The sequence below is a fragment of the Nelusetta ayraudi genome, unplaced genomic scaffold, assembly GCF_046127955.1.
Source record: "Nelusetta ayraudi isolate G7.1 ecotype Tasmania unplaced genomic scaffold, CSIRO-AGI_Nayr_v1 ptg000076l, whole genome shotgun sequence".
NCBI lineage: Eukaryota > Metazoa > Chordata > Actinopteri > Tetraodontiformes > Monacanthidae > Nelusetta > Nelusetta ayraudi.
The window spans coordinates 1,016,731-1,156,370 of record NW_027466126.1 but is presented as its reverse complement, the minus strand read 5'-3'; the positions used below and the strand labels follow the sequence as shown (position 1 = coordinate 1,156,370).

General features: G+C 46.0%; 7 protein-coding genes and 1 long non-coding RNA gene across 34 annotated transcripts in view; 3 read left to right on the top strand and 5 right to left on the bottom strand.

Annotated features, from left to right (window-relative positions):
• Positions 1-31,278: 31,278 nt before the first annotated feature.
• Positions 31,279-38,736, bottom strand: nop14 (NOP14 nucleolar protein homolog (yeast)). The gene is made up of 19 exons (XM_076043647.1): positions 38,576-38,736; positions 38,013-38,195; positions 37,338-37,472; positions 37,025-37,163; positions 36,576-36,724; positions 36,140-36,277; positions 35,930-36,052; positions 35,714-35,845; positions 35,260-35,611; positions 35,034-35,164; positions 34,839-34,924; positions 34,617-34,752; positions 34,372-34,473; positions 33,820-33,973; positions 33,580-33,739; positions 31,989-32,136; positions 31,790-31,908; positions 31,540-31,695; positions 31,279-31,435 (listed from the first exon to the last, which is right to left on the bottom strand). The coding sequence occupies exons 2-19, from the start codon at positions 38,193-38,195 to the stop codon at positions 31,339-31,341; spliced, it is 2,640 nt and encodes an 879-aa protein (XP_075899762.1). The 5' UTR covers positions 38,576-38,736; the 3' UTR covers positions 31,279-31,338.
• A 304-nt stretch (positions 38,737-39,040) lies between these two features.
• On the bottom strand, positions 39,041-41,766 carry LOC142899813 (uncharacterized). The gene is made up of 8 exons (XM_076043648.1): positions 41,626-41,766; positions 40,586-40,969; positions 40,443-40,501; positions 40,266-40,352; positions 39,955-40,111; positions 39,703-39,810; positions 39,553-39,592; positions 39,041-39,217 (listed from the first exon to the last, which is right to left on the bottom strand). Exons 2-8 carry the CDS (start codon positions 40,931-40,933, stop codon positions 39,210-39,212), a joined length of 807 nt encoding a protein of 268 aa, XP_075899763.1. The 5' UTR covers positions 40,934-40,969; positions 41,626-41,766; the 3' UTR covers positions 39,041-39,209.
• Positions 41,767-42,579: 813 nt separating this feature from the next.
• add1 (adducin 1 (alpha)) lies at positions 42,580-66,191 on the bottom strand. Of its 20 annotated transcripts, XR_012928821.1 has the most exons (19): positions 66,036-66,191; positions 59,527-59,737; positions 58,525-58,687; positions 58,141-58,292; positions 57,756-57,836; positions 57,477-57,626; positions 57,243-57,386; positions 57,053-57,151; positions 56,346-56,519; positions 55,875-56,228; positions 52,585-52,680; positions 52,395-52,487; positions 49,869-50,025; positions 48,704-49,072; positions 47,772-47,981; positions 46,912-46,945; positions 46,243-46,258; positions 45,464-45,517; positions 44,864-44,878 (listed from the first exon to the last, which is right to left on the bottom strand). XR_012928821.1 is itself a non-coding variant. In XM_076043778.1 (18 exons), the coding sequence occupies exons 3-18, from the start codon at positions 59,722-59,724 to the stop codon at positions 44,577-44,579; spliced, it is 2,796 nt and encodes a 931-aa protein (XP_075899893.1). In that variant the 5' UTR covers positions 59,725-59,737; positions 60,186-60,280; positions 66,036-66,191; the 3' UTR covers positions 42,580-44,576. The 20 variants fall into 20 exon arrangements, 15 of the variants coding, with proteins under 15 accessions (XP_075899893.1, XP_075899896.1, XP_075899892.1 ...); XM_076043778.1 differs by lacking the exons at positions 46,243-46,258; positions 46,912-46,945 and adding an exon at positions 60,186-60,280 and having other exon boundaries at positions 42,580-44,878; XM_076043781.1 differs by lacking the exons at positions 46,243-46,258; positions 46,912-46,945 and having other exon boundaries at positions 42,580-44,878; positions 47,772-47,900; positions 47,961-47,981; positions 66,036-66,190.
• A 3,531-nt stretch (positions 66,192-69,722) lies between these two features.
• sema4d (sema domain, immunoglobulin domain (Ig), transmembrane domain (TM) and short cytoplasmic domain, (semaphorin) 4D) lies at positions 69,723-102,465 on the top strand. 4 transcript variants are annotated; one of them, XM_076043765.1, is made up of 17 exons: positions 69,723-69,913; positions 79,049-79,162; positions 83,809-83,868; positions 94,664-94,797; positions 96,195-96,340; positions 96,438-96,500; positions 96,582-96,680; positions 96,769-96,862; positions 97,107-97,223; positions 97,330-97,481; positions 98,352-98,527; positions 98,626-98,782; positions 98,873-99,095; positions 99,464-99,576; positions 99,983-100,155; positions 100,342-100,388; positions 100,841-102,465. In XM_076043765.1, the coding sequence occupies exons 4-17, from the start codon at positions 94,701-94,703 to the stop codon at positions 101,896-101,898; spliced, it is 2,715 nt and encodes a 904-aa protein (XP_075899880.1). In that variant the 5' UTR covers positions 69,723-69,913; positions 79,049-79,162; positions 83,809-83,868; positions 94,664-94,700; the 3' UTR covers positions 101,899-102,465. The 4 variants fall into 4 exon arrangements, with proteins under 4 accessions (XP_075899880.1, XP_075899878.1, XP_075899877.1 ...); XM_076043763.1 differs by lacking the exon at positions 83,809-83,868 and having other exon boundaries at positions 100,862-102,465; XM_076043762.1 differs by lacking the exon at positions 83,809-83,868.
• A 6,245-nt stretch (positions 102,466-108,710) lies between these two features.
• On the top strand, positions 108,711-122,467 carry shc3 (SHC (Src homology 2 domain containing) transforming protein 3). 4 transcript variants are annotated; one of them, XM_076043769.1, is made up of 15 exons: positions 108,711-108,992; positions 109,271-109,444; positions 110,039-110,085; positions 111,161-112,132; positions 115,086-115,156; positions 116,352-116,415; positions 117,447-117,566; positions 118,140-118,193; positions 118,292-118,343; positions 118,453-118,582; positions 118,850-119,003; positions 119,088-119,181; positions 119,278-119,460; positions 120,188-120,513; positions 120,628-122,467. In XM_076043769.1, the coding sequence occupies exons 4-15, from the start codon at positions 111,548-111,550 to the stop codon at positions 120,754-120,756; spliced, it is 1,962 nt and encodes a 653-aa protein (XP_075899884.1). In that variant the 5' UTR covers positions 108,711-108,992; positions 109,271-109,444; positions 110,039-110,085; positions 111,161-111,547; the 3' UTR covers positions 120,757-122,467. The 4 variants fall into 4 exon arrangements, with proteins under 4 accessions (XP_075899884.1, XP_075899885.1, XP_075899887.1 ...); XM_076043770.1 differs by having other exon boundaries at positions 109,555-110,085; XM_076043772.1 differs by lacking the exons at positions 108,711-108,992; positions 109,271-109,444; positions 110,039-110,085 and having other exon boundaries at positions 111,002-112,132; positions 118,850-118,994.
• Positions 122,468-122,610: 143 nt separating this feature from the next.
• On the bottom strand, positions 122,611-126,612 carry s1pr3b (sphingosine-1-phosphate receptor 3b). Its single transcript, XM_076043773.1, has 2 exons — positions 126,419-126,612; positions 122,611-125,927 (listed from the first exon to the last, which is right to left on the bottom strand). The coding sequence occupies exon 2, from the start codon at positions 125,859-125,861 to the stop codon at positions 124,716-124,718; it is 1,146 nt and encodes a 381-aa protein (XP_075899888.1). The 5' UTR covers positions 125,862-125,927; positions 126,419-126,612; the 3' UTR covers positions 122,611-124,715.
• LOC142899882 (uncharacterized) overlaps positions 126,581-139,640 on the top strand; it is a 52,090-nt gene continuing 39,030 nt past the window's right edge. The window contains exon 1 of the long non-coding RNA XR_012928819.1: positions 126,581-126,719. This is a non-coding gene — a long non-coding RNA (uncharacterized LOC142899882). The remainder of the gene's footprint in view (positions 126,720-139,640) is intronic.
• zbtb7c (zinc finger and BTB domain containing 7C) overlaps positions 137,052-139,640 on the bottom strand; it is a 16,455-nt gene continuing 13,866 nt past the window's right edge. For both annotated transcript variants that reach the window (XM_076043767.1, XM_076043766.1), the window contains exons 3-4: positions 139,210-139,640; positions 137,052-138,849 (exon numbers count right to left, since the gene is read on the bottom strand). The exon at positions 139,210-139,640 is cut by the window's right edge and continues 243 nt beyond it. In XM_076043767.1, coding sequence (XP_075899882.1) covers positions 138,237-138,849; positions 139,210-139,640 — 1,044 coding nt within the window. In that variant the 3' untranslated portion in view covers positions 137,052-138,236. The remainder of the gene's footprint in view (positions 138,850-139,209) is intronic.

Here is a 139,640-nt window from a genome sequence, read left to right as displayed (position 1 = left end):
ACACACGTACACGCACACACACACACACACACACACACACACAAAACCTCCTTCCTTCACAGCCCACAGGACCCTCCAAACCCGGAGAGTTGAACCGTGACGCAACAAGTGCCACATTTTTGAAAAATAGTTTGTTTGGAAAACGAAGATGCGGCTGTTTTTTTTTTTTTAAATCCCTGATTTATTTCTGCCAATTTTTTGTTTTAATGTGTATCACCTTGTCATCCAACTCGTCCACGCAGCCTTCACACCACCACTAACATCCCCCACATCAAACCCCCCTCTCTCTCACACACACACACACACACACACACACACACACACAGGTCGGACAGACAGTTGGAAATCCAAGCTATTGATGGCCACCATGGGAATTGCAGCAGTTTGGGCAGAAAAAGGCTGAGCCATTTCTTCCCACACCTGCTTCTTTGTGTCACTTCAAACCGGAACATCCTCTCTGGTCACCTTATCCAGGTGCCCCTGTAAGAGGTACAGACTCCAAAAATGACACTTGTCTGCTCAAAACTGACAATGAACACATATCTTTGCAAAAATGTTGTTTTTTGTTTTGTTTTGTTTTGTTTTGTTTTGTTTTTTTTTAAAAAGGCAGTCATTAAAAAGTCCTGAGCAGTGACGTGTGTTACGATAGAGTGATCTTCCAATCAAAAACGTGCCCCCCCACCCCTCAACCCCTGACTCATGCACAGGTAACTGGAGCAGCCAGTGGGCCCAGTGACACCAGACACCACCACAGAGAACCGACCCTTTTCCACTGGGAACACGGGACGAGCTCCTGGAGTCTCACAGTTAGAAGGAGAAAAAAAAACGTTCAGCGGCACCAATGGCCCCGAGCTTGGGTTACCGGCTTACTGCCTCCCCTTTGTGTATTCCTCTTTTTACCAGCAGTAAAAGAGGTGAAAACCAGAGCTGTCAGGTCCCCCCGGAGGTGAGATTAGCGGCTTGCAGGCGACAAAGTCTTAGGGACTGCCTGTGCATTAGGCACAGGAAGTCCTGCAAAAAAAAAAAAAAAAAAGAGTTTAAAATGTCTGATGGACGTGACAATATCTCTGAGGTGTGGGAAACTTAGGGGTGTCTGTTGGACCCACTTTTGTTCCCGCTAGGGGTGTTGTTGCATCGTGCAAACAACAAACAATCTGAAGTGTTCTTCCTTCAAGCAGGAGAGTGAGAATAGACAGTGAGCACAAGTCGTTTTCTGTTTTTTTCTGGGGTTTTTTATTTTTTATTTTTATTTTTTTGGTGGGAGGGTGTTTTGAACTGCGTCTGATTGGAGCTTTGGGGGGAAAAATTGCCTGGAATGTTTGGTCTTTTCATCAAATTTGTTCCCAGTAAAGAAGAAAAAAGGCATGTCTAATCAATAATTTCCCCCACAAAGAGTCATCACACCGTGTATCATTAGGCCCAAAAGGAAAATATGCCTCAATATGTGCGGGCCTGGCACGCCATGCTGAGTGAATAACGCTACAACAACAATAACAGCGACGGCGCTACATGCGAAGCCTTGATTTATTACATTGGAAAGAGTCCGGTGCAGTTTCCCCGGGCCTCTGATTGGCATTAAAAAAAAAAAAATTGGAGAAAGTGTAAAAGGCATGTCGGCCCATTCGACGTTCGTTTACAACTTTTACCAAGACGAGAGACGCGGCGGGGAAACGTGGATGAGCGGCGCTGGAATGAGGGTCAGGTAGCACCTGTTTAACATCAGCGGCTAACAGAGGGGCCGTGAAGCGAACCATCTGGATGCAGCTCTGCCCATCAGATTACAGCTTGGCATGCAACTCAAGTGTGTGAGTGTAAGTGTGTGAGTGTGTGCGTGTGTGTGTGATTGTGTGAGACAGAGAGAGGGAGAGAGAGAGAGAGAGAGAGTGAAGGAAGCTGATATATGAGAGTATAAGAAGGGAACAGGACCACAAAAAAAACAGAGAAGCACAGATCATTTCTGACTATTGTGCATGTGGAAATGTTTGGGGAATCAGTATCAATCACGTCTCGCTATCTGGCCTCAAAGCACTTGAACTGTTGGTTTTATTTACTTTACTTAAAGAAAGCACGCAGTCATTGCTGTTGTTATCCGCTGGTCCGCCTCGGCCTGCAGGAGGCTAATGTGAAGTGAGTCTTACCTGCACCTCTGAAATTTTGCCACCATCCGTCCCTTTTCCTTTAAGTGCCACCATCTTGCACTCCTTCCACTTTGCGATGTTATACGTTGGACGCGCGCCAAACCTGAAACTCAAAACCAAACTTGAATAAGTGATTTTTGCAAAGACATTTATTTCTTTTCATTCAATTTCTTCTCATTCTGTTGTGCCACTGGCACAGCGCCCCCAGCTGGCCTGGTATTGGCCCACTAGCTAGTCCGCTAGTCTCTAAAAATGTTTGTAGTAGCAGAGAAGCCAAAGACAACCTCGAAGCAGTGAAGTGAAGAGGAGTAATCTCACGGTGGGGTACCAGGCAGTAAGTTGGTACCCCACTGGTGGGGGCGTTAGGGAGGCTTAGTTGGAAAACCGGGTCGTTAAACTGTTGCATTTGGTTTTGGATTAAATCTTCACTTTTCAGTCCTGTGCATCCAGTTTTCTCCCTTTTTAGCGTTGCAACACCCGCAACATCCTGACAATGTGTTTGCTGCGACCTTGTGGCTCACCTTAGGAAAACACAGCGGGCAGGTGGGGGGAAGCCGCGGGCGGAGACCCGGGGGACCTGAGACAGAGAGAAAGAGAGACGGAGAGGTAAACAGGGACGTCCTGAGTTCAGGTGCCAGAGGGTTAACCAGGCATCGACGCCATCCCATACACAGGCTCAGGTTTCCTGTTGGGTCACCTGATCTACTGTATGCTATTTTGGTTAATCCCTTCTGAGACGAGACCCCGGGGCGTCCCATAGGTAGCACCTGTTGTTTACCTCCTCACATGCGTCCACTCCACTCCTGGCCATCCGGAGGATGACTTCTTCTTCTTCTTCTTCTTCTTCTTCTTCTTCTTCTTCTTCTTCTCCACCGCCGACAGCTGTGGAGTGAAGGGCGAAGTCACGTCCTCGGGGCGGCGGGGCAGTACGGGTGGGGGGTCATTCTGCCAGTAAGTTTTGAGGTATTGTGAGTTTGGGTGGGGGTGGGGGTGGGTGAAGAAGAGCTGAGAGTAGAGGAGAGGAAGGAGGAGACGGAGGGGGGCGTAACCCAATGCCGACATCCATACATCCAGCGCCATTATGAGGAGCATCGTCAGCCCCACATCTGCCCCATCTTACCCGTCGTGATCTGCTTTCAGTTTCCCCTTCACCTTCCCCCGACCCACCCAAACTAAACTTCCCACCGTCCTTCTGTTTCGCTCAGGTGCCTCAGAGTGTTTTGAACACGGCAAAAACTCCAGAACGTGGGATCGGGACTATGGGGGAGTCCTAGTGGGTACACGTGGGCCCAATGTGCTGACTAATTGCCAGGTCACCGTCTTTATCATGATGACCAACAGGGGGCGCACGGCACATCCGCACGCTCCTTCTCGTCCGCCGACGACCAGACTCTCGACCCCCCTGAAACTGAACATCTTCACAGCGAACTACACAAGGCAGCTCCACCTCTCAGCAACAAATTCCCAACGATATGAACTAAAGAAATAGCCACGGGACTGACGACGTTCACTGGGCGTGTTCCAGTCCGCTTGCCTCCTGATTAGCTATTGTTTTGCTAGCACGGGACACTTCAAGACTGAGCAACTTTCCTGAAAACCAGGTCCCTGAGTGATCGGATGTCGAAACGGTACTCTTGCATCCTGTGTTAACGGCCCTCGAGCATCTTTTCCCAAACATAATGGCGCCAAAAACCATAAAATGGAATCAAACTCCTTTTTTCTCTGTCGAAGAGGAACGTGGATCAGCGAACCAAAAGCTGAGCTCTCACACTTCAATCTCGTCGGGGGACTCGAACCGGCCAGTAAATTTTCTATGGGATTAGCGTTAAGCTCCGGCCCATTACCCTGCCACATACTTTTATGACGAAACACACTCGATGCTTCAGTTGTGGCTTCTCCTTCTGCGATAGACCAGCGGTACATTTTGTGTGTAGAAGGCTTCGCCCCCCCCACCGACTGCACACCTGTGACTTAGGTACAAATCGTGATATTTTTTTTTTCCCCCGCCTCATTCTGGGGCAGAGCAGTGACTTTGAAAGAGCAGCCTGGCGTTTTTTCCCTCCAAAAGTGGCTCAGCGTCTCGGCTGCAGAGTCACTTTTCACCCTCGTCTGCTCAAATGCGGCGCACGCGGGCGGGCAGACATGCAGACAGTTCCCGATCCTTGCGGTTCCGCTGAATCAGTGTGGGAGGCTGAGTGAGTCGCAGACTGGCATTCCCCCAGAGACACATGGAATGACAAAAACTTGGGAAAACAAAGGCACCAAAAACCCCAAGCGTCTCATACAATAAAATTCTAATTAGCCACTCGCGATGATGATAGTAAAAATATAGTCTAGACTTGGAGTTTATTAGGTAAAAAGTGGGGGATTTTATGAGAGGGTAATGTGCACTTTAGAAGAAAAAAAGAAAAATAACCCCAAAACAAACCTCCGCCGTGTCGTCTGCAGGCGCACTGACACTCTATAGCGCAGCTCTTTTTTATGAATAATAAAATGGCGTCGCAGCTCTCGGTTTGCTGACGCAAGGGGAAAGCGGTGAGGTTTGTTTTTGTGAAGTTAAGTCTGGGTCCGAGTCACGCCGCAAACGGCCTGGCACTTCATTAGCTTTATTAGTGTAGCTTTATTGTCACTGAAGTGGCGGGTGATTCAAGCTATCAACTCAATCCAGGAGCCACCGTTCAACTTTATGGCGAGGTAAAGTGTCGATTTTTGATTTTGATTTTGGCCGGCAGCTAAATCAAGAGAACACGCGGTGAAAACCTTTCTACTTTAGATTAGCATCGAGGCTGAAGGAGCTACGGATTGAATTTAGACCCACTGACTGTGTGTTCGGCACAAACCTTCACTTCCTCATGTCAACAGCTGACGTAAAACTAAGTCAAGGTGCTTTTCCTTCTTTTGCAAATTGGGGGGGGGGCTATATTTGTGTTTGTGACAACAAAAGCGGGGAAGCTTTTGTCGAGGAACTGAATGTCCCCGGGTTTTATTGCGGACAGACAGCGCGGCGATGCCAGCTGCCGCGGCCGCAGCGTCGCACCACAACACAAGCCGCTCTCGAGCTCCGTCTGTCATTTTCTGCGATGTCACCGATGTGGCATCGTGTCCCCCTCATGCCTCTTCCTCCCCCATCACGGACCATCATTTCAAACCCCGGCAGCGTGTCGGTGTGCGCTAGCGGAGGGAGCCGCCGATGCCGAGCGTGCGCCCAGGCAGTTCTATTTTTCGCCTTTTTTTTCCCCCGCCGACGTTGGCAAAGCGTTCCGGTCCCTAACCCCTCCCCCGCCCCCGCCCCCTTCCTCCGCTCCCCTTGATCTTTTTCTGGAATCCAATGTAATGATTGTGGCCGACTTTGAAAATCTGGAAATGCACTTGCTACGTCTAATTGCGGAGCTCCTTTTGCACGGCTCTAAGTGGCACGTTCGGGCCTTTTGTTTGCCGCACTTTGGTTCGTTTGACGTGATGCGTAGCTCCGACAATACGCAATATAGAAGATCATGGTCACAGGGGTGCAGAGGGGAAATTAAGAACACAAACCGGTACTCAAGTATTACATCAATATAGTGTTTGTGGAGCTTGAAATAGATAAAACATGAAATGTGCTCGGCCTTTTTTGGGGCCTTTCAATTGGCTAGCCTCACCTCCGCCGCCCACCACAGCACCTTTAAGACTCCTGCCGGCGTGTGCCCACTCTGGGAAATTTGAGTTGTTACTGTTTCCGAGAGGAACAGCGGCCAGGCGGCATGCATGCATACCTGAAACTAAGTCAAGCTTGGTATAAACCCACAGCGTTGATTTACTGAAGGTCTGCCTGTGTAAAAGAATACGTGTAAACCCGATGTCACGCGCAAACAAGACACGCCAAGCGGGTGTGAAGCGCCGGAACCAATTAACATGAAACAAAATATGCAACGTCAGGGTGCGGTTGCTGATTTTACACCTTAAGTAAGTTTGATGTGTTTTGATTTGCCTGCGTGTTGCATGTAGACGCGCCTGTCTCCTTCTCGTTTTGTTGCAGTGCAATACGTCCATGAGCTGGTGTTTGTTTTTTTTGTTTGAAAAAAAAAAAAAAAAAAAAGTTCAAACTTCATGTTCTGGAAACCTGAACAATCTGAGGGATCTGCCAACACAGTTGGTGAATCTGTCTCTCCGGCTGAAGACAGCGCGAGCACGTTGGCCCATAATAGCAACTGGAATTAGAGCGCAGCGCTGCTTTCATGTGGCAGTCGTTGGAGTTGGGGGCACCAGTGCCGCAATGTTGCCTAAAAAAAAAAAAAAAGATTTTTTTTATATACCACACGGAACATAAAGAGAGGCTCTTTTCTTTTTTTCTTTTTTTTTTTTTTAAGCATTTTGTGGCCGTTGGTATTATTTAAACATGAAGTTGCCCTAAACTATAAATATACGGCAATAACGTGGCAGCAGTATTACAGTGCGTCTCTTTGGGTGGAAAGACCAGTCACTTCTTCCAACAGTTTGATGACGACTGAAAGTTCTCAACCTCATTATTAATGCATTATTAATATATTCCATGTCTTCATATGCCACCATTTAGCAAGTCGGCGCTCGCAGCCTCTCCGTCAGTGGATTTTTATATATATATGTATATATATATACATATATATATCTTTGCTCCCTGCTTGAGGTGTTTTTTTTGTTTTTTTTAGACCTGTCCGAAAAATGAACCCGCTGTAATAAATTGTGAGGTTGGCGAACATTTATTTTTTTTTGTATCTATCAACAAAACTTGAGCAGGTTACCAAGCACTTGATAAAAAAAAAAAAAAGAGGATTCAAGATTCCAAGAGAAACCAAGATTTTCCCCATAAATGGGTCATGTTCAGGAAGCGTCACAAAAAAGGGCCCTGAACGAATTCTTCCTTTGCGTTGCAGCAGGAAGTTGTCCTGCGTGTTCGCCACAACTTCAGACCTGCCAGAAAAGTTGTCAACGGGACATCTGATGGTTCATCCGACTCTTGACAGCACCTCTGAAAGGCATCAATCAACACCACACGGCGGTGCAGCGCTCGACATTGTCACCTCACAGCAAGGAGGTTGCAGGTCTAATTCCCGGCAAGAGGACATTTTACCACTTTACCCCTAAAACGTGTTCAGACCCACTTTTGCGGTGCGTTAGCGTGCTCGCTCTGCCAAGCTGCGGCCACGGCCGCGTCCTCGTCTGCATTTTTACAAGACCTCTGCCTGCAGGTGCTTCCTTTCAGCGAGCAGACAGGTGATGTCACTTCTGTTCTCACCGACTCGCTAAAACACGTGCATCCCTTCGCGTCAACGCGGAGAGGCCACCTCAGGTGACTGAGCCACGGAGCACCAGTACGCTGCTAGGTGCAGCGCTGCTGCCGCTGATGGGTAATTTGGCAACGCGGCGACGTTATGTAACGGCGTTGTCCTCGCTCGCCCTTTCTCCTTCACACACACACACACACGGTGGCAAGGTGAACGTCGCAGACTCCAGCAAAGGAGCGTGTGAAATCGTTTGTGGCGTTTTCGCCATGACGCACGAGCAGGGAAAGAAAAAAAAGAAAAACGATCGTGAAACAGTGTCCCGAAATAAGAGTTTGCGATCAGGCCCGAGAACAAAGAGTCCAGTGTGGCGGCGTTCGCAAAGGCAACGAGGAGACGCTGACTGTTGATGTTCCTGTTTGTTTAAACTTTTTAAACTCGCAGCGAGAAAAACGCTCATTTCTGGTCTGCGGGATGTTTTCGCGGTCGTGGTCAGCGTGAGGAACAGATGGGTTGAGTCAAAAAAAAGAAGGAAAAGAAAACCTGTTCAAAAAAACACACGCAAGCACACGCACGCGGCCCGTTGTGACGGCACTTCTCGTCATCCCTCCAATTTTACTTTTTTTCAAATTAAAGTCCGGACAATGGGCGCTCGTTTTTAGCCTCGGCCCGACGTTCGGTAATCACGGACCAGAAGACTCGCTTCGTACTTGTTTAGCAATCAGTGAGCGGCAGAGAGTTCCCCTGTTCCCAGCGTGGAGCCCACACATGGGACTCAGTTCCCACTGGGGCCTTAAAATAGCCCACGAGGGCTTTTCAATTATACAGGCCACGCTTTCAGGAAGGGGCCTAATCATAAAACCAGAATGTTTACCTCCTCTGTAAATCTTACAACGCGGGTGGAGGAGGAGGCGGGTGGAGGTGGTAGAGGGCTGGGGCAAAAAAAAAGTTTGTGCGTGGAGGAAAAGACACGGCACCCAAAACGAGCAAGTGTAGGAAATACAATCGGAGCTGCAACCATCAGCCAGCTGTGACCAGAGGGCAGCCGAGCTCGTCGGGGCTCCTGAGATGATAGAAGGATGGCAGAGGAAGAGGGAACCTGAGTGAGTGAGTGAGAGAGTGAGTGAGTGGGGTCACCGGAGAGGTCGACGGCAGGTCAAGGTGCAGGAAGCTGCACTTCAGCTGAGCCCAAGGGGGGAGAGGACACGTGGCTTCCCGCAGTGCAGGGGAGGACGCGAGTTAAAAGTTGAAGGTTTTTAGGTTGAAAGGAAAATAAGAGTTGCATTGTGGGAAATGTAGGAGTCCATGGTTGTTTTTACCATCGCAATAGTTGTGCACGGTCAATAAAAGTGTGTCTTCATCATTGCAACACCACTGAGGTACACTCAAGATTTGTAATTTTAAGTGCACATTTTGAACGAAGACTTTACCTCTAATGCCTGCTGATGATTTCCAAACATAGGTTGGTAAGTGTCTCACTGACTTGAATTTAATAAAAGCTGGTGGCCCCAGTAGTTAAACCCTGGCCGGTATCGCAGCAATTTTAACCTGATCTGACTGACAAAACCTGATCTGGCAGAAACTGTGAAAAAACACAACTGTAAACTAGAGGCTGTTACATAAATCATTAAACTGGTTTGTTTCATATTGTGGATAATTTGGGTTTATACGTAACTTGTGTCGGAATGTATGAAAACACATGGATGTGGACAACATCAGTGTTGGGTCTAAATGTTTAAAGAAGATGTCTCATTATTGTGGTTCAACCCATGACTCCAAGCATGAGACTAAAACTGGCTCAAAACACTTCAGGGTAAAAAGCTTTTTACGACGGACGTGAGACATTCCCAGGGTTGAAATCTCACCGATCCGGCTCCACTCGTGCTTAAATGCATCTGTCTTTGCTTGGTTTCCCCCTTCTAAGTTCTTTTAGGCTGAAATTATTCAGCTATGATCAGCGAACGCTGCGCCGCAGGTCAGCTGAGGGCAACCACCCACGCTCTCCGCGGTGAGCTAAGCTAAGCTAATGGTGGGCGCCGCAGGTGTGTCGCCATCATTAACATTTAGAAACATGAAAGACCTGTGCTGGGTGCTACATCACGGGATTCCTCTGCTGTCATCATGGAAAATGGCACGCATACACACGCACACACACACACACGCACGGGCACTGCGTGTAACGCTGTCGCAGCGTGTTGTGTTATTGTGTATTTTGTAGGAACAGGGTTGCAGGGTGTGGAGGCGGTTTCTAGAAGAAAGGATTTGCGCCGGTGTTCCCAGTGTCATTGTGTGACGCTGCTCAGGGGAACCAGTCCGACCTGTCCGGACAGAGTTCCCTCTCAACAAATCGCCGTCTATAGGCCAGTGTTTCTCACACCACCACCCCTTCTTTTAACACCGCACACGCCAAGTTTGGTTTCATCTTTTTTTTTTTTGTTTGTATGTTTGTTTGTTGCTGCAACCGTGGCCTCTGTATCCATAGGTGTGTTTCCGTTACCCCTAGAATTGTGCAAATATCGCAATAAAAAATTGGTAATGGAAACACCTGAACTTGGAAAAAGCTCTCAAATATGGCGAAAAGGTTTGGACGCTCTCGTGAGGTGGTTTTTCAGACGTATTGATGCGGAGGTACGTCGCAGAAGTGTCATGGAAACATTCTTTTGCATTTACGCGTCATTGGATGTGACGTACGTGGTCATGTGACCAGTTCACTTAAAGTGAAAGTGGCGTGTGACGCTTGCGTGGAGGAGGAACCTGAATATTTTTTTGTAAGTAATCAAAGAGAAAAAAACATAACAACCATCCTTGACAGCAAACAAACGTAAACAAACGGACGCAAACATAAGGCTTATGCGCTTCACACCTGCAAATTGCAATTGCCATTTGTCGAAGTTTTAGAAACAGCGCTTTCATTTGGCGAAAAACTGCAATGGAAATGCAGCTTCTGATACACAACTTGCTGCCTTAACTTCAAGTGAACAAACTGCTCATCGTTGTCCATCCTCACTTCCGGGATGCGACAGTTTCCACTTGAGCGCAAATGTGTCCAACGAGCCTTCTTGGGTCTCAGCAGCACTGCCGCAGTACCTGCGCTCACAAATAATTGATGCACTTTATAAGGGTGCGACTTGCTTTTTTTTTTTGTTGATCTTTAATTCAGTAGGTCAACCTCAGCATAAACACACCCGTCTGATCTTTTTCTGCTGGCTGGATACTCAGGGGGATCCTGTTTTTTAACGAGCTTTTCCCCCGACGGGGAGTAGAGAGGGGTGCAGATCATCCCTTATGCATAATTAAAAGCATATATTAACATTATCCAAATTGACTGGGAGCCTCTGCAAGTCTCCCCTTCAGTGTTTTGTTTATCAAAGGAAAGGTCGCTCGATGTATCTGGCTGTCGGACAGGCGTCTCTTCCCACGGGCCCCATAGGATGACATGGTGTCGCATTGATTGGCCGTTTGCCGTCGCCGAGCATTGCCGTCAGGAATCAATCAGAGCTGAAAACTCTTTGGAACCACCGTGGGGAAAGGACGCGTGCAAAAAGTGAGGTCGGAAAAAAGCAGCCGTGACTTCAGGGGAACCCTTCATGAGTGCCGCATGCAAATTGGAAGATCACCTTGGTTGGAAAGCGGTAAAAATTTATGTGTGGAGCTCGGTGACGCACGTTTCGCACTCTGCAAAATGTCTCACCCCTGCAGATGTGCTAATCTGCGGCTCAGCTGCTCAGCTGCTGCTGCTGCTGCTGCTGCAGTGGTGGTCTCCAGCCCTTCAGGCTTTTAGGCTGAGCGGTGAAAGAAAAAAAAATCAATTTAAAAGGTTGTTTATGAAGTTTCTTCTGCCTCAAATATGCTAATCTGACGTCATCTCACAGCAGAGCACGTCCCTCTGGACAAATGTTTCACTTAGTTGTACAGTTGAAATTTTAGCAACAACTTTATGATTGATTTCAAATCCTCCCTGTTTTTTTTTACAGTACACAATACATAAGATTTATAATTTTTTTTTTTTTTTTTGCAGCGTGAACTTCAGATAAATGTGCGAGCATCAGCCAGACACTTTGTCTGACCTCGTGGGGGCTTCACTGCAGATCCACCAGTACGCCCATTGGAAGGAAAACAGAAAGACCAGCTGATAAAACATTTGAGTCATTTCATGATAGAGCACTTTTCTAAATTATTCATCCCTGGATGGGGAAATATTTGTTTTTTGTGTGACGCTCGTCCGACGCTCCATTTGGCACGTAGGAGGAGGCGGTGATGTTACAGGCCGAAATACAAGCGTCAACATTTTTTTTTACATCATTATTATTTTAATGGAGACAATGGAGAACAAGGAAGAAGACTCTCTGCCAGCAAGGACACTTTGAGCAAGAAGAGCTTAAGTGCGAGCAAAAGAGAGCTTTGCAAAAAAAAAAGGAAAAACAACAACATTGTTTTGGGGTTTTTCTTCTGTACGTGCTGGAACGTGCATGCCAAAAGTCCAGAGAGTCGTACTGCCAATTGGAATCACAATGGTGCATTTTTAGACTCTTTCTTTTTTTGAACGTGCAGCCTTGCCTGGAAACTCCTGCTCAGCGTTGGAAGATAAATTTAAAAGAATGGGAATATTTGTCTGAGTGGCTCTGAACACGGCTAACGGAGGCCTCACACCATTGATGTATAAGAACTGGATACCCGACTGACAATATGGCGACAAGCTGATTTTATCCCAGTGGCCATTTGAGGTGCTGCAGCAAAAAATTCCCATGGGCCCACAAAGCATTTTTTTTCCATAGACCGCAATACAAAAATAAAGGCCTTTAAAATGGCTGAGAGGACAACTGTGACCTGAAACACGATTCACAGCAAATCTTTCTATTGTATATTTTTCAGTTATGGTCTTCTAGTCATTTAGAAAAATGTAAACAAAGAGGTTTTATTCACTGGGAGATCCAGGCACGATGTTTTCAATCATCTCCAAAGCAATCAATAACAAAGATCAGGAACCAGCCACGCCGGGACAGTTTGACTCGGCCGGAAGCGAAGAAGCCCGATTGGCGGTGCCGCTCACGTGCTTTTGTACAATCAGCAACCTTCCTCCTACAGAAATATTTTTTCCATGGGCTCTTTCCCCGGACGGACGTGTTAAACATATCCCACGGGTTCGTGAAACATTCCATCTGGTGTGTCGGATTAACGAGGCCTGTTAAAGGGATGGAAATCCCGCACTTGCACTCGGCCTGTTTACAAGAAGTCGAACCGTCAAACAGTCGTCCGCTCCGGAGGAGTCGCGCACACATGCAGAGCTTTAGCGGGCGCCGGCGTGCGCCTGAAGCGGCCGCCGCTCGGGGAAATAAACACAACAAAGAGGCATGGAGGCGCTTTTTGAATGACGCACGATAAATCTGAGGCAATATCCGCGCAACCACAGGCCTCCCATAGGGACGACGAACAGAAAAGGAAAGGAAAGAAACACAGCGTCTAATGGCAAACATATTGACGCGTCATTAATTCTGACGCAGTTATCAAATCAAACGGCGGCGGGAGGTCGGAGGGGTCGGCGGGATCAGTTTGCCGAGATAACGGGGGGGGGGGGGGGGGGGGAGGGCGGGAGTCAAAAAACCGACGTGCACATTTTCCAAAACAAACTGGAGGCAAACTGTGTCGCAATGCACATTCCGAGCGTGGCCTATAAAAAAAAAAGGAAAATGGCGACACGCCCTCGCTCACACAAACAAAAACAAACGCGACTTTTTTTTTTCCTTCTCCTTTCATTCATTCATTCATTCATTCATTCGGGGATCGGTGTCGCTGCTGCTGCTGCTGCTGCTGCTGCTGCTGCTGTACGTCCAGCAGCGCTGACTCACAGCGGGAGGGGGGACGCCCTTCTCCTTGCCCGCTTTTGTCCGGCCCTGCTGCTTCTTCTCCTTCTTCTTCTTTTTTTTTCCTTAACCGCCATTCATGCCCTGAGTGGAGTGAGTGCGCACTGCCGCTCCACCCAAACAGAGTCTCCATGGTGAGACACACACACACACACACACACACACACACGCACGCACACACGCACGCACACACGCACGCCCCTTCAAGGTGTGCTCGGGCGCAGCCTTTGAACTGTGACGAGTCAGCAGATAAGGGGTTTCCCCCCCACCACCACCTTCCTCCGGCGCGGCCTCCGTCGCCACGGCAACCGCCCCGCCCCCCACCACCACCACCACCACCACCTCCGCGTCGACAAACAGTGGCCGAGCCCTGCCAGCGAGGATCTCCTTGGGAACTCCGAGGCGGCGTTTCCTGCCGTGTTGTTACGCCTGTTGCTATAGTAGTGGCTGCTGGCCAGCCAGCCAGCAAAACAGGTACAACCTATCCCCTTTCATTGGACAGAAATAGAAATCGTAAGAAGGCGGGGTCGGGCGGCGGTGGAGGGAGCAGGGGGGGGTCATCTCGGAGACGTCACAACACCCGGCGATGATGTTGTTGTGCTGGATGAGACGAGCAGAACAGAAAGCGCATTCTTCAAGCGCAGGTCCGATCTGAATCATTTTCTCTGATGAAAAGAAAAAATGAAAGAAAAAAAAAAACACTCACAAAATGTGCACGTGCACGTGTGTGCATGTATTGTACGAGTGTGTGCGTGTGCGCGAGCGCGGCTCGTCACGGCCACTGGGGAGTCGCGAGGCTTGCAGCCGTTTTCAGTGCAAACACAAACCAGGACCATCTGCGCGGCTGGACGGCCTCCAAGAGCAACACCAGCACACGCACACAAAACACATCCACGCACACTCCACATGATATCATGGGCCTGGGTGTCAGCGGCTGTAGCACCTCATCTTTCCACGTGAAAACGCACTCGCAGGGACCAAAGGGCCCGATGCAGATGTTGCACATGTCGAGATAACCAAGAGGAAACTTTTGATTTTTCTCTCTTTTACATTTATTTTTCTTTTCATGCCGTTTGATTAAGGCGGAAAATCAGATCTGATCTTTTTGTTGTTGTTGTTGTTGTTGTAGTTGTAATGTTGTTGTTTTTTCTTTCTTTCTCTTTTGCGGTCGTCAATGTGACTCCTGTTAAGATACGTCTCGCCCCCGGGCCCTGGTTTCGCTGTTGCTGCGTTGCGTAGAGAAAACAAGTAAAGCACGTTGTTGTGAAAGAGTGACGGATACTGTAGCGCAGCGGGCCAGAGTGAAAATACCTCTCTCCCTGCCAGACATTTGTATTGGAAACCACAAATCCATGGCACAGGACCATGCAGGCTTTCCTCGAGCACTGCGCGGATCAAATTCCACAGGAAAAAAAAAAAAAAGTGCGTGCGTGCGTGTGTGTGGGTGAGTGAGTGTGTTATGTGTCGTGCGTACGCGGTTGTCGGCCCTTCGTGCTTATGGATTTTTTTTTTTTTTTTCATTCTTTGCAAAAGTCTCATTTGTTTTCATTTATCTGTAACCGAGTGTCTTGTGGATTTCACAGCGAGAAATCACGAGGCAAGACAAACGACCCGCAACAGGTTGCCATGGCGGTTAATAAACATCTGATGCGAGCTGGTGGATTTCTATTTTTTTTTTTTTTTTTGCACTCGGCAGCCAAACAAAACTCCAGGTGAATCCAATCGTCTAAAAAAACATTGGGAGTGGAGGAGGGGAGGAGAAGCTGGATGGTTCCACGCTCGCTCGTGCACCTCCAGTCGACGGAGTCTCCACGTGTTTCAGATTTCCGGCAAAAAAAAAAAGAAAAATTGAAAAGAAAGAAAGCCAGGATGTTTCCAAGGCTGGACTTGAACTTGACATCGCCGTCGTTTATCCTGCTTTTAACAGAGAGATGTTTGAGGACGGACATTCTTCTCTAATTAAGCGCCGTGATCCCGGCTGTGTACACTGCGAGCGCTCAGCCGTCCCTCCGTCCGTCCTTCTGTCTGCCTCCCCCTTTGAAGAGCTCACTGTGAGGCCCGCCACTAAAAAAAAAAACCAACACATTTAATAGTCTCTGTGTGTGCGAGTCGATTAGTGTCACCGCTCAAAGACCGTCCGGCCCCCGACACATACGGCTTGTTAGTGGCTGAGCACAAAATCGGTCCCCGTTTGAAGGCCGAGAGGAGTTTCTACTCCTCCGCTTTTATCTCGCAGGCTCTCTCTCACGGCATTGGTCCCCCAAAATTTCTGACCTCTTCGAATCCTGTTTTGTCTCAATAACAGGCATCCTGACAGCGAAGACAGCGAGTCGTTAACTTCTGTCGCTGCCTCCATATTTCGAGAAGTGCATGTTAGAGCGGACAACATGGCAGACAGAGCCCCAGGTGATGTCACAAAGGGTGTCGGTATCGCGACAACTACTGGAAAGCGTTGGGTTTTGCCTCCTTCACAACAAGTTGATGGTCCGACAAAGCATTGTCTAGTGGGAGACTATAAACAGAGGGCTAAATATGTGGGAGTATGCTAAAGCTAGTACATGTGTATGTATATATATATATATATATATATATATACATACAGTATATGTATATACATATACAGCATATACACATATATGTGTACAGTATATATATATACACATATGTATACATATATATATGTACATACATATATGTCTACACACATACATACATAAATATGTATGTATGTGTGTACATATTCATACATATATTTTTACAAAAAATACTGTGATTGCTACGATCATATGCAGTATGTCAACCTACGGGCTAAGCTGGTTGAACTGAAAATAGCTGCCACTGCTCCTTTGCACGTCCACAATCAACACATCCAGCGTCCGGGATATTAATTCACGCTCCAGACCAAAACGCAGCAGCCTCAGAGCAAACGCGCTCCCTGGTGGAGTCATTCAATTACGAGCGGGCGGATCTCAATTGGCACCCGGCCGAGTCATTTCCACCACCGAAAGGTCCAGCCAATGAGCCAACACCTCTTCTCATGACCACACGTGCCATTTACTTCCAGGGGGCAGCGCTCGCTGCAGCAGGGTCGCTGCACCAACGTCAAGGACGAGAGACTGCAGATCTAGTCGGCTCGGTGGGGGAAGGCAGTGTTCGCAAAGTGACACTTACATGCCTTCTGAGTGACAGAACACGTGATTAGATTAACCTCCAGCACCAGCCGGACGCCGTATCGCTTCCATCTGACACCTCGGCGGCGGCCCTCTGCTGTTTTCGCAGGTGGGCCTTCACGTGAGTCACCCGCAACGCTCTTGCAGGTTCTTCTCATTTTTTTTGTTTGTTTTTTCTGTTATGTTTTTTTGGTTCCGAGGTATTGCACTCAAATCTCTGCCAGCCCCGTGGTGTCGCTCACTCTGACAGGACGCTCTTGTCCGCAGGAGCTCGGGGTGGGGGGGGAGGAATCCCCTGCACGCGCAGAGCGGCTGTCTCCACTAAGTGCAGTGGCGTGCGAGAGCTATCATTTAGAGACAGAGGGTAATACCACCTGTGGGGAACACGCGTATTTTAAGATAATCATTATACAGCGTTGTAATTTCTTAAATGTAGAGTCATTAAACCAAATGGGCTCCTGTGTTTGTTTGGGGTTTTATTTCTTCTTCTTCTTCTTCTACTACTACTTCTTTCTTTCCTTCTCTCCTGCCCCAGGCCACGGCGGGTGAATGAGATGCTGATTTAGTCTGTATTAAGCTCCGTCTGTGCGATGCTGCTGACACAGCATGACTTTACATGTGCACTATGAGCTCCACGGTGACTTTGTACATTTCCATCTTCTCCCCCGCTCCCCGCTAACATGAGGGCCGAGGCCTGAACTCTCTGGGTGTCGGAGCCTTCCATCGTGCAACTTCCCTCTTCCCTGATCGTCGGGAGTTTCCACATCCCACCGGCGCAGAGAAATTCTTTATCTTCTCTGTTCGTCTTGTCGATTTTACGTCTATCAATTACGCTGGACGCGCTGAGGTACGTGCGACACCATCTGAAGCTCACTTGCTGCCAGAGCCAGTAATGAGACCACCTGCTCCGGCCGCTAATAATCTTGAGGGGATTGTCGACTGCGGTCTCCCTCGTGTCGGATCCATATCACAGCTGCACAACTCAATAATCCCTCCCAAGATCTCCAGGAGAAGGGGGGAAAAAATCACTGTTATTACATCATCAGCCCCTTATTTCACACTTTTAATGTGCTGTTCTATAATTGCCCTCAAAAAGAAAAAAATAATTCACAACAACACGGAGAAGCAAACTTTCCAGTGCAATTATTGTTGTTTGCATTGGGTAATGAGCCAATTAAAATGAATCAAGTCCAACCATATGAGCGAGTGTGCACCAAGGAGACCCAGAGCCAAGAGATCTCTGGCCGGTTCGTTCAGCATCTTGTGCTGCCATCTAGTGTCATCAAGTGGTTGTTTGGTTTTTTGGGTTTTTTTCTTTTTCTTGGGTCGGGTCGTTGTCAAGAAGAAAGTTTAAAGCATCATGAATTAAATGTCAGATTTCAATCTCACCGCAAGCATAAAACTGGGGCCGGAGCCGTAAAATAGGCCGAGGAATCTGACAGTTCTGGGAGCCAGAGGACCACGTGAGGCCGTGAGAGCCTCCAGGTGGGAGACATCAGGGCTTTTCCTGGGAATGGTAACAATAAAAAGCGGGAAAGTGATACCATCTGGATCCCAGCGAGAGAGCAAGAGTGAGAGGTTTCCTGCTGCCGAGAACCAGAAGGCCTGAAAACCGCTGCTGAGGCAAAGGGGGAGCGACTTTTGCCAGGTACCGGCGTAATTAGGCCAGCGAAAGCCAATCAGGACACTCCCTGTGAACAGTCACATCATGGGGAGAATTTACAAACCGAACGAGTGAATCACATCTGAGTCACTTCAGGCGCTAAACAAGCAAAAAAAAAAAAAGAAAAAAGACTGTACTGTTGTTTTCTAGCAATAATAACAATGGCAATATGTGTCTCAGGACCAAGTCTGTCATTCACTTCTTGCAAATGCTCCGAGGCACCAGATTTTTTTTAAAAATACAGCTCAGAAAGCAGCTAAATCCCAGCGTTTTTGCAGAGGACTGTCAACAAAGGGTTTAAACGTGCTGTTTTCTTACGATTTATGGAGGGGCTTTTTTAGGGTAGTTAATAAACTGGAGTCCGCGACGAAAAAGAATACATTAAAATCACACGAAAAACCTGCATATGAAATATTAATATTGATAATTAAACAAATGTAATATTGCACCTTTAATTTCACAAGTTGTGTCGAGGCAGACGGGCTCGGCCTCCAAAAGAAAAAAAAACACTACACCGACAATTAGAACAGCAATAGAAACAACAATTCAATTCTCATGTTCACACACGAACAGTAACTAACTGGCACTTGTGATTTATTAGCGACAGCTCAATTGTTCACACTGATAAGTTTTCATGGCAACATGAAGTGCACTTTTGTTTTCAAAAGATTGAAAGTGCATGATTCACCTGGGCTGAGGTCTGAAATGGCCTCACTCGTCGGCCACTCGCGATGACGTGCGTCAGGGATTACTTTCACACCTACGACTCGCACGCACAAAAAGAAATCAAGTGCAGGAATAATCCGGATCATCTCCGTCTAAATTTGCCGTTGCTGCCTGCGCCCACTTCTCAAGCTCAAACATCCGGGGCCTCCAACGCCCATGAAGTGACTAATTAACCAGTCATCTCCCCTCCGAGGCCTGCCAAGTGTCGAATGACTCAAAGCATGGACAGTGTCCAAGCTAAAGCAACCGCAGCGAAACACTGGGAGATGTTGCATGGCTTGGATTGGATGGCCGGACCACCAGGAGATAAATATGAGATGTAAAAAAATAGGGGGGGGGGGGGAGAAAAGCTTGTAACATTTTATCTCCCCAATAAATTAACAAGGAGACGAAATAACAAGGAGAGAATGAGAGCAAATTTAATTTGGACTGAACAGAGCGGCGAACAACAGATGAAGTAAGGTGACAGTTTATGTAATTAGAGATAATGGAGAGGCCTGAAGGAGGCTCAATTACACAGGCAAATGCATTTTGTGTGTGTGTGTGTGTGTGTGTGTGTGTGTGTGTGTGTGTGTGTTCCTTAGTACTTCTCAATATTTGCGAGAATTAAATATTGTGACATTAAAGGCACTTAATCTCCAGATGCGCCAGAAAAAAAAATAAAAAACACTTCAAGCAACACTGTGTCCAGTCTTCTACCTAAAAAAATATGATTGTTTCAACGTCCTATTTCAGATGCATTGACTTGGAGAACGTCTCTGGCATCAGCTGCCAACAAACCAGGCCAGGCTGGTAAAAGACACCAAATACACCAAAGACATTGTAGCAGGAGCCTAGCAAGGGAGTGGACAGGCACGTTCTGGTGAGAAGGTGCCGGGCAGGCAACCACAGTTCCACACCAAGCCAGGAGGTGGCACTGTGGGAACGGCAAGGGAACTGTTCTTCATTAATGGAATAAATGATTTTTAAAGGGAAATCTGTTTTAAGGCAGACAAACACGCACAGTGTTGCTTTAAATGTGAAATAAATGCCATCCCATCCGCAGAGATATTCCTCTTGATTTGTGAGACTTCACGACATGTACATAAATACCTGAAACAGGTCGAGAGACAGACAAGGCCTCTGTGTTCCGTCGCCGGCCCGGTTAAACCTTTGGGTCGACATGGGATCTCCGTCAGAGGGTCGCAGCTCGCCGTTTCCGTGAGATCGATGTCTTTTGATATCTCCGCTCCCTCTCCACCCCTGGGGGCCGTCGGGTTCAGACGGTTATGGCGACCGTCGCGCAGCAGGTGGCACTGCAGGAGATGGAAAGATCAATCCCGGAGGGACAAACGTGCAACAATACAGTTTTGTTTTTTTTAAAGGTCTCATTAAATGCATATCACATGGCTGCAGAGATGATGTAACATGATATCGTCAGTGACAAGATGTAAGCCGAGGGTCTGCCTCTTCTCTCTTCAGATCTCAAGTCAGACCAACTTTAATAAGGCCAGATGGCAAATATGTAAGACAGAGCTCAACTCTGAACAGTGCTGCCGTTTCATCAGAACCCATCCGGCTTGTGCACGCACAGACACACGCATGCGAAGGGATAGAAAGTGAATTGGAGAAACAGCGTTGGGTTTTGCCTGTTGAAACAAAGTTCATTTTCCCACAGATGACGGCTGCAGCTGCCCCGCGATGCGACTGGCGGGACAAACCCACATTAACGCGACGCCTTGCTGCTCCCGCCAGCCTCGACCTCTTCGTATCGATTTCAGGCCGCGCCATCGCACGCCGCTATACCATCAACGGTGATTTATGGCGCGGCAGAAAATGAGCTGCGGCCCTAATGATCTGTTGTTGAGTCGAGCCGACGTCCAGATTGATGCGCGGCGCTCGTCCTGACAGCTCCTCTCTGATCTGAAAAAAGGGCGAGCAACAGTCGACGACGCCTCGAAACCAAATTTCAAAGACATAATGTTAGGGCGCCATCGTCAGTAGATTGATGGGCAAAACGGAGCACGTGGGGCGTGTCAGGCTGCAGAACATCTGTGTGAAGCCCAGTTAGCCGTCTGTTTACAGCCAGCTGCAAAAACACTTCTTTATAAGACCGTCCACGAGTTCGGAAGGCGACCGCCACCTTAATCATCATCGATTAAATCTATTAAACAGACAGACAAAACTTTAAAAACAAGTCCCTATTTATTACTACACAATGTTTATGTCTTACTTTCCTTTGCTGGACTGTTTTGTATTTCTTTTCTTTCGCTACGATTGTCTACCTCGTCCTCGGAAATCACATTCCACAAAGGAGCTTGTCCCCCCCCCCTGCAAATAAAAGGCTTTTAGACATCCGACAGATGATGCGCGCAATTCAATAACAGCTAATTTGCAGGAGGTCAGCCGGGTGTTGACCATAAACTGCTTAGTTAAGGGTGAATTAATGACTGAGGCGATTATCTCAACGTGATAAATAGATGGGTCGAGCTGTTTGCACAAGGCTGGGGAACACAGAGGGCCCATTTTGCAGACGCGCATCATTAAATTATATCTGGTTTGGTTTGTTGTTGTTTTTTCACTGCGGCACCTTTGAAGAAGCACAATTTGAAAGAGAAAAACCCAAATAGCAACTGACTGACTACTTCTTAACGCTCTTTTCAGTCATCATTTACTTCTGTTTTTGTCTATTTCGTTGACTCACGGCTGACTGTTTTTGCAAATTATTTCCACCTTTTCCTCTGACCTCCTAAGTCGATGCTTAAACAATATACAGTGAATGCACAAATAGCTGCCCTGAAAATGCTTTGCATGCTTTGAATGGCCGCTCTGCATTCTTGCATTCCAACGCAAATGCAGGAATGCAAATGCAGGAGCAAAAAAAGAAAGAAAGAAATACGGAATTTGACCGCGTAAAAGCAGAGTCGTGTTCCTACTACCCCTCTGTTGTACTCTTCTGGATACTGCAAGCATAAACCATGCAAATGTTAAAGCTAAGCCTGGTCATATTTGCAAAATTTCCCACTTCCCTCCTGTATTTGTGAAATTTAAATGCGCTACACTTTTCATGCAAATCGCCATGGTGGTTTGTTTAATGCACAGAAACACCTGCACGTCACCGGACAGCCAGAGTGTAAATGATTCAACTGTGTTACTTTTTGCCTGTCTACACAACACTAGCTCGTTACTGCTGTTGAGAATTCCACCTCCTTCTCAAGGGACACCTGACCAAGAAAGGCAGACACTAATTCAAGTCAAGTCACCTCAAAACAGCTGAACATCATCCCAATATAGACTGAAGAGTGTTTTTGTGGGTTTTTGTTGTTTCTCTAATAGCACTGCCGTGTTTAGAAAACCTGCACTTCAGTGTAAATTACTTACAATAAATATCTACTTTCGTTCTTGATTGAATATAAGAAAAATAACGAAAGAAAATGATTGCAATCATTTTAAGTAACTGACTGAAAAAGGGGAAGAATCTCATTATTTGGAGGGAAAGAACCACAAGCAGCTGTGTTTAACGTGACTAATTAACACGTAGGGGGGATTGACAATACATATTTCATTTTTATTTCAACTTTTTTTAATTAAATCTTTCTGTTGCTGTAATGCAAATTTCCTCAATGTGAGTTGAATAAAGGCGTTCCATTTCATTCTGTTCTTTTCTATTCTATTCAACCTCGGCAGTGCCAGGGTGCATCAGTACACCGCCGTTAATTGGCATCACGCTCTGCTGGTCGGTCGGATGGAGATGCTGCTGCTGCTGCTGCTGCTGCTGCTGCTGCTGCTGCTGCTGCTGCTCCACGTTGTGGGCGATCCACGTACGGAAAAGCGCTACGTAATCCTTGTGCGTGCGTGCATGTGTGAGAGCGTGCGTGCGGACAGACAGACGCACGGACGGCGGAGCGTCTCTCATCTCTCGCATCACGACCCCCCCCCTCCCTCCGTCCGCCCCCACTCCCCACCCTCCCCCTCCTCCTCCTACTCCTCCTACTCCTCCTCCATCTTTCTGAAGGAGGCGATCTGTCGAACCTGTGGAGCGTCTGTTTGTGCAGCACGTCCGTCTGCCTGTGTGCGTGTATGCGTGTAGTTGCAGTTGTAGCAACAGATAGAACCGGTTCTCAGCTCTCGGGGCGGGGGAGGAGGAAACCACCGAAGACATCCCCGGAAGACTCATCATCCCCATTGTCGTCTTGGAGGAAGTTGGGGACGAACAGGTGCGTGAGCAGGACGCGCTTCTTACTTTTACTTCTTCTTTTAGATTACAATAATTAATAGTAGTAGTCGTAGTTGTCGTGTCATAATTCCGAGGGGCGTTTTGGCTGCTTCATTGTTCCATTTTAAATCGGTACTGACACGCCTGGCTCATTTTCTAACGCAAATCCTGGCCTCTGAATCGAACTAATTCCTACAGGTGGTTCGATGGACCGACAGCAGGACGGCTGTTTGAGCCCGCACACGTTTCATTCCATGCTTTGACTTGTTAGAGATGACGGGGGGGGGGGGTTAGGGCGGTGGCATCGGTTTTTGTGCGTCTCCTTGCGCGTTTTTACGCCGTGCGCCTTCTATCCCCTCTTCCTCCCTTCCCACCAGGAGCGCATGTCTCTCTCTCTCTCTCTCTCTCTCTCTCTCTCTCTCTCTCTCTCTCTCTCTCTCCTGCCCCTCTCTTTAATTTATCCTCTTTAAACATCTTCCCCACAGCGGGTGCGTGATTTCTCGGCTGATCGGAAGCCAACGGCAGCAGCTATGGACTCGATCTTGAAGGGCATCTCCAAAGCCAAGGATGGGGTCGCGACAGCGGCGGAGATGACAGTGAAGGGAGTGTCTGGAGCGGCCGTGAAGACGAAGGACGGGGTCGTGCTCGCCGGTGGGTGTTGACAAATGGTTTTCATTCATGGGATACATGTTGGCAGTAAATGGGTGTGTGTGTGTGTGGGGGGGGGGGGGGGGGGGGGGGGTTCACCCTCGTCTGAATCAATTCATCTGTACAAGAAGGCGTTTTGTTTTAATCCATGTGTAACTGAGCCTCACCTGTGTTTGCTTTCAGGCAACAAAACAAGGGATACAGTCACTACAGGTAACGCCTCAATCTACATCCTTCGCCTTAAGTAGTTTGTTTTTTTTTCTTTTTTTTTTTTTAAGGAAGGGTGAGCATTAATTGCCGTGGATTTACTGCTGCTTTGTAACTGAGATGCAGTGAAACTCCCGCAGGCGAGTCAGAGGTCATGTTTCATCATCCTGGGGGGACCGAGGCCTTTCCATTTGTCACTGCTAACAAGCAGAGAATCCCGGTGGGGGGGGGGGAGTCAGGTCGTTCACACGCACCGGGAAGTTGGTGCGTTACGTAAACTGGGATCATTGGGAGATGTGCGCGCAAAAAAAAGGCAGCGCAAAATTTCTGATGGCAAACAGTAAGGCGTGTCGGTCAACGAAAAAAATCCATCATTTTTCTCCCTTTGCTTGCTCCGCTTTTCAGAGAGTGTGTGTGCTAAAATAATCTGTTGTGGAAATCGCCCATTTGTGATGTCACACAGGGCTCTGATACCTACCCAGGGTATTGACCACACCCCCAGCTGTGTGTTGGCGCCGCCCTCAACTACCGCCTCGTTTTTGTCCCCTCCCGAACATTCGAAGGGCAGCTAGGCATCGTTTTAGCAGGAAGCCTTTATCTATTTTTTGTTGGAGGCTGTAAACAGAGGGTTAAATAGGTTGTCATCGTACACGACTGATTCACCGCAATCTAGAGTGCAAAATGAAGACCAGAAAATGTGTCCAATGAAGGACCTTCAGAGCCGACCAATAAAGCAAGACAAAGAATCTTTCCCTGCCCTTCCTGACTGAGGCCATGCAGTCTGCATTATTTAGAAGCAATCTTATAATCTGCCCTCAGGAGGTCGGCATCAGCAGATTAGTTTTGATTAATGATCCAGTGCAGGCTCCACACGGTATGAGAGTTCCCTCGGCTGTAAAATGGATTTCATTAACATTTATGTAAATACACAAACAAAACAATCATTAGTTTTGAGTCATTTCACTTAAGGTTAACCTCAAGTCCTTGCTGGACTCCTCCACACTTGGTATGGAACAGGCCTGCAGATTTATGTGAAAGCTTCCTTTGCCAACACGTCTCCTCAACAAAGATGAAGAGCAGGTTTAGACGAGAGGAACTCGCTGAAGCGGTACGTGGAATCTAAAGTGAAAGTGCCTCCAGGCCAATCTAGACTGTAGTCAGACCGGTGGGCGGGTTTTTAAAAAGGTCAATCTGTGTGAGAACCACTCGAAACTTTTAATTACTACTGTCACATTAGACTTTAAGGCGGAAATTACCAAACAACAACTTAGCTTAAATAACATCAAGACTGAGTTTGTATTGTTTTCAGACCCCCCCCCCCCCCCCCCCCGCCACCGCCCCCTCCCACACACACACACACACACACACACACACAAAAACACATTCAAATATCAGAAACCAGCAGTGATCATTTAACCAGTTTGACAACTGTTTTTTTTGGGGTTTTTTTGCATGTGTTGTGCTCAACAAGGAAGTAAGCATAAATTAAAAACAGTCTACTGTGCTCTCGTTTTACTTCTGAGGACAAACAGGATAAAATTCCCTCTTCCCTTGTTCACATAGAATAGAGCAGAGACACACCTGTCAGGTGTGTGTGTGTGTGTGTCTGTGTGTCTGTGTGTGTGATCCCGCCTAACCAGCTGCCTCCACCTCCCCACTCCTTTTCATACCTTCAGTTGCAGGCAAAACCATGACTGGCATGAGTAGTGTGGGCGGAGTCGTGGTCACAGGCATGAGCAGTGTGGCACAGAAAACCATGGATAGTGCCACCAACATCGCTGCTGCAACCGGATTGGTCAGAAATAATCCTGCCAACGAAGTAAGATGTGTTCCGTGAAAACAGTGTAAAGAAAAATGGGCAAACATGAATTCAACAGTATTAACTACAAAATAAATTTTAAAAAAAAATGCTGATTTAAGTCTAGACTGAACAACTGAAACGCAACTGAACAAGGCCGTAATCTAATTGAATCCAGTCTTCTGGGCCGCACACCTGTTGAAGCAGTACACTGTCCTCCATTTCACGAGCGGCTGCCGGCTATTTCTCCTCCTCCTCCTCCTCCTCCTCCTCTTCGTCCTCCTCCTGTGTGCGTCAAAATGGGCTCCTGACCTTGAGCCGCTTCTCATCGCTCCTCGTGTCTGCGCCGCCACGTCTTTGTTCTCCGAGTCCCAGAGCCGTTACATGTTGTTGGCTTCATCAGTCAGTCCGGCCATTTAGCCGCGCCGAGATGGAGGGGAAGGCTGCGCGCTGTGGAGAGAGACAAATCGGCAGCGGGTCAATGTAGGCATGAAAAATGACTTTGAAAAAAAAAAGAAAAAACAATCTGACCTATTTCCCCGTGAATTTCTTTCACCATCTGCCCGTTTCTGTCACGCTTCCTCATCCCTTTTAGAATTTGAACCATTTTGGTTTTAGAATTTGAACCATTATCTCTGTTCCTTTCCAAACATTCCAGTCAGAACTAAACATGAAAAAGCAGACAGTTTTTTTTTTTCTCTCAAATTAACACGCGTTAAAAGTGCGATACGTCAAGATTAAGGCAATTTAGCCTCAATCCTCGCTTGGCAGCTTCAATTCCTTGTGTTTTAACAATGAAATTTCACTCATCCATCTTGCCGGCATCCCGTAGAGAAGTTTTTCACTCCATGAACAACAGGCTTACTTTTAGTTGTGGCCAAACCAGGAAGCAGCTTCTGTTAGCTGTCCTTAAAGCAGCCAGTGAAAAAGCTTAAAGGGAACAGGAGGTATTCACGTTCAAAAAAGGACAAAAATGCCACTGATGCCTTTTCTCGGAGGACAGCATTGCTTTAATTTGCCACCAGCTGGCTTGCTCAAGAGTTCAGTCCCCGACCAACACAAACAGGAAGCCACAAGCCCTAGTTCCTGGATAAACTTGTTGTGGCAAATCTGATTGGTCCACTTGATTGTGAGAGACAAGAGGGTTTGTCCAGTCACTGGCAACTTTCTTTCCTTTCAGTGTCCATGGAACAAAGTGATATGCTACATAAATCCAAAGGTTGTTAGAAGCGTTCCGTCGGGTGTGAAAACCTGATCTAGATTGTTGATCCATAATTTAAAAAGAAAAAAGAAAAAAAGAAAAAAAAGAAAAAGAATGTCCTTAAAAAAAATACATTTAAAAAACTCCACACACAAATACACTAGTTTGCTAAAACAGCTAATCAATATGAGTGGTTTAGCACATTTATTTGCAACATAACTAAAATATACCATCGGTCTGATAAAGACGAGCAACAGTGCGTTTATTATTTCCAGTGTTATCCAGCAACTATTTCAGTTGTTGACCACTCGTGCTTGTTTGAGGGCAACCGTGTTGTATTTATTCCCCCCATTTGTCTTTTCACATCAGTGCACTGCTCAGAAAGTAATGAACACAGCTATTTTTCCATTTTAAAAGTAAACAGAAACAGTTTGAGTTCCTCACAGTTTTGAATTAATAAGGTTATAAAGTTGCGTATAATTGTCTTTACTAATTTCCTCTGTCATAATATCACAGTGCATAACAGGAAATTAAACAAATAAAAAAACAATAATTAAAAAAAAAAAAAAAAATTCCATGGGCAACACAAACTGTCTCAGCGGTAGTTTTAATTGCTACGATTCTTAATTTCCCAGCACTGAGACATGAGGGAATTGTTTTGACACGAACATACCGTTATTTATTCCGTCCTTTTTCACCATAAAGTCGCCTCGGCTGACGTCAGCATTTCCAGTTATTCACCAGTTGGTCATTTTCACCCGAATCCTGTCACTAACTGTGGCCACAGCTAATGTCGGTTTCGCCTGGAGCGATCAAACTCCAAAAAGCTGCACCTGAAATGTTGATGAACCTCAACTATGAAAAGCTGTGACGAGCCAAAAAAAAAAAAAAAAGCACAAAGCACAGAGCGGGCCGACAGATGGACCGACAGAAGCAGAGCTAAGCAGAAGCAGAAGCAGAGGGCTAAAAGTGATTGGGAGACAGACCACTGGCGGGAATAAATACGGTCCAATGGACAGTAAATAAATAAATAAATAAATAAATCCCAGTTTTCCCAGTGTGGCACCGGCAGGCTGTGCTCATGTGAACCAGCGCTCCCAGGAGACACCGTCAGCATTACTATTGATATTTATTTATTTATTTATTTCTAATTGACGCCAAGGTTGACTTTAAAGTTCGCCCCCATGTGTCTGGCACACACACACCCAGCGAACCAAGAGAGGAGCTGCGCGATGCTGATTAATCTCCCCGACGACTCATTTCGCCGACTCATCAGCTGGCGTTGAGTCGGTGACTCATTCCGGGAGCCACAGAAGCCGGAAAGGCTGAGGGGGGAGAAAAAGGCACAAACGCGTCTAGGTGCTCGTCAACAAGTCGTGTCTGCTTTTCTGACGTTCTCGGGGAAGTGCAAGGAGTCGAGGACTCAAGGAAGCCCAAGGTTGAGTTGTTTGTGAGCGTTGGTTTACTGAAGTTGGAAAACTGGGGTTTGCAGAAGGTGCTTTGGTGTTTGATGAAAGAAAAGTGAACAAACCTTAAATCCATTTTGGACAGCGGAAGTATGGACTTCAAATAAATGTCAAGTGTGACTTGGCACACCAGACTGAACGTTTCCCAAAACTCAGTTGGAGCTTCCCGTTGGTGCAAGGGGTGACCTCTGACCCTTGGCAAACTAAGAGAAGTTCATAATTAAAGTTCAGTACAAAAATTTTTTTCTTTCATTGCAAAACTGGCATTTTGTTCAGAATTGAACTAGCATGCAGGCTAGTCTGATTAGCAACAATTACTGAAAGGATGCCGATTGGCTCCTCAATACTCCAACAAACCGGAAACAATTTGTCAGGGCGGATGTGGGAGATTTTCAGACTCTGCTGCATGGCAAGGTTAGGCCGAAAAGAGTTGTGTCATTGTCTCCCCGGGTGTTTGTGCAGGTGTCTTGTAGCGCGTAAAGCCGATTCCACCTCTGTCTGGCTCTGCCGCCACGAGCAGATGGAGGCTTGACGGGTGGCGTTGGGTGCAGCAGCGGGGGGCGAAGGAGGAGAGGGTGTATCAGCTCGGGTTTGATGTTGGCCGCCAGCGAGCGTACACACAGGGGCTCACTGTGACTGTCCTGCCATTAACGGAAGGTCACTTCAGTGGCACAGCATGAGAAGTCATCTATCGGCGGCTTTCAGGACCAATCAGGCCTGCAAAAAAATGTATTCCAACGTGCAATTGGCCTAAAAAAAAAAAAAAAATTATAATTATGATTGCAACGACAAACCTAAACACAGATGACCTTTTACAGGAAGGGCTAGAAAAGTGAACAGGTTTAAAAGTGGGGTAATTGTTGTCATGGTGACAGAAATCAATACCAGCAGTCACCAAATAACGGTTGAAAATTCATCCAGGTGGCTTTTTTTTGTCAGCCCATTCATTTGGTGACCTATCAAAACTATTAGTGAGGAGACATTCAGTCTGATTTGCAAGACGATTTAATAATAATGTATTTCTACACTCCTACTACTGCTACTTAAATGCAAACAGTGTGTCCCTATTTAAAATAACATATGAAATTTGATTGAAATCCAATTTAAGTCACATTTCCTTCTTTTTTTTGGGGGGGGGGTTGCAAAATAATATCAATGCACCAATAACAGAGCAAACATTGAGCTGCTCTAAAGCCAAACGGCTGAAGCGTCTCAGACTGAATCACACGTGAGGAGTCAAGATGTCGGACGGCAAACGTTGTCGTGCTGGTGAAGAAGCCGCTGACTGTGCAGCAGTAATGAAAGGTCTGCCATATTTCACATTTAATCCCCGCCTCCAACCCTCACCCCTGCTTTTGTTTCTTGTTTTTTCAGGCCGAAGAAACTCCGGCTGGACCAAACATGGCAGAATCACCTGTGGACACGGACACTGCTGATGTGACAGAGGTGAGAGCCTGACCACAAATTGACACATGAAATAAGGACTTGCAGAGCAGGACAGTAGAACAGTGGAATATTGATCTTTTCAGGGACTTTACACATTAAGGAAGAAATGCTTCCTTATGATCTCTTCTAGAAGGGAAACTTTTCATCATATGATTGGCTTTGTTCCTTGAATGTTTTATGTGTTATGTATATTTGGTAACACTTTATAATAATGATCGTTTATGAGGCATTTATTAGCTGTTAGTAGATATTAGTGGATGGTTAACGAATCATGAACAAATCCCTTATAAAATATCTTATGACCATTTCCATGTGTATAAGAGATTTGTCCATGATTCGTTAACCATCCACTAATATCTACTAATAGCTTATAAATGTCTCATAAACAATCATTACTACAAAGTGTTACCGTACATTTATATCTATAAATACAGCTTATTGAGGTGATAGGTATTCTTCTGTCATAATCGTTTGAAATGGTGTCACACCTGTGACCTTAATGCTTGAGGTAAATTGACCGCCCGTCTCTCCTCGTCCAGGACGACACCGACGACTGAACCCACCGGGAGCTTTGCAAAAGTGGAGGATGGAGAGGGAAAAAAAGAAGAAGAAAAGAAAAAGAAATACATTCCGTGTTGCTCTGCCAAGTCCCGTCGTGCCTCATTTCTGGTCCTTCTATGGAGTCCGTGCCCAGCGTCTGTGTGCGTGTGTTTAAATGTTGCACAGAAAGAGATGTGTTGTGTGATTGTGTGTGTGTTGTGTGATTGTGTGCGTGTGTGTGTGTGGGTTTCTGTGACCAGCTGTCATTTATAGTGAGTCCCTTCCAGTGAGAATGCCATCTGGTCACTGTCTGTGTGTGTCATGGGTGCGTGCGTGCGTGTTCGTGTTTTTCCTGTTTGTGCAGTGATGTCAATAACTCACACAAAGAAATGTACAACAGTTAACCACTTCAAACACCTAAGTGTCTCTATACAAATGAACAATTTACAGTGATCAGCTGGAAGAGTGACGATCTATTTTTGTGCCCTGTCGCTGTTCTTTGCGGTGGACTTTGAAGTGCTGAGCTCTGTGTGCGGTCATCCTGTATTTTTTACGTCATCCCCCCCGCTGTAATGAATATATCTCGTGTTAAATAGACTTGAAAACCCAAGAGCATGCAAGAGGACCTACTAAGCTTTACGCCGTGATCGGGGGGAAAAAAAGAAAAAGATGGGGAAAAAAATATTTGGAGTGTAAGTGTTTAATAAAATATGCAAAACGTGTGTTGTCGCTGACGTGTATTCATCCACGCGCTGGCTTGCGTTGCAACGGGCAACAAGTTGCACTGGCTGTAAAACCTGCTGAGCTATTTAAGGTTGTAATAAACAAGCGTTTCAATGTGTGTTGTGGCTGAGATTGTGTTTGAGGTAACAGAAGCAACAAAACTGGTCAAATCACTGTGTGCGTTTCTGACAGTATTTTACTTAAAATGTGTGTAGTCACAAGAATTTATTTTTTCTAACAAGGAAATCGACAAAGTTCATAGTTTTTCCACCTTTAACTCCACTAAGTTGGGAAAATGTGAGGACAAAGATGGTGCGTTTCACTTCCTCTTCCTCTTCTTCAGAGCCTTCCACTCGCCCTCCTGAGAGGCCAAACTGCCCATCAGCTCCTTCACCTTCCTCTTCCTCTCCGCATCCCTGAGAGAAGGAAAGAACAATAGAAATCCATTAGAATCCTCTACCAAAATCCAGCAGAAATAAATAAATAAATAAATAAATAAACAAACAACGTCTCCGCTCACCTGCCCATGACCTCCTTGAGCTTCTCGCCGGCCAGGAAGCGCGAGTCCTTCCTGATCTCCCTCAAGGCGCCCTTGTGCTCCCGCTTGAACTTGTGCTTCAGACGCTCCCTTTCCTTCTCCAGCTTGGTGTTGCCGCGCTTCTTCCCATAGTCCAACCTGCAGGAACGGAGCCAATGACTTCACTGAGCGGAAGGAACCTCCCAGTCACCCCCCTCCTCCTAGATAGATCCCCTCCGCCGTTTCTACTTACACTTCGACCAGCTTGGGCGTGAGGAGCTTGAGAGGAATCGGCTTCTTCTTGTCGAACACCAGACGAGGGTGCGCGGAGGGAGCGCCGCTGACGGTCTCCAGGATCTCCCTGTGGAGCTCCTGCACCGAGAGGAATTTGAACATCAATACACACATAAACGCGACAACAGAAACCTTCAAAATCCCATGGCCACGCCCACCTGTAGAAGCTCTGGCAGTGGTTGGGCTGGAAGGTGGTTGGACAGCAGCGTGGTGATTGGCTGGAAGACGTGCTTGAAGGAGACCAGGTCCTTGTAGAGCAGGCAGCACTGCTTCAGCAGGTCCAGGCAGGTGGACAGACACGACAGCCTGCCGACAGCAAAGAAAAAACACACCGAGCTGAGCTCAACGACTGACTCAGGTTCTTGATTGCAAACATTTTAATTAGTGAAGCAGATCTGTCTCGTTGGTCAGCAGACGAATCATCTCATGAAAGGCCAACATTCAACCGTTGCTCAACAAATGTAGCCGTGGACAGACTTTTGGAAAGTTCATTATGATTCCTAGAGTGATTTGAACTTTCCCATTTCTTCCTGGTGTGGTTTAAATCACTTATATCTTCTTGTGCTTTAGATTCCGTGTGTACCAGCTGACCACAGCAACACTTTCCCAAAGGTCCAAATCTCCTCACCATTTTGCAGAGCTTTATTTATTTTTTTTAGACTCCATCGCTTTGTTTCTATATTCTCGGCCTTAGCCGTCAGATTCCTTCATGTCGTGCTGCGCGTATCAAATTTAGCCGAGCAAAAGAACGCAAACTCTCACGAGCTGTGCACAATCGCGGTTGTGCCGAAGCCCGTTTCACAAGCGTCGCCGCGTGCCCACGCACCAGCTGCTGTGTGAAAGCGCCGCCGCCGCCGAGTCGGCGGGACGCGGCAGGGCACGTGCATCATTCAGTGGCAAGTTGCACGATCTGCACAGGTAACAACGTTTTGTTTGATTTCACGCAAGCCCAGCCTTCTCCCGAAATCTTGTCTCAATATTTACTTATTTTTTTCATACACATCTTGGTTTTGTGTGTTCCATCCTCACTGAGCAGGAGAAGCTGTGCAAAGACAAAAGGATCTCTCACGCGTTGACACCCTCCCTCCCTGCTGGCCCTATAATTGTCACCAGGCGAGCGTTGGCTGCTGCTGCTGCTGCTGCTGCTGCTGCTGCTGCTGCTGCTGCTGCTCTCGCACTCTTGTCGCTATGGGCCTGATTCTAACGGGTTTGTTTGGTTCTAGATGCCAGTACTCTGGGGGCGGCTGATCACAACTGAAGAGTAAACACGGAATGTCTAAGGGAACCTGGAGGACTTTAGTTGAAATGTTTAAACCACGGCCCCATAGTCCAAGTAAATCCATGGTTTAAACTCACCGGTGAGCAGCGAACCAGACGATTCTTCTTCTTCTTCCTATTATTATTATTAATATCATCATTTTTCAGCCCTTTCCATTCATGTTACCCACAATGCCGTATGACACTGGCAAGAACAAATGTTGCAAGCATATAGCACTGGATGTTGTATGTACCACTCATCATTTTGTTTTGTATAAAAAATTTAAAGCTTAGCTAAAAGATGCACCTTTATGTCATTGTAGAAGGATCATAACTGGCCCATTAAAACTATTACAAAGCGTTTCTGCAGGACAGGCAGTAAACAGGGGGCAAAGTGTTTTGTGGAGATTTTTTGTTTTGCTTTTTTTTTTTTCTCTAGGATGAATAACAAAGATCTAAAATGGATTTATGATGTCACGTCTCCCGTCTCACCTGTGATGATCTCTGTCCAGGTCCGTTTGGAGGTCCAGGTGCTGCACGGCACACAGTGGAATGCATTCCTTGCTCCAGCTCTTGCAGGACTCCGAGTCTGACAGCACCAGCAGGTCGCTGGTCCTCCCCGACGGCCTGAAGGGCGGCACCACCTGGTAGCCTGCGGCATGACGTCACATTTGTGTCAACATTTAAACGGTCGGAGCGAGAATCGGCCGACGAGGGAGCGCCAGCTCGTACCGAGGGAGCTCTTGTCCTCCACGGCCAGATGTAAAGTGCCCAGCAGGAAGTTGATGAGCTCGGGCAGGAAGCGCTTGGAGAGGGAGACGTACTCCACCGCCAGGCAGCACAGCACCAGACCCGACGTCACGTTCTCCCACGACCTCACCGGACACTGGCGAATGGAAAAATGTATCAAGCGCGATTATTCCAATAACATCAATCGATCATCAACAATGAATCGATAGCTCAGACGGCAGCTGCGTTTCCATGACAGTTTTTTTGCATAATATAAGCGATGATTTCTGAAATTATGTCTCCTCCTCTGTCCAAATAACGCGCCATGTTCACTTGAAGTCAACTGGTCACGTGACCCCGTACGTCACGTCCACTGACGTGTAAACATGATCCATGAAAGTCTGGAAAAGCTACCTCATGAGTGTCAAAACCTTTTAGCCATATTTGCCAGGTTTTTTCGAAGTTTAGACGTTCCAATGACCAAATTTAGGTTTTACACAATTCTAGGGGTCATGGAAACGCAGCTTTGACGTTTAATTTGATGTTGACTTGCACCTTGGTGAGAGCCTGGCTGATGTAGAGCATCGCTGGAGTGGTGACAGGGTGTCTGAAGTCAGAGGTGGGGAACAGCAGGGCCGTGACTTTCAGGTAGATCAGCTGAAAATACACAAACACACAGTCGGTGTGACAGTCAGTCAAGGACAGACTACAGAACTACCGCTATGTTGCTGGTATTTCTGCTTGAGGGGCCATTTAAGTGATGAGGTGAGACGCATAACAGCCTGCAGACCAACACGCACCGTGTCAAGTGTAGGGAAGGCAGCGTGTCCTTTGGCCTCGACGGCCTCCTCCATGCTGTCAGTAGAGTCTTTGAGGACGCTCTGCACTGCCTTGCAGGCAGCGACTGGAAACATCTGACACAGGTTGTACAGCTCCCTGGGTTGGAGGAAACGCACGAGACGACTCTTAAGTACCAAAGTTGAGGTCGAATTCACTTTTCTAAAGTTTCCTTTGCAACTCACGGTATGAGTTTATCGATGGTGGTGAGCTCAGGCGGACTCCTGGTGGCCAGTTCGCCAACATACTCCAACAGGAGGCCAAACAGTTTCTGAAAAAGTAACAGAGATCGTAGTTTGATGAAAAAAAAAAAAAAAAAACTCAAAAGCAGCTGGTGAAGAAAATATATGCATAAAGATAAAGTACACAGGTGTATCTACCTGCAGTTTGAGCTTATTTCCTACAGCCAGACTCGGATGGTTGCTTTTCAGGGTCCTGACCAAGATGAGACGCTGGTTGTCCGGGGTGTGACCATGGAGCAAGTCCCTCAGGTCACCGTAGCACTCTGGAGCTACAGCAGCAACGGGGAACACGGACTGGATTTAGATCACATTTGATAAAAAATAAGCATGTAACGTGAGTGTGTTTGTTTCTAAGTGTGTTTACCGGCGAAGGTGTACGGCAGCTCGGCTTTGGCTGCTTCTTGCTGAGCCATGATCTCCTCTTTGCTCAGACTCTTGGCACTCATCTCCTTGTCCTCCTCCTCGTTTCGTGCCTCATCATCGCTCTCGTGCACAGACTCCAGATCTGAGTGCGCATCTTCTCCCTCCTCCTCTTCCTCCTCCTCCTCCTCCTCCTCCTCATCCTCCTCCTCACTGCCAACCTCTTCATCTTCATCTTCTCCTTCCTCCTCCTCCCCCTCTTCTTCTTCTTCTTCTCCTCCTTCATCCTCTTCTTCTTCGTCATCTCCATTTTCCTTTTCATCCCCAGACTCTTCTTCAATGTTCCATTTTCCGTCCTTGACACAAAAGGCAAATTTGAACCAACAAGCCACCGTTTTCCATGAACATGCAAACACAGTAAGAAATGTAACAAAACTGAACCCGCTCTTCTGGGTTACCTGGTAGGCTAAGGTCTTTCTGTCCTCCTTATCCAGGATGAATCCATCGTTGAGGTCATCAGCCGACAGGTGGCTCTGCTGCCTCGGAGCGCTGTCCTCCTCCACACCCATCATCCTCCTCAGACGGTCAGCCTGGCGATGACACGGCACCTCACAAATGTAAGCAAGATGAACATTTTACGAGGATGCCACCACTCCTCCGCACTGTCAACGTGCCTCCAGTTTCTGCAGCTTCTCCTTCTCCTCGCGAGCGAGCTCTTCCGGGCTCTTCATCTTCTCCGAGGGCTGAGCCTTCATCTCAAAGCCGAGCTCTCTGACCATCATGTCGTATTCTTCCGGCTGCAAGCAGAGCAGAAAAATATGAGAGGCGGAACTTCCTCACACTACTTTACAGGTTTATTAGGTGACTTATCAGCAGACTCCTACTTTGGGCTTATCCTCCGGTTTGTCGGCTGACTCTGCTCTTGGCGTCTTCTTCACCATCAGAGACTGGATGCTCTTCCACTCCTGATCCAGCTTCTCTGTTAACTCCTGTGCCTCCTCTTTCTGCACCTGTCGCTCCCGCTGAAAGGTGGGAAAGAGAAAAACTTTATAAGAAAATTCACAGGACAGGACAGAGTTGTTATAAAACTGCTCTTGTGAGCAGAAGTGTGAACAGAATCACTGAATTTTGAAAATGATAACCAACTTTTTTTATTTATATTTTTTGATTTTGACTCTTAGACAAAAGGGTCAGATGACCCAGATCTTTTCCTCTTTCTGATCCCACATTCGGGAAGTTGGGTGTTAATCGTGTTTGTATTAAACAGGCTTTGTTGCATTGTAATAAATAAAAACCAAAGTCAATGTGTCACCGTCTCACCTTCTCCTGCTTGGACTTGAGGATGAGCTCCTCGATGAGCTCCTGCCTGGACTTGGGTCTATGGGTCCCTTCTTCCTCCTGCTGGTCGCCTGATGTTTTCTTTTTGAGGAGGCCCCCTCCTCCTCCAAAGTGGGAGGCAGTCAGCTCAGCTGGATGTGGAAGAGAAGTTTCCATCAGAAACACTGAGACTTATCAGAGCAAACTTTGGATTGGGGAGGATGGTGACCAACACTGCTACATCTATACTTCATTTCCTTTTTTTTGTTACTGGCAGACACGCACACAATCTTTGAAAAATAAAACAGAGATGAGAACATCAGTTGAAATAATACACCTACAAAACACTGAGCAGGTAATGATAAATCTATTAGTGGTCATATCTCACATCTAAAGGTCAGTGACTTTTCCAAACACCGCTGCGACCTGGATGAATGGTCAGTTTATCTTACCTGATAGAAGACCTTTCTCCTCTGATTCATCATCGCTGTTGGCAATGTCAAATTTCTCCATCTCGGCCAGTGATTGGCCGTAATGAGTCAGCTCTTCGTCCTCATTCAGATTGTAAACATCCTTCTTGTCGTGGCCACGCTGGGAGAAAAAAAACAACATCTGGCTCAATTTCTATCACTTTTTAAAGCACATTTAGATACTTTTGTAGCCATGCACAAATGAAAAAGAATAAAAAGGCAAACCCTGCAAGACTGAACTAAAGAGACAGGGACACTACATGGTGTCTTCCACGGATACTGGATGGTTACTCACCTGTCGCTCCATGGCGAACCTCTGCAGGATTTTATCTTCTGGCGCCATCTTGGTGTCATACTCTCCAAAACGCCGGTCAATCAATTTGTTGGCTTTGTTCTTATGCTTGTATTCCTTCAGGAGGGTTTCCTTTCTCTAAAGACCAACAATAAAAAAAAACAACAACATAAGAATAAAAACCTCTGTCCAAGGCCTCTCACTCTGTTCTTAGCTCAAAATATCAGACAGTCAAACTATTGCACAGAGAAGAACTTTGCAAAGTTTACTAAACCAAGCCGATAATTTGGACACTTTTAAGTGTTTGTTCTCCACTCTCGCCCCCAGTTCTCTGCAGCAAGTCCCTTTCCCAGCGTGATACTGTGAGTACTTGGCTTCACAGCACAGACAGTGTTAAATGAATGGTGAGCCATGACCCCAGGCTGAGCGACACAACTCTGCAGCACAACAGTGGATTTCTGTTTCCTCATTTTGCAGAGCAAAATGTTTTATCACTTATTTAGCAGTTCCGTTCCTGCATTCATTCATCAGTCACCAGTTACGATGGAATATTTATAATAATGTTATTGTATTGGTGTATTACAGTTCCGCATTGTAACACAAACTCCTTTGTTATTATTACAGATACAAGTCAAAACGCTTCAAAAGGTTTGTTAGAGCATCACAAGGGTCTCTTACCTTGGTGATGGCTTTGGATCGAGACACGCCAGGCAGACCCACGTCGTGCTTGGATTTCCTGCCCAGAACATCAAATTTCTTCCTGTTGACTTTCACCTCGAACGGGTTGTTCTTGATCTCTTGAGTCGTCTTGGCTTTGCGGACCTTGTCGGCAAGGTTCCTCTTCTTGGGTGCCTTCCCCATCTTCAACGGAGGTAGTAGCAGATTAATGAGCTGCCATCAGCTTCGTCACGTTAAAGAGTGCACCATAACTCATTTTGTACAATCACAGAGAGGCTATTTGTCTGTTTCTGTCTCGTTTCAGACGTAAACTAAACCTACTGAGTTGTCTTGTACATTAGCTTTAGGGTTAGCAGTTCAAAAACCAACACCAGTTCGCTTTAAGTTAGCTTAGCATAGTGTTATATTTGATGTCAAGGGTATTTTGCCAGCCACAGACCCAACTGAACGAAGACAATGGAAACCATTAAAAAGAAAAAACTAAATTACTTTTTCTTTTTAAACTAGCCCAAGTTCGAAACGTCACCACTTCGATACATACATTCCCTGGTGATGTCGTTTACCTTTCAGCCACTTTTAGGCGTCAACGCGTTAAAACCAAGGACGTATGAAGCATTTGGTGTTATGGTCGGACGACGATTTAAAAAATAACGCTTGCTCTATACTCCACGTTGTTTTCGTGACTATCCGTGCCCAGCGTGCATGATGCTGGGGTCAGAGTTGAACGTTAGGATGCGGAGAAAAACTACTTCCGGTCATTGCTTTCTTTCACAGCGCCTCTAGTGGCACAAACCGTTCCCACAAAAATAAGTGCGTAAAGCGACCAGTTATTCACAGAAGTCAACTGGGGTGTCACTACTTTGTGCAACAAAAAAAAAAAAATTCATATATTGTTATTAACTGTGCAATGTGATCATCATTGAAACATCAATACATATCAGTATCAGAAAAGAAAAGCTTAAGCTTTAGTGCTGATATTATGTATAACGTACAGAATTTCATTCAGTTGATCAGAGCCTTGTGTAGCATTTCAGTATCAAAATCTTTATTTACAGTGGTTTATTAATAGCAATTTGAAGAGTCACAGGACAAAACTTTTCCCACATGATTGGTATGGCTTTGTGAGACATTCAGGTGTCAGCAGCTTCATCATACAGGGAGGAGTCATGGGTTGTGGGCTTTGAATGGTGCGCTGGCTCAGTGTTCTGCAATGCAAACCAAAAACAACAACATCAATGTTTTAATGCTGAGAAATTACTGTTCACTTCTCACAGCCATTGTCAGTGGGCTTAAACAAAGAGATGCTTCTTTCACTTCAACTAAATTAGTCTTCAACACAGTTGATTCAGCATCACATCATTACGCATCATCTGTCAGACAGATTAGGAAAACAATTCTGAGGGAAAGATGAGTAATGAAAAGTTGAACATCTTTCAATTAATTTTGTGCTCATTAAACCTTCAGTCACGTAATGTACAGATCTGTGATCTACCCTGTGATCAGGTATAGTTTACAATAAAATCAACAGAAAGAAACTCACCGTTTGAAGTCTTCCTGCGAACTCTTTTTGGCATATTTCCCTACAACAATAACAAATATTTAGAAATTATCAACAGAAACAGGACACTTCCTTGATGACTTTGTTCAAGCAACTCTCGCTCATGATAAAAGGTGTCACTTGTGTACATACGTAATTGTCTTTGGCAGACCAGTCTGGATACAGCTGAGCGTGCATGGCTCTTTCTCTTTTGGCCTCTTCATAGTATTTTGCCTGCTCTTTCCTGGTCATCATTTTCCACTGTCAACACAAAAAGCACACGATAAGGCCAGTATCACAGGCAGCTGATGTACAGACAGCACGGTAATGGTTCCAGTCATTTGTCAGCCATCAAATATGTTCAACATTTGTTGTTGTTTTTTTTTTTTGAGAAGATTTGCTCACCCTCTGGCCCAGGATTTTGTTCACGGCAGCACAGTCGGTGATGTTGGTTTCCGCCACCACATGAGGCCTCTGTTCCTTCCTGTAGATCATGAAAGCGTTTGGTGGCCTTTTCACATACTGCCGATTGCAGTCAGGCTGGCTGCTGCGTTTTCTCTTCCTGTGGGAGTATAAATTGAATTTGCGGGCATGAGCAAAAGCGAAAAGGTCCTGCATAGAGCATATTCACAAAACATCTGCAACTAAGAAACGCTTTGCCAGGAAAGTATGGAATACAGAACTTGAGTATGGTTTATCAATTTTGTAGTTCTCACTTTGTTAGGTCCAATTCCAAAGGGGGAGAGACAACTTCGGGACAAGCGTAAAGATTTGCTGCGTATTCGTAAATCTCATCTCCATTCCTGCAATAAAAAATGAAATCAGGGATTAACAATGCAAAGATTTAGACAAAAACATTATTTTTTAACATCTTTAGTGTGTCCGTTACTTACATATAGCCAATTGGAGGAAAGTTCTGGTTCTCATGGTCGGGGGGCAGGAAGTTATTGTACTGGAGACAGAAAACAAACAACTACTTAATAACCTGCTGTATAATAAATCCAATGAAGTTGTAACAACTGACTTGCTATCTGACCTGCCCCTGGTTGTAAACACCAAACTGGTTGTGTGGGTACATTGACCACGTGCCATTTTCACCGAACCCTTGCTCCTGGTATGTGTACGCAACGGGCGGCTCCGTGAAGCCATCGGCGAACGCAGCAGGCCCAGTTTGGTCAAAGCTGTACGGAACCGTCTCCAGGGTGGTAAAGCCGTCACAGCCGCTCAGAGGCTCCGGCGGCAACTGGTAGTTCTCCGACTCCAGCGCCGACAGGACAGGGGTCAAGGGCAGGTGTGCCGCGATGTGACCATCGCCGCACATGCCAACAATGGCTGTCTTGAGCGTGGTTGGCAAATCCATATTGAAATCTGTGTGATAGTCCATCTATCAGTTGTTTACAAGTGAGGTGGTTCAGGATACCTGTGGGACAGAATGAGATGAAATACATTTGTGTTAAAACAACTGTCTACCTGATAATAAGGGAGCACATTTTAACTTTCTCTTGTTCCACGGCTCAGTGAGAAACATGGCCTAGTTGCATTTTTCAATTCCTTGTATAAACTATAATCCAGTACAGTCAATGGGATAATCAAGAGGGGTCGACGAGTCACAGGAAATATACAATTGAAAAAAAAGTCACAAAGAAACAGGATATTGTGCTATTAGATGTGATTTTTACCTGGATTGCAGGCAACATTTAACCACAGATACAGTCAGATACTTCAATAAACCATTACCTTCCAGTTTACCAGTGGTGTCACAATTATCTATATAGTGATCAACACCATATTAGCATTTGTGGTTTAACCTTTAAAATACAAAATTGTGTATTGCAGTTTCAGTTTTTCTCTGATCAAATTCTTTTTCTGCTCGAAACTTCTTTTGTCTGTGTTCATAACCAATGTCCTGGTTCTCTATAAACAACCACATTTCTGATTGTACATTTAAAATATATATATATTAGTATTATTATTAATTTTATTATTATTGTTATTATAATTTTTTTTTTTTTTTTTTTTTTTTTTTTTTTACAAACATTGTAGAGAAACTTAATTGCGGCATTTAAACCACATCACCAGTGTTTAGCTGCCCGGCCTGGGGCAACGGCTCTGGGTCGGGTGGAAACCAGGAAAGGTGAAGGTAACGTACGGGTGCGCTCACGGTGTTTACTGTAGATCCAGCAGCGCAAAATACGCTCTCATGCAGATGCTTGAAGTTGGGTCGAGACGCACTGTGTTGTTGTTTTTTTTTTATTTGTTTTCCTCCCAGAACCGATCCGATGCCTCTCGCTGAGCAGTGTGCCGGTAGAATGAGGGGACGGTTGACCAGCAGCGGCCTTTAATGTTGCGCAGGTTTTGAATGTAAACATCAAAGTCATCAAAGCAAATCACATTAACGTTCGAAAGACGACGCAAACACGTAGGTTTCAACGCGTCATTTCATTCGTACATTTGAAAAGTGACAACCTTGAATTGTGACGAACGTCTTTGTTTAATGTTTTCCAGTGCATTAGCTAGCAGCCCGGATCTTTGTTTGTGAGTTTCTGTAATCGGTATTAAAATTGTAAAGAATTATTGTAAATAATATAATGATACAAATTCAAGCAACCCTTTTGCTACGTTCGTGACGTAGCAAAACAAACAAATAAAAAAGTAAATGAGTAGAAACAACATTTAAGTAAATCATCAGAGAAAGATACAGTCACTGGACACATGTAAGCTCTTAATGGATTTTTATTTTATTTTTTTTTTAACTGTCATTGGTTCACTATTATTGTATGGCTTAAGACTTTGCATTGACTGGCCACATGCTAAACTAGCCCAACCTCATACTGTAAATATGTCACGCTTATCATGTTTTTTGTTGGGCCTGTGTAAGTAGCACCATGGGCCATTTTGGGCCTCGAAGACATTTTTATTGTGTTATGAATGAATATGTCCATTCCAAGGGTTTCATTATGAGGAAATAAATGTTTATGCATTACTGTGTGGACTCTAGCCAATAAAAACACAATCACACAAAGGGGGATATTGTTGGTAGTGTTTATTTTATTCATGGCTGAGAAAAGAGGCAGAACCATGAGAACAGATCAGTGGAAGTACTCGGACTGTAGAAGGTAGAAAGACGAGACGCTTGACTTGAAGTGGATCGGACAGATAACACAACCCAGTGCAGTTGTGAGGTTTAAAAAAAGATTTATATATATATATATATATGATTGATTGAAATGCATGAACACAATGGCTACACTGTATAGCGTTATTAGCACGCTGAAGCTGAAACTGCAGTCATTTGAAGGACAGGGCACACTGTAACCACACTCCACAGTCAGTCGCTGCTCCTCTGAAAAGACAGGTAGATACAAAAGCAATTGCAGCCCCAGCATCTTTATTTAGCATTTCAGATTTGGTAGCATTCCTTTCTAGAGTCTTTTTTTTATTTTTTATCTTGACTTACAGGGAGATGCGACTTAAAACAGGACACAACCAAAAGCAGTCAGTGCAGAATGTTCTAGAAACGTTCGGCTAGAAATACAACTGATTGTTTAGCGGCATTGTCGATTGCAAGTTTTGCAACAACTCGTAGGTTTTAAAAGGTCCCCATATTTAACTTAATCTTCAGATTGTTTTTCATCCAGTGTAACAACACAGTATGATAATCCAACAAAAGTGCTACAGATTTCCATAAAACGGCACATGTAGCCTCAACGACTGTGTGTCATAGTTCACATTATCTGAAAGACTGGGGCAAGCAAATGAAGTAAAGGATGGTATTTCCCCATTTGATCACTTATTTCTGGAGAGTTCACTGACAGACCAGAGACACATAGTGTCGTTCTGGAAGCTTGTAGTTTTGAGAATTTTTACAGAATACGGGACCTTGAAGGATACACTGTGGCCATATAAGGGCAATTAAGAGTACGAGTTCAGAGACAAAGACGTGGTTTGATCAAAGTAAGAGTTCACAGTATGTTCTCACAGGAAGCAACCTGGCCCGATCAACAAAAAAAGTGTGATATATTCAGAGTACGAGATGATAAAGTAGAAAAAAGAAAGATGTAAACTGAAAGGAAACCTGAACAAGCCCAGGGGGTAGCGTAAAAGAAAGACCGCGGTCATCAAGTACAAATAGGACAAAAAAGGAAAAAAAAGAAAAAAAAGAATATGAGCCATGTGACATTATTCTTCACCCTTACCAAAAGCAAAACGTTCGGCGTGCGAATCAGCGCAACGTGTCAACGAGCTGCAAATTAAAACTGGTCAGGGAAACGAGTTTTCCCAGCACGCTGAACGTGTCGTGCATAAACGGCTCGTTGTTTGAAAGAAGTCACCGGAGTCAGAGGTGTGATTCAGCTTGTAAAGTGGTTGATTTAATTGCAACACTGGCCGACCGAAACGCGACTGCAGAAATCATGGGAGTGCCGTGAACTCAACGCCCGCACCCCGATTTCCCATCCTGCCAACGTGCGATTACATCAGTGCATGGAATTAAAAAAAAAAAAAAAAAAAGGTCAATTGAATATGCAATTTCTTACTGCCAGAATTCGCTATCAGCTAAATGATTTTTCATTCATTGTCCTTCAAAAGACACTTGGATTAATATTTTTTTTTATACAATCCCAATACATTCTAGTGGTTACACAGTTTGGTAATAAAAAAAAAAGGGTCAATAAAAGCTTTAAAATTCACAGAAAGTGTGGGCCTGCAAGTTCGAGACATGCATTAGAGGGCAGACGGAGTGGACGAGAGACAGGACGCTGCTGAATCAGCTGCTCGCAACTTAGAAAAAAACCTGGAATAATTAAAAACATTTATGCAGTTGTTATTGTTTGTTTTTTTTACACTGTATACAAAATTGGCACACACTAACGAGGAACAGAAGAGGTTAACTAGCCAGAGGCAAACAACGTTAACTAAAAGCAGAGTGTGTGTGTGTGCGTGCGTGTGTGTAGGCAAGCGAAAGAGAAGCTTAAACTAAACAGAGGGCAGAGTGGCAGCCGTGAGGACCCTTCCAACACCCCCGACATCTAGGAGTCGGTCTTTTTCTTGTTCTTCTTGAGGAAGGAGGGCGTGCGGAACTTCTTTTTCTTCTTGGACGGTGATTTGCTGGGAGACTCGTCGCCCTCCTGTTCGCCAGCGTCAGCAGGCTCCTCCGCCTCGCCTGCATCTGCGTCGGCCTCGGCTGCGTCTGCAGCGGCGGGGGCCGAGGCGGAGTCTTCGGCGGGAAGCGCTGGGGCGTCCGAGGGGTCGTCGGGGGTCAAGTCTGGAAGGGTTTGTCTCAGGGTGGCTGCGTCGCTCTCGTCCTTGAAGGTTTGTTCTGGCAGGGACTCTGGTTGGGAGTTGGGAGGGAGAAGGAGGAGAGAGTCAGCGATCCGGGAGTGGCCCGCCTTTGAGGTTGTGCGCTGCAGAGCTTCCTCAACTACCAGGCGACTACAGATGAACTACAAGACAAGCCGACAAATCCACTGTCTCCCGCTAAAAACGCACAGAGCACAGCTTACTTCTTCTGTTTTTTAAGCCTTACAATCCCTTGCTGTACAAAGCACAAAACACTCAGTCATCGTTTCCACTGAAAACAGAGGGAAAATTAAATTAAAAATCTAGCCAGACAAATAAAAACACAAACCAAAACTTAAAGATTTCTTTCCAGGACTTTATGAAATCCAAAAGAAAAGATTGTTTTTTTTTCCCCTGGCAGGACCTCATTAGTAAATATTTCCACTGAAGAACAGATTTAATCAAAGAAAATAATCGAATAAAATTTAAAAGCTAGCCTTAAAAATGTTTTTAATTCCAAACAACACAAAATGCAAGTCAAGACTCGACATCCATCCACGCATGACAGCGACAAACTGAAGCCAACAGTTTTTAAACTCCTTATTTAACTTTTCTGCCCTTTACAGGCCCATTTTACCTTCATTTAAACAGGGAAATCTTAATGAAGGTAGTTCCTTGGTTCGTTTGCAGCCTGAGTACAGACAAAGAAAAATCAAAAGTCTGTCACACACAAAAATTTTTAAATAAGTAAGTAAATCAGACCACAAATCATCAGCAAAAGCCTTTAACCGCCGTTAGTATCGTCACATCTTAGTTCTCCCCCGTCAGTTTGCTGGGAGTATTGAAACTATGGGATGCTCAGTCAGATGATTACAAACCTTACCGTGCTCTATCCCCATAATCCAGAAAACAACAGTCTTGAGTCTTTACTCAGTCAACTACAATTAAGACTTACTCCCAGCAAAACCACTGAGGAAGCATTTTTCCTCTTCATCCAGAGGTCAGCAGACCACCATGGATTTGAGGCCAAAACAGCATCTAAACCAAAGCACTTGGACCTGAAGTGGTCAGGTACAAAAATTACCACGGCTCAAACTGTCTTTAATAAGCTGCACACATGCTCCCAAGGGTGCAATAAAATGGGTGGGGGAGTGGGGGGGAAGTAAATTAATAAAAAACCACAAGGCTGCGAACACGCTCAACATCGGTCTTCATTTTGCATCTCACATTTCTGACAGATGCAATGGAGGCCGGGCAACACCGCGCAGCCACAAACCATGGACCTCGACCAGCTGCGCTAGTTAGAAACGGCCGGGGAGCCTCAGGAAAGCCGACAGCAGCAATTATGGTTAAAAAAAAAAAAAAAGAAAAAAAAAGAGAAAGCCACACTCAGATTAAAACAGAGCGCAGGTGTACCTGGTGAAGAGCTCGTCTGAAAGACAAACGACACCCACAGCAGTTTTTTTTTTTTGTCTTTTTCAAAAAGACATTTCCCCCCGTTCACAACATGAAACATTAATATAAATGATGTCAGAGAACACTGACAGGATGTGCACGTGGGCAAAGAGAGGTTTGGTTAATTGGATAGTGCATCATAAGGAGAAGGAAGAAGAGAGAGAGGTTATCCAAGGGGAGGAAAAAAAAAAGAGCTTGCTGGGTTTTAGGGTGGTACTTCAGGAACATGCTCCCCTTTGAAGTTTTATTCCACTTGAGGAGACTCAAAAAAACTCATTCGAGACGTCCAAATCATCTCTAAAATAACATCTTTGAACATTTTATTTGCAGTAAAATTGCTAAACGAATGCTGACCACAATTGTTTTTTTTCCATATGATATTGCACCACAGACTTGGCACCAATTTGTTACTGCATATCACATATTCCCTTTATTTTGGCACCTTCAACAAGAGGGTGGAGCTCTGAAATAAACCACTCATCAACCCACCAGTAGAAACATCAGAGTCAGTTCAGAGTCAGACGCTGGGACAGGATCTACAGGTGAAGCCATGCAGAGAGACGATGAGGAAACGCGGTGGAGGGGGAGGGGCCGGGGGCGGGCTGGGTGAGTGGAACAGTACGTACTTACTATGGCAACAGGTACTCTTTTGTATTTCCATCTCCTGATTGAAATCGCAGGCACGGAGAAGGAAAAAAAAACAAGCACAAGTAGAAACAAATGTCTATGCAGATCAAATCACAGGCAACAGAGTTAAAAAATAAAATAAAATAAAGAAAAGTAGAAAAATGGAATGGTTGGAACCATTCTTAGTAACCCCATAAAGATGAGAATGGAAGTGAAGGGGTAGAGGAGATACAGACTATAGACATGTTATATAGCAACAATTCATACTTATTAGATTACACCTGTAATCACGGCTACTCATGCTCTCATTGGAAGAATATGGGCGATAATATTTGATAATATTATTTCCTCGTATTTTTGTAGCAGCGAGTTCAGTATCAGCATGCGTGATACCATTTACAGAGGTGTAATCCAATAGTAATAAAGACCAAGAGGGAGAAAAGGTGCAGGTAAAGTTGGTAGGTGCAGCCGTTCCCCACCCAAACAAATAGCTTGAATATATATTTTTTAACTTATTTAGCTAACTCCACTTCAAATCAGCCCTCTGTGACCTTACAAACAGCACTGATGCCAAATCCTGTCTTAACAGGTGGCTGTTAAAAAAAAAACAAAAAAAACGCTACTTCAGGGATTTCAAAAGGTCACATTTACCCCAAGAACTATTGAAACCTCTTGGCCTGTTATTACAGAAAACACAGCACCAAAAAAGTATAAGTATTATTAAAGACCACAAGATGAACGGACCCCAGGACACACAGGCAGGTGGACCTTCTGTAGCCCCCAGCTAGTTGAATTCCCCTGGAGAAGCCCCGACCCGCAGCCAGGGTGCTGCGCTCGGCTCGGCTCGGCTTGGCTCAACCTACCTTCTTCTGCTCTGACGGGGCTGCTGGGCGGTGTTGTGGTGGCTTTCTCATCTTTGGGCTCCTCTGCAGGTTTCTCTGCAGGTTCCGCTGCAGGTTCCGCTGCAGGTTCCTCTGCAGGTTCCTCTGCAGGTTCCTCGGCAGGTTCCTCTGCAGGTTCCTCGGCAGGTTCCTCTGCAGGTTCCTCGGCAGGTTCCTCCTGCTCCACAGCATCTGAGAGAGGAGGAGGAGATGCACGTAATTAGTAAAAGTTCCAATAGTATAAACGTGCCTTAAGCGCAACAACCTGCAGGAGAGGGAGGATAGAACGAACCCAATAACAATCCACCTTAAAAAAAAAAAAAAAATCATCCCAAACTAAACTACCAGACACCCGCTCAGAGGCACAGGAGGGAGAGTGGATATCAACAAGAGATAAATCCAGGACAGGTGAGCAGGAAGAGAAGGAAACACAAGTCGCTCTGATTGAATGACTGAGCTCAGGTACGTCTTCCTTGAAGAAGGTTAGCGCAGCAAAGACCGTCAGAGGGGGAGGGGCAGTCCAAAACTCCTCCCAGCTCAGCTCCTCGTCCAATCAAGCTGCAGAAAGACACCCTGGCCTGCCACAGCTCTGATGCCTTCCAGAGGAGCATCAGAGAGAAGTGGGTGGGGGGTAAGGGGGAGAGGTTTGTGTATAAAAAAAAATAAATACAAAACACATATGCAAGCAAAGGCCGAACTTCGGGGGGTTGGAAGGAGGATGCTTGCATGAGGTCAACAAACGAGGCTCAGAACCGCCAGAGAAGAAGGAGAGGACACAGCAGGCGGGGTCTCCCCACGTCTCCCAGAGCAGCGGTCGCGGAGTGAGGCGGGTGGAGACTGAGCAGGGTGGGAGGAGGAGGCAGGGGGGGTGGGGGGGGGGGGACAATGGGAGGAGCCCGACTCATCCGGTGTACCTGGAGCCCGGTGGGCCACCGCCTCCGGCTCCTTGCTGAGGGCTCGCAGCAGAGCGCAGTGGAACTCTTTGGAATCCCGGGCTGAGAGAGCTTCGGCCGCGGCCGAAAAAACATCGTCCACGATCGCCCCGGCGGCGTCGGCAAGCCCCGCCGAGTCCCCAGAGGACGCGCAGAGGAGGGGCGAGCCCTGGTCGGAGGCCGGAGTGCGGGTGGTGGCCGACGAGGGCGGGACTCTGAGTGAGTTGGGGGAGTCGGCTCCGGACTTTAGCGGAGCGGCGGGAGCAGAAGCGTCGGCCTCCCGGAGGGTTTCCGGGTCAGCACGTGGCGTGCTGGAGGGTAACGCCTCGGTAATGTGGGCTCCTTCCTGTGCTGTGAATGTGTGTGTGTGTGTGTGTGTGTGTATTTGGAGAAATCACAACACAATTTTGCCCATCTGTCCGCCGATTTTTTGTGTTTTCTTCATTTACATACTGAAATTTAAAACATGACAAGCGATGTTGGTAGGGCCATCCGGTTTCAACCTGGATCGGCTAAAAATCGGATTTCGGCTGGCAGTCTGAATGCAGCTAAAGTCACCAACATCTCCCAGCACTTTCTTTCAACGTGCTTTCACACCTGGACCATTTTTTAAATTTGTTTGTTTGTTTTTTTTTTGCTTTGTTTGGAAACAGATGATATGCATGTATTGAATCCCGATTTGTGTGAACAGCCTTGTGACAGTGAAGCTGACTGCATTGTTTTATAGCATCGTAACCACAAAACGAGTTGCAGGTCTGCAGCTGTGTGTGAAAACAGAAATACATAAAGCTGCGAAGCAACGCTGTCTGTAATCTGTGAGCGATCTATAGGCACCAGTTGCCAGGCAGCACATATCAAGGTTATCTGTGACTGGGTCAGTTTGTGTTCTCACTGCACGTAAAGGGCTCCAGGGGCTGAATGGAAGCTCTGTTCCGTCTTCAGAAGAGATTGTTGTGTTCGACTGATCCAGCTGTGAAAGCAGCTAAAGGCTTAGGAGTGTTTGATTAAAGGATTGGACCAACTGCTATCAAAATGTAAAGGCAACCATTTTCAGAAAACACAGAGTCAAAAACCTGTATTTGTTTTCTATTTCTAGGAGAATAGCCATGTACACATTCTTATGACTTTCTGAAGTCGTCACAATTACCTTCAGTCCCCTTCTGCTTCTGCTCCACCTCCTTGCGATACTCGTCCAACTCCTGGTCTGTGAGCTTGTTGAAGGGGTTGGGACCCTGCTTGCTGACAATGACCTTGGGCTGGTACTCCTTCTCAATGATGGCCTTCGATGCGGTCACCAGCTCCCCCTGCAGGACACATAGAGGCAGAGCAGAGGGTTGAGGCTCAGTAGGACCGGTGTAATATCTTTAAAGCTGTCTTTCTGACAGAAGGAGAATCATTTAAAGTCACAGGCAGGTATAAGTTATTAAGCCAAAACGCTATTAAAAAAAAGAAGAAGAAGTCCCAAACGTATTTTTTGAAAAAGTGCTTTCCATGCTTTACTCCTGAATACAAAGTTGTTGCTTCAACGCCAAGCAATGAGATGGGGCGAAAAGAGGCAACAGAACACCAGCAGGCGTGCAGATGCTACCAGGTAAAGAACCTGGGCTGCAGCAAACAATATAATAGCATCTACACACTTAAAAGTTTGAAAGCATTTGTAAAATTCTAATACATGCAAATCAAGAGGCACTGTCACTGGATCTCATATCGTTCCTTTCATTCGCCAACTTTTACAGCAACACACAGCAGAAAGGCTTTGGGCCAGGAAGGGTGCTACATAGCATGTGACTGAACTAAAGATAAAAAAAAAAACAAAAACATGGCCTCAGTCCATTGTATGCTTGGAGGAAAAAAGGGGGGGGCAGGGGGGCAGGCACGGTGCCGATCTGCAGGCTGGGATGACATGAAGGATGGGCTGAAGGCTGGAGCGGGGAAAGTACCTTTCTAATTGATCTAGCAGGACTATAGGACCCCTCGGACACATCGATGCCGTCAATAGTGTCTGTACAGTCAGACAGAGGGGCATCCTGCAATAGTAAACCCAGTGAGGGGGGAGGAAGGGAGGAACAAGCCACCTCAGTCAGTCACTTCAGGAGCCACTAACACACGCACACAAACCCACGCATACACACTACCATTACTGGCATATCCAAACATGAGGAAAAAACATGCAAACTGGGATGTTGGTGGTGTGTCTGGGATGAACAGAAGCGTTGCAGCAGGTTCAGAAAAAAGCCAAGGCCGGTTACACTGTTAGCGCTGCACTGTCTAGGCCAGGGGTGGGGGAAACTTTTTGACTGGTGGGGCCACAATGGCTTCGAAAATTTGGCAGAGGGGCCGGACCAGCAGCAGATGGATGTGTTTTGGTGAGCCATCTCATAGGAGAAAAAATATATCATGGGAAATGTAGAAAACACGTGCTTCAATGTCAATTGAAAATGAACCAAAGCAAAGTTACAACAAAATATTAGTCTTTGAAGCCTTTAGCTCTTTTTTGAAATGACTCTTAAAACTACGGAAGAGGATTAGGGCTACACGAAGAGAAAAAAATTAAGATAGGATTTTGTTTTCAAGTTTCCTATTGGGGAATAAAGTTGAAATTTTGAGATTGAAGTTGAAATTTCAAGAATTAAGTTTAGGTTTAAAAAAAAAAAAACCCAGAAATTTGGTGAATAAAACTGAAATTTTGCAATTAATGTCAGCGTGAAGTAAGTCAAAATGTCTTCCGTTTTCGCCAGTTTCCTGATTACCATGGGTGAACCTTGGGCAGTTTGCCCATGCCTGGTCTAGGCCACAGTCAGGGCTCGCAAAAACAGGCCGCGCTTCAAACAAGCCACCTTACGAAACCCAATGCACACCGAGGAGCCCTTAGCTCCAGCGACTGACGTGCTTTGATCCGTCTCAGGAGCCCCTCACTCAACTCGACGGAATCCAAATAAATAATTTTGTTCCTTGTTTGATGTGATGGAAACGTGTAATTGACCGGACATGCAAACTCTGTTTTGCAAGTGTAAAACTGCATGCACGGGCATTAAAAGCTACAAAAGGACTTTTAAAAACAATAATAAGAGTAGTAGTAATACTAATGATGATGGAACTTAATGACCAGCCTGCAAAAAAGGCCTGAAGTCCAATTGACCAAAACAAGGAGGCACAATAAAGAAATAAAGAGAGAAATTTAGAACCAAGTATGAATGAGTATGGAAATGACCTGAGCTGACAGGTCTGGAGAGCAGAGTGTGATTACCTCTACCAAAAACACTACTCACCTGGAAGACTGATAATCTCTGCAGTGAAGGAATAACGCGACAGAGTCACCCCAGTGTACACAGACATGGAGGACGTGCGCTCTGTGGCTCTGATATTAGCGGGTGAAGTTACTCTCTCGGCATGTGAGCTCACATCAGATCACAATAAAAGAGGTTTTGGAACGAAACTATGAACTTTATTTCCCATTGAGGACAACGTCACGAACAATATTCAGACTTGGCAGCGTTTTGGGGACGTTTGAGACCTGGGTGGGGCATGAACATGTTGTTTGGCTGAAACTCAAGAGCCAAATTGCAAAAAAAAAAGAAATGAGCTAAATCTGCAGCATTGGCAACACGTTCATCACCAGGTCAGGACAACTGCAGCAGCACAAGTGTGTTTCGTGTTTGCTTCACGAACTGACCTGGTTGTAGGAGCGTTCCACCACACTGCTGGCACACAGAACCTGGGACTGGGGCCCTGCTGTCTTTTTGTCCTGCAGGTTCTGCTCTCGGATCTTTAAAAAAGAAAAGAAAAAGAAAAACACAACATGAGAACTACCATCCAGTTCCTTGAATGCCTCTCGAGGAAGTAAGAGGAGAAACACTGGATACCTTATTCCTCATCTCCAGGACTTCTTTCGGGTTGGTGTTCATTGGAATGAACTGGTTGGCTACAGCAGCCTGGCGGGCTCCGTCTTCCTTCGACCACTGTAAACACGTGATGCACCGTTAAAAGAGCAGACAGGCCGAGCGGCGGGAAAAAGCCAAGCAAAAAGAAAAATAAGGACAAACTACAATGCAGGCTCCACAACACAAGAATCATGCTGAAATTAAGATGGACAAGGTGGAATGGGCTTTAGAAGGATGGTTTATATGAGAGAGATGGACCAACGATGAATCAGGGGAGGAAGTGTGAGATCCATTTTTTGATGAGCGGTGGCCTTCTATGCCAATTTATCATGTGGAACTTGTGCAGTGCGGTTCCAAACACCAGCTGCTGCAGAAAAGACTGCACAGCAAGAAGGTGTCTTGCTGTGTGAGCTACTCTGAACTCACAGCCAAGAATTTAGTTGTCCATTTGTAACAGGTCACTGCTTCAAAAACAGCAGAGCGCATTAGATTAGACTGTTGGTAGACTAAACAAATAAGTTCTAATAACTTTGAACTAGATTACCCATAATGACTAAATACCCAATGTCGGCTAGTTTCAGCCTCTTCGATATTATTACATTTACTGCAGATCCATGTCATTCATTTGTTAACAGAATCATAAAAATGATACCGTTTACTGTGTTTTGTATCAATTGTATTTGCATATTCTTGTCCTGGTGGGCTTAGAAGCCACAACCAACACAGATCTTCTATCAAAACCTACGTGTGATAAGTGCACCACGCGTCATCATCATTGATGCTCCAATAAAAACCCAAAAGGAAGCAGCAAAGAGCACATTAGAGGTGGAAGTGAAAACATCACAGGTTAAGAAAAAAACAAAGGCAAGGAGGTGGAGGAGAGGGGTGGGAGGGGCGGTAGCAGGAAGTGGGTGAGGGGGACGTGGAGGTGTGCGGATGTCTGGGTGGGCGTCTGGGACGATGGGTCTGGCTTACGAAGCGAGGGTGGCAGTGAGGGGTGAGCTGGCATCACCAAAGTCATTTTCCCAGGCTGATACACCACAACAAGGACGACAGAGATAAGAGAAGAAACACACCGAGGACACCCTGCCACCAGGGGGGGGGGCAGAGGAAGCTATCATCACAACGCTACACGCTTTTCAAAACAAGAGCGTACAGTAAAAAACCCCGCAGAGGATGAAAATATTCATTGGCTTGCGTTCGGTCACTTGTGAAAAGGAAAAATTAAAATTACACTCTGACCCCTTATCATTATTATTATTATTTATTTTTAAACTTGTTTTGTAAACCTGGTAATGCTCAGCATGAGTCAAAAGAAAAAGCTCTCAGCAGCAGGTGAACGTATCAAAACAAATCTGGCGCTTTCATGCACAATATTCTCTATAATATTTTTTAATGTTTTCTCCTTTTTTTTTTATTTAAAAGTTGAATTAATTTTGCCGGTGGAAGCATAAGCTCATGACATCATTCCTGCGGTCACTTTGAGCTCACTGAGCTGCCAAAACCAGGAGCCGCATGAGAAGGAGGAGGATTTCTGGATGAATATGAGATGAACACGTAAACATGATATACTCACTGAGAGAGAGTCTCACAACACAACATCTCCTACTTTCCCAACAGGAGATAATTGATTTTAAAAGTCAAGTCAAATTCCATCGCGTCATTTTCTTGTTTCTTTTTCGTTTTGTTTGGGTTTTTTTTTAGTCACGACAGATCGACTCATGCAAGTGTTTTAGGAGAAAGTCAAACCCAGGAACCCGAGAAAGGAGAAACATATTGGATTGGTTCCATTTAAAAAAACTTTTTTCGTAACTTTGACTTGGGATTGTTCTCCGGTTTGGTTCACAATAACATGCCATCTTCATTATCTATTAGGAGATGCAACGCTGATACAAATCGGTTTGTTTATGAAGGGTGACATGCAGTCATATAGCTATATTTAATCAGTATTACATCTGTGCCTAATATTCTAATGTATTAGTATAAACACAGCACAGGTCAAAATGTTATATATATATATATATATATATATATATTTTTATATTGTTCTTGGAAAAAAGTTTTTGTGCCGTGAATTCTCTGTCCACTAGATGGTGCTAATTGTTCACTTGTGAACTTAGCCACAACGGAGTAATAATAATAACGTACTTAGAGGATAATAAGTACTTATAGCAGGGGTGTCAAAGTAATTTTAGTTCACGGACCAATAGAGGAAAATCTATTACAAAGTGGGCCGGACTGGTAAAATCATGGTATAAAAATAACTTAAAATAACAACTTTACATTTTTTTTTCTTTGTTTTACTTTGGTTGTGTTTTTGGAACACTCTGCATGCACTTTTCTTCTTTTTTGACAGGGACATTTTGGGGCAATGAGAGTGGCAAATAGGAGACGTAATAGGGTAGGAAGGAAGACGACGTAGCTTCAGAGTGGCTGTACTTGGGCCCACTTGCTCAGCAGTAAAAACAGCAGTAGAACAGCAGTTTCTTTCATTTAAAAAAAACCAATGCAGCTCGTTTTTAAACTTTGCAAAAATCATCTTGCGGGCTGGATGTTTGACACCCCTGACTCACAGGAATAATAACTACTAAAGACTGAAAGAATGTGATGGTGTTATGTCATGAAGCCATCATGACTGATTACATACCAATAATTCCATTCTGACCCTGAAACTATTTCATAACACAGATACTTGTTCACTGTTGTGGTAAACGGAATGAACAACCACATCGAGGCTCTTATTAGAAAGATTAGTTAGGTTTTGTCACCTAAACCTAACGGCCTAGCTTCCAATGCTGCCGATCTGAGCGAGTCTCTTGTGAGATGGTCTAAACTGAGGGGAGAAGATTGAGAAGCACTGAGCGACAGCGTGGGGGTGGGGGTTCACCTGCCCGCACCGGGAGTCATGCCACACCCCTGCTGCTTGCTCCTCTGAGGGGGTGGGGGGGGAAACATCAACACCAGAAATGCATCGTTCTTTGGCTACTACACATGCAGTGCGGCATGCTCGGGGCAGCTGGCCCGACATCCTGAGGTGCCGGGAGACCAGGAGTTGGGGGTAAAGGGGGTGGCACGAGGCAGGGAGCGACGGTGGCTGCCTTCGCTTTGCCTCACTGGCGGTGCTTTGATTGATTAACGTCATCATTGATCGGTCAATGATTACGTTCGCGTCTCGCTGTCCCCACAAGCCTCAGGATGCCGACCACCTGCCGGGTACCGCCGACAAGGTAGGCGGTACAGTCTATACTATGAACAATAAGGTAGGCACAGACCAAGCAGTTGGTTATACAGCTTGGCACGCAGACACCAGACGAGAGAGACTGCAGCAAGGGTTTGACTTGATCGTGTGTTATGTTCGTCCACACCTTAGGCTTCGACTTGGGGCTGCCGCCGTCGGGCCCGTCCTCATAGGGCTCGTCGGGGCGGCTGCCACCGGCATTGACCCAGCGGGTCTTGTCGCGCTGGCCGCGCTGGAAGCTGTGTTTCAGCGGGGAGCGAGCGCCTGAGTCACTGTCCTCGCCACACGAGTAACCCCCGTGGCCGGAGGAGGCCATGTCGGCGTCACTGTACTTTTTTGCTTTGTCTCGCAATGCCGGGCAGCGGTAAGGGTAGCCCGTTCTGTAGCCCTGCGGGAGAAGAAGGGGAGGAGGGAAAAAAAACAACGACGACGACAAAAGATTAGTTTGTAACGGCTTGGAAAAGGAACTGCCGGGCGACACAGAGAAGTTTTTCTTCATGCTTACCAAGTTGTCGAGCATCCTCATGAAAGCCTCATACTCCTGCTCCCCGACTTGCCACTTAGGTTGCGTTGCGGAACCGTCACCGGCCGGCTCTGGGACCTGAGGGCGGGCCTTGTATTTGGCCGGGTCCAGCATCACCAGGTTATCTGGGCCCCCGGCACTGGCCATCGTTCGTACCTTGAAGAAAAAAGAAACCAGAAAGGAAGGAGGAAGGAAGATGTAGAGAGACAAAAGACAATCAGCTGTTATGGAAAATACAAAAGAGACAAACAGTCTCTTGTATCAGAAGCTAAGTTTCCGTTACAGTTTTTCGTAAAAAATAAAAGCGATATTTCTAAAATTTTCACAAAGTACAAATGCCATTTGCAGGTGTTTCAATTGAATGGTGTGAAACGCATGAGGTGTAATTATCCTAAAATCTCATCCTGCGAGAGCCCAATTTGAGGAGTATGGAGGCACAAAACATGTTGCCATAAATCTGCATTTCGATGTCGTTTGCTGTCAAGAATGGTTGTTATATATTTCTCTTTGATTACTTGTCAAAAACAAAATTCTGTCTGATATTTTTCAAAGTTTAGGTGTTTCCATTACCAGTTTTTCTTCTTGTTTTTTGCGATATTTAGGCTTTGCGCAGTTCTATTGGTAATGGAAATGCAGCTCGAGACACGCAGTCTCTGACACAAGATGAATTCAACCATTACGAGTCCTACCTGGATCTCACAGGCAGTGACCAGATTGTGGATGTAATAGAAAGCTTCCTCCACGGTTGAGCCCAGAGTCACCAGTCCGTGGTTCCTCAGGATCAGCACCTGCGGCGTGGAGAGCAAGTCAAAAATCAGCCAAGGTATTTAAAAAACAAAACAAAAGAGCAGCTGATCCAGGATGAGGCCCTGCCGTCACCTTGCTGGTGGGCCCCAGGTTCTTCTGTATGATGGCCTTCTCGTCTTCGTTCACCACGATGCCGTAGTAGTCGTGGTAGGTCACCTCGCCCAGGGACAGCGCCTCGGGTGAGATGGGCAACAGGCCGCACTTCATGGCCGACACCTGCAGCAGCCAAAACATGACGTCTCGCTATGAGGCCGAAGTCGCTTCGCAACCGTGGCCGGTCGCTGTGTGCCACATCCGCTGACTTACCGCAGCACCGGCTGACGTGTGAATGTGGATGATGCACTTGACGTCGGGCCGCGCTGCGTAGATGGCCGAGTGGAGGGTGAAGCCGGCCTGGTTGACGCCCAGATTGGTGCTGCCCCGGTCCACGACCTCGCCGTCCAAGTTCACCTTCACCTGGAGAGCAAGGTCACAGAAGTTTGATCGCAACCGTGGTTTTAATGTCTTCAGCTGTTTATCACAGAAAAGAATCAGAGAAAATGTTATTTATGTGGCACGACTGAAGCAATCGTCAGGCAGACTTACCAAACTGGAGGCAGTGACTTCACTGTAGAGGAGCCCAAAGGGGACAATGAGGAAGTTATCCTGCTCTGAGTTCACCCTCACCTAAAGCACACAAAGAATAAAAATGTAATTAACAGAAATTTCAAGTCAATAATATGATAATAAACTGATAACTGCAACCTGATAGCTTTTCAAAATGCTACAGTAGGCCTCACAGGTCAAATTCTGCAGACCGTTGATTATTATTTAATAAATGTTGGAAATTAAAATATGTTGGCCAATTTCCTTTCATCTCAAATGATTTCTTTTCGATGAAGCGCATTTCACTTTGGTCACAGGCCTTCAGATTAGCTGTTTTGAGTAGTGATTTAAAAGATGGCAGGTCAGTACAAGATGCCCTTCTTACCGTGAGGTGGTTGTAGATGAGCTCCGACCAGCCGAACAGGTCGGCGAGGCGGTAGAAGGCGGCCAGCTTGCAGCGGAGAGTCTTCTCTCCCTTGTCGTAGGAAATGGAGTCGGAGCCACGGAGGTCGTTGACCGGCGTCACCATACCCAAACCTGACGAATACATCACAATTAATTAATAATACCAAGAAAACAAACCCCCCCAAAAAATCCTCTTGTTTATAACACCAACATCTGACTGGAACCTAACTGGACTCTCTGTCTACAGTGAACGCTTGATTACTCATCGGGAGCGTAAACAATAGCGGGACTCTTGTCAAAAACGTCACTTGCGCACACACACACTGGCACGCATACACACACACTGATTCTCCTCTCTGCTTACTCATGTTCAGTGCCGCCATGCCCCCTTGTGGCGCAGCGGGGTACATGGAGGGCATGCTGGTGGTCATGAAGTCTGCGATCTGCTGCAGAGCCAAGAGGCTGGTGGGAGTCTTCCCCTTCTGCAGCTGGTCCTGGATCATCGTCTCCAGCTCGTCGCAGAAAGCCTGTAGGTGTTCCAAAAAAACAAAACAACGACACGCACAAAAGTGCAAGAGAGACGAATGAAACAACAAAAACAGAGGTGCACAAGGGTCAGTGAAGGGTGAGCGCTGGGCGACTCTCGGCGCATCACTTCTGCTCAGCAGCACAAAAGGACCTTTAAAACGGAGCAGCTCTCCGGCATTCAGCCACTCACAGGCGCAGCGTTGATGAGGAGCACTGGACTCGTCATGTGACGGCGGCAAAAGGCCAACGCACGCGCGCTAAAAAGTCCCCATTCACCAGCTATATGCATGGATGTATTATAAGAACTACAGTACTATAAGTACTATAAGTACTGCAGAAAAGAAAAATCCCATGGGCCCAAAAAGCATTTTTCCATAGACTGCAATACAAAAAAATAAATGCCTTTAAAACATTTATTTTGCTATGAAAGACTCATAGCAAATCTTTCTATTGTATAGTTTTCAGTTATGGTCTTTTAGTCATCCAGAAAATCACCAGAAAAGAGTTTATTCCCAGCGTGACATCACAACATCATACGTGCTGCTGTGTCTCAGCTCGTTCTGATCGGCTGCGTCCTGACGTGTCTGTAAGTGACGTTCTCCACAATCGTTCTGATTGGCCAAATAGATCATGTGACTTACAGAGCCATGCTCTATGGGCCCATTAATGTGGAAGTCAAAAACGTTTTCGGCGTATGCACTGGGTGAGCAACTTCATTGAAATGAATAGGCCACCATCTTGGACTCTGGGGGGCTTGGCTACATGCTGGGCTCTCGTGTTGTCACGCTTGAAGTGTGTGTGTGTGTGTGTGTGTTTGTGTGTGTGTGGTTGTGCTGACCGGGCTCTGGAGGATCATGGAGACCCTCTTCCTCTGCTCCATCATGTTGAAGTCCTGCCGCAGGTCGGGCGCCATGTTCCTCTCCCGCTGGTACTCTGGGCTGCTCTCGTCCACCCGGTCAAAGTAGCGCTCCTTGTGGGGGGCTGTGGTGGGCGGAGGCGCCGTCACCACCCCGGCACCTGAGTCGCCGTTCATCATGGGGCAAGGCCTCCTGTCCAGGGACAAGTGAGGACAAAAGGGTTAAAAAAAAAAAATTATTATCTATAATCAGCTCAATTGTACTGCAACACCGTTTTTTATTTTATTCTGGGGGTTCATTCGGACCTTTCAGACTCCAGGGAAACAGTTTTTACATGACAAATTAACACAAAAAGAAAAATCTTTATTGATCTCAAAGACAGAACAGTATATTTAGCCCTCTGTTTACAGCCACCAACTGTGAGGTCCCATTTAGTTTTGTGCCAAAACTGATGCCATTGACCTCTCACATGTTGGAAAGGGGACAAAAGGTTTAGATGAACGAACTCCGTGACATCATAAAGGGCTTATTTCAAGAATGACAGTATAGAGAAACAGATGATATTCGACACTTAAATAAAATTCTGATGCTCACAGAAGCACAAACAGAACTATCTGTCTGAACTAATAGAAACACATACACGAACACATTGGACACCCATTTCCTGTTATGTCAAGTCATGTGACCAGCCTCCCCACCTCAGGGGCGTTTGCATTGATTTCCACCATGTGTTTCCTGGAATCACAACAGCACTCAGCTGTTAAGAGCTGGACAAGGGACACAGCTCCAGGCCTCTTAGCAAGTCGGCCGCTAATGCGTGGCAGAAACTGCTGAAGTCCTGCAGATGGATCATCAGCTTCTGTCTAAGCATCATCATCTACTCTGAAAACAGGAAGTGGATTTGGGAGTTTTGAGAAAAATTAAATAAAAAACACATCTAAAACAGCAGGCCCAGTGAATGCGAGGATAAACAGCCCCCGTCAGGCTGATACGGCAGAAAAAATAAAAAATAAAAATAAGATTAAGCATCAAATCTGAAAGGACACAGACAGACTTAAGCACGAGGGGGAGGGGTGGGGTGCGAGTGCGAGTGCGTGCAAGCATGCAGGGGCAACGGAGGGCGGAGAAGCAGGAAGAGGCGGGGCTGCAGGGATGCAGCCCGTTAATCCGCATCGATACAAATGTTGGGGCCAAAACTGCCATGACAACTGCAGGCCCGACACAAAGCATCCGGAGTCACACTGAGAGCTGACTGAGACTCTCCACAAGCTGGGTTTCAACCCAGTGCTAATCAGCTGCTGCCGTCCCGGGTCTGCGTATGTAAGCATATTTTACTTAAAGGTCAGGTTCGCTTGAGCTGAACTGCAGGCAGAAGCTGAATGTAAATGCAAGGCAGCCAAAAGACATCCAGGAAGCATCTTTGCAGCGGTGAATCTCCGACTGCGAACACTTCAGCTCTAATCTTGAATTTCTTTAAAAAGCGGCAGCTGGAGTTTTGAGGCTCGGAGGCATTTAGGTCATGAGGGCTTTCTGTTAATAATTACCTCAGAGTTCACACTATTCACAGTCACGCAAGTATGAATATTATAAAATGTCGTGGGGCGACGCTCGGCGACTGACTCGGCAAACTGTCCCCCGTTCTGCTTCACGGATGTTATTAAGTTACTGACAGAAGAATGAGGACGTCAGTAAAAAGGGAACAAATGTCCTCATTAATCCTGAACCGTTACGAAACGGCTGCTGGAAACGTTCCCCCAGACCTTTGACTTGGCTGGGGGAAAAATCTGCACGGCAACACAAGAGCGGCCGCGTCGGGGTGGTGCTCGGGAAGATGGTCCCGATAGCTGCGGATCGCTTGTCTCCGCTCATTTCCTTTGGCCCGACTGTGTCGTGCTGCTGTCAGAACGCGCCGACGACACGGGGCCGAGCATGTCTGCCGACACCAGGACAACCGGAAAAGATCTAATGACAAAACATCTCAAGCGAGCAAGAAATAATAATAAAAAATAAAGAATTCATGACATTCAAAGTCATTTCCTGGCGCGGGAAGCCTCCCAACACAGTGACTCGTTCCAGCTGTGCACCGCTGGTCTCCCGTCCGGCCCAAACTCCTTTTGAATTCGAAGCTGTAAACCATCCTGCAGACGCTGTCTGACCCCTGACATGTTTAGAACTTTGGGCCTCCGTGCAACAAAAACAACGTCTGTAGTCGGACGAAGCCAATCTCCCGCTGCTCGCCATGTTGTCATGACCGTAAGCCCCCCCCACCCCCTTCCTCTCTTCTCTCTTTCTCTCCCTCTCCTCCCCCGCCGCAGTCAAACTTAACTTCTCATCTCTACTCCGATGTGTGTAGGCGCGGCGGGCTCGTGTCGAGAGCGCCATCGCCATAGAAACCAAACACATCGCCATGGAAACACGGCACAGCCTCGAGAGAAGACGGTTATGTAACAACAGCTGTGGGCCTGACGACGTGCAGCAAGCGGCCCGAGTCACCTCAGACGTACATTTTATTTTATTTTTTCACTAAACGAACTGCCCGGCGTCATTCCAGCTGCCGCTCATCGCCAACACATGCGTTCATCTTCGACACAGCCCATCCCATCACCAGCACCGGAAAGTTCCTCTACTGCTCATCACTTTCTGCTGCTGAAATTCTATTGACAGGCTCAGCAGCAACTGTGAGCCATGCAGGGCTCTGACAGCGAGGACACACAGCCTGTGACGCCCAGGAGGCAGATGGACAGATTTTTTTTTAGGCTGCTGTCAGAGAGAACAGACTGGTTGCAAACGTCAAACGTATCTGTGTTTCCAAAACAGTTTTTCGCAAAATAGAAGTGATATTTCTAAAAATTTGAACGAAGTACAATCGCGATTTGTAGGGGTTTTCAATGAATGGTGTGAAGGGCAAAAGCCGTAATTCTCATCCCGCAAGATTTACGAGAATTACAGTTGTTTGTCGTCAAGAATGGTTGTTATATTTTTCTCTTAAAAAAAATCTCTCTCTCTCCTCCTCCATCCAAACATAACGCGCCATTTTTACTTGAAGTGACCTGGTCACGTGACCCCATACGTCACGTCCGCTCATGCTTAATTGCGAAAAAGTGTTTCCATGACACTTTTGCGATATACCTCTCTATCAATAGGCCTGAAAAACCACCTCTTTTAGCCATATCTGAGAAGCTTTTTGAAATGTATGTGTTTCCATCACCAGTTTTTTTATTGCGATATTTAGCTTTCGCGCAATTCTAGGGGTCATGGAAACGCAGCTAGTGACCTGAGCCGCACGGCCCAGGGGCCAGAATTGCTGTGAATGCAGCCAAAATGTTTTCTCACCTCAATCACGCAGAAAGATGCTTCAATGAATCGTGATTCATGACGTGACGTCTGCTGGTGCAAAAAGACAACAGGAACTAATGGATGGAGATAAAAGACCCTTCTGGGTGAGCCAAGTTAAGATTATGGTGCAACAGAATACAGCTGCAATAAACAAGTGTTTTGCCTTAATATCAGGCCAATTTGGAATGAAACTTGAAAGTGCGCCACCTAATTAAGCTTTTTCCATTCTCCGTTATGGGGAAGAGAGTATGGATATTGAATAAAGACCAGCGCCAGGCCCTCTTGCAGAGCCACGATGGGTGACTTTTTGCAAATGTCCGGGCCTACGGTCGACACTTTGCTTACTTGATTTAATTAAAACTCTTTGGGGGGACGGAAGTTTCCATTAAGGAGATTTTTTCAGCATGACTAAGCCGACCGGGGGAGAGGGGGAAAAAAAAGATCTATTTAGTTTGTTCCAAAAATATGCCAATCCCACAATGCAAGGTCACTGGATATAATAACCAAAAAGTTGGATGAAGCACTTTTAGTGTGGAGCAGTCGGGACACGGTGGTGTCTCTCTGAGCTGCCTGTCATTACTAGAGGTGAGGAATCCTTTAGCAACTGTGGGTTAGGGTTGAGTGTGTGTGTGTGTGTGTGTGTGTGTGTGTGTATGTGTGTGTCACATAGAGTGGTAGGAATGTCTTGGGTGTCATTTCAGTGCTATGGCAATATTGGGTCCTTTCAACACACACTAGCTGACATTAACAAGGAATGTGTCCGAGCAAATAGTGTGTAATACATGTAGTAATAGAATAATGGAATAATCCTTCAATCCTTCATTCAACAAAGGAAACAATAAAATCATACAATTGTCAAAGCCCTAAGCTTTTAATTTAGCTTTCCAGCAACATGGGCTAGGTTTTTGCTAACTCGCATCCCACAATAATAACTAAAAATAGACGCCTCAAGGCACTATCAGCAACTGCGTGTCGCTCTGACATTTGAGGCGGCCTGTTTGTTGCTCATGCTAATTGTCAGGGCAGAAGAAGACACAGCCCTCGGGGAATCTGCTTTTGGCTATGTTTCAGCTGTGCAAAAAGCCTGAATTAGCCGACTGAGAATTTATGACAAACCTGACAGGTAGCAAATGATTGCCCCCTCTTCCCTGACTGCATGGATCGCAGCGCCCAGTGAAACAGACAGTGTTCGGTCAGCTTAAGGCGGGACAGTTAAACAGCTTTGAAACTTTTCTTGCGTTTTGCAGTTTGCGCAAATATCTTTCTCTTTGTGAGAGAGGGTAATAAATATTGAACTTCAACCGCGAGGACAACGCTTTTATTGGGCAACATATCAAATGAAGGGCTGAAATTAACTAATGCATTGAGGCAGTTCAGGAAGAACAACACCCTTCAACATGCAAAGGTGATCCTTACACAGAGCCAACAGCAAGGCTTCAAGGCCACGGCTGCCTACATGGTAACCATGTTATCTGTGAGCCACAAACAAGGCCGGATCAGGCACTGCACGGATGTTTTAGCACGCGAGACATTTATCTGACCGCTGCCTGTTGTATGGAGCGGTCTGGTCTGGTGGAAGATGTCGGAAGAGTTGTCTGAAACAACAACACCCTCCCTGAAAAGTCTGACACCCTGCTCCGAGCTAGCGGCTAGCATTCTGTTGCATGCATATTCACGGCAGAAACAAGAACGAGCTTTCTCACACCTCAGCTCGGCATACCAGGGATCTGGAATAGTTGCTCTCACGTCTACAACTTAAAAGACGAACCTCGAAATGGCCCTAATAAGTGGTCGCTTAAGAGGAAAGAGAGTGAAAGAGAGAGAAGAGACTTGAAATGAGGAACACATTTTCAGCTGCACTGCAGTTGAGGGTGTGGGCGTGGGGAGTGGGAGTAAAACAAACAGTCTCTGGAGTCGGTGTGTACATACGAGTGCGTGTGCAACAGTGATATGAAGCGTGTAAGTGAGTGTGCCGAGTGGCAACATGCAGCCAGACTGATGGAGCTGAGACTCCTTCCTCTGGGAATTTCACTCAGTCTAAAAGAATGACCAAATCTAGGGGATTGCAATTCCCTAACACACACACACAGACAATTTGTCTTGACAGTTTCCTAATCCTGATACAGTACGAAGGGGGAAGGGGCTTCACATAGCAGCAACAATTTGGTGCTTCTATTACAGGCATACAAAATGGCCTAGGTTTTAAAATCAACCAAGTGCATTTTATGTTGCACAATATTGAATTTCAACACCAAATATTGTGTTGCATATTGTACATGCGCCTTACCTCAATCTACAAACCGTGACACAATCATAAAGCTGAAAAAGTACCTAGTTGCTCGTTGTACACCCATGAATTCGCAACTATGTGAATTTTATTATGATATAAGAACTACAACAGAGATAATTAGCTTAAGCTACGTTATTTAAGTAGGGCTTGTTGAAAGCAAAATATAAACAATGTAAATTAATAACATATAGTTCATATTTTGGTTATGACACATTACATTTGTGTATTTTACTGGCAAAAACGTTTGACTAACTTCAATAGTAGTGCAATTTCCTCTTCGTTTTTTACCAAGTTCCTTGTCGTACAGGGTGAAGAAATGTAATTGTGCACTGTTGTCATTGTGCAGAGCAGGGTGTAATCTCACGTACAGGAAACAGCTCCATCACCACACAACTGGGATGTGCCTCCTTTTCCTCTCCTTTAAAAAAAAAAAAAAAAAAAAAAAAAAAGCACGCCCGCCCGGTCGGTCGGTGGGTTGGACAGCAGCAGCATAGGGGTCCATGTTAAAGAGGGAACAGAGGGGAGCAAAATAACACGACCACGGGCCTGCAGTGGGCCACCGATACTACACCGCGAGCACAACACGAGCAAGACCTGGGCTGACGCTGTACAATACAAACTACCGGCCACTGTGAAGTAAACGAGGGGTTTAAAGCCTGAAATAAGTGGGAATAGATAAGCTTGTGTAGAAGTAAACGTGCATAGAAACACAGCTTGAGAAAACTGTGAGAGCTCCCCTCTGAAACGCAACCAACCATTACAACACTACTGGGTTGGGGGGGGGGGGGAGAGAGAGAGAGAGAGAGAAAAACAGCCGAAGAAAAATGACAAAAGAGAAATGCGCGAGAAAACAAGCAAACCTACCCTCTCTCTGATGATGTGATAGAACAAAAAAAATGCTGAAACACAGGCCAGTGGGTTTCAATGTGGTCGTCCCGACCGTGTTGATCTCCGAGTGGGTTTATCTCCCTGCGTTAGTCGTCCCTGCATCGCTCCACCCAGATCCACCATCATCCCCACTTGGGTGCGGTAGAAGTGCTCCAGATGAGACTCGCTATTGGCACCCTCGAGACACGTGACAGAACGGAGATGAGTGATTGGTTCACCACACATTTAACCCGCCCCCTTGAAAAGGGGTTTAGGCAATGGATAATAATTTTAAATACTGTTAAAGCTAAATTATCAATTTAGTGACACACGGCTAACAATTTGCTATAATTTGCAAGAAAAGTACACAAACTCGTTATTTTTGTATTAAATACATGATTGCTGTTGAGGCAGATGTGAAGAATTTATTTTATTTCGGACTAGGTATGTCCGAAGTCGTTAAGCGGAAATAATCATATTACAGGCAGGTTCAGTGGAAGTATAATCACTTTAGCAGACACGAGGAGTCCATCTCAATTTCGTCAGGGGAACGGCCCCTTGAAATCCCTTGGGAAGGTAGACTGGACTTCCGGTCTCAACTTGACGTTCTCGCTGATAGAATTACTTCAATTCGTGACATCGCAATCTTACCCCACTATTTTTAGGGAAATATAAGCGGATTATGTAAAAGGTTCAGGTTTATTTTATGTTTTTTAGTTGGTGCAAATAATATACCCTTACACGCGCAAAGCAACCATTCATTTTGAAATGGTCTGTTCGTCAGTTTGCCACTAGATGGCGGTGCTATGCCACTTTTATTAAAGCAGGTTTTGGACAAGCTTAGAGCGACTGAAGTCGTTTAGGGATGTGGTTACGCATTTCACACTAGCTTAACGTTTCTGTTTAAGAATAAGCATAAAATAATAGGACACGTGATAACAAAAGTATGAGACTGGTAACTGCATGTATTTGGAGTGAAGTTAATCTCTTTACATGAGGACAATGGCCGTGTCATTTCGCAGGTCTAAAGGTTTAATAATTTTTCGGTCTCACTGTGCCATAGGAAGCTTTTCTTTAGAGTGATGTTCAGCATTGTGCTGTGCACTTCAAATTTCCAACAAAACATTTAAAAACATTTAGATATTCTTTTTACATACCTGTCATATATTTCCCCACTTGATATTACCTAACTTTATTTTCTAGCAAAGGGAACTATATTGATAGAACAACATTGCATGTATTTGAAAATATCTAGATGGCTTGAGTTCACTAATGCAAATTAGGCATTTCAGACATACACTAAACTAAGCTTGTAACTATACCAAATACCAGAAGCTCTCTCTGAGTATCAGTTCATGTCATGTGATTAAATATAACACAGAAACAGTATTAACAATTCAGAAAAAAACACTTCTTCTTTACTTCATATTTTTTTCCACTTTGGGATAACAATACACTGATATGGTGTATTTTTATACTGCTATTGTACCACGGCCTAATTGTAGCATTGCGTTGGACCTTGAATTCAGTCCTGTCCTTTACAATTGGACACCTGACCTCCACTTGACTGATCTCAGGTCAGCACTGGCCCTTCTTGTGTTGTGAATAATTGTGGTCTGCCTGGTAGCATGGATACACCGGCCTCGGACTCTAAATATATCCGACTGGTGAGTCTGTAGAGCTCAGGCGTGAAGATCATATATTTACAGCAGATATCTTTGCCTAACACAGTTCACTGCTTGTCTATTATTTGAGTGTTCTGCCACAGATGTGGCCATACAAAATATATTTAATTTGAATGTCTGAAAATACTTGATGATGGGGCGTCAGTGTTCTTTTTAAAAATTGCATTCTAGTTAAACATTAAGCGCCATTTGGGCAGCATTAGTTAATTAACAACCAGAAGCAGTGGGATGGTGCAATAAATCATACTGATCAGTGAAGGACATAAGACTTATCTCTAAAAATGCAGATCTGCCTGAGTGGCAACAAATCATTTGAGCTGAGGCATTACGTTTGGGTTTCAGAACACATTCCACGGTCACCTGTTTTCTCTTAGCAGCACATGTCAGCGAGGGAGCGGAGATAAACCCAGCTGCTTTTCGTATTCATTTCAGACAGCACTTACCGTCCCCTTTTAAGTTTCGGCCAGCCTTCGACTCTAAGCTCTCAAATCACTGGGGGTTGATATGAAGATAAACAATTTGTAGTGCAGCTGATGATGCCGAGGAGTGCTGGCATACTTAGGGATCCAGCTTTGTGGGGGATAAAAAGGGTCATTGCGCACTTATTGCAGCCGAGCGTCTGCAGGTAAATGCTCAACGCTTCACCATTGAGTGAAGCCACAAAGCCGCCACAGAGGTGGAGTACGACGTTGTTCCACCTTCCACCATGAGCAGTCTGTCATGTACTCAAAGCTGGTATTGTATTCGTCCCGCAGTGCCATGGAAAACCCCACACCCTCCTTCACTGGCCCTGCACAATGAGACAAGGGTCAGTCTGTCTTTCCTCCGCTGTGTTTTTGATTCACTCCTCCTTTAGGAAAATGTTGTATAAACTTTGACCTGAAACAGTGACCCTTCAAACCCTCTGGCCCCACCTACGGAGTCCCCTCTTGCAAAGGTTAAAGGTAACCGTGACAGCTGACACTGGGGTCATTTGTTATCAAATATCAGGAAATCCATGATGTTTTCATATAACATGTGTGTGAATTTATATATACATTTAACAATATACATGTAATTGCAGAAATTGAGTGCTACTTCATATGCTGAGTGGACAGACTTTCTGCAAGGAGCCGTGACCTCGGCTCTGCTAGAGTCCTGGTCACACAGCCTTGAGTGACACACAAAGATAGGTCACTGACAAAGAGACAAATTATTCATCATGTTACCAGAAAGTGAGCGTGTGCATCGCTGTCACCCTTCAGTAGTTTTTAAAGAAGGTAAAAGAGAGACAAGTCTGTCTTCCTCCTTTAGAGAATTTGAGGTAGCAACACCACGTCTATAAATACTTCACCACATTAATGCACATTCGCATGCTGGTCTAGATGAAATGGTTTTTGGGGTTTTTTATTTTTATTTTTTAAAATGAAGAACACAAGTTTTGAAATGAGAACGTGCTTACAGACATTCCAGAAAGTCAAGACGAAATGAGGCATTTTGACTGGGCTACAGTTCGAACTGTTTAATTTATAACGAAAAGGAATTGTCATCTGTTTGGGTAACTAAAAATCCATTGTACTCAAACCATCCAGTGCTAAAATAATAATAATGATAATAATAAAAAATAATAATGCAAAAATAGAACTGTGGAGGGTTCCATCTCAACTTCATCACAAATATGAATAAACTACTGAATTACTCTTCGTTTTTACTTTGACAATCTGCAAATTTTGAGGAGAAAATTTCAATAATTATAGCTTTATTCGGGGGCTATTCAAACTATTAAACTTCTACTATTTGAGGGTGATATAATCATGCCTGTAAGCTTTGACTTTCGCCTCTAAATGCGTATTTTATTTACAGCCGGATTTGCACTTTAATGCAGCTAAAGACCGGGCTGTTTCTCACATCTCTGATCTCACCACCACCTCCTCTTCCACCACCACCACCTCCTCCTCTTACGGCCCCTCCCGCACCCTGCCCTTCGTCTGTTGATATCGCAGCCCGGAGAGGTTTGAATCCAGTCCCCGGCCGCCATGCTGAGCCGAGCCGAGTTGAGCTGAGACACAGCGACCGCAAGCCTGAACTTTTTTTTTCCTCCCTTCCTTCCTTCCTCTCTCACCGGGAGTCACGCCGCTGCTGTTTCCGCCGCACCGACGCTCTTCTCCAACGCACCACGCTGCCGAAGTAAGGAGCAACGCTTCCCGCTCGGTAAGTCGCCCGAGACGCCGCGGCTTCGACACATAACCCGCTGAAAGAAAGTGAACGGCAGCTCGGCTCGCTGCTGCTGCTCGTGTTCGTGCGTGCTGTCGCCGACCTCAAGCTCAGCTGCACTTGTTGCGCTGCAGCATGAAGCCGCACCGACACAGACCCCCCTGGCTGAGGCTGAGGGACTGGGGGAAAATAATAATAATAATAAGCTTTTAAGCCCGGATTTTTTGAGGCCGAACGTTCACTTTCGGTAGGGGGGAGAAAAAAAAATAGAAATTAACGGACGTCTTTTGTTGCGCGCCACCGAGTTCCCGACTAATCGAAACTCTTTTCAATGGCACAAACACCAACATTACCTCTCGAGCGTGAACATAAAATAGCTTCATTTTGTCGTCGTGGTCGCATTGTTTCCCCTCCCCTCAAAGTTTAAACTCCACTTGCCCTTTTGAGAATGCCATTCTGGAACTCGGAGGTCACTCTTGGGTTTTTCTAGCCTTGGCATGCATAAATCAAGGGTGCTCTTTCACTGCAGCAACAAAAGACTTTCTTCTTTTTTCTTTTTTTTATTGACGGTGCTGCCGAAAACTTGCATGCACAGTTCATACGGAAGACTGGCTGTGGCGACCCTAGCAAGAGAAAACGGGCCCACCTGCGGCTGCTTTTTGTAGTTTTTTTTTTTTTCTTTTCTGTTTTTTTGAGTGTGTGTGTGTTTTGGGAGGGTGGACAGCCGGGCCAAGGCGCACGCAGCTGGGGCTCATCAGACGGAACGTCGTAAACCTTTCACCTGCATGCACGTCTAGTTGGTGTGGAGATGTATGGACCTGAGGGGAGTAATAAGAAGTTATGGAGCTGTTTTCTGTGTCAGCGTTCGCCCTCTGGCTCGGCTCGGCTCGGCTGGAGTCTTGTGTGTCTCTATGGGGGGAGACTCTCTTGACTCCTCCACACACAGTAGTTACACAATCATAGTCTGTTTGCTCTACTTTGATGCACATATCCAATGTTGGACTGTTGCATGTACAGTTATTCCTGGATTTGATTGTTGCACAGTTGTCTTTTTCATTTCTGTCAGCACAACTCTTGTATCCGAACTTGGCTCTACGCAGCCGCATCACAACTCTTCTTTGGTCTGTTGTGGCATCTGATGAGTGTGGTTTTCAAACAACAAAACAAAAACTATCCAGGTGTGTTCTTGGAGTTTCTTAATGGTCTTAATGGCTTATCCATTTATCAAGAAAGCAAACCGATATATGTGGAAAATTGTTGCATGGTCATTGGTCAGTTGGATGCCTGCCAACCAAAGAGTCTAAACAAGAAAATGCCCTTTCGCATTGTACGCAGACTCGGCTTCCATTGCATAAGCTTTGTGGAATTTTAGACTTTGCCAGCTTTTTTTTTCTTTTTCTTTTTCTTTTTGCTCCATCTGTTTGTCTGTAAAATACATCTGTTGTGCTTTCCACATTTGTTTTCCTCAGCTTCATTAGCGGTGTTAATCAACGGGCCTTTTCCCTCCTCTCGGCCCGGCGTCCCTTCCCATCGGCCGCCTCAACAAGTAATTCTTCTGCCTCATCGAGTCTGACTCGACAGGTCCGGCCCTGGGTCACATCGGGCACAAGGGCAACTGCCCGGGTTGTGTCAGTATGACGGCGTCCGGCTAGCGCTTCCCTGGCACCGGGGACAGCCAGAATCATGTCAGCTAGGCCCCGGGGAGGGACGAGGTCGAATGGGGGTGCGATGGTGGCTAGCTAGCACAGGATATTGCAGCGTGATCATTCGCCAGCAGCAGACAAATCATTAAACCAGTGGCTGTGCGCTTCTGAGCAGCGTGTAAGTCTGACTTTGCCTCGGGCTACCGGGGTTTGTTCACGTCACGTAAGGTTGCTCCTCGAAGGTAATACGATACGCTTTGGTTTGTGTCAAAGCAGACGGAAAAGGAATCTTAATGGAGTCGTTGGTTCCTGCAGCTCTTTAGGCGGCGGCCGGTGGCCTCAATCAAACCTTTGCTTGTTTGCTCATATTCCCACACTGATTGGAAGCACAGGATCCCGGCTTGCTAAATGGAATTACACAGACGGCTGTTGCGTGTTATTGATGACTCCGCAGCGGCACTCAAGCGTCCTTCTTTTTTTTTCTTTTTTCTTTTTTTTTTTACAGATAATCTATTCAGTACGGATGCTTGAGAGGCCGAACTCAGTCAAGAAGAGTTCACCTCAAAGAGAGCTTTGTTTTAAACTTGAACTTAGCGCAGCAATGGCATTTATTTTGGAAGAGACGAGTTAGTGAAGCGTTGTTCTGGTTAAATTTCTGTCTTAATGATAAAAAAATGTGAGAATTTAACTCTGAATACTGTAAGTATATCTTGTTTTAACTCCTGATGCAATCACTCATCCATCTTTTGTTGGAGAGGGACGGAGTGAGGGATGGCGGATGATCTATTCTAAAGTAATGTCACGTTTCTTTACATGCAACCAGCGGGGAGGGATTGGGGGGCGCTGTCAGGTAATTGAATTAACTGGTAATGGATCTGAGGTTGAGAGCATTCAGGAGCCTTTTTGGCGACTCTTCACTCGCGGCCCTCTCGCTGGGTTTTGGTCGTTAGCCGACTCCCTGGACGGAAGAGGCGAAAAAATACCTGCCAATGGTCTGCAGCGAGGCACACTCCCACCTCCTGCTGTGTGTCTTTGTGTGTGGGCGGGGGGCGGTGGTCACTGTAAAAGGTGTTGCGTGCGCATACGACCCCCTGTCTTGTTCCCTCTTGCTCATTAGCACACCTGATTGTAAGGATTCTCCTGGCAGCCCAATCACTCCCTCCCTCCTGCGATTGCAATCATACGTGCCGCCCCACGGTAGGTGTCTGGTTGGCTCCTTCTTCCACACAGATGACTGTCAGTACATTTACATGCAGAGCTTCATTGGACTAAGCTCATAATTTGGTTTTCTCGTCTTATCGGACCTCTATCCTTGTCCCAGTTTACATGCAGCTGAGAAAATCGAATTATTGACAGGAATGCATCGTCCTCCCCTACACGAGGGGGCGATATGAGTCTTTCCAGCGTGTTTAATTTCCGGTTAACCTCTTTTGTCGCACAATAACAAAACAACTACAACACCGGTGTAATGCCCGTACTGGTCGTCAATTTAAGTTTAAGAGTTTCCTCACCGAACAGCTACAGATGTGCTTCGCCACCGTCAGCGGATTGGTCAGAAATTCACAAACGTACACAAACATCTTACTGGCGATTTTACTGTCCAAGCCCAATCGGAGTTCTCTCATTTCATTCGTAGTTCTCAAACTCCAATCTTTGTCGGACTAACGCGTTTACATGCACTTCAGTTGTCCGATCGTAGTCGGACTAAGGCAATAATTTGGTTTTCTCGAGTGTCATATGTAAACGTACTGAGTGACTCGGGGCTGTAGGAAATGAGGTAAGCGACTTTGATGTATGGCTTGCCGCCACCGCCTCCCTCCTCCTCGTTGTTTTGGTCCTGCAGGAGTGGAGGGGTCGGAGGTCAGGAGTCAGGGTGTTGTGCGCTGCGCTGTGGAGGTGTGTTGTGCTGCGCTGGCTCTGTATGGAGCAGACATCTGGGGCCAACCCCCCACCTCTCCTTTGAAACACACGCACACGCAGGCAGGCAGGCCCTCCCCTCCCTGCCACACCCAAAGTACCCCAGCAGCCCTTCAGGCTTGAATAATTTCCTCCAGGCCAAGACGGGGAGCATCTGGCTCCACGTCTACGCAGCAGACCGTGGCGTGTGTAGGCACTTTTTTTCCACCCCTCTCTGTTTTTTTGCCCCCGTGAGCGCTCCTGTATTTCCCGGCCATGCATAATGCATCGCCACATTCCAAGGATGTGTCTGCAGAACTGTCTCCTGACTGAGTGGCGTATCAGAATCTGCAAAAACTGGATTTTGTTTGCTTCGCTTCGCGCATGATGTGGCGAAGGTGAAGATCAGTTCACAATAGGGAGGAAAATTATCGATTTATTCATTAATCGTTAGTCGATTAACGATTAATTGATAAGCAGCGATTTTTCCTGAGAACCTAAATTTCACAATGAAAAATCTGTAATGAAGACATTATTTAACCCTTAAATAATGTTGAGGGTTCAATGTGACCCATTTTTACTTTAGAGAACACTAAAAACACCCTAAACATTTATCCTATGACTTTAAGTTGACTTCTTATGGCTCACGTTTCAACTTTTTTTTTGTTCTAGGGATATTATGACCATCACAGTATCGACAGGTGAATTGCTCTTTCCTGCCACTACAGTACACTGTTATAATGATAACTACCTGTGTAAAAAATGTTCAATTAATTGCAACTAATTCAATTTAATCAATTAAATTCTTAATCGTCAATTAATCGATAATCAATTAATTGTTAACATCCCTAGTTCACAAAGGAAAAGGAGTCGGAGCGTTGGCTAAATTCATTGCCTTAAGAGAAAAAAGCTGTGTTGGAAAAGTGTGAAGGTTTCCAAGAAGCTGCACCCTCACTTGTGAGTGAGTTCTGCTGAGAGGGCAGGAAGCGTCCTGATGCATCGCTGCAGTCTGCTGCTGACAGCCAGTGTGATGTTTTGAAAGGGTTCCCGGCATCGGCGGCTGCTGAGAGCAGGGAGCTGGAAGGGAATGGAGCGGCGGCGCTGGCCCGCATACAGTACATTCTGTTGCCGTGTGAAGAAGAACGCCGTGTCACACAGCTGCGTGGAGACGCCGCGCTCACTCTTTGTGCCAATGTGGACCTGCGACAGAGCAACTCAGCAACTCAAAGCTGCTTAGCGTTTGTTTTTCCACTCAGAGTTTTGTGGCGGCCAGATATGGATGTACGCAGTGCAAATTTTCAGCCACTTTCGACGTATTGTAAAGTGTCTCTTTCCCTCTTCTGGCAAACCCTTGGCAACAACACGTTATCGCACATAAACTTAGTTTAGCTTAGCGCTGCCGTCGCTGCTAGGACTCACGGTTGCGAGCTGCACGAACCATATGTTCTTTTTTCTTTCAAGAACCCGTTTTTTCTCTTTTGGTGTTTGCAGAATGGGAAAAAAGGTCTGAGCACCTGTGATGACACAACCCAAGGGTACTAACTGTCAGACTTTTTATGCAAATGTCCTATTAAGGCGAAAGCGATTTAGGTGCACAAAAAAAATTCACGTGCATTTGAGCATTTGCAAAGATGTATATATTTATATATAGCGAGAGAGTGAGAACCGCTGTCATAAAAATGGGCCGCTGCACCGTTGACCACAGATCATTCTTACAGATATGACGGCTAAAGTGTCCGCTGCGGGTTTAGTTTTAGCTCGGTCCGTTTCCCTGAACAGGCAGCGGTGTGAGCGCAGCTGATGTATTTCTGCAGAAGTGGTGGTGGAGGATGAGGTGGAGGAGGTGGAGGAGGTGGAGGAGGTGGTGCTGGTGACCTGCAGTCCCCACAGTCCTGTCGTTTTCAAGGCGGTGGCTGAGGAGAGTGAGAGGGGAAGGGAAAAAGAAAAAAAAAAAGGAAAACGTTCCTCTGCGACACCCCCCGCACCGCAGAAGCACCTCAGCCGCCCCCCCCACACCCCAGGCTATTTCCCAACCCCCCCGTCTTCTCGTGCGCCACCCCCAAATTCCCCCTCCCCCTCCCTCCTCATCAATTGTGTGCCGTTGACGCTTTCCAGAGGCTCGATTCTGCCGCTCGGCGCTGTGGCTCTGTGCGCTGGCGAGCAGCTTTTCACCGCCGTTGCCTAGGAAGGAGAGAGAGAGAGGGAGGGGGGAAGAGAAGAGGGACCCCGACTGTTTTCCTGGACTCTCTGCGTGGAGACGGTCTTGCCACTTGACACGCATCCACGTGAAAACAGCCCCTTTAAATCCGAGCGCCACCTTCTGCAGCCGCCTTGTGTTTTCTGCTTTTTTGTTTTTTGTTCCCTCCTCTGCTCCAGTGTGTGGGAGTCGGGCAGGGAGCGTGAGGGAGAGAAGGCGCACGGCTCGGGGAGAGCGTGGCGGAGTGTCAGCCTAGTCTGTCGTATATTTTTCTTTTACATTTTTTTTATTTTTCACATCTGTCATGCGAAACCAGCGGCGGGTGATGACAGCGTGACGGGCTGGAGGAAGCTTTTTTCCCCTCTCCTCATTCTTCTCCCGACCTGCAGGAGCTTCCCTGCAGGATTATGGTAAGATCCACCTTGCCCCTGTGAAGCAATCATCATACGCATGTTATTTTTGTGTGTTGGTATGTTTTTACTTGGTTGCAGTCAAGTGCCTCCCCAGCACTGAGCATTGCTATTTCGGTCCGAATCGCACATGGCAGGTAAATAATTCAGTGTTTGTACTGTGCAGTGAGTGGGATTCTGCAGTGTCTTTATTTAGGGACGTAACCAGCCAGTTCTCTGCACGTTTAATGCACAACAAAGAGCCAAGAGTGACAGTTTGTATCATTTCACTGCTGTCATGACAAACCAACGCTATATAGATGCAGATGCAGATGCAGATTACATCTTTGGTTAATCGTCGCCAAATTTTTTAACAATTCAATCTCGATGCATCAGTTTTGGGGTTTGAAGCCTTGGCGTGCAGGATCACAGGACACAATTGATTTTTCTCAGCGATCTGAATTGCAGAACAATAAAATTGATTCCCAGGGTGGATGTTGTTCTCAGCAGACGCTCAGTTGTGCGGTGGGATTCGTGCAGCCGCTGCCACGAAGACATGCGTCTGAACGTACGGTCGAGCCGCGTATCATGGTCTCGGATATGTTCGGCATAGCTGTGATGGTTTTTTTTTCATAGCTGACAGTAAATTGCATCATGCGTGCAGCCCTTCATTCTTTGCACACAAATAGTCTCCTTTGCAAAATCTGAGGAAGCTGCTATTTTTAGGCTTGAGATTTTGAAAAGGCAAAACTGGAGGGAGGGGGAGCGGAAATTTGCCAAAATAAATCTTATTAGAAGTGGAACAGGTGTGGGTCCAGCTCTGAGTTGTGTGGAGATCGCATCTCTTCCTGGCCGTGCTGGCTGTCAACAAGAGTCCATCGATCTCCCCGGAGGAGGAAGGGAGCGGCATCGCCCAGCACTCACCGAGGCACATGTTGCTCCGGCCAGGGAAGGACTCGCATCCCCTTGTCAGATACCGCCATCCTTTCAACGTTGGTTGGATGAACTTTCAAAACCACCAGCTCTGGAGCTGCTCCACCGCAGTGACTGTTTTTTTCCCCCCCTTTGTGTGTTTCCCTTTGTTTCAAACCTTCACGTAGTCACAATCGCAGTATTTGCGAGAGAAAGTGAATTTGGGGTTTGTTGAGTCAATCCGCTCGCACACGTCATCACCGCGCCTGTGCGGAGGATCTGAGGGGACTCTCCCCAGTGCAAAATCCAGTTGCCTCAGACCTGAGAGTGACCTTTTATCCATCACAGTCTCGCCTCACACTCCGCTTTCTCTTTGCGTCAACAGCTTAAACAAAATGTGGCAGCTGAACCCTGTTGCTGGAGGTGACTGCCACCACCGTGGAGTTTTAGCGCTTGGGAGAATATTTTCCTACACCCTCCATACAAGTGGACAAAGGCAACTGTATGGCATACCGGCCAATAACTACGGTGACAGTGTGGCCATTAGCGCCATTAAAAAAACATCTGGAATTCCTATAATCATTTCTCAAGGACAGGGAAATTGATCCTAGTTAATGTCCTATCACAAATCTAAAGACAAAGACTTAACGTTAACAAGCCCAGGTACGAACCTCATGACCTCGATGCCTCCTGGTCATCAGCCGAAAATACAAAGTCGTCGGTCTGCCTCCGACTCGCTGTCTGTCTGGGTTTGGGATGATCGGATTGAGTCCCGCTCTTCCAGACCCCAATGTCCTCCAGTTGTAGCAGCGTCCGGTAAGACCACCAAGTCCTCTTTGCTTAATCAGAGTTGGGATTATTAACTGTGACACAGACACATGTTTTGAGGGAAAACGCTGGATTCCGCCGACTTTTGCTGTTAAGTGTACTTGACTCTGTGTGAGACCTTTCATCTGCTTAGAGGGTCCTCCGAGTCCGACTCCAGCAGGACTGGCGTGCGGCCCGAGTCCAGCCTCGCGTCAACACCAAACCGGGGTATAATCTACGAATCTGGTGTGCCGCTGTCATAATCTCTTAAATGCAGTTAAGCCGAAGAGTTAATGCCGGCGTTTGGAGTTTACCCATCGCGCAGCGGGACGCAGGACGGAACTTGTCCCCGCTCTCATTAAAATTTCAAACGTCTGCCGGCTGATGTTTGAACTCCAGCCAGCAGAGGGTTTTGCCGAATGCAAACGTCGTCGTTCCAATTTCGTGATCCGCCTCCGCCGCCCGCTCGAGGCAGGTGACACCGTTTGTCAAATTTAATTGGATTCACGTCGGCGTTGTCACTGCCCGCCGCTCCCAGGATTCCTGGCCGGGCTCTGTTTATGCTAGCTGGTTGGCTGCCGCGGTAACCATGGTGACGGCGGGCTCCCCCCTCTACACCTCCCACCTCCCAGAACGGCAGAGGAGCAGAGGCCTGCGCTAAGCTAATTGTGAGCAAGTGAAGCGTGTCTGCAGAGTTAGTTTTGTCACTCGGCCGGACCCTGGGACTTCAGCCTCTTAGCCGTTTTTTTTCTTTTCTTTTCTTTTCTTTTCTTTTCTTTTCTTTTTTTTTTTTGCATGATGCAGTGGACACAACAAACACAAGCGATTTGCTCAGACCTTTTGTCCGCTGTTTGTTTTCCCACTGAAGACCTTTGAGCCGAACACATGAGACCGAGAGAGTATCAATCAATGACAGCAGCACGGGGAGAAGAATCACCACATGGTCTAGTTCTCATTTTTCAGACTAAATAATGTGTTTCGTCACACTTAAGATATTTTTTGAAGTCTTTAAAGGGTTAGTTCGCTCCTTTTACCACCCATCTTAATGTTGACGGAGAGAAAGATTTCCATCCACCACTGCCACACAACAGAGGAAAAACACAATTTCCTGAATGACTCTGAACTCCTTCAATGGAGAAATGTTGAGTGAATTCAATGAGTTATTGATTTTTTTTTGTGCCATCAATATTTTTTTTTTTTTTATCACAATTTCACTCTAACATGGCGCTCTCTCTCTGCCTCTCTCTCTCTCTCTCTCTCTCTCTCTCTCTCTCTCTTTCTTTCCTAGACTGCTGTTGTGATTTTCGCCCCTGGGCCTCAGACAGTTCCGACCGTGTGAAGATCGCTGACGACAAGAAGTTTTAATGAATCAATATTCGCTCGCCGACGCCATGACGGATAAGTGAGTGTTTTTATCTTTTCTTTTCTATGTTTTTTTTCCTTCGATCGTTAGTATGTGTGTTTGTCTATACGCGGACTCCCGCTGCACCCGGGCCTTTTTCTTTTGTTTTAATGGGTGACGTCACGGGACGGTGGCACTCAAGTCGCTTCGACACCACAAGATTGCCTCCCAGAGTCGTCGTCGTCGCTCTCAGAGCGATTCACGGCAGGATCGGAGGAGAGTCGGGGGTGGGGGGAGCACAGAGAGAGATGTGTGTTGTGTTTGAGTGGGAGTTGGGGGGCTGGAGGGTGGTATAAAGACCCCCCTTCCTCACCCCAAGACGAGTGACATTTGCATTGGGGCTAATTTGCATTCTCGCTCCCTGTGCTGGTATGTTGTTGCTTCTTCTTCTTCTGCTGCTGCTGCTGCTGCTGTTTGCTGGTTCTAGTTAGTTAGAAAAAAGGTTCTTTTTTAGCCTTTTGCAGCAACTCGTCAGTATTCTTCCCCCCTTTTTTTCTCACTCGTGATGTCGTCTTCATCCCCCCCCACCCACCGCTTCCCTTCTTTTCACTTTGGCCTTGTCCTCTATTCTCCCTACCCCATCGCCCTGTCTCTCTCCCTCTTTTTTGTCTCCTTTGTCAACTTTTCTCTCCTCAGTTTCGCCCCTTTTATCACCCGATTGGAATCTATAGAAAAACGGGAGAAATCGGGCGCGGTAAGCAAAAATAATCTGCCCGTCCGCTTTCATAAGGAGCAGAATAAGTGGTTCAGGCCGGTCAGCTGAAAGGGATAGGAGCAAAAAAAAAAAAAAAAACACGGCGAGGGCCAAACAATCCGCCCCTCCCGGACCTATTATGTGCTTGAGCAAGTGAAAAAAGAAAAGGGAGTTTAGAAGATCTGCTAAGCAACAGAAGCAATAGATTCGCTGGTGTGTGTGTGTGTGTGTGTGTGTGTGTGTGGGGGGGGGGGGGGGGGGGGTTGTTTTTTTTGACCAAGAACTGTAGGCAGAGGTGTTTATATGTGCATAAATCTCCACAGTCCGGGTCAGTGGGTACGCTGTGATTGATCAGGTTCTGAGGACTCGGCCACAAATGCTTCTGTTGACCCTCTGAGTGTGAAGGAGCTCCAGCGAGTCCCTCGCTCTCCTCCTCCTCCTCCCCATCCCTCCTCCCATCCCTCCTTCTTTTAAACGTTGTGTCATACACCCCGGGCTGGTAGCGCCAATGTCTAGTTTGTCCAGAAGGGAATTTCTCTTGCAAATTAGAAGGTTACCACACTTCTCGCCGTTCCCACAAGGAATTGCTTTGGAATTTTCGCCATTTGGTCTCAGAAGACATCCTGGGAAGTTTTCTAAGTCTAAATGAAGATGTTTTTTGAATACTTTTACCAAGGCGATCATGGAGCCAGTTAAATAAAATGTCATGCGAAGGTCTTAAGTAAGTGATGTTGTTGACAAGCTGTCCCGTGGGATTTCAGAAAAAGAAAAAAGGTATCCAGGCAACGGTAATGGGGTGAAAAGGAGGAGGAGGAGGGGGAGATGGAGAGTTTATTGTGCGCTGGATGCTGGTCCATGTTACGGGATGATTGTTTGGCGGGGAGGGGATGATAAATGTTGCGCCGGGAGGAAGTGAGGGGAGAAGTTGGAGGACGTGGCCTCCGGCGGCGATGGCGAACAAAGCCAAGCGCTGCATGGGACTACTTAGGATTCACACAAAGGCAGAAAGAAGACGGCCACTTGTTTTCTCGCTGACAAACGCGCACACACGCACACACTCCTTCTCTCCAGCCCGACCATGAGCAAACATTTGCACATAGCAGGATATCGGAGGGGCATTCCTGCAGTTATCGCTGGTATTCCCAGTACACACGCCAGCCGCCGGACGCCATCAGCCACTGACATTTTACGATGGCGTGCGCACTCGAGGCGACGATGCATCGGCCAATGCAGCAAATGTCTTGAAAGTGCCGGCGTGCTGCGCTCGCTGCGTCTCTTCAGGTTGTACCAGGATGCAGGGCCACCAGGAAAAACACTCTTTGTTTCCGTGGCGCTTCTGAGATTCTTTCTGTGGAAATTCAAGGCTGCATAATCCTCCTCAGCACACTGCTGTGTGTGTGTGTGTGTGTGAGAGAGAGAGAGAGAGGGAGAGCGAGCGTGTAGGGTTCAGGCGACTTGGAGGAGGGATTTGAATAAACAAGAATTTCACCTAGTTGTTTTTGTTTTCTTGTGTGTGTGGGGGGGAGGGGAGTTTTTTTTCCCGCCCTCAATCATTCGCAAGCAGCTTTCATGTATTGCATCAGACATTGAAGTAGGGCACCAAGAACAAAAAACCTGACCAGGAAATATGAGCCAAGCTCTGAGATATGGCCGTGCTCTTTGTGACATCAGAAAGGGGCTTAATGCACAGGTGATAATTAGAAAATACCCCTTTTCGTAATTTTTGTTCTCAATCTTGTTAGTTTTTGGAGGTTTTAATCTTATGATCCCGCCCACATTTTAAGCCGAATCTTTGTCCAGGCGCCATAGTGAGGGAAACTCTGCAGCCCCCCCTGTCACCGTGTTTGTCAAGCAGAAGAAGAAGTGCCTATTAATACATTTGTTCTGGCTTGAGGAGCCTTGAAAAGGCCGTGACTCCTCGCTGGAGTCAGTGAACAAACCCAGACCTGTGACATCGCCACTTCCTCTCTGCGCCCCCCCCACCTAGACCTGTGTCACCCACCAAGGGCGTGGTTGTCGGGCGGGAGAGGGAGGGGCCGCCGCCGGGCTGACAGCTGCTGAATTGAGCCGTCGGAAGGCTCGTTTGTGTCAATCCGGGGATCGGTGGGTGCACCTTTCAAACTTTTTTTGTGGGAGCTGAGTGAAGGCGAGTCGGAAACGTTTCCGAAGGATGTCGAGGGGGATGTGACCTCCGACCTGCGCCTCATTAATCTCACGCCACTGTCATGCATCCCCCAGCGGACCCATTGACAGGAGGAGGAGAGTGGAGGGAGGCGGCGGCGGCTCGTTGTGTCGCGTATCTGCGATTTGGGTTTTGTTGCTTTTTTTTGTTTAGTTTTTTTTGACTATTCTTCCCTCCTTTGTGTCTGGCTGGAGAGGCGACGGGCGAGTGGGAACTTCTGGAGGAAGACGGGAGAGCCAAGCGTGACCGCGCGCCGTCTGTCTTTGGGTTCGCCAAATATATCGACCTCGACCTTCGAGAGAACGCACTCAGGAGCGCCGAGTTGGCAGACCCTCGTCCGCGTTTAGACAAAGGGCGCGTTCAGATTGCCAGCCAAAATCCGATTCTTAGCCCAGCCAGATTGAAACCGGATGGCTCTTTTGTAGTCTGAACAGTCACAAATCACATGCAATCCGATTTTTGCAAAACTGATTGAAACCACCTTCGGGAGGTCACACAATACACGCTACGCTGGACGACGCCTCTGTTCTGACGTCATTGCTACAGCAACCTGTCAGATGGGTCAATAATGTGGCCCAGTCTGAACAGAGCCCAATTCCATTTGGACACTTGCTAAAACCAGTGTGGACGGTCAGCCCTAAAAATCGAATTTGAGAAGGAATCTGATTTGAATCAGATTTGCCTGCAGTCTGAACGCAGCCTCAATCCAATTCACGGCGTTGATCAAGTTGTCTCGATGCGGATGTGCGTGGGCCACATGACGCAGCGAGCTCAGCCCGCTCGCCGCAGACGGCCCTCCTGCAGATGTCGCCTGGTGCGTGTCATCTCTGTTTAACATAATCTGATTATTCCTTTATACTGTAGCGCAGGGCGGGGCTGCATTACTGTAGATTACCCCTGGCAAGCAAATGCTAATGAATCTGCATATTTGGGTTGATTCGGCTGACCCGGATCTACTTGTCTGGAAGATTTGGCTGTGGGGGAGGGGCTTGTCTTGATTTTTAGTGTACAATTAAAGCTATGAAATCTTGATCCTGATGAATAAACTAAAAAAAAATCACTTTTAAAAAGTAGCAGCTGGCCTGAACGCCTGTCAAAGTGACTGGTGAAGTTTCCCACTCGGGCAGAGCGCTGCTGCTGCTGCTGCTGCTGCTGCTGCTGCTGTGGGTATAAAGGCCGAGCGCACTTGTGCGGGGCGCAGGGAGAATGTATTCAGGTTTTTTTCATTTTGTTCAGGGAAGCAGTAAAGGGACTGAGCGGACAGTGTTGTGAATGGAGGCCCAACCATCTGTCGCCAAACGGCAGTAAGAAGATTTCTGCTTTCCCCTCCGTGTGACTCGTGGAATCTGCTGTTCGCCTACTGAACACAAGTCGCACAAAGGAATTTTTTTTTCTTCGTTTCTTTCTCCCGCTCTCGAATGTTTTTGTTGTTGCCGATTTACTTTTTGGGGGTCGCCGTCTAATTGTTTCTCGCCCAACCCGGTTGTACGCTGCAACGGGATGGATCGGCGAAAGCCAAGTGCTGCCTCTGTGGGTGTTTTTCAGTGTCATTGTGAGTCTGACAGTGGCGTGTTTGTGCAACATGTTTTTTTTTTTTTCTTCGCTGATTCATCATATCTTGCGTGACCCTGGACTAGACAAAGTGACCACACACCCATACACAAAAAAACTGCTTCCCCTTTGTTGTGACTTGAGAAGGACACAGACACACACATGCACCATAATCCTGTCTGATGTTTCTGTCTTCTCCCCTCCCTCCTCCTTCCCTAGCTTGAGGATTTTATAATTCTCTCCAGGACGAAGAGCGTCGCATCTTGTAAGGAGCCACAGGTCAGAAACTCAACTCCTTCTCCTCCTCCTCGTCCTCCTGCACTCCGCCTTCCTCCCCCTCCCCCTTGTCCCTGCAGTGTGGAGCGACGCTGATCTGCTCGCAGGCCCCGCATGCTTCAACACGATCGCTGCATGCTTCTTCAAACCCCCCTCCCCTCTCCTTTATAACGACCTCCGGGGCTTCCCTCCTTTTTTTTTTTTTTACTCCCCCTGCATGTCCACACCTGGCCTCTTCAGCTTTTTTGTCTGATCCCCACCGGCTTTTTGGTGCTTGTGCTGTAAATTTGAATGCGGCAATGCTTTCCTTTCCTAAGCTCAGTTTTTTGTTTCCTTTGCTCGCTCAACCCTACTTTTTTTTTGTTCAAGCTGCTCAGGAAGAAGCTGCTGCACTTTGATGTGTTTGCAGAAACTGCAGCAGCTTGCTTTGCTCCTTCATACAAATTTTCTCTACGTTGGTCCTGGCCTCCAACACAAGGTTAACCTCCAACCAACCCCAACCACAGCTCTGCAAAGTTTAGGTGCTCAATGACTTGATGCATTGCCAAAAATAGTCTGGAAACTGTTGTATACTATTGTTACTCACCCACATAGACCGTCTGGCTGTTCTGAACATCCAGTTTCAAAGTTCCCATCTTTAAAATTGACCTTTTGTAAGTCCTTTTATTTAGTTTTTTAAATCTGTAACTGTTGAGCAACAATGCTCAACAGTTACATTTTCAAGTAATGGGTTAAAAAAAGAAGGCAATGAAACATATTTCCAGTGTAGTTCTATTAAAATTCTATAATTGAAATACTCAAGAAACCGGTCAGTAGTTCAGCTTTTCTAGGAGCTATTTCATGGTGCATTTAAAGTCTTTGAAGACCCTTTGCTGACTCAGCCATTTCAATTTTTAAATCCACCGTCATGCGGATGGAAGTGTGTCCTTTGCTTCTCATGAAGTTCGTCTGTAAAGAATTGAGAAATTTCCCCCTTCCCTGTGTTTTGTCTTGCCTTCCGTGGGGGAAGGGGAGAGGAAAGCAGCGAAATTAGCCCTTTATCTCCCGGAGTGCCAAGATTTTAAGGGGGGGGGCACCCACTGTTAGCGCTTGTGGAAGCCTGTGGGTAGCGGCCCGAGTTTTCACACACAACTCCAAAGGAGGCTTTTGTGTCTGGCGGCCAAAAATTACCGCCATGAAATCGGTGCCTGCCGAGGAGAAAAGCAGGGAATAAAAGAAGCCTTCTTCAAGACGGAAAGGAGGGAAGAAAATATCGCAAGGAGGTTTTTTAAGGGATGTTTACAGCCCCCTTCAAATGTCCCTCGACTGGTGCGAAACCCTAAACCCTGAACTTTACCCCAGCAAAAAAAAAAACAAAACCTTGTTGCACTATAGTCTGGAAATAGCGCCTCTCGCTGGTCTCTTGAAAAAACAGCTCCTCCCCATCGCCGGTAAGTTTCTCTGCGGAGACACCTGCCTTCGCCCAGCGCTGCTACCGCTCATCAGCTCGAGGACCCGCAAACGGCCTTCATCTGGCGGACCACAAGGACTTGAGCCTGGCTTTTCGCAGTGTCCCAAAATAGTCCCCACATTATAGGCCTCAAGGCCTGGCTGGCATCGCAGCGGCCCTCCAGGAAACAACACCCAGTCCAACACTTGGAACTCGGCTGCCACTCTGGGATCGCAAAAGTGTCACGGAAACACTTTTTTCGCATTTACACGTCAGCGGACGTGATGCATGAGGTTACGACCAGTTCACTTCAAGTGGAAATGGCGCTTAATGTTTGGACGGAGGAGGAGACGGAATGATTTTTACAATTAATCAATGAGAAAAATATAATCGTTCTTGACAGCAAACAAACGTTGACAAACAAAAGCCAACATAATTCTCGGAAATCTTGCGGGACGAGATTTGACGAGAATTACGGTTTACACGCTTCACACTATTCAATGGAAGCACCTGCAAATCGCAATTGTAATTTGTCAAAATTTTTGAAATAATGTTTTTATTTTGCGAGAAACTGAAATGGAAACGCAGCTAATAATATTCAAACAACCCATACCTGCTTACTAGTTTGGCAAGTTTAACATTTTTAAAGTAATAGAGGTGATTTTTTCTTTTTTTAATATCTCCACTGCTGGCTATACTTTGACCTTGAAAGCAATTTTCCTTTTTATTTTTCACCGTCGTGAATACACACAATAAATCACTGCTACTCCTTTTAAGTAAACAGAGAGAAAAAAAGGCACACGGTGATTAAGGCTCTCCGAGACTCCGGAGGCTCTCAGACTGGGGAATACCGCACAGCAGCACTCTCTCGCTCCTGCACTTAGCTGCCTCCGCTCGCCCCGCTGTGTTTTACAGGGGGAAGTTTTTCAGATCTTCTGCGGCCACGTGACTCCGGCCGAGGGCGTGTTGTTTTTGAAAAAAGCTCGCCATTGCGGGGCTAAATATACCCTTTACTGGACCTGACCCCTTATTTGACTTTTTGCTGTGGCCACTTGGGGTAATTACACGGGAGAGTTTCCATTTAACATCCTCCTGTATGGTGTCGCCTTCACACAAGCTCTTTTCCCTCAGTTGAGCCATCTGGGCCGCTGCTGATGTTTACCTCCGTTTGAGTTCTGCTACCCCCCCCCGGTGGCGTCGCGCAGAAATTAGCGTCATGCGCCCGTTGTCGTCACGCGGCCTTAAATGTGGATTAATGTCCTAAACGTAGCGGATCATGCTGTTAATCCCTGATCTGGCTTTTTTTTTTTAAGTTTTCCTTTTTTACCCCCCTCTCCCATCTGTCATCCGGCGAGCTTGCCACAGATAAAGCACCACGACTGCCAAATCATCATCATCTGGTCAAATGTTCAGGCTTTTTTTATATATTATTTGATGTATTTTTTTTGCTGCGTGCAGCCGTTAGTCAGCTGTGCAACCGATGTCCCGCAGCTGCTCCGCCAGTGATCAGATGACTGACGTGACGTGACACAGTGGCTTTGCACTTGGTGAGCGAAGCCTGATGTCTGTTTTAGATGGATTCCACACAGCAGAGCCGCAGGAATTCCCATTCATCCTGATCGCTTGTCCAAGGGAAGCGTGTTGGAAATGAGAATAACATCTGCTTATTTCGCAAAGAGTTTGTCGGAAACCGAACTTCGAAACTTGAGTCGCTACTTGGGACCTCGCGGCTGATTTATGGCTTCCATTTATGAAGCATGAGGCCAAAGGTTGCTAGTTTTATTAATATGAAAGGAGCCGATGAAAGGTGGGCGTGGAGTTCAAAAAAGTATTTGCACAAGCTGCTAAGGATTCACATTACAATAACGTAGAACTTTGTGGTCATATATATAAATATATATATATATATATATACATATATATATATGCACTGATGCAAATGCAAGTACAGTCCTGGTGACTTAATCAAGCAATCAAATACAAAGAAATACAAAACCAGGTTTCTTTCCCCCTGTCACTTAGATAATGTCCAGAATAAAAGACAACCCCCTGGATGTGTCTGCCCTTCCTAAAGTCGTCTACTGTCTCAGCTCCTGCCGCCAAAGTCATGATCGTCAAACGCAGCTGAACAGCCTCGGGCAAAACAAAAAAAGAAAAAAGAAGAAAAGAAACACAACCCCGATCTCAGATGGGGCTGGCAGTATTTTAAGACGCACTGTTTCACCCTGTCTGGTCTCATAAGAAGGATTTGATGCCCCCTTTTCTCCTCCAGTTGGCATTATCATGCATCACACACACACACACACACACACGTGTGAGGGCGGCCGGGACTTTGCCACGTCCATCGCCTGACTCCAGTAATCTGCGGATGTCATCGGAGCCGACATCTGTCCCCATCAGTGTGTCATCCTCCGTGCTCCCCTGGATTCTGTTTCAAGCGGAGGCTCTCGCTCAGCCGGCCCCCAAATAACCCACCGAGCCCCCGGGGGCGAGTGTCGCGAAGAGCCACGGCGCTACCGGAGAGAGATGCACCTGTTGGCGAGCGCGGCCCACCGCTGACAAACCGTATTGCGTGTAATTGGGGAAATAAGCGTGTAATGGGTTATTGGATTAGGCTGATCCAAAGGTGGACTTTAAGTCCAGGGCATTGTGATCATTAGGCTTCTGTACTCACTAATATTTGCCATTCGAGAACGAGCAGTTTTGAATTCTGCCGAGCCGCAGAGTTAGCCGGCTGACGTCTCAAAGGCACCCAGATGTGGTTTTCTAGTCACAGCCCCTCCGTGAGCACGCCTTTGTAATGTCAGCTTAGAAAGAAAAGGTCCTGTTAGCTGCTACGAGCCCCCACCGCCCCCCTCCCCCACTAATTGCCTGCAGAAACAGTGTTTTGAGTCTTTTGTCGTACATTCTTTCAGGCTCAGAGCTACTTGCAGGCATGCTAATGATGGCTGCACTGGCGTGTCTTGAGTGAGCGACCGCAAGATATTCACATTTCATTTAGTCCCAATAAAACCTCAAACAAGTCAAAATCGCGGTAGTGTTGTAGTCAAGACTGCACTAACCAAGACCAAGATATTATCAAGACGAGAGAATATCAAGATTATCAAGAACCAGGACATTTGGAGACAAGACCAAGACTTTATATATCAGAGAAAAATAACAAAACAGAAAAAAATGACCTGCATCTTTTTTTAAATTCAAATTTGCCTCTATATCAAATGGCAACATCTCCTTTCAGCAAGATTGGTCTCGAGACCAAGACCAATCTCGAGTACAACACTACCTGGCGGGCTATACGTGGTTGCAGTGGTAGCAACCAGTCACACAGTCTGGCCTGTACGACTGGGGAAACTCTTCCCATACAATATCCCTCCATCCAAGCACCAGCTAGCAGTGATGCTGAGGCCCGAGGCTACGTCCACGCGAACCCATAACAGGACAGAGACGTTCTTTCAACCGGAGCGGCCGCTAGAGCTACGCTTCACGTCACTCTTTGTGCCTTGTTAAGCCCCCTTTTTTCAAGTTTTACAGCGAAGGACAAACAGACAGCGTCTTCTGCCTGCTGCGGCTAAAAAAAGAAGAGCATCTCTGTGCGATGGCTGCGAGTGTGCATGTGGGAAAGTGAGCCAGTGAGCAGGGAAAAAAAGGAGAAAACGCAGCAGCAGCTAGAGGCTTGAGTTGTTGGCAAGCGTTGAATGTCCGACTCCTTCACATCAGCCTCGGCCTCAGTCTGCCTCCGCTCTCTGGGCTCTGAACCGGAAGCCTGAGAGACGGAGAAACAGCCTTCAAACCGTCCCCGACTCCTGAAAACAGCTCAGTCTGTGGTGTCACACGGCTGCCGTTTTACATCAATCATATTTCTGTGATTATATTTGGCCAGAATCAGCGGCTCAGGAGGGTTGATTTAGGAGTGAGGCCCGGGAGTATGCAGGTTAGTGGGCAGGATGTGGTTTAGATCAGTTCCACCACGCACAGAAAGTCAGGACTGATTCGTTTATCCTCCGCAGAGGACTCTCCTCTCGTTAGGGCCATTTTGTCAAGTTTCAGTCAGCCGTGCACGTCTCTGGTGGAAAACATGAGCGAGATAAAAAGGCTTTTTTTCCAGAGTGCACAGGGGCTTTAGAGTCGAACCTCCACTCAGTGATTGGATTCATCAATGCGTGGAAACCCTTCCCACAAAGTCCTCGTCATTATGGACGTGTAGAATTCCGGAAGAAATGTAAAACGGTGCTTGCGCTCTTTGTTGATGTTTCCATCCATCTTGAAAGATAGCGTTGGGTGGTTGGATAAGTGGAATCGCGACGGAGAGTCAGGAAGAACTCTAGACTTACTCAGACCGGAAGCAGTTCCAAACAGAAGGCTTGGTGGCAGTAGAAGGATTTAATATCAGGTGGATGGTTTGAGTTACAGGCAAGCAAGGTCAATAGGAATCTAACTGGTCCAAGACTGTGAACGTAGGACAGCCGAGGAACAACACGGCAACAACGGAAGAAGCATAGAACAACAAAATGTATTAGTCGCTGTGGGGTTTAAATGGGACAGTCCCTGCTTTCGTCTCAAGTCTTGGTGCCTTAGAATCCATACTTCTTAGTGGAAATCTAATCTATAAACAGAATGGAAGGGAAAGGAAAAAAAACACAAAACATCACTGCACTTACAGCGTGTAATGTTTTTGTTTTGTTTTAAACACAGTTTTTCCACTGTGATCATATTTTTTTTTTCCATGCCACCCAATTGGAGTCTGATTCTAATCATCTCCGCACCAGATGGTGGACCTGGTTCCTGCCCTCTGTTGTTACAGTCTTCCCATAACTTCCCACACCTGTTGGCTTTTTCCCCTCCCTTATCATCCTCCCTTTTTTTTATATATATATATAATAACACATCTCAATCGTTACACAGAAGAACAAACACCATCAGCTAATCATGGAGATTTAGAACTGCGGTAGACCGGCCTGCTGAATCCAGCCACTGTGTCCACAGCTAACTGGCTACCAGTGGCTGCCAGGAAGAGACAAACAATAATTAGGAAAGTGTACAACAGCCAACCAGAACGTGATTTATTGGAATGAGCGTCTTCGGCGAGAACAAAGCTGGTTATTTTAACTCCCCAAAGCCGTGCAAAAGTACCTGGACGCGGGGGCGGATGGAGGGGAGAGGCTCCTCCTTGAGCCATTTCCTGTGCTCAGCTAGCAACACGGTAGCGGGAGCCCCGGGGCCCTCAAGCAGGTGTCAGCCTTCCTGCCCAGCCGAGGGAGCCGAGGGAGGGACGGGAGGCAGCACAAAGGGCTCACAGAGACCCTGCAGCCTGCTGGCAATGGTCTTAAATATCCACAGCCAGTGTGGTCGCCCCTTTAATCTCCCAGCAGCCACCTTATTGGCATAAAGGTCCTTACACACCAGGCGCGAATTTGTGTGGCGAATAAATCTTTTTTTAGGTTTTTCTTTTTAAACCTCTTGAAGACGATGCAACCTTCCACACCTGCAGCAAATTTTCACAGAACGAAAAAGCGACTTTTCGCTCTTGTGTCGAACTCGGGTTTGACTCGAGTCAAGTCAGTTTCCCATCTCTGGTTAGAAGCCCCCTTTTTCGTTTCGATGACTAAAGATGAGATTTCAGGTGGTGGAAGTGATTCAGAGTCCTGGATGAGTCAACTTTCATTTGAAAAAAAAACCTACTCATTGTTCTGATAACATGGTTGTTGAAAGGGTAAAAATTCCTGCCCGTCGGGCTTCATGTCCCGCTCTCTCACTCTCTCTCTCTCTCTCTCAGGATGGTTTCTGCCTCCGTCATGCCGCAGTTTATAGAAGGGTTTTGACAGGATGCTTCCAGATCCCACGGGCCGCTCTGATCTTTAAAAAACGCTGGCCGGGCCCGGGGCTAAGCCGTCTTGGCATTTTAAATTGGCAAGAGTGTTAAAGAGCTGGACGAGAGGGAGAAGTGTCGCCTCTCCCTCCCTCCTCCTCCTCCTCCTCCTCATCCTCCCTCCTTCTCTGTCCCTCTTCTGGCTCTGTTCACTGTTGAATGCTCTTCAGCGATGATGTGGATGTGACGGGTGTGGATGTGACGTGCGTGTGTGTGTGTGTGTGTGTGTGTGTGTGTGTGTGTGTGTGTGTGTGTGTGTGTGTGTGTGTGTGTGTGTGTGTGTGGGGGGGGTTCTCAGTAAACAATAGGTCCTTGTGTATTTGACCCCCTCCCTACTCGCCCCCCCCCCCCTCCCCTCCTCTCTCTCCCAGCTCGGCCTGGAAATTCCATCTTTGCCAGATTTACTCGCTGGTTTTCAATCGCAGTGTTTCTGGGCGGCTTCGTAGCTCGGAGGCTCATTTGTATTTATTTGCCGCAACATCAATAATCAATTACCAATTATCCTCTCCTGCCTGTAGTGGTCCGCCATTGATTCCGCATACATGCTCTGGGATGTGATTTGTCTCCCCCTTCAGCCGGGTGACGGATGACGGGCCTATATTTTGTCGAAGGGAGCCGCAATTGTGCCACTAGGTCATTACAACGTGGTTAACAATGATTTATTTGTCCTTTGACCTTATTAGCTTTAGTTGGGCTTTTCAAATAGACAACATAGGACAATAAAGGTTTTGTCATTTTGATAAAATCTACACTTGGCCACCGGTGGGGTTTTTTTTTTTCCTCCCCCACTCGAGCTTCAAACTTTGCGTCAGTTTGAGCCGAGCCAAGTCGACATTGTCGGGGCCTGTGTGAGTCACACTGCCGCCCGCTGTTATCTAAATCCTGGTCTCACGCGACACCCGATAACCTCCCGTCTTGTCACACGGCCGGCCCGCTCAGCCCCGCACATCAGTGCTGCGGGTGCTTCAGCCTTCAGCTCTCTGTGGAACCAGAATAACCTGTTTGCCGCCAGATCGTTTTACTCTTTCTCACACGTAGCCGTCCCGCCGAGCCGGCCACACCTGCCCCCCTCGGCCGCACGGCCCCCCCCACAACACGGCCCGGCGCTCTCGTCGGACCTCTGAGGTCATCGGCCGCATTGTCGGCGGGCCAGAATTAAAGGGGGCGCTGGAAAACAAAAGTGCCCGTTAATCGCTTTCTGATTTGACTTGAGCGTAGGCGGTTTTACAGAGGAACAATAAGGCGGAACATTAATGGGCGAGTTGTTGATTCACTCAGTTGATGTTTGCACACAGGCAATGATTATTTTTGCTTTTGCTTTGCACACAGAAAAGTTGGCGAGCATCGCATGTGTTACAAGCGGGATTGAGAACAGATTTAGAGATTTATTTTAATATTTAACTTAAGCTTTAAAGCATGAGCTTTTTTTTTTTACCCCCTGCTTTCCCGCTGACCTAAAAGTGGCGAGTGCTAATATGACTAGTGCAATCAGAAATGACGATTACACTATTACACTATTGGTCCCATGCGAAATACCACGATCCGGCAGACTCGCCTCGTTTAAGAAAACAGCGCATTTTGGAGCCTGTGTTCAACTCTCTGCTTGTTATTTTTTTTACCTTCACGTGGCTCAAACTGAAGCTTTGTTGGACCTTCCAAGTGTTTGGAAACCTGGTGGTCGCACAGGATGGAACAGTTACCTGGCTGGGCGTTTTGTCAAGGTGTCATACTCTTTCTGGTGCCAGAAACCTTTCTAAAAAAGTTGAAGAAGTAAAAAAAAAAAAAAAAAAGGGCTTTTTCATTGGTAGGAAGGCATGGTAGCATGTTATACTTAAAAAAAAAAAATTGTAGTTAATTGAATAAAATGAATTTTGAATATTTTACCTGCATAATGGCTGCCCAGGGACTGCCCAGATTATGATTTAATATAAAACAGCCTGGAACCAAAAATACATCACATCACAAGGTTAAGGTGGGTCTGGTTTAGAGCAACGCTAAATGGAAAAGGCATGAAGCGGCATGATGGAGTCCTTATCAGACCCACCCTGACATCGGCGCTTTCAGTCCACTCTAAGGTTTTTCTTTAGGAATATCAGTTGATCCACATGATCGGGGTAAAATGCTGCTTTGATCATGTTCTGCCTGTAGACAGGGTATTCATGTGTCACAATTTAGACATTCTGTTCCCCCACTTTAAGTCTTTACGATCAAGCCCATTTCATGTGGACGCAGAAATGACCGGGTTCGTAGTGTTTGTTTCCAAGGTTGCAAAAGCGGAGCTCATTCAAATACCCACGTGTTTGTCTCATCATGGCCTAAAATTTACATTTGACAGCCTCATCCAAAAAAAAAAAAACAAACCAAAAAAACTGGAGGTGAAAAATCTGCATCATTTGCACACACAGGCTTATGATTATTTAGACTTCTTCCAGAGTCGGCAGATGTCGGGGGGCCGACGTCGGCAGAGGTCGGGGGCTATCGGGGGTCGGCGTGCTAATAACTGTTTCAGTTCGTCCTTTACACTTCATATTATTGAAATCTTTTACTTAGACTTATATACTGGTTTATACATCTTTTCTGAAAGTGCTGCCAGTTTGTCAGCCGCAAGTCCATGGGGTGGGCTCAGTCCCGCCAACCCTGCTTGCAGGTTTAATTATTTTTATTTTTATTTTTATTTTTTTAAGTTGACTACAAACAGAAAGTGCCAAGCCACTGACGTCAGGTGCCACTTCCTGCCGCTAGCGGCCGCTTCAGCTCCCACTGGTTCGATGGAAAGTGGCAATTCCTTTTTCTTTTTTATTTTGCAATTTTAGTTGCTCTATTGCCCCACTTTCCTTTTTTGGGGGGAGGGGCTTAAAGTGGTATTTCAACAAACTGGACGCTTAAATGTGAACAATGGGGAGGAAGGAAGGACATGACTGTTATTTCAAAGAAAAAATAAATTAAATCTAGTCTGTAATTTAGTTTTTCTTCCTCTTGTCCAGCACTTCCTTGGAAAAGAGGTTTTTAATCTCAGTGGGACTTTTCCTGATAAAATAAAGTTTAAATTAAAAAAACAAAACAAAAAACTTCCAGAATTGAAAATTGGTGCGAGCGCTGCTTTTACATGCATAATTTCATTCAACTTTTCATTTATATTTCTCTCAAATGATCAAAGTCATCTCATACCGAAACCCTTTATTTTCAATGAAATTATATATTGCTGGATATTTTCTGTCCGATTTTCCTGACGGTTCAGCTTCATGTGACAAAGCTGCACTCATCCACTGAGCCAGTGAGCTGCACAAAAGAGGATGAATCAGTCTTGCCAGCTCCGAGCATGCGGGAAGTGGCTTTGACGCCTGTCCCCCTTTTTTTCCGCTGCCTGCTCTGCATGATAAGATCGCCTCGTGCGCGAACTGGTCCACTCTGAAAACATTGTTCTCTGCCGCATCATCTCACTGTTCTACTTCTGCTTTGTTTTTCTATTTCTTTTTTTTCAACCCCTGCCCTCATTTCTACAGAGGAAACTTCACAGTGCCGAAGTTGTCAGAGTCGAACATGGGGTTCGGCGTGCTGGGAGTGTTTCTGGGGCTCCTGCTGGAGGTCTCTACTCACGGACCCCACGCTGTGCCTCGGACATCCTGGAGGCACCAAGGTAGGACTGGATTATGCATGGTGTTAGAACAGAGTCATCATCGGATTAATAAAGTTAAGCAGCTAAACATTTGGTTGAGTGCGAAGTGTGAGTGGGCAAAGAGACCCTCGGCGTAATAAATGCTTGAGTTACTTAAAAAAATAAGAGCTTTGTAAGATTTTTTTATTTTTTTTTTATCTTTTGCTATTTTGCTTTTCTAATGTAGTTTAAGTTTTTATGATGATAAAAGAAATACTATGAATATACAATATTTAAAATTATGAAATTGAGTTAACCCAACTTCTTTAGATTAACTTCAACTGAGTTGATCTAAAGAATTTTTTTTTAACAATGGATTAGAACGGTGAATAAAACAAACCTGATGCGTACATTAAAAAAAAAAAAGTTTTTTTTTGCAGTGTTATATTTTTTTTATAAACACTTTAACCTAAAACAATATTATAACAAAGCAGACAGGAAACAAAGTTCACAGTATTTCTATGAAATGTTCTGTTGAAACATCCGCTTACTTGGAGTGAAACACGTCTTGCGTCAAGGCTCATTCGGGAAGTCCAGATTTTGTTATAAATTTCCCCTGGATGCTCCATCAGCGTCGCGACTGTAGAGACGCTTATTTTTATCGCACTTCATCATCCTCGGCGGGGCCGGCAGCTCGCCAGAAAGCACCTACTGCTTGTGCAGCATGTGAAACAACGCCGCTGCCGCGTGCGAGCGCTTCCTACGCAGAGGAAGTCGTGTTTGCGTGCCACGCCGTTTGCATAAATAACCGCTGCGGCTCGTCTTCTCATGTGAGAAGCAGCAGGGTTTTTTTTATTATTATTTTTTTTTTCAACAAGATCTCAGTCCATCGGTGACAGTGTATGCTTTCATCGCCGTTCGGCGCTACGGCCTCCTGCAACCAGAGCCTGTTGGCACCTGGCTGCCATCCAGGCCTGCTCTCAGATCGGCGCACATCAAAACGAAAGAGAGAGAGTTATGCTGAGGAGCCAGAAAGGCTGGTTGTGTCGGCACAGTTTTCTCTCTTCAATGTGGAGCACGTTCTCGGCTTTATTATCGGTCAGTTCTCCCACAGTGTCTCGTGTGGTGGCGCAGCTTCTGGCACGCACAGCCGAGAATGTCTCTCAGAGACTTCTGACTATGATTGCCTCAAGAGGTGACGAGGCCGAAATCGGTTCCTTTTCTCTGCGTGAGAGCTCCTTTTTAAAACGCAAGAGTTTGGACTAATTAAGAAAAAGGCCATTTGAGTTTTCACAGCACTTTTAATAATCTTGTGATTCACCTGTCATTTCATGACCGTCACATGTTTTTTATAATGATCAAGATGGTTATTAGAATTGTAATTGTCAAAATGATTCTGCAAGTTGATTATACAGGATCATTTTGAATTTGATTTTCAGATTTGGACCTGATGGAGTTCTCTGAGCCAGGCATCTTCAATTACTCCACGCTGCTGCTGAGCGAGCAGGGTGACGCTCTGTACGTGGGCGCCAGGGAGGCCGTCTTTGAGCTCAGCAAGACCAACGTGACCGTCAGAAACAACAAGGTGGCACAAAGGGAAAAACAAAACAAAAATAAAATATATTTTTAAAATGTATTTTTCCACATTTGCTGATTTTCTGTCCTTTTCCCTATTTATTCAGGTTCAGTGGACAGCTGCGGAGGATTACGTGCACATGTGCACCCAGAAAGGGAAATCAAAAGAGGTAAATGCAGGTTCTCGTGCGACATGCTGCCTCACTCTCCGTTTGTAGTCTAACAAAGCCCCTCCGCCCGTCTCCTTGCAGCGGGACTGTCTCAACTACATCCGGGTGCTCCAGGTCGTGGACAGCAAGCGGCTCTATGTTTGCGGAACGCACGCCTTTCAGCCGCAGTGCGACTATTTGGTAGGTCAAGGTCCCGTCCCTCCTCAGACGGCGCCCTGTGGCAGCCTGCTGCCCTCCAGCATGCTCAGTCTCTCCACTCCTCCCACAGAACCTGACTGACTTCTCTCTGACCGGTCGGCCCGAGGACGGCAGGGCCAAGTGCTCCTTCGACCCGTCGCAGAGCTTCACCACCGTCATGGTCGGTGAGTGGAGAGAAGTTTCGTCTTGTTTTCGGCCCCCAGGGTTTATAGTCCTGCATAAAAAGTGTGGATGCATTTTGCTTTGGAGCAGTCGGCCGCACGAAAGACAAAGCATTTTTTTTTGTATAAAAATGCCTTATTGAATAAGTAGTAGCTCAATTTTGAGCAAATTAGCCCTTTAACGTTTAACCTTGCCCAAGCATCTCTTACTATAATTATTATTTTTTCCGCCCTTCCTTCCCCTCAGACGGAGAGCTCTACTCCGGGACTTCGTTCAACTTCCTGGGCAGCGAACCAATTATTTCCAGATACTCTCCGTTTCAGTTGCTGCTGAGGACAGAGTATTCCACATCCTGGCTCAATGGTGAGTTCAGGCAGGAAAAATGTGTGATTGACGGTACAATTTAAAATAAAAAAAATAATTGAAAATTCTGAATGCATTTCTCCGTCTCCCTTCTCTCCGTCTGCAGAGCCCAGTTTTGTTTTCGCAGACGTGATCCACGAAGGGCAGAACCGGGTGGAGGGCGAGGACGACAAGATCTACTTCTTCTTCACCGAGGTGTCGGTGGAGTACGAGTTCTTTGGCAAGCTGCTCATCCCCAGGGTGGCGCGCGTCTGCAAGGTGCGTGCACGTCACCGTCCAGCTGCGACATTCACACTTCAATTTTCAATGTATTTATTTTTCAAGAGGACAGTGCACAGCACCCACATCCACAACCAAATCCCCCTGCCAGTTTTTATAGGCACAGTACCTTTAAAAGGAGGTCAACGACAGCCATAAAGAGAAACAGCGACAGTAAAAAGCAGTTCATACTACAATAAAGCGCAATGGCAATACACTATCATCAAAATAACAAAAAATAAATAAAATTCAAAACACAAAAGAGGTAAAACTGCTGTAAATAAATACATTGATTAATAGGAAATTAAAAAAAAAAGCAGTCCATCAATTAATAACAGATCTAAGACAATGACATGAAGTGGGTCACATTTCATACAGATGATAAAGTTTTCATCCTAAATATTCACTACAAACACGATTGAAGGTTTTGAATATGCAGCCAGACACTAGAAATTACTTCATGAGCTTCAAAATAAAAGCTTCAGTCTCTTTTACTCCCCAGCTGCTCTGTGCAGTTTTTAGCAGCAGCGCTGCCACAATTTTCTTGGTGCCTCTCGGCTGAGATTTGGGCAGAGGAACTATTTACCCATGAGGAAACTAAGTGCTTAATTTGCCTTGGAGACAAAAACTCAGGTTCACAGGATGCTTTGCACCACTGACTTAACATCATTTTTTCCACACCGTTGAAGAAGATGAAAAAAAAGAAGATCTGTGACGTTCCGCATCGGTGCTTCGGCAAAAAGATCCATAACCTGCCGCTTCCTATCTGACTCCTCTCACTTCGCCTTTCCTCTTCCACTCATTTGCCTTTAGCCTCGGCCCTCACATCCCTTTTTCTTGAAAGCAGTGACCAACTTCTTGTCCACACAGGGCGACCTGGGTGGTCAGCGCACACTGCAGAAGAAGTGGACGTCGTTCCTGAAAGCCAAGCTGGTGTGCTCCATGCCGGAGCTCAACTTCGTCTTCAACGTGGTGCACGACGTCTTCATCCTGAAGGGGGAGGACTGGAGGGACACGGTCATCTACGGGGTCTTCACCTCTCAGTGGTCCGTGTTGTTGGCTTCTTTTATTATAAGTATCGCACTTCAGATGACTGGAAAAGTGGAAAATCAAAGCCTCTTCCCTCCTGGTTCTCACTCTGCAGGGGCAACGTGGGCTTGTCGGCGGTGTGCGCCTACAACATGACGGCCGTGGAAGACGTCTTCTCCAGGGGCAAGTACATGCAGAAGGCCACGGTGGAGCAGTCGCACACCAAGTGGGTCCGCTACAACGGCATGACTCCTTCCCCGCGGCCCGGAGCTGTAAGTGGCCGCCGTGGAAAAGCTTGAAAAACCTCAGAGACAAGAAAAAGTCACAGTGTTTTTCATGTGATTTCATTTTTTTCTCTTCAGTGCATCAACAACGCCATGCGGCGGCAGAACATCAGCAACTCCCTCCATCTGCCGGACAAGACCCTGCAGTTTGTGAAGGACCACCCGCTGCTGGAGGACCCCGTCCAGCCCATCGGCAACAGGCCCCGCCTCATCACCAAGGACGTCAACTACACCCAGATAGTGGTGGAGAGGGTGCGCGCCCTGGACGGCAGGATCTACGACGTCATGTTCACCGGCACTGGTGAGGACCGGGGGGGGGAGGTTGGGGACTAAATGCCATTGTTTCCAAAGTGCAGACGCAGGGCATGATTGACATTTTCAGTGGCGGTCAGCATAAATAAAGCTAATGGTAATAAAGCTGTCGTTATAGAGCCAATTTAGCAGATAAAATGATTGAGTGAGTCTTTAAATTTGACACGTGGAAGGATTTTGATGTCAAGTAACAGGAGATAAAGGTTACAGACAGACAGAAAAAAAAATCTGTTTTTTTTCCTTAAATAAGCCGATAAAGCTCAGTTTTAGTTCTTTCTGCTCAATGATTTTTGTTGCAAAGAAGCCGAATCCTGGCCTTGACTTTGTCTGAATCTCCCAAATTTTACCCGACTTCAGACAAAGGAGTCCTGCACAAGTCGGTGGTGTTTGAAGGAGAGGTGCACATCGTGGAGGAGATCCAACTCCTGAAGAGCTCTGAGTCCATCAAAAACCTGCTGTTGTCATCTCAGGTCAGTATATCATGGTATTTACTTACTTATTGTCCAACATTTACTGCATCATTTTTTTGTAGCGTCTGGCACCTACTACATGACTGCACTGCCAGTTCTGGTTGAACATGTTTGAGCTCAGTTGTTTTGGTATTCTGTTTCACTCGCGTGAGAAAGTCGCAAACAGGAAGTTGCAAAGAGAATGGCAGCGCCAGCTGTGGTGCGAAATCAGCCGGTGCTGCGGCTTTGCCTGCAACAAGTGTGGCCGTCTGCAGTCATGCCCGCTCCGGCGCTCGACCTGCTGCACCACTTTTCGTTCTGCTTTGTTCTGTTTTTCCACTCTCGCTTGGCTGAGTCATTCACCTCAGCTGTCTCTCTCTCTCTCTCTCTCTCTCGCTCTCTCTCTCTCTCTCTCTCCCTCCAACAGACCCGATCCCTCTACGCCGGCTCAGATTCGGCCGTGGTCCAGTCGCCCACGGCCTTCTGCGGGAAGTATCCGTCCTGTATGGACTGTGTCCTGGCCCGGGACCCCTACTGCGCCTGGGACCCTCAAACCACCGCCTGTGTCAACATCTTTGAAACGCCCATTCAACAGCACAGGTAAGCAGCCTGCTGATGCTCACCTCTCCGACGGGGAAATGCACAAATCTCAAAGACCTTGCCGCAATTGTTAATAGTGTTGCTATTATTATTATTATTATTATTCATTCATTTATTTATTTATTTATTTTCAATGGTCATGACTGTTTAAGTAACGCTCGCTTGCTTCTCTTTTTCTTCCCTCAGGATGCTGATCCAGAGTCTGGATGGTGACGCAGACAAGTGTCCCTCCGGTTAGTTGCAGCGTCATCGCACACAGACTCACAAAGACGCTTTGTAGTCGGCACACGCGCCCCCAGATTTAGCAACAGATGGAGGCCCATGATAAAATGCTTTTCCCTCTGTGGATACCAGCGATCACAAGATGATGTTTTGGCTGGAGGTCCTGTCGACCTCTGTCACGCACAAGCTCTGTTGGAAACAGCATGCTTAGCCCTCTGTTTACAGTCTTCTGTGAAAACGTTCAATCTCGTAAAAACAGCAAAAAGAAAGATGGTTATGATGTTTATTTGTTCTGTAATGGGGTCACTGTTGTAGTAAAAATGCGACATGAACGTGCAAATAACTAAAAGATGGACTTGGCCAGACACAAAATTGTTCAAACAGATTAATTAACAGTTCAGGGGATTTCATGGTGCCTTCAGATCCGACTTGTGTTCTCGCTAACCCAGACTTCTCTCTGCAGTGCCCCTCATCCCCCCCAAAGCAGCGCCTCGCTCTACGAGGGAGGGCCAGCGCGTGGTGGTCAAACCGGGGAGCTCGGCCGAGCTGCCGTGCACGGCGCCCTCCAACCTGGCGCAGCTGCGGTGGACGTTCAACGACTCGGCACTGACCGAGGCCTCCCGCTTCCACCTGGTGGGCGAGAGCGCCCTGCTCATTTACAGCGTGGCCCCCGAGGACCAGGGCGTCTACAAGTGTTGGTCGGTGGAGCCGGTCGCCGCCCTGGGCAAGAACTTTAGCCGCCCGCTGGCCGCGTACGCCCTTGAGCTGGACGTCCCGCCACCGCCACCGCCGCTGCCACGGCAGTGGGCGGAGGACCTGGCGCCCACCGACCTGGAACAGGAGCCCGCGTACAGCGCCGGCCCGGCCGAGGGCAACGGTAAGACGGACGTGGCCCTACTAACGTCTGCCCTCGCCCCCTCCACCCTCACGTCCACCGTCCGCTTCACCCCCCCGCCGCAGACTGACACGTCACTAACCCCGCCCTCCGGCAGCTCCGCCCCACTCCGGCCTCCACTGGCGCCCCCGGTGGCTGCCGTCCCACGGCCGGACGGCGGCGACCCGTCGGCCGAGTACCTGCAGCGCGGCAACAGCGCGGCGCTGCTCGCACTCTTCATCCTCTTCTTCCTCCTCTTCCTGGCCGCGCTGGCCTACAACTGCTACAAGCAGTACCTGCCGGCGCCGTGCCTGCGCCTGCGCGCCGCCCTGCTGGGCAGCCACAAGAGCGCCCAGCACCACCAGCAGCCCGAGTACCGGGCGTGCGAATCGGGCCTGATGGAGGCGTCGGCGTCGGAGAAGGTGCACATGACGGAGGTGCCCACCCAGAACGGCGGCAGCCAGACCACGGTGCAGAACCTGCGGGCGCTGCGCGACACGGGCTACGAGACGGAGCCCGAGTGTGGCAATGGCCAGGTGGCGTCGCACGGCTTCGGGGACGACAGCTCGTCGCAGGAGAAGCCGTTCGACGTGGACTGCGAGTCGCAGCCCATCCAGTTTGCCGACGCCGACGAGCCGTACTGCTAGCTAGCTCTTGAAGACTGTCCTGAGGAGGAGGAGGACACCCCCCCAACCCCCCACCCCCCTCACATGAAGTTTAATCGTTAGTTTAGGTGTAGGTACAAAATCTGTCCGGGGGTCCGGCGACTGCCAACGACGTCACATACGGCAACTCTATGAGGGCAAACTACATCACGGTCAAACGAACAAACGAATCTGTTCGACGGTGATGTAGTTTGTTGTCCTAATAGAGTTGCCGTAAGACCCCGGACGGATTTTTTACCTACACAGGCGCCAAGATCCACCTCCTGCCTGTCTGATTGAAGACACCCCTCCCCTCCTCGCCCGCTCCATGTTCTGTGCACCCCCATCCTCTCTGCTTAGTCCAGCAAGGAATAAAAAAGAAGCTATTTCTATTTCTTACATTCCAAATTGGAAACATTGTTTACCAAATTGGTAAGTTTTGATGATGTTTTCCAATATTGGGAGCCTTTTTTTTTGTTGCGTGTGTACAGCTTTGTGTTGTGTTGGAAGCGATCCTCTCTCTCTTTCTCTCTCTCTCTCTCTCTCTCTCTCTCTCCCTCTTTCTCTCTCTGAGCTGGCTGTTGGCCTTTTTTGGTGAAACGCTTCAGCGCTGCAGTAAATTCTCAGGGAAGTTTTTGCTCCGGTACTCTGTGGCTCGGCTGCGTCGTACACGGCCGCCACCTGAAGTCACTGGTGTGTGGTGGCGGTGCGGTTGGTGGTCGGATGAAGGTGAAAAGAACTGGAAAAAAGACCATCTGCACATTAAATAAAAATAAAATGAAAAAAAAAAAGCTGATATAGAAGCCACTGTTTCCATTGGACTCGATTGGAATGACAGTGTTACTCTGCTGTTATTGTTTTTTTATGTTTCTCCACCCTGTGAAGTTTGTGCATGGGAGAAGCTGATGTTCCTGTGTGGTAACCAACCTCCACTCATCTTCCTCCCTCCTGTTGTCTGCCAATTACTAACGTGACAAGATGCTTGTTTTTTGATTGCATTCTAAAACATCCCTGGAGACAATTTGAATTTTTTTTAAAGCAATAATTTACAATTAAACATTCAATCTTAGGACTTTTTCAGAGATTATAAAGTGTTTCATATGTTGTAATATATTTTTTTATCCACCTGTGCAGTTAGTTAATTTCTTCTAATGTCTGTTAATTTAATTGTATTTATTGCATCCTGTTTTTTTTGTTTTGTTTTGTTTTTTAATCGCAGCCATACGGTCATTCGTCTCTTTCCTCTCTGTGTGTTTTGCACGTCACTCCGTCTCTCACAGTCTCGCCACTTCTCTTCACACTTCTTGTTTTTCCTCAACGCACTCCCTCCCTCGCAGACACTTCACCTTCCCTGGCCTCAGCCGGAAGTAGTCGCTCTGTCTCGTCTTCCACATCCTCTTCTTCTTCTTCCACTTCCTCCTCCGCGTCCCGTGCCGTGGACGGCCGGGAGGCGGAGGTCCGCCTGCTGCCCCCCCTGCTGAAGGACCAGGCCTGGGGGGTCCACAGCCAGGAGGCCTTCCTGCTCTTCTGCCTGGCCCTGGGTGAGTGGCCCCTGTGACGGTGGCTGGGCTCACACCTCCCACTGCTGCTGCTCCGTTTGGAGAGTGCCTCACTTGACTTAAAGGGGTAGTTCGCCTATAAATGATGGCTCACCCACTTACTGCTCTGGCTCCATTGGCGTTTTTTTCACTAGCAAAAGCTTCCATACTGCCCATGGGATCCATTAAGTGGTTTGACACCATGATTTTAGCCAAAATACTCGCCATGGCCTCATAGCCCCCAGTGGCTAAAAGGTGCAGCTAACGTTGCCTGTTTTAACCAGTGGAACTTCAGGCATGACCAACCACTCCTCTGCTAAAATCTCTTAAAATTGCCCCATGTCCTGTGTACTGTCGCATTCTACTAAAGCAGCTCCATCTCTGTCCAAGTTCGCCTATAGTTAATATTTTGGCCTTGGAACTAAGTTTCCAGTTTGAGCCAAACTGGAGTGCAGAATCTTCCAGAGAGTGTGGAAAGCACGGCAGGTCTCTCCTCTGCAGCCTCTCCTCAGGCTGGGTGGGGGTGGGGGGGTATCTGTCCCTCTGCGAAACTCCGGAATGGTTACTTGGATTATAAAATGTCACCAGAGCCTCAGTCCACAAAGCGATGAGAGATAAATGGGTGAAATATCAGTTGTGGGTGATCTCCCTAATAACCCTCCCCTCCCTCTTCCGTGGTATCATTTTCCGCTCATGCTTCCTTCGTTCAACATCTCGCATGTCATCGCTGCCTAACATAAACCACTGTGTGTGTGCACATGCGTTTTGTTTAAAACAAGCCTGCACTCTGCTCAAAGGCATCTCAAGAATGGACAGTTTTTTTTCCTTGGTGTTTATTTAAAAAAAACAAAAAGAAAACATAAAAAAAAAAATGTGTGAACGCTTAAAAACACCGCACTGGGATTCAGCTTTTGAGTTTTGCTTCCCTTTTCTCTGCTGAAAAATCTTGCATCGCTGTGAATCCTGTTTATGGTCAACATGTGGAATCTATTACTGGATTGTAATATTTTATTTTATTTGCGATTAATCCAGGGATTTTCTTAATCTCGCTGAACAAATTTTTGTACGTTCATTATCTCACATCTCCGTTTATCTTGATCTGTTTTTGTGCCTGTAAAAAAAAAAAATGTTAATATGTATATATGGAGACAGAAAAAATAGCTTTTTGAAGAGGTACATAAATTTGGCAGACCTTTTTTTTTCTCGCACAATTGCTTTTGGTAGAGAAGCTAAATAAATCTTAAATGACTCCAACGCTGGCTGGTTTTCTCATTGTGCACCGGGAAAAGGCTCACTTATCTCACCACTAACAAACCTGCCTCCCTGCAACGCAGACCTGTGATCAGGTGTTCGGATTGCATGTGCATTGTTGGCACGCCACAAATGAACGCTACAAACGCCACACAAAGGCAAGTCTTCCTTTAAAAAAAAAAAATCGGTGCGCAGACACTACAACCTGGTGTCTCAGGTCAAACATGCAGTCCCACTCTTGTCCCCCAGGTCCCAGTGACATCCGCCTTCACTGGCTAATAAACGGCCGCCGTCTGGCCTCTCCTGTCTCCGAGCACCGCCAGTCGCTGGGCCCCAGCGGGGTCCTCGTGAGCAGCTGGCTCCGCGAGGGCCCGCTGCTGAAGGACGCCCGCTACGCATGTGTCGCCCAGGCCGAGGCCGGAAGCGACGTGTCCGAGGTGGACCTCCACCTCACGATTGGAGGTATCTGGGCACCCGGTGTGGTCGTGTGTGCGAGTGGTCTGGGGGGGGGGGCTTAGGAGGTGGAGTGAGGGAGAGCGAGAGGTGCGCTAGCGACGCATGAAGGCCTGTTGTTGTTTGGCAGATGAGGAGAGCATTCCGACCAGGGATTTGAGCCAGTGGAGAGGCGCACTCACCGAGCACGAGCGGATGCTGAAAAGGTGGCAGAAGGCCTGGGTAGGTCCGTGCATGCATGCATGCATGTATGTATGTATGCATGCATGTGAGCGTGTTTGAGCGTGCGCAGCTTGACCTTAAACACCGCAATCTATACGTCCAAGGGCCACGGGCGTTCAGACCTTTTAAAGGCAGTTGAAAGTGATTCTAACACAAACCTAAAGCAAGTTGCTCGCTGCACCATAAACCATAAGCCTGCTTCAAAGTTTTTTTTGTTTTTTTTTATGTTGCTGTTCCTTCTTTTGTTTGACCGTAGAACTATCTGTTCCCGCTTTTCAAAAACTATTTCAGGCTTTTACATTAAACTTTATTTTTCTGTTCCACAAAAATGCGTTTGACATGTTTCGCTTACTGTTCCAGGCAAAGCACTTCCTTAACGCTCTTCTTTGAAAATAATCTCTCAGTGATTTTTCTTTTTTGGTTTAATAGGGAGTCATTATCCCTCCCTGCAAACAAAGATTTACTGTTGCATCAGAGTTCTCTTTCCTGTTCTTACTTATTTTAATCCATCTAAATTATTTGGCACCAGTAAACTTAATATTAAAATGAACACTGTCTTTTTCTTTATTTAAAACATGCATGGGTTTCTAATTTTGGATGTTCATTAAAAAAAAAAAAAAAAAAAGTTCTAGACGAAGGCAGCCCTTTCCTGACATTTCCAGACTCCCTCAAATAAAAATTGTTGTGTAGTCTTGTTTGAATAATATGAATTTCAGATACAATTTGGATAGTCTGCTCCAGTGGAGCAGGCCTGCATGATTAACTACCCAAAAACATAATTCATTCCTAGAAAACTGCATATTTAGGCATTGTTTTTGCATCACGTGGGACCTTTAAGCCACTGAAATGACTTTGACCTTTCATCATCTTATTGCTTGTTTTGCATGTCTCTCCCCCCTCTACAGGAAAGCTGTGACGGCCACTGAGCACTGAAGAAGTCACAAGCTTCAGTTGTGTTTTGGCTGAGTTTGCTTGTAAACATGGTCCTCCATCCAACTGGAGCACACGTTTGGCACTGAAGTTAAAAGACAGAATTTGATGTGTAAACATCACCTGTTACACAGGAGTACGACGGACCAAGGCCTGCCTTCTGCAGGATCACCTGCGTGTGTGTGCGATGACTGAGAAAAACTGAAAAGGAGGAGGTGCTTCAAGCTTGTTTGTACTGTTTTTTGTTTTTTTTTAAAGGTCATTCTGAAAGCAGCACTTATACAGAACAGTGACATTGATGGTAATTAAGTTTTTTTTTTTTGTTTTTTTTTAAGTATTATTCTAAGAAAAGTAGGACCTGACGAATATCTTAAGGTTCTTTAAATATTTTATTATTCTAATGTCAAAATGTTTGTCATGGTGTTAGATTATTTAGTAGGTTGTATTGTTTCATCCACACCTTACTCCTTATGTTGTGAGATCTAAAGAATGTCTTGCAGTTAAAGATATCTAAGACAAGTTTTTTTGATCTATCTGCTGGGTCTCTTGGACATCTCCTTATTGACTACCTATTTACCTTTATGAGGTAAAAAATAAATAAATGAGTCCTTCTTTGTATCTGCAACATCGACGCATCTTTGTTTTTGCTGTGTCCAGAATTGCAGATGACGCTGTGTATAAACCAGTGGCTTGTGTGGTAGGAAGGCACAAGATTGCAGCAAAGACACGTCAGCCTTTTCCACAAAGACACTTTCCATCATCTCAACTTTTGACAAATTTCCACTAAGTACTTTTCCTTGCGGTCTGATCTGATGTGCTCTAAAGGCCAACATTAAATTCTTTACTAAATATATGTATACTGAGTTACAACTTTGTCTCGCTGTTTTTTGTTTTTGTTTTTTCTTTTTTAATTAAAATTGTTAATATTTAGAAAAGAAAGTCAGACGTCCAGTATATAACTTCCTGTGGAGCTGTGGTTTTCAACACACTGTCCTATACTACCATCTTGTGGCCAAATATGATGATGAAAGCAAAATAAGGACTCAAACATTTAAATGCGTCACTGCCCTCTTTTGGTTTGGAGACGGAAAACATGGCTGTTGAGAAAAGTTATGAAGAAAATGGTTGTATGTCAAGAATAATGCACAGGTAAGATGTTTAAAACAAACAAACAAACAAACAAAACAACAACAACACATTTTTCTAAAACAATTTAACGTATATTTACAAAAAAAATAAAATAAAATAATATGAGCATTTAAATGGCCGGTCAACCTCCAGATTAGCTAGTCGTCGAGCTAACGAGGAGTTGTGTTTTTCGACACTGTGCTATGTATGTGTATATGTATATTGAGCTGTTATCCACAAATGAAACTGTTTTGCTTGCACTACGTTTGTCACATATCTAAAATACATACAGCAAAAATGATAAAATAAAATAAATAATGATAATTGCTAACATTTGGCAAAACGACGTTTAACAATCTCGCGAGAACCCGGTGTTTAATGACTAACTAGCATGCCTTTCCCTACATTTTAGTCCATCTCGTCAGTGCCATTTAACTTGTGTATATATAATTCAGCTACACATTGGAAGCCTAAAGTAATACTTGAATAGTTGAGTTCAAAAACGCAAAGTGTAAGGTGCACAAAAAACAAAACAAAACTAATTGTGCTTCGTGTGTAATATAGCAATGCAATTGGCCATGGTTTTGAGTCACTTGCTCACATGAGGTTGAAACTAGTGAAAATTCTTACCAAGCAGGAGAGGGGGGGAAATAATTATATTATATAAACAGAATCAGAATGAGAAGCACCTGTACAGATATGGTCCTTCCACTTGCAATACTTCTGCTGCACTTGCTAATGAACCATTCACAGAAAGCTCAAATGATACCACAGACATGATTATGAAAATAAGTCCTCAAGGCTGCGGATGTTATTGTCCTCACTGGGGGGAGGAGAGAGAGAGAGAGAGAGAAAAAAAAAAACCTCTTACATCACCGTGCTCTTTTCAAGTAGTCTATCAAATACGTTCCCCTCTTTGCTATTCAGTTTCTTCTACTTCATCGAGCTTTAAAATAGCACAAATACAATTGTGTAACCACAGGAAATAATGCCATTGTAATGAGCACTCCTGCTAAGTTGTGGATGTAGGGCAACAGAAACACACTGGAAGTACCATTTCTCATCATTATGATTAGGTTGTGTGTGTGTGTGTGTGTATTTTAGTTATATATATAGATAGTTCTTTTGTCTCTGCAAACAGAGATCCATCTGGTAGCTACATATGATAAGAAATGTTATACTGTAGACAGGTCAAGTGCTAGTGTAAGTTGCACAAGATGTCGCCGCAGTGGATGTGACGTGCAGCCTATAGTTAAAAAAAACAAAAAAACTCTTATTTTAAGTCCAGTCCTGTTTTTAGTCTTGTGATTAATTGACACAAGTTCATTGGAATTACTTCATATTTCTAACTCAATACATGCCAATAGATTCCTTCAAATGTTTTTGAAAATTGGAATTATATTGCAGGAAGTTATTTTTATTTCTTATTTCTTTGTTACATTGAAATAGGATTGGCACCATCAAGGTAAAATAGATACCCCCCCCCCCCCCCCCCCAACACCCCCCCCCCCAGCAGCTTCTATCTGCAGTGTGCTGCTCGTGGAATCCTTCAAATTGGATGAATATGCTGATCTGGTGAGTTTGTACAACCTGTCCTCATACATAAAAACACTAAATTACTAATTAGATGTGTAGGTGGTCACTTCTCACATGAAAGTGGTGGAAAAGGGAAAATGATAGCGGTGACAATGAAAATCACGGGTCTTGGAGGGGGGTGCTGGCTTTTATCATGGAAATTTATCTCATTGCATTTCAGTGGCGTCTTCATTTAAAAACAGAGGAATCATTTCCCGTCATTAAGGCTGAAGGACGCGTGTGGCGCCGCCTGTTTCCTCTCCCTCTCTTCTTTAAAGGGCTGCGGGAACAAAACAGAGCGTCCACCTGCTGCCGGAATGGTCTCTTCCACTATTCTGCAAGCCTCCCCTGAATGAGTCATCCAGCCGGCTGCTCATTGGATAAGACCATGCCATCCCAAGGGATTGCCTTGCAGAGGCAGAAAGGCCTTGCTTCCATTCACAGAAACATTGGTATGCCACCCTGCCATTTCATTCACATAAAAGACTAAATATTGCATGTTCTTATCGTCCTCTGCTCCTCTTTTTTTCGCCTTTTGTCTTTTTCTCCCGGCTTCTTCCAGGCTTTTCCTTTGCCTTGTCGTTTTTTCACCCCTTCGATATATATTTGAGGAGGGAAGGCAGACGTGCTGCCTCTTTTTTTTTTTTTTTTTCTATATTTGCCAGGCAGGGAAGAGAGATGTTGGGAGGGACTGCAGTGCGAAATCTGCAGCGGCAGAGCACGAGCGGAAGCTGCTTATGAATGAGCGTCAGTCTTTTGCTGTTGCTAGATGCTCCCGAGGACATTTTACATGAATGGTGTCTGGCTGCGTGCGCTCTTCCACCGCGGAGACAAAGATGCTGCGATGCCGCCGCTTTTACGGAGACTCGTGGGCTTTTTCCGTTGTCCTTTATCCTCTTTTTAACGACTCATGTCTGTGAGGAAGATGCCAATGATTTTGCGTCGTCGCCGAGTGTCGTTTGTTTAGTCCGATACGGAGCGTTTTGCTGGTGTTTTACAAAAGCGGTGGGATTTTTTTATTTGTATTTATTTTTTGCTCTTTACAGATTTGATTCACTTCAGAATGCTGGCAAAGAATCTGCGCTTGAATTTAGTAAGTTTTGTTTTTTCTCAACACGGTGCCTGCCTGTATATATTTTGTACTGAAGCAACAAGGTTAGTAATGAGTCATAGGGCTTTGAAAGTACATTGCTGAGAACCACGAGTGCCGTCTGCTCGCAGTCTGCGGCTTATTTAAATCTAAATTGACTTCATATTAATGATGTTGTGTTTTCCTCCTGCTTGTAGAAAATGGCATTTGCGTGAAATGTTTCAATTGAGATTTTATTCTTGAAGCCAATACGTCAGTATTTTGTCTAATTGTTGCTACGATTGGAATGGAGGCTGAGTTTTATTCTTTTTTAAATTCATTCGTTATCTTCCAGTACGTAGTTTGCGCTGCGTCTCCTTCTGCTGTAACGGCTTTTGCTGGTTTTCCTTTTATTAACATTATTATCAATAAAACTGGGATTTGATTAATGTGGACGTGGATTCGAGCAGCCAGTTATGAATGATTCAAGTTAAAGAATTAAACTTCCTCCTGCCTCTCATTTACTTTTCCCAGAAAAAAAAAAAAATCACTAAGCAGAATTATGGGGACTAAATACCAGATTGGGGAATTAAAAATTGATTGGTTCTAGTGTTCTGTAAGTGGGAGTTGTGTTTTTTTTCTCTCGCTCCTCTCTCCCCCTCCGACAGGAAGTGATTTGCAGTGTTCAGCAAGCCTTTTGTTGAGAAGGTTTTCTCAGATCAGTGAGTCATGCTTTAGCTCTGAGCCGGCAGGCAGGCAGCAGAATACTTGCTCTTCCCTCGCAGCATCCGCGATCATCGATAAGCAAAGACCTTTTTCGCAGTCCTTTCACTTTTTTTGTCTTGGATTTTTGTTTTGAAGGCAGATTTTTTTTTAAATTCATTTATTATTTATTTTTTTGGAGGCAGCAGCAGCAGCAGCAGCAGCAGCAGCAGCAGCAGCAGCAGCAGCATCACCGCTGGAAACCAAACAATCTGCACCACAACACTGGCAGCCTTTTTCACAGACCTTTCTCCCCTCCATCCTCTTCTTCTTCCTCCTCTGCCGTGTTTCCCGTGGATTGTGCCTCTATGTTTCCATCTGACGGATTGGATCGCAGCTCTGGATTCCATTGAAAACAGATTAGACTTTGGCGACAGCAGCATCGGCACCAACAGCAGCAGCAGCAGCAGCAGCGGCGGCGGCAGCAGCAACAACACCAGCAGCAGCGACAGCAGCAGCAGCAGCAGCAGCAGCAGCAGCAGCAGCAGCGGCGGCGGCGGCGGAAGAAGCCCTATGCAACCACCGCTGTAACCTCAATAGAGCAAAATTACAGTCAGGTGGCCTGTGATTGCTTGAAGGCGTTTGCCGCCTGCGCCGCCCGCTGCTATGTTACGGGAGAGGGTAATCAACGCGGCTCGGCCACGTTCGCCAGCGCGCCTGTGAGAGGCGGTGCGACGCGTTCGCTTTGGCGGAGAGACGGGGAAAGAGCAAGAGAGGGAAGGGTATGCTTCACCGTACCAAGTACAACCGCTTCAGGAATGAGTCAGTAACGTCCGTCGATGAGCTCCTCCACGGCCTGTCCATGAACCCCAAGGTCTCGGCAGCCGAGACATCGTACGCGCCTCCGACCGAGGTCCAGTCCTCCGCAGCCGCCGCCACCGCCGCTCCGGGCACCGACCACCTGGACGATGGAGGCACCACCCTCTGCACCCTCATCAACAAGGTGTCCGGCCTGAAATTCAGCAACTCGGCCGGCCTGCTGGGCATCAAGGGCCTGCCCTCGGCCGTCAAGGACCTGGCCGCGTCCAAGCTGCAGCCCGGCGGTGGCGGCGGCGGCGGCCCCGGCACGGTGGCGGCGGCCACGGCGGCGGCCTGCGGGGTGGGCGGCTCCCTGTGCGGCTCGGCCGCCCCCTCCTCGACCCCGTGCTCGCAGCTGGAGCTGGGCAAGAAGGGACGGCTGGACGAGCTCCAGCCCGGCCGGGTGGACTGGAACCCAGGTGGTGGTGGTGGACCGGTGAACAAGCCCTCCAGAGGATGGCTCCACTCCAGCGACAAGATCTCCGGTCCTGGAGTCACATACGTCGTAAAGGTCGGTGCCCGCTCCCGTCCTGTCAGTCCTCCTCCTTCTTTGAATTCCCTGTTATTCACTCATTCCCGCCTTTCTTTCAATGACTGGGAGCTGCCAGATCAGATGAGCTCGTTTTTTTTTTGGTTTTGTTTTTTTTTTTCCTTCTTCCCAGTGGCACCTCACAACATGCCCTTGAGTGGGTGTATGTTGGCGAAGGGAGAAGGCTGAGTGAGGGAGGAAAGCAGAAAAATAGACATTGAATTATTCAGGATTGAGGAGAAGGTCGGTGTTGGGGGGTTGAGCAGGGGGGGGGGGGGGACCAGAGGGAAGATCTGCGACGGAGGGGAAACAAAACAACAAAAAACAGCACCGTCGGGCTGTAAACATTTCAGTTTATCCTGTATTTTCCCGTCTGCTGCGTATGTGCAGCCGCTGCGTTTTTGCCTTTGTAACCATGGTGATGTGTTATTTCTGTACGTTGTGCATCCCTGTGCAGCTGCCGTGGCTTGCCGTACGGTGAATTGGAAGGGGTTGGGGGAGGGGTTGGGGTGGAGGGCAGAATAATAAAACACACACACACACACACACACACACACACACACACACACACACACAAAAACTGAAAACAAAAACAAAGCACGGAGCGCCGCGTTTGTGTCGCCGCGGCTCCGCGTGTCACGTTAACGCCGCTCAGCCGTCATACATCATTTAAAGGAGCACCGCTAGCTGCGAATGTCATCACGCCGACAGTGAGTCACTGGCACGGGGGGGGGGGGGCGAGAGGGGGGGGCAGGTGATGATGCTGAGCCACATGCAGCTCCTCCAGGTAGAGGGAGTGAATGAGGGCTTCGAAACAAAGAATGGAGCGAACCAAGCGCGCGCGCACGCACGGGGAAAACCTTTTTTTGTGTTCATTTAACGAGACGCGGCGCCTCTTCAACGAAGTTACCGCCGTCTGATTGGCGTCACATGACACGTGACGGCGAGGTGGCCCGGACAAAGCTGACAGTCAGTCAGACAGACAGACAGTCAGCCAGTCAGCCAGCCAGTCAGTCAGTCAGTCAGGCGGGCTGCAGCCAGTCTGACTTTGTGTTCAGCTGCGTCCGGGACGGAAGGGCTCGTTTGTCCAGCAGTCAGTGCTGCTGGAGGCATTCATTCACACTGTGTGTGTGTATTATTGTGTGTGTGTGTGTGTGTGTGTGTGTGTGTGGTGGTAGGTCAGCTTGGTAACACCCCCCACCCCTCCGCCACTCCCTTGCGCGGCCCCACCCTCCACCGCCTCCCTGTGGTTCGAGCCCTGTGTGTGTGTATTGAGTTCAGCGCGGCGTTGTGCTCGCAGCACTTTTAATTAGCGTCACGCGGTCACTCCCCGCACATCACGCACCATTACCCTAAAGGGACATTGATTGGCTGTGACACTGTTTACACACACACACTTCCAGTCCATAGATGCTATGTTTCTTTTTCTGTCTGTGGTCGTTTTTTTCTTTTTTTATTATTATTATTTTTTGGGGGCAGGGGGGGGTTAGGGGAGGGGAGGTAAAAAAAAACAAACAAAAAAAAAGAACAAATTGTTCTAATAGCGCTAAACAAAAAATAACAAACCTCTTTCGTATTGGAGATGAATTGTTGATTTTGGATCTAATTCGTTGTGACTCATCACTACAAGTGACCTCCTTCACATGCAAATTGTCACGATTCATGATGTGATCAACAGTCATTGTGCTCCTCGAAAAAAAAAAAAAAATTTTTTTGGTCGTTCGCTGCTAAAAATAAACCGCGCCCGCTCGTCATCGTCGTCGTCCTCGTTCCGACCTCATTGGGATTTTCTGAACCATTCAACCCTAGGCAGCATGTAGTCGAGATTTAACCCGACACAGACCTCATTTTAACCACCAGTTTGTTGCTTGCCCCAAATGGAATCATGAAGGGCTTTCACACTGGTTGTTGACACAGTAATTTGTCTGGATTTGTGACAGATGACGTGGACGTGTGCAGCAAAAAAAAAATCTGATTCAACCTTAATGTGTCGGACGGTGTACGGTGGCGCAGTGTTCAGCGCTTTGGCCTCACTGCAAAAAAAACTCCTGGTTCCAATATGGGAGCAGCAACGAACTGGTATTTCTTCGAGGTTTTCTCCCTCCTGTAAAAAACAGGTTGTGTCCGAAGCGGCCGTGCGCTCAATTCAACCTCACTATTTCATCAGCATAGCTCCTTTACCTCCCCTCTACCTTTCCTACACGGAGAAACGCTGCAGCTGGACCATTCACCAACAAATGAAAAGGGAGCTCCTGGCAATTTTGTTTCACAGGAGAAGTTTAAAATACAATCTTTTGTTTTAATCGCAACTTAACTGTCCACGTTCTTCTGTTAAAATGACTTTTATTAAGTTTATGTGTTTTTTTTTTATTGTGTGTCTCGCATTATGTCTTCACGGCACGGCCACCGGTTGCCTCTGCCAGAGGTCCCGACAAACATCACAACAGTTTTATTTTAGTTTTGCCCTGCTGAAGCTTGCAAACTTCAGACTGCGACGCTCTAAAAATAGACACCAATAACAAAGAGTCTTCTAGGTCAGAGCGCAGACAGAAGCCCTTTTTCTGGCCGGATGTTGTAATTTACAGGTTGCGAGTGTGCGCCTCTTAATGACGGGAACTCGTCAGCACAACTTGTTCTCGCTCGGCGCAAAATTAATCAGAAGAGGTGTTGTAATGTGAGTAGGTGGCTGGCGCACGGGCCCAGAGAGGAGCGGCGGCCGTCGCCTCGTGTGACACTCGTGCACTCTCCCCAAACATTTTGAACCGGCACTAATCGACCGCGTCTAGCATTTGACTTTGTTGCGTCGACGCGTCGTCTGAATCTGCACGTGTCCGAGGTCGCAAAAAGCCACTTGGACGTCACAGGCGGGGAAAAATCTGAATGCGACTAGCATGCCTTTGACACGAGACTCGTTTTCTTTGTTGTCTCTTTGCAGTATCTGGGTTGCTTAGAAGTCTTACGATCCATGAGATCCCTGGATTTCACCACCAGATCACAAATTACAAGGTAGGTGCACACAAGTGTGTTTGTTTGTTTGTGTCGTAAATGATTATGCACCCATGATGATGGAAAATGTATTTTTCTTTTTTGCTTGCACTGAGCCTTTAAAGAGTTGTTGGTCAGACGATTTCATTTATTATTTGAGTTGCAAGAAAACGAGCTGAAGATGAAGTTCAGTGTCTAAATCCTCTGAAAACGCACCATCAATAACTCGCTATGGCATTGATAAAAGTGTGTGTGGGTTGGCTGTGGCCGCACTGTTTGCGCCACGTGCTCCTCTAAAATCATTGAGCAGTGTGCAGCGAGGCAAAAAGCCCACACAGAGCTGCTTTATGTCATGTCCACTTTTATGCCTGACTTCCTGAAGTCGGGCCAGACTAATGTCAGGCTGCAAGGCCACACAGCAGCGCTCTTTCTGCCGCCGTGTGTGTGCGTTTGTTTTTCCTCTAATAATGAGACGGCCAGGCCATAAAGCTGCATGTGTGTGTGTGTGTGCGTGCGTGCATGCGTGTGCCACCCAGTTTGGTATGATTAGATATTCCTCGTTTCTAAAGCAAAACCAAATGCGAATGAATGTAATTCATTCTGGGTTAAAAAGAAAATGGAGAAATTAATATTTTTGTCTCTGTCAGTATGAAACTATTAATAGCGCCACCTAGAGAGCCAATCAGATTGGTTTCGCATCAAAGTGCTCTTTAAAATTTATGGGGGTCAGCACAGCCTCAAAAATGCACCCCTATGATTCTCAAACATGTTCAGGGATTCAAACACAAATTATTATTCTGCTGGCAAAATATGTTTTTCAACGCACGCAGTTTTCTTCTCCCTCTTTGATATAAATATAAAAACGACCCAGACGCAAATTAAAAGGGTTCACCAATGCAATTTCTGTTGCCCCCTCAAACACTGCTATTTTGAAACAACCGCCGCTATTTTTAAATTTCTGTTGCCATTTACAAAACACAAATCGCTTTTCCTGCCGCGCTGTGTTTTCATTTTGTGCCATCCATGCAATCAACATGTGAAGTGTTTAAAAAAAAAAAAATGACACAACTTTTTAGTCTCTCCAAAGTAACACAATCACCTCTTTGTTGCACGAAAACTTTTCTTCTTTTTTTTTTCAACCCCCCCCTGTTGTTTACTGAACAACAACAACTGTCTGTGGTCACCGACTTGATCCTGCTCTCCCCCCTCTCCACAGGGAGGCCATCAGCCTGGTGTGTGAGGCTTTTCCAGGGACCAAAGGAGCTCCGCGCAAGAGAAAGGTACGCGTTCGGACCATCGGACGGAGGAGGGAGGGAGAGATGGAGAGACGGAGCGATCGGGAGAGCCGGGTGCAAGAATTATTATTGAGCGGTACAGTAGCGAGGGGGAAGCAGGAGGAAACAGCAGCATTAGATATTCATTCACCCGTCCACGTTCTATTTATAGCGTCGCCTCTGTAACAACTTCTTCGCTCGCCCTTCCCTCTTCCGTTTAAAAAAAAAAAAAAGAGAGAGAGAGAGAGAGAGAGAAGGAAACAGAAGGAGAGCTTGTGCGCGGTGAGGAGAGATGAAGAGGTATGGGGCTGTGTGCGCGTGGGCGTCGCTCCGGCCCACAATGCATTGCACGCCGAGCGCGCAGTGACTCATGTCGTGCACAGTATCTCTGATCGGGAGCCTCGTGTGAGTGTGTGTGTGCACGTGTCCTCTTGTGTGTGTGTGTGTGTGTGTGTGTGTGTGTGTGTGCACGTGTCCTCTTGTGTGTGTGTCTGTGTGTGTGTGTGTGTGTGTGTGTGTGTGTGTGTGTGTGCGTGCCATGTGTGAAGAGTGTTGGGTGTGAAGGGAGGCATTACTAAAATGTCAGTGAGGAGTATATAACATGAAATGTGCAGCTCCACTCGGAGGGGATGAGAAGATGTATGAAGAGATGTGAAAATGTTCTTTTGGCTGCGCGACAGACGGCGAGGCGCTTTTCTGCTGCCGTTCTTTCTGATCTTCACCAAAATCCCACTGAAACTCCCTTTCACTATTAGATAAAAAAAATATTCACCAATGCTATTGTTGAGTACTTTTACTTCAGTATGTTTTTTTTAAGAGCAGAGCAGAATATATGGCGTTGCAAAATCAGCTCAACTCTGGTCTTTATTCTGTAAAGTACTGTATTATTCCTTCAGATGTTCACTCTAGTAGAGGAGCTTTTTTTTTTTTTTGGACGCAGCATTCCTGCCTCTCGATCTTCTATTTTAGCTGCGCATGTTGTATCTCTTTTGCTGTGAGTTGCGTCCTCTTTTGATTCGTCCACCGTGTCCCTCCAGCCGCCGTCCAAAGCTCTGTCCAGCATCCTCGGGAAGAGCAACCTGCAGTTCGCCGGCATGTCCATCAACCTAAACATCTCAACCAGTAGCCTCAACCTGATGACTCCCGACGGCAAACAGGTTTGTGCACCAAGCAAACAGAATATAATATTCTTTTGTGATTATAAAAAAAAGAACTGCCAGAAAAAAATACTGCCCTCTGTGCTCTGTGTTTACAGCAGATTATTAAATATCATGGTCGGGATCGAAAAAAAAAAAATCACTGCAATTAGATTTTCTTCTATTTCTAAGAAGGCTGTTCAAACGGACGGAAATTTGGAAACATGTGATCGCAGGACACTTTTCTAACGAGGTTATGTCTCTGTTGTGTAGTCTAAGCAGGAAGACAAATAGGAAGCATGTGATGCCACTTGCGTAACTGCAGTTACCACTTTAAATTGTAAATGGACAACATGCACATTGCTAAACTTAGTCATGCTTTTGCACGGTGCCGGTGCCGTGTGTTCTTGTGTCCCCGTGCCAGGAGGTGCTGCTATACATTTATCCCAGATCAACAGTGTTGACAAAGGATAACGATGAATCTTCCTATTTTGTTTTTTTAAAGAGCTGCAGACTATTTTTGCAGTTTTTTGTTTCTATCTCTCTAAAAAAAAATATATCAAAAATGTGAAATCCTTTTTTTTCTCCTGACAGATCATAGCCAACCATCACATGCAATCCATCTCCTTTGCATCAGGTGGTGACCCTGTGAGTATACATCACCTGCTGTACCATCTCACTCTATGTTTTGCATATTAAGGTGTTTTGTTATCCCTCATCTTATCTTTTTTTTTTATATTTTCAAGGACACGACAGATTACGTTGCCTATGTAGCAAAGGATCCGGTGAACAGAAGAGGTATCCTCCCGTCCTGTGCTGTCGTCTCTTGCTCTCTCTCTCTCTCTCTCTCTCACAGCATTTTAACTTCAACCTGCTCATCACAGTGTGTCATTTTGATCCCCGTCAGCGTGCCACATCCTGGAGTGCTCCGATGGCCTGGCCCAGGACGTCATCAGCACCATCGGCCAGGCCTTCGACCTGCGCTTCCAGCAGTACTTGCAGTGTCCCCCCAGCAAGATCTCCTCCTCACATGACAGGTGAGGCGATCAGCACACATGTAGCAGTCAGTCAAAAACATTTTGCCATGCGTTCTGCACATGGCGTTCTTTTCATCTCTCATGTGCAATGTGAAAGATTTGTCGCCCCTCTGTGGCAGCAAAAGTAATTACATAAACACTTTTGCAGGCTGATGATGCAGGCATAATTTAAAAAAAAAAAAATCAAGTCCAGCTGCAATTTATGTCGCTAGGATCAAAACCTCGCCTTGAAATGCTCTAATTGGCTCCTGCCCGTGTTCTCCTCAGGGTATTGAATATGGAGGAGCTACAGTGGACAGAGGAGGAGGAGGAGTCGGCAGAACACCCCTACTATAACAACATCCCAGGCAAGATGCCTCCACCTGGCGGCATCATCGACACCCGGCTAATCAATCAGAACGCTTCACCAGAGGTCTGCCAGGTACGGCTCAGTTACCGCAAGACGCTCATTGTTCAGGATTTTACATGTAAAATAACAGCTGTCTATGTGTCTGAATGTGATCAGATAGGACCCGGCTCTGTAGATCAGACCTATTACCAGGGACGCCACCTTGGGGAGAACTGGGGCGATGACAGAAAGGCCATGTTCATACAACAGGGTAAACAAACAGTAATGCTTTACTTTAAAATCACAATCCAAAGCTGAACTGACCTTGTGACAGAAGCTTTTGGCTGCAATTGTTTCTCTGCGGCAGGATCCTTTGACATAAGCTGCCTGCCCGAGGTCAAAGGTCAGGGAACGAAAACGGGAGAGATGCCGGCGTACGTGAACACACAGCAGATCGACGCCCAGGTGCTGGCGGCCCTGCAGGCCGAGGCGGAGAACGTGACGAAGGGCATGGCGGCGGGCAGCCCACAGAAGGACCTGTTTGACATGAGTAAGTGTCCTTCAGGTTCTTGCCCCCCCCCAGCGACTCCCATGTGGCACCAACTACAACAAGAGTTTGTAGACGGTTGTGGGATGGTGAAAATATCAGTTTGCAATATCCATCCATCCATTTTTGATACCTGCTTATTCCAGAGCGCAGGGTCACGGGGGTCTGCTGGAGCCTCTCCCAGCTGTCATAGGGCATACAATTCACCTCGCATGCATGTTTTTGGACTATGGGAGGAAGCTGGAGAACCCGGAGAGAACCCACGCAGACACAGGGAGTTCATGCAAACTCCACACAGAAAGGTCCCAGGCCCGGAATCAAACCAACAACCTTCTTGCTGTGAGGCGGCAGCATATCACTTTCAACAAGCGCTGCAGTTACTGCTTGTGAAAGATCAGCCTCATAAAGATGTGCAAAACTGTGTCAGCTTAGTCAGTAAGTTCCAAAAAACAAAAAAACAGACGAGACTTCTCATCTGGAATTTAAACTCAACTGATGTTTGTCAACATCTTATAATATGCTGGAACACTTTACCTTCAAAATGATTTTTTTTTGTGGGTCTCACAAAGTCAAATCTGTTCAGTGCACCCTCTCCGTAACCTTGATCATTCTGAAAACCTGCCTCTTTTATGGCCCAAGTTGCAAGTTGCCAACTCTTCCAACAGATGAAAGTCGCACCGCACCGTCTCCGATCTGCCCCCTTACTTCACGCTCGTGTCTTTGACCCCAGAGCCCTTTGAGGATGCCATCCAGTCGCAGTCCCACCCGCTGCCCCAGGGTCAGGCCCAGACCCAGGCCTCCGCTCTCCACAAGGCGGCGTCGGTGGACAACTCCAGCCCTCTGCTGGTTCGCTCGCTGGCCTTCAGGGCGCAGGAAGAGCTGGAGGGCCAGTCGTGGTACCACGGCGTAATGAGCCGCCGCGACGCCGAGAAGCTGCTGTTAGAGGACGGGGACTTCCTGGTCCGCAAGAGCACCACCAACCCGGGCTCCTACGTCCTGACCGGCATGCACAATGGACTTGCCAAACACCTGCTGCTGGTGGACCCCGAAGGCACGGTAGGGTGAAAGTCCACACTGGGTTTTCTCTTTTGGATAAAAATAAAAAAAAACATAATTACAGAGTGTGTCGTACAGAACAATTGTTTATTATTTATTTTTCTCTCCTCAAAGGTACGGACAAAAGACCACGTGTTTGATAGCATCAGCCACCTCATCGGCCATCACCGAGACAACAATCTTCCGATAGTGTCTGCCGGGAGCGAACTGTGTCTCCTTCAGCCCGTCGGGAGGAAACACTGACACTTGCAATGCCTGATGGGAAAAGGAGCGCGTCGGACCGTCTCTCGTCCAATCCTGAAACTTGAAGATGAACCGTGAGAACCTGGGAGGCTCATCGGGCCGGTTGCGTTTCCAGATGTTTGGCCCAGATTGTGATAACGGTGCTGGAGGCGCCGGAAAGATTTGTTTAAGCGCAAAAAAAGAAGAAAAAGAAAAATTTATAGAACTGTTATTTTGTTGTGACGACTGAAATGCTATATTTTTGCGGAGACGTCGGTACATTTGGACATAATATCTTGATTTGGTGTTTTGAAAGATTTAAAAAAGAAAAAAAGCGCTACAAATGCTCTTGTAGTTTAGACAAAGTGAAAATCGCACCTCAAAGAGGTGATGACGAGAGATATTTTAGAATAAAAACCTGAAAATTTTAGTTTTGTCGGTCAAGCACAAGCACATTTCTACAGGAGTCGTTGGCTGAGAGGGTGGGGAAACAGTTTGGATGAGCAGAAGCTGTTTGAATGAAATCCTTTGAGAAATTAAAAATGCTGAAATCTGAACAACGGCGTGACGGCTCACTCAGCCGATCACCTCATGAAATCTGTTGAGCGGGGATTAGAACAAAGTGTGTTTTTGCTTTGCAGTAGTCACAAAGTGTCGGGGAGCGAGCAGACATCCTTCATTGTGCTGTCGATGGCTTTAACGATCAACTTTTTTAAAGGAGTATTTTCTTGTGTCACCGCGGTCGCATGACTTAAAATCAGCCGTTCTTGTGGACATTGTTCGTAGACCTTGATACCCCTTTATTTGAAAGAGGTGCTTGTGTATGCTGACACTGTAAAAAATAATATATTTATTGCTTTTCAACCAGTGATTATGTTCTGAATTGGTTTTCTCTGGATTTCTTCTTTATCGGTGTGTTGTCACTGATTAGTTTGGGGCTTGCAATGGATATTCTCACACTTTTGAATTCAGTTTTTCTCAACTGTGAACTTTAAAAAAAAAAAAATTATTCCTGTTTCCACTCATGCGATGGTAAAATGAATAGCACAATCGGAACATTAGGGCCCGTTAGATCTTCTGTGATACAAATTGCAAATGTGTTTTCTCTTATTTTCCACTGTACCGCTGTAGAGACGAAATAATGCAAATGTTGAGTTACCTTGGCTTGCGCCAGAATCTTGGGATACTTTATGGCCACTAGATGTCACCACAGGAACGCTTGTTTCCTCTTCTCAGCCCGTTCCACCGCAGTTCTCTTTGGTTGCCCCGTCCTTGTTGCAAAAGATGCTGGCTAATGCTCTGACGGTTCAAAACTCCAAGAGGAGCAGGCAAAAGTAGTGGCGAATTAGCATTTTGCAGTAAACAATCAGCCTGAAATTAATGTAGATTGTCTGGGCAGTTTCCTTTGAGTGGTAATCTTTATTTTTAATGCGGCTGCATACGTTCTTTCTTTCTTTCTTTCTTTTAAATGCTGTCATCTCTAACTAGCATCACTACTTTCTGATGGATACCAAATGAATGGGGCATTGTGTTTGATATGCACTGGACCACTTCAGTTGAACCAAAATCGGCATGTGTTCAATGACTTTGACAAGACAGATGCAATGTAATATAACGTGCCTGTATTTTGCTGCAAGAGGGAGTGTACAGTACATGCATTTCACAACGGCACATGTTTTTAGCAAAGACCCATGCCTGGATTGTTTATATCTTTTTTTCCTTTTTTTTTTTTTTTAAGCAAAAGAAAAGAGACATTCCTTGATTCTGGGCATCATTTTTGAAAGGACAAGCTAATGGGCAGATAATATGATATTTTGTGATTGGAAGACATGAAGAGAGACAAAAAGAATTGGAATTATTGACATTCAGAAACACTTGCCAAATTTCAGTTAGTCTGTCAGTTTTTAGAATCAACAGAGATTTCTTGGGAAAAGGACGAAGAACAAGCTAAATTTGATGCATCAATATGAGAGAAATCTGGCATTCATCCCTATCTAAAGAGCAAAACTATTCAGAAACAGCTATACAACAGGAGCAGCACATTGGTCCTTCTAAGTATATTTGAATTGTAGGATACAAATCAAAAGCGCTGCCAGGATAAAAGAAAAAATAATAATCATGGCTTCTTCACAGATTTCTGTTAATGAAAATGTGCCTTTCATTTGTACAAACTATTTTTTTATTTCTCTCCTTCTCCCTCCCTCTCTTCAAAGTGCAATAGCTGATCTTCGATGGGGCATGCCTGCACTAGAGGTCGTGTTTTGCCCTGCTGCGTGTTGCTGCTTGAGACTCTTTAGCTCTTTCTCTTCCCCTCCCCCTCTTCTCTGTATAATATAAATGTACCATTTCCTGATCCTAAATATTAATCATTGTCAGAGGGGAAACACACGGAAAACCCACTATTTTGGAACAGGTTTAGTTTTAAACACCTAGAAGGAAAAAAAAAAAAAAGGAAAATAAAAACGACGAAACAAGTCCAAATGATGTTTACAGATTTAATCTTTTAGTCGGATGGGTTTTATCATAATTCTGTATGACTGTTGGCAATAAAACCGTGAATGTGTAGAATCTCAGTTAATGTCTTTGCTGTAATAAAAACAACACATTACTTTGTGGCGGTTTTTGGCTTGAGCCTGAACATGTCCAAATACTCGCATAAAAAACAAAATCAACACCTGTTGCAATTATTTTTTTCTTTGGTAGGATACCAAGCTCATAAAGCAAGTTACAAACACCACCCTAGATCATACATGCTTATTTTCAGTTCCAGTCCATGCAAACAGATCTCTTTACATGTTCTACACAGTGAAGAAAATTCACCACGCTGTAGATTTGCGCCATCTACTGGCCGTATTAGATACAAGGCACAACATATGTAAACCGTAGGATTTTGTTGCAGAAAATTATGTTGTTTTTTTCCCCCATGCATACCGAATGGCTGCTCATCTTGTTGCATCTAAATGACACTTAATTTGTGCCATGATACCAAGTGGAGAGCTCAGCCTAAAGTCTGTAGTGCAGACTGACTGAGTTACTTTCCTTATGGTTATTGCCTTCATGCTGAAAAAAAAGATCAAACAAACTTAAACTGTGTATGTGTAATGATGTGAGCATGTAAAATGATCACCTCAATGCACCTGCCAATGTTCCTATTTTAAGTGCTCTGAACTAAGAGGAACTTTACGTCATTAATTTTTTGTACGTGCGGTTGCAGGATGACGCTGTCGAAGCAGAAGCAAAACGGAAGTACGTCAAATCTCTCGGTGAGTGTTTTCACACGCACAATTTATTCATACACAGTGCATGCATAGCCTGCTGTAATGTTTTTGAGTCGATACAAAGTAACCAAAAAGGACTATTTACAGAATAATAAATATTTTTCTTACGGTTGCAATTTACATTAATAGGCTACAGTCGTCTACAATCATTATTCAATGCCATATGTCACATGACTAAATGCACTTCAATTTATTTCAGTTAAACATTCAGCTCTAATCCATTTCCAAGAGGTGAATGTTATTTTCTGTCAAGGCTAAGAGCACCATTTATTCACAAATGGTTTTCTGACCAAAAAAAAAAACGCCGTGAGTCTCAGATCATCAAATGCATTTTTTCCCATATGGTTTTTCGAGGTTTCTCCTCAATTAATTATTAAACGACCAAATTAGAAAATGCATGGCTCCCTCTGGGAGTTGGTGAAATTTGACCTGTACTCAACAAAGGGGATGATATTGATTGTTTAACTGAACATACTGTCAGTATGCATTAATCAATCTAATGCTAAGTGTGCGAGCTTTAAAAACAAGCCTTATTATGGATAATGCAGATTTGTCAATACCAGGCACAAACAAAAGCACCGGCCTGCAGCTTAAGCTTTGGTCTAACTTGACTCAGAGAAATCCTTCATGTCTTCATCGGTCACACCTCAGTGAGTCAGTAGCTTACACAAGGTCCATCTTCAACCTGCTTTTTTTTCTTCTTCATTTACAGCCTTTTCTGTCGCTCTCCAGGTCGACCTGAGCCACCCCTCCAGCAACCACTGAGACCTCCCCATGGGCCATCTCCTCGTCCTTGTCCAGCTCCCCTTCCCTGGAGCTCCGCTGGCTCTGGTTGGGGTTGTTTTGGCTGCTCCACGACTTGCTCCTGCTGCGGCTGGGCTCCAGAGACTGTCTGTTCCCGCTGCCATTGACAATGGCTTTTCCCCGGTAGCAGCAGCCACACATAAGACCCAAGAAGGCCCTTCTCATCTCCCGACTAGCCAGCGTGTATATCACCGGGTTCATGGCCGAGTTGAGCACGGCCACGCCGATGAACCAGTCGGCCTTGTAGAGGATGGGACAGCGGTCCGTTGATGCCACGTCCACCAAAAGAAGGACAAAGATGGGTGTCCAGCAGGCGATGAAGACTCCAACCACGATGATGACGGTGCGCAACAGCGACATTGCATGCTCGGAGTTCCTGTGCTTGCTCACCTTCCGGCTGCTGGTCTTGACCACGATGTATATGCGGGCGTACAGAATGGACATGGCCAGGAGCAAAACAATGAAAACGGTGATGCAAAAAGCTACATATTTCTTGGAGTAAAGGGGAAGCACAGTGGAACAATCCGGAAGGTTGTCTAGGCAATTCCATCCGAGGATAGGCAGAGCTCCGAGCGAGATGGCAACTATCCAGCAGGTTCCGATCAGCAAAAACACCCTGTAGTTCTTGCTGGCGTCGTAGGGCCTCATTTTGATCATGGTCAGGTGTCGCTCTATAGCGATGGCCAGGAGGCTGAAAATGGAGGCGCCCAGTGCGACAAACATGCTTCCCTCCCTCATGAACCACAGAATGGGCGTGAGGTGCAAGGTCTTCTCTCCAGACAGGAGGAGGTTAACCAGGTAGGCGACTCCAGCCAGCAGGTCGCACAGCGCCAGGTTGCCGATGAAGAAGTACATGCGGTTGTGAAACCTGTGGTTTCTCCATATGGCCACCAGCACAGTAAGATTCTCCAGGACAATAAAGCTGCACACCACCAGGAACGCAATGGTTTTGATGTCGAGTGTTCCGTCGCTTATGCCGGTGCTGGACCGGTGATCGAGTTTCCCTGTGAACTCGTAGTGGCGGTTTATCTGAGGATTGATCATCTTCAGGGGACTGGCTGATAGCACTCAGAGGTAAGAAGAGGAGGAGGACAGATCCACTGTGTTACACTGCAAGGGAAGATGTGATGGACATGTTGAAACAAGACAGCCGTTGTATTTGATTTGATTTTTTTTTTTTTTTTTTCTAAACGGAATCCAGTGTAACCATCTATTCCTATTGTGTTACAAAGCACATGAATCTTTTTACCGGTTAGAGAGAATTTATTGCAGTTCTCCAAGAACAAGCAATACATTCTAACACTTCAAAAAATATGGTAAACAAATTGTCAACAACTCAAAAATAGGTCTTTAGCAGGATGCAGTTTGTTTACATAACATTCTTGGACCAGTGCCCAACCTATCAGGAGCTCATTCAGCTGCACGTCAAGTTTCACCTATGGTTTTTACTAGGCACTCTGTCGGCTTTAAATTTTTTACGAATAATGCACGCTTTTTAAATAATGCATCACGATTTACCATGACAGCGCCGACGAACAGAATTCCATTAAAACTGACAGGAGCGGTTCACTTCTTCCCCCCAAAAAACTACACACACTTACCGCGGGATGCTCGCGGTGCGGCTGAAGCTGAAACTTGAAGAAGCGCTCTAGGAAACCTTTCATCGCAGGCGTGTAGGCATAAAGATATTCAAGTTGTTTTAAGTCCACCTCGCCCGCTCAGCTGGAATAGGGCTCGTCCACATCTTTCACTGGTCTCCAGACTCCGAAGTTTGTCGTCGACGGTTGGCTGGAAGTCACACCTCGCCCCTCCTCCCTCCTCCAAGCCGGGCTGAGTGAGTAGCGGAGAGGCTGGGGCGGACTGGAGGCTCTGTCTAAATCCTGAAGCCTGCACCGAGGAGGCGTGAGTAGTACGCCAGCATTGTTTTAAAACACATTTCATCCAAAACAGTATATATATATAAACAAAAAGATGTGACAAGTCATGTCGGTTCTTTTTTGCTCAACCATACGTACTGCGCATCACAGGTTATTGTCGTGTGTCTCCGTATTTTTTATTTTTTATTTTTTAAAAAACATTAAATACAAGACATGCCCCAGCATTTGATAATCATTTTAGTTAGCATTTAGTTCGCTTACATATTAACGTAATTTAAGTAATTTAGTATGAATTGTATTCCCATTAATGTATTTCCCCCCAATACAAGTAGACTAATTTAGGGTCAAATAATAAAAATGTTCGCTGGTTAGCTAGTAAAATTAGCAGCTAGCAACAAGATAATAGCGTAACTGATATGCCCTCGGACCATTGATTAAATAATAATAAAAAAATAAAATAATTCATCTTGTTCTTTCCTCTTTCATTTTCGTTAAACTTGTGACCTTCCAGTTTTACTCTTATCTTAACTATAGTCTTATTCAGTTGAAAGACGTCTTGAGAGATTTGAATTTGACCACTAAAAAGAAAGAAAATGACCAAATATAATAATGCTGTGTTAAAATAAATGAATAGATGAAATAAATGTAGATTACAAACAAAAAGAAATGACCCTAAAAGCTGAGGACCAAAGTGTTTATTAACAGAGTCAAGGCAAACATAAACACAGTTCACAGTTCAACAGAAGCCTATAGTTAGTGGCAGCTGACTTCCCCCTGTTGTGTTTGGACAAAAAAAAGAAAAAAAAAAGTGAGACAGGGAAAACGGGCAAGCGTACAACGCAGTGGAGCAGTTTAGGATGACCGCGGCCCATCCTTTGTTCTCATCCTCCCTGACTTCATATCCAGGAAGGATGGGCAGGGCTTGTAGAAAAGTACTCAACAGCCTGGTAGGCTGCGAGGCAGATGATGGCTCTTTAAAATAGACATGACCACCAGGGAATCTAAACAGCAGAGACTTCAAGACGAACCGTTGCTAAGAAATAAAGTTATCAGAGGCTGTAGCTGCTCTTTTTCAACAACAGTCGTCCAGTCGTTGCACACTGAGTAATCCCGTGTCCTATTTCTCAGTGGAGTTGTGCGCTACATGTGTGTGACTCAAATCCTAGATGTCTCACCGACTTTCTTTTACACAGCCCACAGATTCAGCTTTTCATTTTCTTCAAACAAAGCACATTCCGTCCTGTGCCACAGACCAAATCATTGAATAAGAGATCTCTTCCAGTGTCTGTCATTAACCCAAGGAATATTTTGTGTGGTTGAATAAACGACTGCGGTCTGGCGCGCCTCCATCGGCATTGTTGCAGTCACAATTCTCAGTCATTTCCTGCAGTCCCACAGTGCACCAGTAGCAATGGGAAAGTCTCAGAGAGAGCGCCACAGACTTACTTGCACCCGCAGCAAAATCTGGGACCAATCCCAGCGAGGCTTCGCCATAAAAGCAGCTGGATTAACAAACTGGGAACATGGTTGGAAAAACCTTGGGTTATTTCAGCAAACTGCAGCAAAGCCTTTCCCTACATCTGCATTTACATAAACTTTGAGTCGAATTTGAAACCATTTGCCAGCGCAACCCCATAATATGTGGTTAAAGCGAGGCTCTGTCCACGTGTATTCATAGCCTTTTGAGGAGAAGAGACGCACGGGCTGAGGGTTTTTCACTTTCCGCCGGACCACCCTCACTAAATTGTGACTGTTAGCAACCCCCTCTCTGGTTAATACAAGGCTAAATTTTCCTGTCAGCTTTGTCAGTGCGAGAGTAATTAAACCTTTCCACTGCTTTCATTTTGTCTGCTTCTGGAGCTGAATGTCTTACTAAAATCATCAGTTCGCCATATGTGTGATTTCCCCCCCGATTATAATGCTTGACTATTTAAGTAGAAACCAACAAGCCACAGCCCCTAATTTGACTGTGCTGCACGATGTAACCTTTGCTTCCTTGGAGCGGTTCGCTTCTCAGCTGCTTAAACCATTTCTAGAGGAAAGTTTCCACCACACAAGTACAGCCTGACGTGGATATTTTACAGTTCAGTTCAAATCTGAGTGGTTAGAGGAGGTTTTCTCATGCTTCGTTTTAGAGATGTTGCGCCTTAAGTCTGCAGTTCAAACGATTTATAACTCAGTCTTGTGATGTATAAAGTGCACAGTGTTTTCCTAAATAAATAGTAAAGTTACCCATCAATTTGCCTGTCACTGAAAGATCAATTTGTGATTGCTTGATTAAGGTAGAGAAATCTCTTACGTCTTACCCTCTCATATATATCACAGATGTAGTGTTTTGCCATCAACCGCATATCTGTTGAATTCTTTCTAAAGTGTTACACTGACAGTTTTGCGCAACCAGATGCAGTTATAAATATGTAGAGTGTTACATGAGAGATCAAAAGTGAGATATTCAACTTTTTAGTGTTATGAATGGCGCGAGCCCGCAGTCGGGCCCTGAGATTAAAAAACGTGTACTTACCTCTTTACTCAGGGCCTTAAACATATAGAGACATACATTATTAATCGCAACGCAATATAGGAATCGTTTCATGAGTGTCCATTATAGATTACAATGCAGTTTCTGTGATTGGCAGCATAATAGGCTCTCACTCAAAGACAAGACCTAACAGTTAAGGGAGAATGGCCGGATAGGATAAAGATAAGGGCCCGTGTGCTTTAGTGCTATGATCCCATTACAAACTCTATTTGGCAGGCATTACTGCAGCCATTACTTTTGCCAGGGCTTGCCCTGCTCAGGCTCTCAACCTCTCATTACAGCGCGAGAGCTGGGGTCAGCGCCGTGGGCAGTGGGCACATGCATGTGCAATTACGTGACAACCGTGCCTTTAATTTCAATTTGAGGGAAACACACGCCCCTCCAGTCTGGCCTGTGAATGTGAGGCGGACAGTCCCACTCCTGCCCTGTGGCTTCTGTGGCGGCAGTATTTCAAGTGACGGCGGCGTCTTGCATGCACGAAGAACAAGGCTTTCGGGGACTTTGCCGAGGTCGGGGTGGGTGGTGGTGGGTGGGTGGGGTAATTTCAGCAGTGCTACAGTTTAGTCTGGGATCCGCCAGCTTCACAAGGCCACACAAACAGAAATAGTTCTTCGGTCGTTTTCACTTTTGGCCTCCCCCTCCTTTTTTTAGTGCTCTCACCTTTGGCTCTCCCACTGAGTGCGGTGCTCTTGCAGTGCAGTGTTCCATTAAACCGGCTTTAGAGAATCGTTGTTTTTATCGAGATTATGCCAACATGTGTGACTTTTGTCAAACTGCACTAGCTTCTCAACTGACTCTCCACCATCGTGCACATATTTTTTTTCACAGGCTGAAATCACTTAACATGGGAGATTGGAATTTTTTTTTCTTCTTCTTCTTTTGCAGACGCAGTCTGAGGGCTTTTCTGATAATTACATAGTTCCAGGGTTACAGTCGGTTCTGCTGCTGCTGGCGACCGCGCATAATATTTTCCTCACCTCCCTGCACATGTGGCAATGCAGTATAATGGTTAGAGTGCCATTCAAACCTAAAATGGAACGATTATCATGCATTCTTTTTGTATCACCGTCGCCCAGTTATTCTGCTTGACCTGGAGCAATTTTCATTTTCTTTGTTAAAGCAAATTACTTGAAATGCCAGAGGTACTTCTGACTAATTGATGCTGAAAGATTCTTTTTTTAAATCAACTATGATCCTTTGATCATAAGGAAGATTAAAAGTCAGAGGAAAACCGTGGTCAGTTGTTTGAGTTGTACCTGTTTGCATTTTATCGTTTTGAATTATGATCGCCAGTATATAAGTCAGTTTTAACCCATATGTAATATATTGAGGGGTTAATAATGTTTTTTTTAATGTCACAAGAATTTCAACTTAGCCAGTAAATACAAGTACGTGTGTTAACGTGCTCCTTATATTTTGTTTGTTTTATCTATTTTCCATGATTTTCTACCTCATTTTCCATCTGATGGTCTTTGGTGAAAAAAAAAATCAAATACCAATACTAAAACCCCCCCCCCCAAAAAACCCAAAACATTATGAACTGAACTTTCGGTTTCCATCTGAGCCTTAAAGTATAACTGAGTAAGTGTGAAAAAGTTTCGAAATAGCTTTGCTCATAGCGTAACGCAACACTACATAATTAATTTAATATACATTATTCACATTAATATACCTGTCACTGCAGTATCCTGTCAAAGAATTGGTCGCCGAGCTGCTCTTCCTTTCTTGCAAAGTGCAATGGCAGTGGTCTCCCAAACACTAATGTGAGCTCTCGCTCTCTCTCTCTCTCTATGGGCCATTAGGTCTGCACTCCTCCAGCGAGGCTCGATGTTTATCGGTTGTTGCCTGACAAACTGCTGAACGGAGGGCCGTTACATTGCCGTAAACCCGTGCAGAGCAGAAGCGGAGTAAGTTCAAAATATTACACTTCCCTAAATGCAGTGTATTCACAACTCCTCAGGACTCTCTTTTATATTATCTATGTATGCATCCATAGCATCTTTGAGAAAATTTGATGCTGAAATCATCATTTTAAGTTGCCGAACTTCATTCAATCAAGATACTTTGTCTTTTGTTTTTGTAAGAGTGACTTCCTTGGTTCCTTTGGTCGAAAAGAAAGAAAGAACTAGATAGATAGATAGATAGATAGATAGATAGATAGATAGATAGATAGATAGAAAGAACTTTATCGTCTGTTTTCAGTCAAAAAAAACAACAGAAATTTGTCTTTGATACAGCTTAAAAAGAAAACCACTCAAGCATATTCACACAGATAAAAATATTCAGAACAGTTATTGCAGAGGGAATGAATGATTTCTTGTAGATGTTTTTTCGGGCCAGTGGGGTTCTGTATCGTTTGCCTGATGGCAGCAGCATGAAGGAGTGGTGCAGGGGGTGCGAGGGGTCCTCCGTGATGGCGGTGGCTTTCCTCACCACTCATCGCCTTTTAAAGTTCTTCCAGAGGAAGTTGGGATGTTCTGGTGCTGGCCTGCTTTATGATGCGGGAGAGTTTTGTTTTGGCGGAGGTGGTAAGGACGTTGAACCAGGATGAAATATTATAGGTGAAAGTGGATTCGATAAGTGATCTATAAACAAGAGTTAAAATGTCTTTGCCGACGTTAAAAGTCCTCAGTGCTCTGAGCAGGTGGAGACGCTGCTGTGCCTTTTTGTAGACCGCATCCGTGTGTTGTGCAAAGGACAGACAAGTGTCAATCTCCGTCCCCAGATATTTAAAACTCTCTACCTGCTCCACCAGCTGGCCGTCGATCCTGAGTGGCTGGAACAGGTGCTCTGGATTTTTGCCTCTAGAGCGACAGCACAGCTCCTTGGTCTTGGAGATGCTAAACTCTAATGACCTTTCAGCAAAGGTTCTGACCAGGGCTTGGACCTCCTGCTGATATCGAAGCATTGACTGGGAGTCAGTCTGATGGGCTGCCAGGGCCATGTCGTCTGCATAATATTTTAAAAGAGTCATTGCTTCTTTGCTGCAGGAGAAGTTGAACGAGACTAGACTAGTCTATGACCTCTCAGTCCTAAATGTCAAATTTACACATCGCTGAGTGAAAAAAAACAAAAGATAATTGCACGTTTGAGCCACTGCAAAGGTTGGTAAGTTTTTTCACCACCGCATTGTGACCGCAGGACAAACTGCGTGTTCAGACGAGGCTCGGAAGCCGCTGGCACACAAACACCTGTTATCGTGCACTTGGGTCGAAACGGCTCGGCTCTCGCGTCACAAGCCAAAGCAAAATTGTTTACTTAGCTCAGATGCACAAATCAATGTTTCTGTCATCCCCGCTGGTCCTTTTCATTCGTCTTCCAGGTCTGCAACAAAAGGAGGACATTTCAAACAATTAGTGTCCAAAGTACTTGTACAGGATCCTCAGTCAACGTGTTTACGCCGCTCACCCTCCAAAACTTTTACACCACATTAGTTCCATCTAACTGGATTTTCTGTTGAGTCAATACCCTTGTTTCCACATCCATCCGTTGGAAGCAGATGTGTTGCAGTCAATGTTGTGCCAGATCATTCAGCCATCCCATCAGTTTTGTCTGTTTCTTGAAACGTGTTTGTTTGTTTGTTTGTTTGTTTGTTATATTTCTACACTCACCTCCAGTCGGCAGTGAAGATTATAATGCCAGGTCCAAAGAAAACAATCTCAATAGTTATCTGCTGCCCTCCTCACGTTACAATCAATAAATCTACTTTTTTTGCCAGCTAGCACGTTGCCAAGATGCGTAGTAAGTGCACAGGAAACCATTACAGCGTTCTTGATTAAATGCAGGTGCACATTAGGAAATAGATAACACGACACACTACTCAAGCTCCTGCTGCGCACGCCGTTTTTTTATGCGCAAACCAGACAGCTATGCAAACATAATTAGCGATGAACCGCCCATGCTTAAATATGCACTGGCAGCATCGCAAAGTCTTTTGACCTTTTTGAACCTATTCATAGATTATGTACAGATACGGAATGAAGACGATATTGAAAACCACCATATACAGTATTTATGGTCTTGACAGTCAGACATTAGTGCGTCGATTCCGGCAAGAGCTCACGAGGAGAATAAAAAAATAAATAAGTCCCATTGTGTTCTTTTCAAAGAAGTCCAACTTTGGCCACACAATTAACTGCATCTCAGCGCCGTGAGTCATTGTGGCTGTGTCACTTCATTGTTAAAAATACATTTTAATGAACAATAAATCCCCCACTCCCACCCTGGAGACCTTTAATGGAAATTTAACCTTTGGGGTTCAATCTGCCTCGATGGACTGTTACACCAAGACGCTTCGGCTGAGTTGTCTGCTTCGAAACTGTATACATATTTCATTGGTAGCAGTGCAACTGGAGACTTCCTGGCCCTCTCAAAGTATGTAGACACACGCCCGCACGCACACACACACACACACACACACACACACACACACACACACACTCAAGTCTGTCTTGCATTGGCGACTGTCTGCGAGGCAGAGTGACGTCCTGGTGCCGAACCAGAAGCAGGGGGGTCAACAGCAACCGACAAACATTCAGCGCATCCATCGCATTCGTTGCATCGAAGAAGGAAAGGTTTTGAATTAAAGTGACAGATGACAATCAATTGCTTGACAATCAAACAATTTATATTTATATATATATATATATGTATATATATATATATATATATATATATATATATATATATATATATATATATATATATATATATGTATATATATATATATATATATACATATATATATATATATTTATAATGACGTAGTTTCCTAAATAAGCTTGTGGTTGTGGCTGTATATTAATACTTCCTCTTTTTATTTTCCATCAGCAGTAAATAGAGATTGTGTGAGGGTGTTTAATGTGACTAAGTGTCTGCATACATGATGCTGCTCGTTTTTGTTTTTGTGGTTGAGAGCCGGTCAGTTTGTCCGCGACCTTCTCAAGGCCTTTTGTTGTGAAGGTGTTTCCTGATTGGGCGAGCAGCAACCCCACAGAGACTGTCGGACACACAGAACCCCAACAGTCCTCATGATTGTAGCCGCATTGTGTTGCGGCATTGTCGCGCAGTTTCCTCAGAGGATGTTCCATCAGAAGCACTTTGTGTGCACAGGCAGAACACTCACACACGCACACTCACACACATAACACACACACACACACACACACACACACACACACACACACTCAGAAGCCAGGGTGGCGGCGTATGAATCTTCAGGACAATGACTGAAAATGACGGAACAACATGGACAAACTTTTACATTTGCATTACAATATTTTGTGATTTATTGTTACTATAAATCACATTGACAATGGGGTAGTGAAAAAGTTTCCACATCCTGCTCTGCAAAAGTTGTGAGTGTCTTTACACATTCACAAAGCTAAGCATTGAGAATAAAATCTAAAGATTTGAAGCTATACAAATAGTAAAACTAAACTATTTCAGGATTTGCAGTCAAATCAATTTTTCAAATTATAGCAGGAAATAGAATCAAAACAAAGCCTTTAGCGCCCTCTAGGGGAGTAAAGTGATACAGCTCAGAACTGAGATTCAAACGTGAAATGAGAATTTTACTTTCAGTGAGAGGGCGACACGGTGGCGCAGTGGTTAGCGCTGCCGCCTCACAGCAAGAAGGTCGTGGGTTCGATTCCGGGGCCCGGACCTTGGACCTTTCTGTGTGGAGTTTGCATGTTCTCCCTGTGTCTGCGTGGGTTCTCTCCGGGTTCTCCGGCTTCCTCCCACACTCCAAAAACATGCATGTGAGGTCAATTGAACATTCTAAATTGTCCGTAGGTGTGCATGTGAGTGTGAATGGTTGTTTGTCTCTATGTGGCCCTGCGATGAACTGGCGACTTGTCCAGGGTGTCCCCTGCCTTCGCCCTAAGACGGCTGGGATAGGCTCCAGCAGACCCCCGTGACCCTGACCTCGGGACTAAGCGGGTATGGAAAATGGATGGATGGACTTTCAGTGAGACTTTCAGCCTGTTTAAGGACAGCCACCTTCAAGGATGAAGAGGAAGTCATTCCAGCTGCAACAGTCTTCGATTTAAATTAGGCTCCGTCACATAAATGTGCATTTTAGACGTTCATCAAACACGAACAAACTCTCGACGCAAGAAAATCTGCAGTGTCGCTTGTTGTCCACTGGAGGTCAGTGCAAAGTAGAGAATCGTTGTAGCTCAGCCAGTGAAGGCGACTCCTCTTCTGACAAATCAAGTGGGTGTGTTTTGTTGTCATCTTTTATTTTGTTTATGAGGATTATAGATTTTTATTATGTGACGTATTACCTGTCAGACATGATGACATTTTGATTATCCACAGTCACAGCCGTCTTATCAAGATGTTTTTAGAAATGTGTTGATTGATGAGCCATTTAATGTGTGTGTGTGTGTGTGTGTGTGTGTGTGTGTGTGCTTGTCCAGCCCATCTTGTGTTCCTCGTCGCTGCTGCAGTTGTCCTGAACGTGTCCTGCAGTAGGTGATGAATTAAAGGCAGCTCCGCTGGAGGAAACTGTGTCGTCACTGCTTTTCTTAAAATCCAGAGTTGGTCTGCTCCACCCGTTTGTCGCTAACTTTGTTAGTGACTGTTAGTTAGTTGTAGCTCAATCATTTTGGCAGGTATCTGTCAGTGCAGTGCCAAGATATGCTGGAGGGGAAGATAGGCACGTGGAGTTTGTTAGCCAATCACTGAGGCCACACTTTGCTTTCTTATTGGGTGCCAAGGCCCCAGAGTATTTCTCTGCGAGTGTGCGCGACAACTTGTGAGTCCGTGTGCGTGTGTGTGTGTGTGTGTGTGTGTGTGTGTGGTAATGCAGATGATATAACACACCTCCACAAACTTGTGCTTGATTGATTTCAGAGGCTAATTTTACTCACTCACTGCTTACAAGGACGTTCAAGCCCCCATAAAATAAACAGGTATAATTATGGAATTAAAGTCAAGCCTGGATAAGTGATGTGTATACGCTCAGCACAGCGGTTTTGTTTGTAAGACTTTGCATGGTCCGCTTGGCTGATGCACTGCATGCAATTGCAGAGGAATTTGTCAACTTGGAGAATCCGGAAAGTAACACGAGATAATAAAATAACATAAATCACCAGTAAAACTCTGCGGGTGCGACATGAGACGTACATCCTCTGCATGCCGATTCTCCTTTTCTCAAGTGTCGCACCTCTCTGAACAAGTAAATATAGAGTGTAACATTTTGTCTTTTGTGTAAGAAAATCCCTTCATCTTCTCTACCCGCTTACTCCGGCACTCAGGGTGGCGGGGACATGCTGGAGCCAATCCCAGCAGTCATGGGGTGAAGGCGGGGTTACATCCTCGACAAGTTGCCTGTTCATCGGTTTAAAAAAAAAATGTTTTGTGAATTTAGTTTGTACCAAATCCTCTATTTGCGTAGCAATGTTCAATTTAATTTACTGAAGTGGTCCATGCTATCCACTTATCTAGCTTCTACATAATTAAAATTTGGATGAGTCAAGAGTCAAGATTAAACCAACGCACGTTAAATCAAAAAATTCATTTGAAGACAACATCATGAAAAAAACAACTATACTTTAATTGTTTTGAGTTTGTGCTGCTTTTATAACCTCAAAGCAACACACAGTGCTTTTCAATTATTTAACCTTACATTTGCTATACAAATAAAGGTCTTCTTCTTTTCAAACAACACTTTGCAGCAAGGACTAGGCAAAAGTCCTTTTTATCGCTAACAACCTACTACTAAAGTAAAGCACATTAACACGTTCGTGTACACACAGGCTCACGCAAATTCAATGATTTTCTGAAAATAATACTCCCACAAGAGCAAAGTTCAACATTTAGTGTCTTTATAAAACAGATTTGCAAAATATAGCCAAGGCTCATTCATTTAAATAGGCATAAATAGCAAGAAAATACTTTATCATTTCAATTCAAATCATCTTTGAACTTCTTTGTACACAAATCAGAGATGAACATGGTATGGAAAAATGGGACTGAGACCTTTTTGATTTGTTGCAGCTGGAAAAACATAAAGCTATACTATATGTACTATGGCGCTAAAGCATGGCCGATAAATCAGAAATATGCATCCTCTGTAGACCCCGCACTCAAGAACCTCAAAAGGAAATCTGTTTCAAGTCTGTGGTAGATATCAGAGTACATGTCTTTGGATGGATGCTTTTAAGAACAGTTTAAATTTTTTTTCTTTCTTTTGCATCTTTAGCAACACAACCGTAATACACATCAAAACACAGCCAAAAAACAAAACAAAAAAAACCTTGGGTCTTATGTACAATAGTGCAGACAAGTAGCTTAAATCAGAACAAGGCGGTGGACGGTTAAAAACACATCATGAAACATTGCGATTAATTTGACTGTACTGGGGTATTACTCCATAGTCGTGTTGGAAACAAGCCAACGCAGAGCATATTCCCGACTCTCTGCTGGAATAAACCTTAAAACTCACTTTAAACGGAAGAATCCAAAACAAACTAACCAAGTTGTTGCAATAATAATCCTCTTGATCTGATTTAGATTTGGGCTGCAGCGATGTTCTGCTGTGGTTGCAGGTTTAAAATCTTGCATATAAAATCTTTTTTTTTTTTTAGTATGAAAGCATAATCTTGTATCCTGTGGGACACAATTATGGGCATTGTACAACGTTTTTCTTTAGATATTAGCATTGCAGACAACCTATTCGATAAACATTGAAAACGGTATAAACAACAGCACGAAACAGATTTTTTTTTCTTTTGCAGTGACAAGCTGTCAGCCTCTTCTTAAATGCTGTTGAAATATTTGTAAACATTCACAGGGCTTAGCTGTTAATCATCGCATCTGTGAAACTATTTAGTGAGACTGTGTTTTCACTACAGCAGGACTCAGAAGGTTCGTTTATTTTTATTTATTTTTTTAAAGGTGCTTTGCTTTCTTGAGCAGAATAGACACAGCGATCGAGGAGATGTTCTGTCCCTTTAAAAAAAACAAAAAAACAACACACCTCTAGAACACAGTTTATTTGGCTGGCTCAGAGATGGCTGGGCCTCGCTCCAGTCTCATGGTCCAAGGGTCAGAGGTTGCAGCATAAAATGGGGAATGCGCAAGCATGTCTTCACCAGCCAGGGCGAATGCAAATACTCCCCTCTGCCTCCCTGCACCTGCCTTCTCCTGCTCTGTGATGAGCTTTCTCTCCGCTTGCCGTTCCTCCCTGCTCGCCCCGTCTCCACCCTTGAACCCCAGGCCCCTATTGCCCAGACTGAGCATCTCTCCGAGTCCGTGATTCTTCACTTCTTGGTACGGCGAGCTCAACCCGTGCTCGTCAAACCGGTTGGCGGCCGAGGTGGGCGCGCACAAAAAGTTGCCGGCGGCGGCCGACCGCCAGGCGGCCGGTTTACGTCCTCGCCGGGGTCTCGAGATTCGGCAGCTCTGCCTCTTGATGTGTCGATGCAGGTGGTCGGACCTGGTGAAACTCTTGTAGCAGTGCTCGCACTGGTACGGGCGGACCCCCGTGTGGATGCGCAAGTGGTTCTTCAGGTCGTAGTTGTGGACAAACTTGGAGTTGCAGTGGAGGCAGATGTAGGGGCGCTCGCCAGTGTGCTTCCTCATGTGGATCTTGAGTTTGTCTTGTCTGAATAAAAACAAAGGCAGAATAGCAAGTTTTCAAAACCATTGGCTGGCTAGAGAGAGTCAGTTGCAAGTGAGTTTCATTGGCAGACAAGAGGAATACATTGAACTTAGGTTAAAGTGGAAAAAAAAAATTGCAAATCAAAGAACCGTAGGTGAGCGCTAAGAAAACAGTGGAGGGGGCTTTCCACTGTAACACATTGCTGTCCAGGTAACGTGCCTCACAGTAACCTCATTCAAATGGGCAACGGGGGATTTTCTGCAAACTTTACTGTTTTACATAAACTGATGCCTTGTTCGAGATAAACACAGATTCTGAGCTTGCGCTGCATGAGGATGACGGGAAATTGTGGCTTTTACCCACCTGGTGAATCGTACTTCGCAGATAGTGCACATGTACGGCTTCTCCCCAGTGTGTGTCCTCATGTGCCGGGGCAGTTTCCCAGCTCCTTGGATGACTTTGTTGCAGATGGGGCACTGCTGGGACGCCTTTGGTTTGATCTTCCTCTCCTCCTCCAGCTGCCAGGGAGGAAACAGCGCTCCCAGGTGGGAGGCAGAGTTGAGGAAGTTCAGGTACGACCGGAAGTCAGCCTCATCTTTTATCGGGCCCAGGCCGTGACCGTCTGACGAGACCGGCCCGGCGTTCATGGTGGCGCCCAGGCCTGAGTTGACAAACTCTTTCAGGAAGTTGCCGTGGAGCAGACTGAGCGGGACTTCCTCTTTCATCTCCTCCTTTATGATCTCTCTTTTCACTGCAAGATCGAGGGGCCGCGAGGTCTCGACCGGCGTGGAGGT

Excerpts from the sequence above, each read along its gene's own strand:
- nop14 (XM_076043647.1), bottom strand. The coding sequence starts at position 38,195 with ATGGGGAAGGCACCCAAGAAGAGGAACCTTGCCGACAAGGTCCGCAAA. Across the intron at positions 36,278-36,575 it reads TCAAGTCCAAGCAGGAGAAG|CGGGAGCGACAGGTGCAGAA; the intron begins GTGAGACGGTGA and ends CCCACCTTTCAG. Across the intron at positions 35,846-35,929 it reads AGAAGCTGCAGAAACTGGAG|GCTGACCGTCTGAGGAGGAT; the intron begins GCACGTTGACAG and ends TGTCATCGCCAG.
- LOC142899813 (XM_076043648.1), bottom strand. The coding sequence starts at position 40,933 with ATGGACTATCACACAGATTTCAATATGGATTTGCCAACCACGCTCAAG. Across the intron at positions 40,353-40,442 it reads TTTCCTCCAATTGGCTATAT|GAATGGAGATGAGATTTACG; the intron begins GTAAGTAACGGA and ends TTTTTATTGCAG. Across the intron at positions 39,593-39,702 it reads GGTCTGCCAAAGACAATTAC|GGAAATATGCCAAAAAGAGT; the intron begins GTATGTACACAA and ends TTATTGTTGTAG.
- add1 (XM_076043778.1), bottom strand. The coding sequence starts at position 59,724 with ATGATGAACGGCGACTCAGGTGCCGGGGTGGTGACGGCGCCTCCGCCC. Across the intron at positions 57,627-57,755 it reads AAGTCACTGCCTCCAGTTTG|GTGAAGGTGAACTTGGACGG; the intron begins GTAAGTCTGCCT and ends CTTGCTCTCCAG. Across the intron at positions 57,387-57,476 it reads ACACGTCAGCCGGTGCTGCG|GTGTCGGCCATGAAGTGCGG; the intron begins GTAAGTCAGCGG and ends TGGCTGCTGCAG.
- sema4d (XM_076043762.1), top strand. The coding sequence starts at position 79,125 with ATGAATCAATATTCGCTCGCCGACGCCATGACGGATAA. Across the intron at positions 94,798-96,194 it reads GACATCCTGGAGGCACCAAG|ATTTGGACCTGATGGAGTTC; the intron begins GTAGGACTGGAT and ends TTTGATTTTCAG. Across the intron at positions 99,096-99,463 it reads CGTCATGTTCACCGGCACTG|ACAAAGGAGTCCTGCACAAG; the intron begins GTGAGGACCGGG and ends ACCCGACTTCAG.
- shc3 (XM_076043769.1), top strand. The coding sequence starts at position 111,548 with ATGCTTCACCGTACCAAGTACAACCGCTTCAGGAATGAGTCAGTAACG. Across the intron at positions 115,157-116,351 it reads ACCAGATCACAAATTACAAG|GGAGGCCATCAGCCTGGTGT; the intron begins GTAGGTGCACAC and ends CCCTCTCCACAG. Across the intron at positions 119,004-119,087 it reads CTTCACCAGAGGTCTGCCAG|ATAGGACCCGGCTCTGTAGA; the intron begins GTACGGCTCAGT and ends GAATGTGATCAG.
- s1pr3b (XM_076043773.1), bottom strand. The coding sequence starts at position 125,861 with ATGATCAATCCTCAGATAAACCGCCACTACGAGTTCACAGGGAAACTC.